Genomic DNA, 121,944 nt, shown 5'->3' with positions numbered 1-121,944 from the left:
ATGGTTTCATGTAGGTGAACAGCAAGGTTGAACCAAGTCAACACCTAAGATGACAAACAAAGAAGACCAGTTTATTAAAAAACAAAATCGAATGAGGTAAATGTGTCACCTCCTTGGCATGTACAGTATAATGCATGGGGTCGTTTCTTATACTTGTATTATCTGAAAATTGATTTTCTTTAATGATACTGGACTGTACAGTTCAACCTTGATAAGAGCTACAGTGTTTTGGATTTAAAGAACATAAAATCCAAACCTTGTGCCCCAGCAAGACAGAAGGATTCTTGCACTCTATAAAGCAGCTACAACAAACTTTTATAATGTGGCTCATGGCAAACTTGTGTACCAGTAAACAATGAATCAGTAGAAGAAGAATCAAATGTGTGAACATGTGCTATTTGCAAACAGAGAACACAAGCAGAGCATATGTTCATTCTCATTCTAATTTTATTTCTAAATAAAAAGACTTTTAAAGCATTTGGATTTAATCATGATATAAACATCAGACTTAGGTAAAATACTTCAAAGTATAAACAGTAAAACATAGATTAGTTATTCCGTACGTTTCTTTTTCCCATCAGAAAACAGGAGTCTGTCAATGTATAATGAACGTTTGTATTTCTTTATTGGGGTTAAACATTGAGCAGGGACTGTTCTGCCCAAAATACAACAGAAACAGAAAACATTACAGATACAGGTAAAGACTAGAAACACAGATATGATATAATATTTGTTATACAACTGAATTATATAGCACAGTTTTCAAACCATCTCCGAAAATAAATGTTATTAGAACTAGTGCAAAAAAGTTCTAAACATTAAAGCACAGTGTATAAAATGGCATAAGAAGTATTCCCCTTAAAGAATACAGGCTTAGCAGAGATATCCAGATTTGTATCTTTTTACCCCTAAAAGTCGATTTGCCCCTTGGGTTTTCTTATAAAGATGGCTCCATCACACCAAACGACGGGAAGCACCCGCTCATGATGAATGAGAAGGATGTGAATACAAGCAGCCTTTGTAAGATATATAAAATACCTCTGACCTTTATGCACTTGTGTAGTTACGTACTGTACAGTATATGCCAGTGTGCATGTGCATGAGTTTTGTTTTAAAAATTCTCTCATCTTAAAAAATATCCCTTATCTTCCTATTCTTAAAATCATTGTTCTTTTAAAATATAAAGGATGGGAATTCTTTTCATATTTCATTTTTATATCATCATGATGATTACACATCACAAAACAAGTGTTTCCTATAGTCGTATTTGTAATGTGGACTTTAATGACCTTCTTTAAGTCAGAACAGGTTGGTACCAACATCAATCTGTAGTTTGTTGCTGAAAAATAAAACCACTTTTACTGTTTACTAGTATGAGTGCATTTCCTTGTGTTGCCAGATGCAGGCTAACAGTTATTGCAATACAATTCATGATGAGCTCACATTCTATTATTATGAGCAAATACAAACTTTTTTGAACATGTAGAATTTGAATTCTAACCTGCAAATGTTAATTATACTTTAGTGACAGAAAAGCTCATGGAAAAGTTAAAAAAATACCCCAAAAATCTTTCATAGTGTAATACTTTCTATCATTAAAAGTTCTTTAAATTAAAAGACTTCTGAGGAAAGTAATGATAGTTATGTATGGCTCCATATGTTTACCATATATGGAATACATTTTATTTCTTTACAATACTCAAAAGTAAGATTAAACCAGAGAATTATTCAAATAAGGTAGAATAATGGTAATCTAGTTTTGTAGCCAGTCAGAAATGATAGTAATTTAGAATAACATTTCGATATAGGAATTTTCCTTAAGTGTGCTGCATTCATAAAAGCAATAATCAATTCTTGCAATTTATCAGTTCACAAAACAATAAAAGATGCCTGTTTCAAAATGGTTTTCAAACATACCACAGAATTTGTAAGTGTTCAAGGTGATTGAAATTATAAATGATATTATGTTCTAATACAGAACTACAGAATACAACTACATACAGAAACTAACACATAATTAAATCAATTTTGCTTCAACTGTTGCGGTTTAGATGCTTTGATGCATATGGTATCTGGGCGTAAACTTCAAAATGCTCAAAACAATTTATGATTCTCACGAAGACATTTTGATCCATTCTCTCTGTAATGGTTACTGAATTTAAATAATTTAACATTAAAGTATAACTTTTATATTTTTTTGTAATGGAGATTATTCATACCATAACACTAGTTATTTCATGTTTTTAATCTTTGTCATAAATAATAAAATATAAGCATTTAAGCTGAAAAATAAGAAGTAATGTAACACATACTGTGTTATGTAAAACATCACAGTAGCTTAGCTATGGACACAAACATAACTGTTTTTATCTTTAACGTTTATATAGACAGTTCTTCTTTGATACCCTTTGCATCCAATTGGTTCACTGTGTATTAATTGGTACTTTTGGAAGACATAATGTTTTGGGTTTATGTTTTACTATCAATCAATGCATATGTCTGTCTTTTGAATCCAAGGGAACATTATTTCTTATGGTTTTTAACTGAACTAAACCAAGAAGAAAGATGTTTTTAAAAAAGAAAATTCATCAATCACACCAAGGACAGAAAAACAGTAAAGAAAAATTTAATCCTGAACAAGCTTAAACATGTGCAAATGATTTATTTTAACATATTTTAGCTTGCAAAGTCTTCAACAATAGCAGTACCACACCTTAAAAACAGATGGCCTTGATATAGAAAAGAGAAATCAAGATTAATCTTTTTTGTCCATATTTTAACCTTTTCAAGGGTATCCAAACTGTGAAATGATCTCTGCCAGCTGGATACCAAGGCACCAGTCCAATTCAGTTTCTCAAGGTAAATTCAGCATATAGACTTACAGTAAGACTCTGGGGGTAATTTATTACTTGACAAAAAAAAAACTGCACATACTCTCATGTAAGAAGAAACTTGGAACTTGTATACTACAGGTCTATTCAAACTTTCTTTTGCAATGTGGATTATTTTACATGAATATCACAGATAATTTCTTGCCATGTTGAAAGATGTTCTAAAGAAATGTAAATCAGGTCCCTTTGCTTAAACGTAGCTGCTGGTTTGAGTCAATAATTATCTGTTAAACACCTTCAGCTTGCACTGGTTATACTGTATGTTTTTATAAAGCATACCATACCATAGCTACCACCTACAGTACCTGTATTTTCAATTTAAATGATTAAATTAAGTCCCTGTTATTAAAGGTGTGTATAAACCATTTAGTACTTGCAAAAGTTGGGCAAACACACATTTGACTGGGGATTTTCCTTAAAAGAAGTGCAGAACACATTAAATAAGATGAAAACAACACCATGGCCTCTATAACTAATTTAAAAACTGAAAGTAAAAATCATATTCTGTATAACAACGCATTACTAAAGGTGTTCTATTCCCAGCTGTTAGGTTAAATTCATTATCTTGTGCTACTGAACCACATTTGCCATGATACACACATATAATGGTCTACTTAGTGTCTAACTACAAAACGTGTCTGGTTTGATACAGCAAATTGTGTTCTTTAACATTTTGTTTCCTTATTTTTTTGCATTTTGGTATTTTGATACCAAAGACAATATGCTCAAGCACCTGTTTCCCAGATTCAGTCTTTCAATAATTCCTAAAGTTTTGGTTAACAAACACCCACTATTAATCACTCTTTGTTCACGCTAAATGAGCATTTTGCTGGCCTTTTTATCAGGTATGTGGCAGATTAGGTGAAGTACTTTATGAATGTTCTACTCAAAATAATTCAGTAGCAACAAGTGGCCACTGAAAAACATCAGCACGTTTGGGCTTCATCTCTGAATTTTTTATTTTATTTTTTTTATTAAAAAGGGCTCTCTCTACTTCTGCTCTGGTATGTAACCACTGTACAGAGTGGAGTGATGAAAAAGGCTACTTGTATCAAACCCTTCCCAGGGATCTGTTTCCCCATTTACCTTTTTTCAAGAAGAAAAATGGTCAGGGTGCACACCAGAAACTGCGCCTTTCTGACCCTGTTATCTGAACTCCTTTTCTGTATAGGACCACTGTGTACCTCATTTTCAAAAGAACATTTCCTCATTTTTACAGCAATTCCTATTTTGCTGGCGTTGGGGGTCGGGGGTGGGGGGACCTCACTCTTCTCTTGTCGAGCTGTCCTCCATGGCCGTTAGGGCCTCCAGGCTGAGTCCGCCATTGTTCTGTATAGTAGAAAAAGTGACGACGGTGTGCAGCAGGATGAGGACCAGCACACACAGTTTGAGTCTGCTGTTGCACAACCGAGAGGCTGCCGACACAGGTAGAGAAGACCGATGGTGAGATGTGGTGGAGTCCATGAATTTGGTAGACGCATTGCAGACACCATCCACCGATGGATCACAGGAGCTCCATCTGACATCACAACATTCTGGTTCTGCATTGGTTAAATGGTTTTCTAGTAGCCCTATCGTACAGACAAGAGAAATTAGTTAAAATGTACCATGCAGAAAGTGCGCTTGTGAAGGCAAGCTTTTGTAATGCGCAGTTGTCTTACCTGAACAAGTATGGATTACAAGGGGGGAAGGGGTTCTAAAGAAATGCTTGTTAAAAACATTAGCAATTGTCTCTCAGTAAACAAAAAAAGTGAAAAAAAAAACATGATTACAGAAAAATAATTTAGCATACAGATAAAAAAATAATGTTGTCTAAAAGTTAAACATGAATTAGATTTTACATTTAGTATTTATTTGTGTGAAATGAAAGTGATTCAAATCTCCTACATCTCAACCCCACCAGATACTTTCCCTATACTAGTGCATAACATGAAAGGAGCCCTCTGACTTCTCATGACTTGGGGATTTTGAGCTTCATATTTAATATTACACTGATTTTTAGGTTCACTGTGTGAATACTGATATATTTTGAAACTCTGGACTCTAGAAACACTTAGAACAGGTGTAAAGGATACACAGTTTATTTTTATTTCTTTAGTGCACACCACAAAGGGAATGTTTCATATAAATTGATGTATTTTTTTAGTTTGTTAAAAAACATAAAGTAGCAAAGATCACAATCTATTACTGTTTCTAGAAAATAAAAAATAACACCTTCTAAATGCTGGTTAATTATCTGTTTAATAAGTAATTCGTGCCTACAAAAAGGAAGAGTTATATTATTTCTGTTGTACTATAAGAAGTGCTTTTTTCTACACAGAATCAAATATTACATGCATTCACTCAAAACATATGGAAACAGTAAAAGAAAAAAATGTTGTGATTAAGGTTAGGTTGGACATACTGAAGCAATGAAAAAATACAAGATGTTTTATGAGTGAGGTTAAATGTTTGGACTTCTTCTATAAACACATTTTAAAGACATTTTACATTTTAAAAGACACAATTCATAACCCGCTTCACCTTTAACACTATCGGCAATAGTAATAATAAATATATTGTAATATAATTAAATTATGTAGCTGGAAGTAGTTCTCCAAAAAAATCAAATTGCGCACATACAAACTGCTTTAACACTTTTCCAATATAAAAAATAAAGGCTGGTTGCTAGGAATCCATTGTGGAGGTCCCAAAAAATACAGCCAAGATGCCTTTTTTTCATAATGCTCCTGGAGTAATAAAAAATGTTTTTGTCTGTGCTTTTCAGTGAGTGCTTAGCCTTGTACTGTAAATAGATAACAGTGAGGAAGGAAGATATAAGAAATGAAAAGATTAACTTGAATTAGTCTCCCTCCCCTCTTTCAAGAAAGGTAAAACTTGCTGTTGGACACATTATTCCAGTAACTTGACCCCATATCTATTGTTTTAATGAAAAAGGTAAGAAGAAATTGTACAAATCATCCTATATGTAGTGCAGCTTAATACTCATCTCAAAAGCAGAAAAGAAAAACTTGAATGTAACAGTTTATAATGATTGAATTAAACTAAACCTGAAGCCAATAATAATAATAATAATAATAATAATAATAATAATAATAATAACAACTCAATTAACCATTAAAAGCTTTAGTTAAAAGATGTAAATGGACAGTGGGTCAGAACTGTACTGTAATTTTACTTTAGAATGAAGAAATATTGTTTTTGTGATCACAGCCAATTTCTGTGTTAGAATTCTAAACTGTTTTATTTTCTGCTTCAAATTAGCCAGCTTTTCTTTACTGTAAAGTTCTTCGGTTTACATTTTGAATTTTGACCACAGACTCCAAACACTGAAATTTAACCAAGAGAGGCTGATTATATGTTCAGGGTTTTAGTATGAATATCTAATTACATATTACATTATAGTTTTTAAACATACACCTAACTAACAAGAGAAACAAGTCAACCGGCATCAGTCAATTGTCCAAGTACTTGTGATCCTTCAAAATAATGAGGTTCAGAAGTATTAATTTTTTAATTTATCGAAAAAAAAATCCTTTGAAGTTTTACTCATGAGTCATGTTTTTTCACACAGAATGACTGCTACAGTTGAAAGTGAAAATCCCAATTTAAACTTGTCTTGGTTCTTTTGGAGGGCACTGTAAGAGCTGTAGTGTGCTTTAAAATGTAGAGAGTTACACAGTCTCTGATTGATTTCAATGATGAGTTCCACAGACATAGTGCTGCAAAAGAGAAAGTTCTGTTGGGGCCTGGTCAAAATAGACCTGAATCAGAATATTTCACACTTTATGCTTATTTTACAGCTTTATACACTGTAAGAATCCTTAAATCTTCTAAGTTTCAAAGGAGCTAATGCAATAAACAGAGGACAAGGGCTATGTGTTGATTACTTGTAGTTACCACACAAACTGCAGAATTCTGGAAATACCTTAAATTAAAACCTAGGAAGTAAGGTTTAAAAGTGGTGTAATCATAAGGCATGTATCAATATTTCAGTATCTGTCAGGAAGAGCAAGACTCTTAAGTGAGCAATTTACACAGGTAAAGGAAGTATACCCATGTTACATTACTACAATAATACACTTTGACACTGTAGAATTGTTTAGTACTCTATACTTTTTTATAGAACTAGTCCCTTAACCAGAATTGGTTATAGCGAAGAGATGCACCAAAGCAAGGCTACCTTGCTCAAAGGACAATAATGAATTGCTGAGCCCAGTCCAAAAACCTTCCAAACTAGGTGGAGAGGCACAATTTGGAATTTGGCTGATCAAACCCAAACTACATGCTTTTGGGATATGGCCAGGAACCAGAGCACCTGGTAAAAGCACAGGCGAACACAGGGAGAAAATGCCAACTCCACACAGACAGGTGCCAAAGGCCAGAGTCAAACCCAGGACCCTGGAGCTGTGAGGCAACAGTGCTAACCACCATGCCACTTCTCTGCTGACAGAATAGTGTATTCTGTAAGTTCTGCAAAATAAAAGCAGCGCTGAAGGTGAGATCATTATGTTAAACAGTAAGGGTTGTACAGGAACAGCATGGGAAAGGGAGGCTGAACAAAGAGTATTACATTTTATTCTTCTACCAGATATTCCTTCGTACAAAGTAGAAAGGTTTGTGTTTTGGTTTTATAGAATGCCAAACAAATGTGAGAATGGTGAATATGTTCCCGTTGTGTAACTAATGCAACTTTCTACCCCCATTTTCTAAATATTCATTGCTCTGAAAAGTAGTATGTTTGCCTTTTAAAGTCTCATCAGTCAGCTCCTTCTTTTGCTTTGAAGTATATTTTAGGTCAACAGATTTCAAATGAATCCTTTCGCAAAACTCTCTGACACAATAATTGAAGGCAGAAACATTATTGATACAGCATAATCCTGGAGTCAAATGAAGTAACTAGCCAAAAGGTTTGTGAAATGATAATAAGCTACTGTTATAATATAGGTGCCTGCAGTGGGGAATTAAATCTTCCTTGCTATAAAGGAGCTTTTGAATCTTGACAGTAAACTGAAAATGTTGAGGAAATTGAAAGAGGCACACAATGGAGCTTTCTCAAGGTTATATAGTTTACAGACAATTACACCGTAGGACTCTTCTCCTTAAACCATTGTGCTTTTTTCTTCTGGACTCTGAATAATGCTGAATGCTAATTCTGTATAACAGTGTCATTCGTATTTAATCTCTTTTTATTTCAAAGTTGTGATCACTTAGAGAACAAATACAGCTTTTAGGAACATAATTTCTCAAGTATTTACAGTAGAATAGGATTTTTTTCTATAATTTATTCACTGCTTATGCTATCATGTACTGTGAATGATTAATATTTTTGACATTTACTTACAGCTTTTCATCTCAAAGGATCCTAAAACATTTTATATATAAGGAGAGTACCCTCTTCATCAACCACTTAAGTGCAGCACCCACCCAAGTGACACAAAGCAGTAATTATCTGCTAGCGGCCCCCACTACAACCCGAATAGGTGAAGTAACTAATTGCTTCAACACATTAATCAAGGGTGAACTTAAGGAATACATAATTTGATTATCAGAGTGGAAATTAGCCTGGACACTGGCGTTAGCAATCCTACTCTTTTCAAAAGTGTTACAGAAAGACCAAGTAGTAAGGACTTAATCTCATCTGAAGGATGAGCCTCCTACCACACATCATCCCTGGTTACCACATTGGGGCATTGGTTTGGTCGGTTTGAAAATTCTGGTCTGAAGGCATAGGTTACCTAGTTTTCCTTGGAGATCTCCCATCCTAGTATTGATTAGGCTTGCGTAGCATCTTAGATCTGACGAGTTCAAATTACAGGAAGATAATGTGTATGTTATGGGGCCAAGTTTATCACTGCTGCTTCACCATCCAAATATCCTAATGATATAAAGAAGCAAGCAACATCTACTTACACAGATCACTTACCTGTACAGATGAAACTTGATAATCCACCATAGACTAGGTCATCATTGTCTGGTAACACAAATGGGCACCTGGTCTGGACTTCCAGACAGTATTGCTTGCAGGGAATTCTGTGGTGGCACTGACTATGGGTGGCGTTAAAATATTCCGAGCATAACCAGGCTTTGTAGACTGACTGTAAGAAAAAGAAAAAAAACTGTAAGACTTCAACACATACATAAATAAAAACCTTGTTTTTTTGTGAATTTAAATAAAAATTCAAATGTACGTCTCTCAAGTGAAAGTTTCCGTTTAAAACATGAGTATGTATTTTCCTCATAACAGCACATAAAGCTGTTTCTTATAATATATAAAATATATATGGTTATTTTGTTTACCTTTAATGGACATACACGTTTTTGTAATGCAAGTTTAAGGTTTGTGTTTTGTAATGCAAGGTTAAGGATGTGTTTAGTTTATGGTTACAATACCATAAGTGAATAGAACAAAAATCTGAACTGTACTGTGTAAGCTAAACACATCCTGTTCCTACATGCATTTCCTACAAGATACTGTATTTATAAATCATCTTATCAGTCCTCTGTCTCTCTAAAAATAGAACTTAGTAAACTTCATTGGCAGTGCTTTTTTTAAGTGTCTCTTTGCACTGCTAAAATACATGTTTATTAGCAAATAATGGATTTACTCACTGTACGTCAGCAAATGCTAAAGTATTTTCACCACCATTTTTATGATCTTTAAATTATGGTGTTTCCTTTGAAGCTTAAAAATGCTGATTTCTTTTTGGCAACTACTGTAGCTGTTACAGTCTTTTCTTAAGGTGCGTAACATGTTATGGTTTTGATAACACCTACTGTAGCATTTGTTTGTTTTGTTTCAATAATAGAAAAACACACTGTATTGCCAAATTAATCCCTTGTTCACAAATAACAAGATCAAAAGAACAAAAGAGTTTCACAACCTCCAAAGGTAACTGTCCATGCTATTCTTTTATAGAAAATGTAATATTGCTACGAGCATTCAATTTTGAAAGTCCATGTAACAACAAAATCTGAAATACAAAATACAAATGTATTTCTGTACATTATTGGTAATATTATTGGAACTATTGTGGTATGTTTTCCATTACAAATTTGACATTTGTGGCTTCATTCAAATTGTTGGAAAACTGGATATCTGATTAATTTTCAGTGGATTGTCAGTTTCAGTTTCAGTCAGTTTGACACAGGTGGAGAAACACACCATTTGATCACTGAACATAAATAATATTTCATCTTTCAGACTTTCAATTATTGAAAATACAGATACACCACTAAGGACATTTTGAATTATAATAGGACTTAACCAGAGTTACAGAGAGGCCCACAGTACAATAACCATTAGACTACAATAACAGGGTCTGAAAAATTAAAATACAAGCTAGTTTTGTTTGACTTTAAAAGTTTGACAATAAAGTTGACTTTAGACAGCTGCAGCCATGGTAACAGTGAGCTATATTGCCCAGTATACCTTTATCCACTGAATTCATGACTGCTCCCTTGTAGTATGTGGTAAACTTCCTTATACAGTAGCTGCTAACAACTTAATCCCTAAAAAAGACTAAATTTCCACTTCAAACTGTAAAACAGGAATAAAATGTCAAGTGCTGAACTTCAAATGTATCAACCTCCAATTAAAACCAAAACTACTTCAGAATATAAATATTCCTTGATAAAATAGCTGAATAGCAGTAAAATCAATAAACATTACAATAATGCAGTGTGTGATGTTTTTTTTTTTCACATACCCTGTAGCCAGATTAAAAAGTACTAATTATTTCCTTATGATTAATATCAATCTAAATAGCAAAGATGGGGTTCTGACCTTGGACAAACTAAAAGACAGTGTTATTTTCAAATTATGTTATTCAGATGTAGAAAGGACTTTTCAATTTATGTAACCTTCATATTGATTTTATTATGAAATCACAGATGTTTATTTAGATTCATAAAAACAAAATCTTTACATATTTATTTTGCAAGTATTTCATTTGACTTCTCTCTGTGAGCTAAAATAAAAGACATTACATGTGAAACTGAGTATATCTCTTTGTGTGACAGTTTTCTTTCAAGAGGTGATATTTTGATCAAGAGGGTGCCTGAGGTGTCAGCTGTTCATAAAGAGATTGTTTTTCTTTCAAACCGACAACGACAGAGACAAACAAGAGCATCTCCATCAATAAGGACTATCATCACGTGCTCTCTGCTTTGCTGGATGTCTTTCCTGATATTTCAAGACTCAGATCCATCTTTCTAGTGTCTGGGTATGTCATCAGCTGACACTGGATGTAGTTAGCCAGATAATGCTAATTTGTTCTTTAAGTCAGAGATCATTTTGTAGAGAATCAATGGGAAGACAGAAACATATACCTGAAGGGATGCACCCATTTCAAATGAAGATGACACTTGATTAAAAATAGGCATCTTTGGTGATGCACCTTCATGTTAACAGACACAGTGTGATTTTAATAATAGTTCTCTAGAACTCAAGAAGTATGTTTTCTATTATCATTTTATTACCATAATCTATTTTTGGTTACTGTTGGGGAATTATAAAAAAAAATTTTAAAACCATGATAAAACTAAACATATTTTATCACGTTTCTGAACAATATTTTTACTTTAAATGTAAATAAAGCATACAAAGAGTTACCTAAATTTCAACATTTTTTGGAAAGGTATTGTATAGTATCAAAGTCAGTTATAAACAGTATTGTTAGAGTTTTTTTTATAATTCAAACAAAAATTAAACTTTAGTTATAACGGATTTTCTTAAAGCTTTAAATTGCAAAAATGAGAGCTTTGTGTCTTAAAGTTAAAAGGTTGAAAAAACCTCAAGAGAAACAAAATTTCTCCAGCCTTTGTTCTCTGCATTAATCATACAGGATGTTGCAGGTTTCTCATGGAATTTTGTCACTTCTTATTTGACTACTTCTCAGTATTGAGAAAGTTCATTTATAAGATCCCATCACATTTGGTAAATGCAGTGGTCTGTGCAGAAGCTTTTCTTTAAATCATCATTATATTGAGCTGAGACAAGTATTTGGATTGTCTTCATTTTATCAGAAGTTTTGTGTATGTTGTAATGTAAAACCAAATCACAACAATGGTAATACAATATATTTTTTACTGTATAAACTTTTTCCTTTTTATAAATAAAAAGGCAGAAAAAAAGCTCCCTCTTAATGATTTCTGCCTCGATGGACACAGACTTCTTTAAAAATGCAATATTAATATTTTTATGAAGCTTTTAAGAAATATGTTCTTGTTTGTTTCATTATTTAACAGTGTTTTGGCAGGCGTCCTGTCATCGTGTTTCAGAGCTCGAATTGCCGCTTCATGATGTGTCACAAACATTTTCAAAATTATTTTCAAAAAAAACTTTTTAGGCGATTTAAAATTACTGCTGTGATAAAAGTCTAATACTGATATATTAACTGATACATGGGGTTCTGTATCATAGAAATAACAAGTTAGCACATATTTTGTGTACACAGAAATCAATTAATGGCACAGCCCTTTGTGTATATATTTACAGGTTAGAAGTAATGGCTATACAATGAAAAGGTCATTATAACCTTAATCTGCAAGAAATGAGATTTTAAACTGATTTTTAGATTTTACTGTAGTTAAGTGAAAGTAAAGTGTCTGAAAGAGGCTTTTATATTTGCTTTCTTATAAGGGGCATAGCACTCTGAAAGAGCTGTAACCAAGGAAATTCCCAAGAAGTACTCATTTGTGACAAGAGGAGACTAAAAGTTTGGTACTGTAACTTTTAATAAGACAGCCATAAAGTCACTGCAGTGTTATGGAAATTAAGATATAGTTTTCAAAAGGGAGAACTTTGTAGCTGGCAGGTTACAAGGAACAAAAAAAAACATCACTGACATAATCCAGACCAGTCAAGGTCATAGAAAACATTTTACTGGAGAAAAAAGCAAATTGATTGTACTTACTGTAATCTGTAAAATGTGCGGCACTGAATACATTTAGATTTTTAAATCTCTCTTGACATAATTTAACAAAAGGTACTCACAATTAGATGAACACCACTTGTATCTTCATTACCTTTCTTTGATAAAAAATTTTACCAGTGCAAAGGACTTTTTTTTTTCCAGTGGATTGAAATACAGAGAAAACCCCTCTCAGCTGGCAAGACAGGATACCCCTTTCAACTTTCAGAAATATATTTCCAACATGTGCCACTCTTTTGAAGTTAAAAATGACAGTGCATATTACACGATTTTACATCAATCAGAACAAGACTATCATGGGTCCACTGGAGACCCCTGTACCATTTTTACTATTTTAAAATGCTGCAGTGACTTTGATCTGGATTAGTGCTGCAGAATAGTATTCTCCTTTGAAGAACTAATGGGGGGGACACAAGTCTCAAAGCTCTTCAGATATTATTATGTGGCTTTTAGAGAGATAATCAATGTGGAGCTGTATTAAGACATATTCATTGTGCAGTTTTATTCACAACGAAATTCAGACCACAGATCTTGTCTTTTTTCTGTCTTCCTCTATCAGAAATCAGTGCCATTTCACCTGTCAAGTCTAAATGATTATGAAATCACTCTTTGTCAGCATAGCTCAAGACTACCTTCTTTTGAATTTAATTTTAAACTGCATTACTTAGGCAGTGCTTATTCTCATCAATGTCAAAGGTACAGTTCCTTTTTTGTAGAAGACGATCTTGCATTAATTCTCAGCTTCGAAGGGGATCTTTTATGCTTTGACAAGGGAAGAGCAGGACTATCATCTGTGTTCATAATCTTTTAGCATTACACTTTGAAAAATTGATTTATCTTTGATGATTGTTTTTCGTGGACACACTCCAGGTTTTTTTTGAAGAAGATGCTCAGGGGCAGATGTTGCTGGGGTCTTTTTATCTGCTTGGCAAAAACATTATGGAAACCTAAGCCAGAGATGTATGCTAAATTGGGGGCAATTTCAATTTGAAAAACTGATGTAAATATATAACACCTTGGCTTTATTTTGGAACTGCTAAAGCAAGGCAAGCAGCAAATTCTAATTAATACAGGATGGAATTTAATAGGTTTCCCTGGAAGCTGTTTTTTCCATGAATGTATCCAAACAATACAATTCAACATTACGTGTGGTTCCTATTTATGCAAAAAAGCTGAGTCTGAATAGTCAGCCATATTATTAACCTCAGAATAAGACAATTTTGGAAGATATGTGTAAGACTATAACATTAGAAGCTGAACCCTGTGCTTTCTTCAGCCAGCTTGGCCTTAGATATACAGTATGAGCCTTGCCATAATTCTCTGGGAATCTCGCTGGGACTGTACATTATTTCAAACTCTGCAGGACAACTTCTAAAGAAAAGATAAAGGGAATGCATCTCTGATTCAGCAATTGTAGGAAAGTAAGTGTTGGACACCAGAGATGTTAAGTTAATAAATCTGAATAGAATTTCAGCTGTAATACAATGTGATTTTTGAAAAGATCTCAAAGTGAAAAAAAAAAACCTTAGGTCACAACCAGGGCTTCAAACACATCTGATAATTTATTTGGTTATGTACTCTATCAATGACATAACTGCTAAAGTACTTGAAACAATCTCTTGCCATTGTGATTAAGATACAAGGTCATAAATATGTCATTTCTCCATTAATAAAATGTGTTACACATGTATTTTAGCACACTGTCCACACTTCTTCAAGTCCTTAAGATAATATACTGTATTTAAGAGTGTTTTATCACATAGTGATGTTACTTATGGACATGTGTTTTTGATTTTTTTTTATGTTATGCAATAGTCAAAGTTTCCTTTTTACTCAAATTAAAGAGGACAGAAGGAGGTTGTAATTTTTACTTTTTTCACAATGCTGTTTTTGGTCATATTGTCATTATCTCAAGATTAGAAATGCAATCCAGAAAATGGAATAAGAAGAAAACTGGGAGCATATACACTATTTTTTTCAAAAAATATATTCAAAACATTAAACAATATGTTGTATCTTAGCTTGATAATAAAATAAAAGGTTTGATTAGAACTGATGATTGGATTTCAACTTGCTATTTTATTCTTTGTACAACGTTTTCATGATAAAAAAATCACTTAAGACTGGAAACATTTAATCTAAATAGAAATATTTTGAAGGTAATGTAAAGACTCCAATCTAATCACCAATTCCAAAAATGCCTCTTTAATCTGTGTTTTTTTAGAAAACAGCCTGCTAAAATCACAGCCCAATATTTTAATATGCTACATTTCTATCTAAAATATGTAATTCTGCAATTTCATCATTTTTTTTCTGGAATTTCATATCTCTCTAGATCTTTGGTATCAAATATTTGCATACATATTCATTTTTTTTTGTCAGTTCTCATTTCAGAAACCACAAAAAGCACCTCTCCAAAAAGGCCTAAATCACTATTCTGCGACTGTAACTGTACTAAACAATTATATCTTCTACTTGGCATAATAAATATCTATCCATCCTATCCATTTCTTCATTATTATTCCTGGTAAAAGCAGAGACAGACTGGATCCCATCCTGGAATCATAGAATTCAATGCAGAAAAACACATTGAATGGGACACCAGTCTGTTGTAGGGGTATAATGGATACAAAAAGAAAAAATAGTGAGAAGGAGCCTTTGGTGATTTTCTGGCAGCATTTACACTTTAACAGGGAGCTTAACAACACAAGTGCTGCTAGTGCAACTAATTTGTTGTACCAAGGAGTATGACTTGTTTGAAAAGAAATCAGCTAGTTCACCAAGCCAGTCAGCAATCGTCCATGTCTAAGGGCTTGCAATGGTTTGTACTAGTCGATAATCTTTAATTGGTAAAGGGATTGCCTGGAGCATTTGAAAAAACTTAAGCTAGAAATCTGGTAGGCACGGACAAGCTTCCCTGACCCTGCATAGAAATATCATACGTGATTAAAATAATGGCAACATCAATACAGTTCACTTTGGCTCTGCGGTAGTGAGAGTTTAGCTACTGTGAAAGCAGAATAAAAAAAGAGGATTTGATTTTGTGCTACAGAGCAATTCCACAGATTACCACAATGGAGGCCTATGTTTGTCAATGGCTGATTTTCTAAAGATGTCTTCATGATATCACACCTCTAGGTGCATCTTACCATTGAAATAAAAATCTCACATAGCTAATTCACATTTACTAATAACTCCATAAATAGCTGCATAATTGTCCCCAGCTGTAAATCAACACTCCACAATGCTATGTCACCTGGTCTAGTCCAGAATGAACTGTGACTAATGTGAAATCATTACATGTTGGTATTTAGCTGTTGACAAATACAGTCATGCATAGCAGTGTAATTGCTCGAGCAGCAGAGCATTTGGCCTTCATGGGTTTACTGATAACTCTATCATTGGAGAATAAACATTTGCACTCTTTAAATCAACCATCAGTCTGATTCAAGTCCCATCTGGATGAGAATTTTTATGTGCAGATTTGTTTTGGAGGACATGGCTCTGTAACAGGGTCTATTGGTGTAACAGAATTCTCTCCTTTCTGGGGACAGGCCATGTGGGGCTATGGAGCAAGAGGAGGCAATGTTCAAATCCCAGAGGATATAAGCTGCACTTGTCACATTGGTGTCAAGACTTGGATCATCGCAGCTGATGCCTGTCAGTCTGTGAGATTGTTGCAGCGGAGATGGAAGAGGTACAGTACAAGAGCTGTAATGCCTACTCCAGGAGTCAGTCTGTTTTCAGCCTCCATGTAGCAGTGACACATGCAGTGGCTACTCTTACTGTCTACATAGTGCAGCAACAATACTGCAATCTCACACTTTTTGTACATTTTAGAAATGAAATATAATTCCTGGATGTCAACTCTCAACATATGTCATTCCTTCAAACACAATTTTAATTTCAGATTTGAGGTATTTTTCTTGTTGCCTATTTCTCTGGGAATATTTTAAGCTTTACACTTTACATTTTAAGTAGCAAAGTTTTTCCATTTATTCCTTGACAACCAGATAGACAAGCTCTAAAAAGTCCTTTGAAATAAATGTTACTTTTTTGGAAGTATACTTTGACTCTAGGAAAATGTTAGTGGGTTTAATCCTGTGTGTTGCTTTTCTTTACCACATATAAGGCAATAAAGTAATTAAACAAACATGTATACTGTTTGGCAATAGCAAACAACATTTTAAAGGATTAATTAATATAGCAAACTAACGAAATGATTGTGGTTGTTTTACACGTTTCTCGATTTTGATAGAACGGTGTGGGATGAACTGAACTATTATGTCTAACGTAACATACTGTATGAATTTTACTGAAGTCCAATTAGCGATAAATGGTTTACAAAATATGCCTATTATATTTTTAGCACTCATCAAATTACTTTGTTGTTAAGACTGTGAGAATTGGTATGGCTTTCTTTTTCATTATTTTTTTTTACTGTGATACCATTACAATCCAGCAGAGGTCATGATTCTAAAACTTTAAAACAGGACTTCTCCCTGTCTGGAATATGAAGTATTGCAACTCAGACTTGAGTTATTTATAAGAGTACTGGCTGCACAGATACCATTCTTGATTTTCTGGTTAACACACAGCTTTGTATTTATTGGGGTACCTGATTTCAAGGCACTGTTTTACAGTCTTCTAATATGTCAATCAAGGTCCACTACTGAACGAGGGACATGAACTTTAACACAGCTGGAAATGATTTGCTTTACAGAAAAGTCATAATATATATGTCAATACATAATATACCATGGTACACCAGTCTCAATTCAATACTACTGTTTGCTCTGAGAAACAAAAAGTAAAATGTTATTCTGGAAGTATGGAAAATGTGAATTCTTGAAAGATTAATTGCATTTGGATTTTTAAATTAATGGCACCATATAAAATAAAATGTATGCAATACATTTGTCATATTATTGTGTTCATAAAAATATAAAAATGACACAATTTTCTGTGGCCTATTGTACCAGGATAACTGCAATAAATTCTTCTAACGGTTTCAGACATTTTTTCTACAATAATAATGCTCACTATAGAACACAACCTTAGCGTGTTCGTGCCTAATTTTTAAACCGCAATATGGCTTTGACCACATGAGACGAGACACCGGCTGCCGTCACTAATGGAATGCTCTGACCTTATTGACTGTCCTTCCACAGACCACAGCGTTGGCAAGCCCTTTCCATAAAGATGTCTGCTGTCAGGCTTGCAGGGGTTTTTAATAGATTGGCAGAGGATATGAACCTCCATAGCGGGTGTTGTTTCAGGCTGGGCTGAGCTGCCATCCAACAATAACACAGGGAAGGCTTGAAAGCAGCTTTTAATACAGTAGCTCATTTTCCAAATAATACAGATTAAGCTCAGTAACAAAATCAATGTGTGTGTTTTGTAGTTGTCGCCCATTAATATATTCAATTGTTAAATATTGTATAAAGTAGACATTGAAGAAAAGAGATGTCTTGATGTTTATCAGGTATTTATGAAATATTTCTACAATATTATAAATACGTAATATATTTAAGTATATTTATATGCAGTAATGTTTACATTAACATTTATTCAATATGTTGGATTAAATCATGTCTTGCTTGTTTCTTTAAATTATGGTTGCCAGTCTCAGACTGAATTCCTCATGTACATAGTACAAACTTTAAAAATGACCAGTATGAACAGTAATATAAAAAACACATCAACATATGCTATAAGGTTAATAATTGTTAAATATATGCTATATGCTTCATAATGTTGATATTTAAGGTGGAAGGTTATTTTCCACCTAACATATCAAAATAATTTCAATTTATTGAACTAAGTTTAAGTTCAATAAGTTCAATTTTCCACTTCTTAGAAGTTGTTAGTTTTATATCAAAACCTCAAAGCTGAAAATGAAAGGAAGAAACTATTCCATAAACAGGCACATTGACAACAGCAGCCTCTCTGAACCATTTTGGGCAGAGTTGTGATAAAAAACACAAAAGGAATATATTGCAAATGACACAACACAATCCTACCATTAATACCAGCACTTACAGATACATGTACTGTATATGTACACATACAGTATAAGTGCAGTACTCCAGAGCATAATCTGCAACTGACATTGGTATATAAACTCATTACTGGTCACACAGAAATGATGCCACCCAGACTGTAAAGGGTTACCTCACCTTTAACAGGGGTGCATAACCTGTGAAACACACCAGTTTGTTGGTGAAAAACAACCAGATGCTTCTTTCCCTGTCAGAATACCTGGTGTATGAGTTTAATAAAAGAAAAGGGATGGATGCTGAGGTTACCATCTGCCTGGTATTAGAAAACACAAATCTTGGACCTACCGACAAAAATATACACAGGTGCTGAGTAATGAAAAGTGAAGCTTGCATTATTTTACATTCACTTGTGATGACACATTTTTCCAAAAGCTACAAAATTGATTTTTTTTACCTTTGCATAACTGCAGCATTACCGATTTAGAGATTTTTTTAAGCTGGAGAAAAAGTTCATGACTTTCCACTGAAAAGCTTTGGTTCGCCTCAAACCAGTATTCTGACATTACTTTAAGCCGTAGTCATGATTAACTTGAAAAATGCATTCTCACCACAGTTCATAAGTTCATTTGAGCTTTACTTTCATTTTAGCAGTTTTCGTGAGCCTTAGCACGGCCTGCCCTCTTCCTGCCATCACCTCCAAAAACAAAAGGAAATGAGCCATCAGTTCTATCATTCATTCCATTCCCCATTTGTGTCCATTCCAATTACAATCTTTCTCCTCCACTAGTGAAAATTGGTGTTCTGATTTGCTCAACAGGCAAACTCAGGTCGATAGTTCAGTCTTGACATTCTTCTGATTTCTGAGTCAACAGGGATCTGGATTGATGGCCTGTGACAGGAGTAATGAAGACTGGTAATGCATGGGTCACATACTGCTTTGTGCCACTTTCCTCTCATTCTAAATGGAATCGGTGCTAGAGCTGCTGTGTAAATGTTCACTCATGCCTTGGAGGACTTCTGCTAAGTGGTACCCCCAAGCACTTTCACGATAGGGAATTCACACCACTTGTAGTCTGAAAGTACAATGTGCCAAGACTCAAGCACTACTGTAGGTTTTGTTGTTTCACAAAGAAAAAAAAGGAAGAACAAACACCAATAGTCATTGAGATGCTGTCCAGTAAAATCCATCCAGTAGAAAGCTGGACAATCATTTGCTGTACTGTACAAACATTTCCAAAAACAATGTTTTGGCATATACAAGTCTTCTTCAGGCTTTATCTTTTACAATCTTCCATCTTCCGCCCATCTACATTCTTTCTAGAATGTTCCAGAAACTTTCCTCTCAGTTTTTATTATGTATAGTGAAACATGGATGCAAAATTGATTTCTAACAGGTTGAAATGGGCTAAGGTTTAAATTTTTGTAAGACCCGGCTTACTTTAGGCTTTAACATAAACAGTATAAACAGTATACAGTATAAAAAAAATATTACAGTATAAACAATGTTTTATAATTTTTTTATTTTTTGTGAAACATCTCTTCGACGACAATTTATTATTTCCAAAAGTGCAGATTTGTCACTGTCTGCTCAGTCTGTGTCATCTCTATGATAAAACTCTTAAGCATAAAAGCAAATTATACTTTTTATTTGAATAGCCAGATGCCATCCTTATTCTTCTGAGTATGTGTGTTGGTACTTTGGTGCCTAGAGCAAAGCAGGTGCAAAACTGGGCCACTTAAGCATGCACTGGTAATATAGGTCAGAATAGGCTGTAAAGAGTGAATCTAAAATAATCAACTTGTCACCAGCCTTCAGTGCTTTTATATGCTCAGATGAATTTAGTCTTTTGCTACCACAGAGAATATTTAGTTGTGGGACAGTAACAAATTTAAACAATAAATACGAGAAACATAACTAACTTTGCAACAAAGAAGGGAGCTTAGTTTTATTTAACACAACTTTTTTTTTTCTCATGTGGATAGTTATATCTGGGGACAGTGCAAAACATTGTTTTATCTGTACTTAGATCAACTGCCAGATAACTTACCCTGTCCTACTTTCTGTTTTATTCCGAGGGTCATTATATTATAAGAACTAAGAGACAACCTGGATTGTTTATGAGACCGGATATATCTCAGGCTTCAGCAGGGAGCAATTTTTTCATCCCGCTGGGTTTAAAACATCACAAGAGTGATGGCTTGTGGGAGAGCTTGTTACACAGAGTGGTGAGCGTTGAGTAATGTGTTTAAAAGGAAAAGGGCAGAACAGAAGCTCTGAAGCCTTCCAAATTCTTAAAACCTATCAACTTGGAGCAGCTTTCTTGGAATAATGTGCAAAGCTGCTTGAACTTTTCTATGTGACTCAATGGTGTCGAGTTTATAATCTCAATACATGATTCATACTCTGTTGATATGGCATGAAATGGAAATATAAGCAGAGAGTACTTCTTCAATCCCAAGTACTGTCAAACAACTTGTCTACTACTGTAATTTATTATTTAAAGAATAAGAAAGAAGGAGCTATTAGGCCCAGGAATTTCAGGTCTATAATTTGAGGTACTTAATAAGGTAAAATGCTAGCCACCTGCCAAGTTATAATGTCAACCTTTTCTCTAATGGTTAAATATTTGTCAGAAAAAAAAAGATTTCTATAAACATTGTATATCTCCTTTCATGTGTCATTTACAGAGCTGCAGTGAAGTAATTGTCTTCATTAATGGGGTAAATGAAACACTTGAGAAGAGTAATACCTGGTTATTTTTGGAAAGTGATTCATTTTTTTAGTCCACAGCAGCAGGAAATACTTAAAATGCTAACAGGATTATGGGACATTACGCAAGGTAGAAAAGGTTAAAACAAGGGTAAAGCAAGGTAAATACTGCATTGGGGTATGTTTATGACAGAAATATAAAAAAAACACTATGTTTGGGGTAGCCAACCCTGGGCTTTGATATCCACAATCCATAGGATTTATGGGTCAGCTTTAGATCAACAATTTGTAAACACTGAATGACATAGTTTAAAACCATATAAATTGAAAATACGATCAATCCATAGCTTTTTGGATTACATCTGGACATCTGACCAAACTGAAAATATTAATTTACTAAATTTATCGAGACTTGCATGTGTTAAACATTGTTACAAATGAATGATTTATGACGTGCAAAACTTGGTCTTTCCAGGACTAGGAATGGCTAACCCTGTAAAGGGCCTATGTACAGGCATAGTTGTGTTGCAAATTGAAAATAAATAAAAACCTGCAGGGTCAATGAAGCAAGAAATGTAAATTTTGTCCAACCCATAGCCATTTCTGGAGGCATTAGACAAATGCTTTGCTCAAAGTGTAATTATCTAGTTTCACAAATGATAAAAATATAACTGAATAGAATAAAGCCTCTCCATTGTTTTCCAGGGTCACTATAATATCCTACAATGCAGCATTTGAGATGTTAGCTCCAGCTGAATACAGTTAATGTGACCGAACATTGAGTGACCAACCACATAGCACACATACTGTATGTCTGATAGATGATAGGAACTGCTGTTGTTGTGAAATATTTTTCAGGACTCCCTTTTTCAGGCACTTTTTACTACTATGATTACTATTGGTAACTGCATGACAGTTGTACACAGAAAGTGTAATATTTTTATTTATTTTTTCATTTATAATAATAATAATAATAATAATAATAATAATAATAATAATAATAATGTGGTGGAAATAGAGCAGCACATATCATACTTCAGAAAAAAACACCTTTCACAAATCTGAAAAGAAAACACAAGATCTTATTAATAGTTAAAATAAATATGAGTTAAAATATACAAAATATTTTTATATCAATATATTTCTATATATTTATATTATATAAAATATTAGTTGTTTAAGTATTTCATAATAAATTCTCGTAATGTAATATTTTTCTATTCTGGAAGAAATGATCTTAGAAGTCTCATTCACATAGCAGTTACAAAATAATTCTGAAAAATGATGTCTCTGTGAACATAAGGACCTCTTGAGAGCCTAATGCATTAATCGTGGTTAGTTACGCAAGATGCTGCAAAAGTATGACAATGTTAATTTGAAGAAATTGGACATAAACACAACATCTTGTGTTAAGCCACCTTTTAGCATTGCAGAAACAAGGGATTTTGTCTATTTATTTGACATAGAGAACAAATGACATAATGGAGGCAAGCCATTCTCATCTGTTGTAGCAGCCATATCACCCTGCAACTCACAACTGGCAACCCACTGAAGCTAAGCAGGTGTGAGCCTGGTCAGTACCTGGATGGGAGACCTCCTGGGAAAGACTAAGGTTGCTGCTGGAAGAGGTGTTAGTGGGGCCAGCAGGGGGCGCTCACCCTGTGGTCCATGTGGGTCCTAATGCCCCAGTATAGTGATGGGGACACTATACTGTAAACAGGCTCTCTGTGGTCATTAAAAATCCCAGGGCGCTTCTCGAAAAGAGTAGGGGTGCACCCCGGTGTCCTGGCCAAATTTCCAATTGGCCCTTACTAATCATGGCCTCCTAATAATCCCCCTCTATGAATTGGCTACATTACTCTGCTCTCCTCCCCACTGATAGCTGATGTGTGGTGAGCGTTCTGGCGCACTATGGCTGCCGTCGCATCATCCAGGTGGATGGTGGAGGGGAGTCCCCATTACCTGTAAAGCGCTTTGAGTGGAGTGTCCAGAAAAGCGCTATATAAGTGTAAGCAATTATTATTATTATTATTGTTGCACAATTACTTGGTTCCATTGGAAATGCTCCAACAACTTGGAGAGATTGAAGATGTTTGTAGATATCAAAAAGGATGGACTGTAGCTCCTGGTCTGGTTTCCCACAACAGAATATCACCATTTGACCTGGAGTCCTTAAACCTGCTAAAGGCGATGTTTACAGTCCCTTTTTTAGAACAGAGAACAAAAGGAACTGTCACGAGTGGTGTGATAAAAATTCAGTGTGGACAATAGAGCAGTGAAACTCTGTGGGTTTTCTCTGGGTGATACAGGTATTTCTACAGTAAATATATGAAAAGCAGTTTGCCACCTTCAAGTTTTGAAAGATTTCCAGGCTTAATGATTTAGGTAGAAAACATCATGAATGATTGAATTGATATCTTTGATTGGAGTGGAGAACTTTGACTTATATGGATGATTATACATGTATGCCCAGTATTCAGGCATTTTTCGAACAATGTTAGCACATTTTTAAATGAACAGTAATACTCCGCAGGTTACTTGCAGGCTTAATTGAACACAGGAAATCATCATGCCCTATAGGCCTACATAGGTCACCTGATCCAAATACCAACAAATGTGTTTGGCATCTCAGAGCATAAACGTCATGTCTCACCATCACCTTCATGGACCCATTACTCAGACATTGGAAGTCCTAAGAAAGAGACACTCATGAAAATTGATCAGCTTCTGGTTTTGGGGAAAATTACTCCTTGTCAGGCATGTGACAAGCTCAGAGAGACTTATATTGTGTGGATAATGTTCTCATAACTTGGATGGGCCAGAATGTGATATTTCAAATATTAGGTAATGACAGTAGGTGTCTTAAACTTTGTATGTTTGATTGTATAATACAGCTGACCATTTTAACTGTAAAAATGTAGAAACGTAAACAACAATTCAATGTGAATATGCCTATACACTTTAAGCCTCTTAATTTCTAAAATGCTCATATGTAACTGAAAATGTAACGAAAAATATGCATGGTATTCTTGTTAAATATCACAAACATAAAGGTTTCTGGGGTTTATGCAGTATGCTTGAACTGTATAGAAAAGTGCTTTAGTATGAGAATATTCAACAATTCTTTAAAGCAATGTATCACTGTACACCACAGATATGATAATCAAATTGTTTTACCTCAATAAACAGTACGTGAAACAAGCATCCACTAGATGTACTGTATATGTATATTTTTGTTGTCAAACGCCACTCACGACGGGTTTTGTAATCCTGTGCCTGCTGTTCTTATATACCACTGTAAATGCTTTCATAGCTAATGTACCTTGATTGTTTGTTCAAGTTGCAATGTCTTGCTCCTAAATCAATAGGCAGCTTGTTGCTAAGGGGAGATTAGTTATCTGAACTGTGCTCCAAATCAATTGCTCCACCTTGGAGATGAAACTTTGGAGTCAGCTACAACCAATGTACTCACTTCTGTGAGGCTTTACCATCAAACAGCCTTAAAAAGAGTGCAGGATGAGCCTGCAAGCATGATAAAACTAAAACACTTTATAGTACTGCATTCATATTCTGCTTAGTAATACATGGTACTTTGTACGACGTGACATGAAATGTTATCATTGCAGTCTATAATCCACAGTGAACCAACACTTGCCACAAAGGAATTCCACAGTCACTACAACTGCACCAGACCTGACTGAACCTCAGAATACACAGTCTTTGCCTAATACACTAACTTATAAAGATGAAACATACTTTGATCTTTAGTGGCTTGCTCTCAAAATAAAATCTTCTCATGTAACACATCCAACAGGGAGGATTAACCATCAACAAGAATATTTGCTAATATAACATTTCAAAAGAAAGATTCAATTCTCAAGATAATTTACTGCCTTCGAAATGGAAGCTACAAAAATAAACAGGAAAAAGTTTACAGGTCCATTCAAAGCAACGGTCCCAGCGTATTATGGAATGGATTTTTAAAAGGACCATTAACAGACCACTAAACCCAGTTTATAGATTCTGGTGTTGCTAATTGCTTTCCAGTAAATGCCACACACATAATGAATTATTTCACAGGCACTAGAGCCGTGTTACTGTGTTAGATAATGGATAAGTTGAAGAAGTAGAAATCAAGATACATCTGTATATTTTTAGTTTATAAAAATATAAAATAAACAAGACAGTATTAATGTACAGTATGAACAATAAATTAGTGCTTTTCAAAATATATTTAACATGCTTGAGCTCAATACTATTAATTTAGGTCACTTCTGAGCTGCCACCCTGTTTCCATCTAAAATATAAGCAACCAACATCTCCAGTACTTTCATAATCAGTGAAGAAAGCAAAAGATCTGCAGGCCTGTTTTATTAATCCAGTCTGTTAAAGATCAAGTTTTCAGAACAAAAAATAACTGGGATCATTGGCAAATTAAGTTATTCTGCTGACATTTGCCAAAGGAAAAAATAGGAAAATATGCATAACATTACTAAGAGCACATTATTTAAAATGTAAAGCCCTTTAAGCATCCTTTCATATTTCAGAAAATACTTTTTTTTTTACTTGAATCAACCGAGGCCTTTAAAATAAAAAGAACTGCATATGTTTTTTTAGCTAAAACTGTTTAGCTACAAATAAATTTGCCTCCTTCTCTGGCTAGCAAAAGAATCACAATTTAATGCATTTATTTACCGGTGGGAAACTATTTTCTTTAGGCACTAAGCTTTAGCAGAATGTTAAAGAGATTTTATATAAAAAGAAATAGCAGAGATACCTCTACTGAAAATAAATAGAGAAACTACACTGTGCTCTGAACATTTTTCTAAAGGCAAAAAAAAACTAAAAAAAGTATTATTGTTCTATAACTATAGACAGAAAAATATACTATGTTAAAGTTTATCTGTTCGAGTTAGGCATGAGACTGGAATAATTTATGCACGCAGCCCTTATTGTTTGCCACTATACAGTACTATGTTAAAAATGCACATCAAAAACATGACAATTTTTAAGCCTCCTCAAATATATGTTTACATGCAGTCACATATAATGCATATCCCTTTCTCTTAATTAAAATATTCCTCTTAGGTTTTTATAGGCTGCAAAACAATTAAACTTTAGCTTAGCTTTATGAACATACCTTTAACCACGTTATATAATCACATTACTTCATAGGTCTATTTTGTATTTTTACGCCGTTCTGCAAATTCTTTGTACTTTGTAATTTTAGCAACATTGTTTTATAAATACTTGCACATTGTCAATTACTGCTATAATACATACAGTAAGCACAGAGAAAAGTAACTTTTATAATTGCTTTGTGCATTATGGTTCATGTTATGTGATAAGATCAAAGTTAATTTAGAGTGAACAAGGAAGAGCACTTCAGTAAGGTACAGCAGAGTGTACAACATGAAACCTTGTGTCATGTATTGCATTGGGAATTCTATCATGATCAGAGCAATGGTAATGAAGTTTGTTTTCTGCGCATGAAACAGGTTAGGTATAAATTCTTTAAAAAGTGTAAAGAAACAACAAGAAAAATAGTCAATCTTCCCATAATCTCCAAGAAACCAAGTTGTCCTCTTAGCTTTTATGAAGCAGTCTTCCTGAAACACTCTATTAGAAACCCACCTCCTTTACAGTCTGTTTCTGTGCCTCCTTCTTCTCATGCTTCAGTGATAGGGCTGTGATTGGCTTATTTTGTTCTTCATCAAAAATAAAGTATACATTTTAAGGGGAAAAATTAAATAATGTATCAGTAACACTATCAGCCTTACTACAATTGTAGAGATTCTCTCCAAAATCTCTTGCCATCCATATTTTCTGTGACTTGCAGAAGTATTCACCTCGTTCCAAAGATTTCACATTTTGTTAAATTACAAATAATGAATACACATTTTACAAGTGAATGTTTTTTATCCTTACTTGAATGTTCACATTTATGAGTGCAAGAAATGTATTTGACAAAACAAAATATTAATTCTGTAATGTGATTAGTTTCTTTTTGTATGATGCGAATGAAGCAAGACTGCAACATTTGTATTCATACAGACTTTGTCTACAAATGTTTTACCAAACCAAAAAGCAACTCTTTTCCTTAGAGGCACGTAAAAATTTGCTCAGAAGAAAGAAGATGAGAAATAAAATAAATGATGAATATATTCCCGCTGCTGAGAACATAATGATTTCTTGTTTTTCAGCACTGGGCATGTTTGACCCTGCTTTGTTGCCTATATGCCTATGACAATTTTTTGTGCCTAATCATTGCATTACAGGAACTGAAGGTTCCATTGCATTATAAGAACTGATGCCTCCACTGCGTTAACAGAACCTATGGCTTCATTGCTTTAAAGGAACTGAAGGTTCCATTCCATTATAGGAACTGATGCCTCCATTGCAATAAGTTTAGGCAATTGATGGCACTATAGCATTTTAGAATCTCTTGCTGCCATTGCCGATCTTCTTTTTATTTAGAAGGGTGCTACAGTATGCTTCAATTATTTCAGTCATAGAAATTAAAATATATGATAACTGATGAACTGAATATGATATGTGATAACTGATAAAGCTACACACCCTAGATGACTACTTACAGTATTTCTTAATTATTAATAATACAAAATCATTTGTGATCTGAATGAGCCTAGGGCTTAAAATTAATCCCAAACTTTGCATCAAAATCTCTGGATTTCTGTATATCTATCTTTTTACGTTACAAGCTTGCTAGTCCTCCCTTAGTCCCCAAAAGACACACAGATTGGTAGATAAGAAATAATAATATGGAATATACTACGCTATAAACAGATACAGTATATATCTTAAATAAGCTAATATGTTGTGTACATGTGATAACTACTACAACCTGAGTATCAGAAAGGAGTGATATACTACAGTATGTACTGTAAAAGTCACAGAGCAAGGAAGACTTACATACTGTATGTAATTAACATCTGGCATCTGCCAGTAGTCAAATCCATAATGTGTCAGTTTGAGCAGATCAAACCGTGCAGCAAAATGGATAGGTAGCTGAAGCAGATTAAAGCAAATTAATTTCACTAAAAGGCATTCAGTGATAGACATTGTGATTTTTGTCTAAAAACTGAAACCTTCACAATAGCTTTGCCAGCTGTTTCTTGTCATATGATAAAATATAATCAAGGTTCAGCTCACATTGTTTGCTGCAGAAAAGCTCTTTGTTAATTATCAAGCAGATTTATTTTAAATTTGTTAAACCAGAATAGGTAGACAGAGTACTGCACTGATTAAAATTCTGCCAAAGTGAATGGATCAGATGGTCTTGATATCGCTCATCTCAAGTATGCAGCTGTTTCAAAAGCCCTTCACCAGAGAATTGTTTATTTTTTCCTTGATTACAGGGCATCACGCAAGACTATTCAAGAATTGCATAGCGCAAACCACTTGTATGTTTTAAAACAACAACTAGAAATTTGTAAGTAAAATATTAATTTTGTCACGGCAAGCAATGCAAAGCTGGCAGATGGTTCATAATCCATTGACTTGGTGCAAACAGTTGCAACGTGATGTACAGGTTTTCTTTGTCAGTGACAGTTTCGCCTTTTGGGGTTGAGAATTTTGGGAAAGCTGTCTTACCAGGTTTTTCAGGTTTTTGATCTTTCCCATCATTTCTTTCGTTGCAAGGAAATACAGTATGACATTTGTAAATTAGTAATAAAACTCCTTAACTGCTTAATTTGAATTTAAATGATTTCAGGTTATAAGCTTCAGAAATATTAAGTGTGACTCTTCGACATTAAAATCTGGATCTCTTAAATGTTCAGTCCAAACTTTCTTTATTTGATAATACTTTGGGAGTGATCCTGTTTTCCTGATTTCATACAATCATGCTAAGTAAATATATGCTTAATAAGGCAAAGGTTACGCAGCTGACTTAGTACATTTATATTATGAAAATTCAAAACAAAATGTAAACAAAATAACGTTATAATAATTTATTGCATTTATACTGTGCTTTCATTCCAAATGGTGCCAAAGCTCTTTACATACAAGAGGGGGCAATTACTCAAAAACAGGACCACATCATTTCCATTCTTGTGTTGCTGCAGTTGATCCCGGAGTGATATAGGATAGACTAAAGTTTAAAGAAGCTTGCTCTTTTATAAATAAATTAAAGTCTTACAATCTACACACCAGTTCAAGAACATCAGCCACCGTATGCTCATTATGTCATAGTTCAAAAAAATTCTACATCATCTGCAGTATACAGTAGGTGGCATACTGTTCAGCTGCCTGTTCCTAAATTATGGAAATCTTTATTGCAAATATATAAGAATTGTCCCTGTGCTCTCAGAATTTAAATAAAGGATTAATTTTAGTTTGGAATTTATTGGTGTGGACTAAGTTCAGAACATGATATGCAATATTGTTGTTTTTAACCCTAGCTTTTTTCCAATCTACTAACTCTAGCATGAACCTGAGCCTCTGATCTGTAGTACCCCAGATGAATTATTTGCAACCCTCCTGTGATCATCCTGTCACCTGAGTACTGAAAAATTTCATAACAGCCCTTTGTCTGCCTGGTTGCCTCTGAAAGTCCTGTCAGTGAGATAATTCTGGTTAAAAAATAAAATACTGGGAGCAGGTTTTCAGTTTAGAAACTTTACCTGTTATAAAATACATTTTTGAACCAAACCTTTAATTATGCCCTGGATTTTGTGCATTTCTCACTGTATCTCTTCAAATTACTCACAAAAAAAGAAACATTTTGGAAGAGTCCAAATGTGACTCAGATATCTGGTTTCTTTCTTGATAGCTTTATCATACAAAAGCCCTTTCCTGCCTCTGAGACATACAGTACTACATATCATATCTATATTAAATGTGAACTTTCAGTCAGGGAAGTAGGCATCACACCTAGAGGAATGACAACGTATTTGGAGTCTGACAGGGATCCAATAAATCCATACATCTATACAGCACATTCCACTGAACAAGAACATGAGATAAAGAAATGGTAAACATCCATTTTTATCAAATATAGATTTTGTTTTCTGTTATTAGAGAGCGACATTAAAAAATTACCTACGGACTGTTAACAGCTCTCTGGGCAGTCGTTTAGATTACATAATATTAATTTCTGAAACTGGGCTCTACTTGAATTTTTCGACATATAGTTTTGAGTGCTAAAGTTCACTGAAAAACATCAGCCTTGTTAGATAGACAGTAAAAAGAGGCAGACATAACCACTTGGGAATCACAGTCTGAAGGGAACTGCCTCCTATCTTCATAGCCCAGTATATTTCCCTGTTGTTTTGCTAATACAAACAGCTGAAGTGATGTGCTCTGGACACGGCCTGAATGAAAGGCATGATGCATACATATTAATATATACTGTGTGTTGAGTAGGGAGCTGCATCAGCACACGTGGCTACAAAGGAACAAGTAAAGAAAACAAATAGTATGTTTCGGCTATGGAGCCTTCTTCAGAGGTTCCAATTTTCATAAACTGTTCCTTTCATTACATCATGTGAATAATTAGAAAACTTAAAATAATGAAAAATATTACAGATGTTTAACAATTGGTTTTATGTAGAACACAGAAAAAAGAGGTCTGGAATTATAACAAATAGTATTCTGTATCTGAGTTGCACAGATTAGGATAACAGAAGGCTATCATAAAAAGACATCCTTTTTTCATTTCAGCAAACTGATTTACCAAATCACAAATTTCAAAATACCGTGACATTTTTCTTCAGGCCTTGAATATTTACTGAACCAATTTATACTGCTTCTGTTTTATTTACAGGCAAAAAATGGCACATGCCTTAAGATACAATTTTAGAGTTGTAAAACTGCTTTCGCACAGTATTGAACAAATCGTTGTTGATTTTTTTTTATTTAATAGGTTTCACAGCTTGAAATCAATATGCTTCCTATGTTTCACTTCAAATTCAGAAAATAATCCACATGTATTCTGGATGCAGGTAAATTCCTTTGTTCTAAATAGTTATCTTTTTTAGGTTTAAATCAACTAGGGACTCATGAATAAAACTTCATAAGTATTCTCAAACTGCCCTTAATAAAACTAACAAAATGCAGGGCTACAAAGCCCTCAATGTCAAAAAGAAGAACAATATTATGCAGATTTTCCTGTAAAGCTTAAATAACTCTTGACCTAAGAATACATTTATTGGGGATTTTGTTATGAAATACTACATCTTATTTTGACTTCCCATTCCCTGAACATTTCCCTACTGTTCACATATTTAATGAGAGATTTAAATTCGAGTGGACCACTGACAAATTAGATATGAATTCCTGAGTTGCCCTGGATTGAGGGAGACAATGAGAGAACCTTCAGAAAGTAGGGCAACAGCTTTCCTTGAACACGTCTGGATAGAAGAAAGGGTGTTAAAACAGACAAATAGTTTGTTACCTGGTAACACTGTCTCCAGGATTTCATGCACATCTGTCAGACGCGAGATAAATTTTACATGATTTCAGAGGGGTGGGTGTACATGGATCGGAAGCAGCTTTTTATAGAAGATACTGCTTTTGGGAGTCAAGAGTGTGTACTTCATCACTATATCACTATGGTTCAGGATAACAGGCACATGGAAAATGTGACTTGTTTTGAACACTGAATGACTAGCTAGAAGTAAATGATTCAAATGCTCTTATCCATCAGGAAACAAAAGCACACCTAAACTAGAGGTGACCAAAAAACGATCCCTAAGGGCCAAAATGTGTCTGTTTTCTTCCAACATGTGTTTTTAGAAATTAACCAGTTATTTACTTATATATTACTTAGCACTTATCCCTATTTTTAGCTGATAATGGTAAAAAGAAACCTCCAGGGGCATCTAATCACTGCCATGTGATATTATATTGTGTAGATTACCTAACGTTATTAAATCATTTACTGTACTAGCCTGGAAGTGCAGTACTGCTTTAGAGTAAAGCTTCAAGGAGACTTAAATGTACTGTACATGATGATAAAAAACTGTCTTGCAATTTTGACACAACAACAAGGAATGAAAAATATCCATGAGAAAATTAATCAAGGGTTGATCTAATAGGAGAACACTGATGAAAAATTGAGATACAAAGGTGTTAATTTGTTGAATCATCCTGAAGGCTTAGCAAAGCCCCCAACATTCAGTTTCTGGGTGTGAACAATGCCTTCACTGCATCATGGTGATTTTTACTTTAAGCTTTATCCTTTTTTGTTTCAGTTTTAAGCAACATTTCTAGTGTAAGTTTTTTTTTGTCTCTTTTAATGTTGAGCCCTTGGGTCAATTTGAAGTTTTTTGCAATGCAGTGTGTCTCTCCCAGGATCTAATTAGGACTTCACTATCACATTAGGTTAGACACTGTACCATCTACCTTATGGAAGCTTTCAGTTTTTATTCACAGGTGATCTTATTTTTAAATTCTTAACCCCTTTCTCCTTAGCTAGAGGTGACCACAAAATCTCTTTATAAAAACACACTAAACAGGATTCAGCACCAGTATTGCACAGGCCATACAGCTACTGTAGGTAGCAAAGATGCTCTGGTTTGTAAAACAACTACAAAAATTAAGCTTTGTCCAAACAAATATGCTATTTTCTTAAAACACATCTTTAAACCTTGCGAGCGCACAATGACCAATAAAATAGAATTGTGAAATCAGAGAATGTATGAATACCAGACTATAAAATCTGGTATTCAGCAACATCAATGTCTTTAAAAAACACCCAAACCAGAGACAATACTATAGTGCATGCCTGGCTCACATGCTACACAATAATTCTATCTGTCATCAGATATTTACAGTTTGCATTCAGAAGAAAAGGAATCATTTAAATTTAAAGTATTTTAAATTCCTACTGCTGTGTAAATACTGATACTTGTTGTTGGAGATTAATAACAATTTAATAATAGTTTCCTGCTTAAATTTTTAACTTTTTAAGTATGTAGTATTGAACAAATAATTAAACAGAGAGGTACAGTAACTCCAACCACTGCTGTTGTTGGGTCATGTCATAATCCAATTGACTAACCAGCAAGTTCTGAATGCGAAACACCTTGTGAGAGAATTATTCACAGATTTCATAATGTACAGCCATGCATCTATCAATGTACAATCAGTACAACTGTCTGTGCTTAAGGGATGCACACTACACAAAGCACTATAATCTGTTCTCTGCAATCCTTTTATATTTCTCCTATCCTAATAATAAACCACTTAAAGAAAAACAAGAGCAAATCTCAGATTTTTACAAGATGAGATAAATATCTCAAAATGATTGCTCAGTTTGAGTCATAGGAAGAAAGCGTAAGAGCACGTGGGAAAGAATAACAAATCAAAGTGCATTTTCTGTCAGAAGAGAAATTTGGCCTTCAGTGTTTTTATTTAAAGCTTGTTTATAGAGGAAAACTGGCAGACTACACTGTCCACAAATAACCTCTTAAAGGCCTCAGACATGAGGGAATAGGAATGGCCATAATCAGAACTAGAGCAACTGGAGATTTTACCCACCTGTTACCTGGAGACAGTTTTAACATGCATTAAAACGAATTTAGAATGTTATTTTCATGATTCACTTTAAAGTAACCTTACATTACCCTTTTTCCATATGTGAATTTATTGCCGAGGCTATGCAGATTTTGTTTCAAATGGTTTTAGTATTCCAACTAATCCAGATGGCAATAGCAGCATCTGTCTTATTTTTCTCATTAAGCAGTTATGTGAGTTGCAGTCTATCATCTTTTTTGAAAGACACTGCATTTGTGGTATGTAAGATGTAAGCTGTAAGGAAGCAAGTCAAAAATAACAAAAATACTTCCCATGGAACACTGTGTTTAACCATCTATTCTTACATTTAAATAATGGATTATGCAATTAAGAAACTCTGGATTATTAAAAAGACTGCTTTTTAAGGACATTATAAACTTTAAAAATACTTTAAAATTATGTGTTTTTTTTGTTTCTAGAAACTAAAGGAACATCAAAATTCCATTTCTTTCCTTTGAAAAAAAGATGGTGAAACACAAATAAAAAACGGTGGCGTTTTATTCTATAGGAAAAGAAAAAAATAAGGTCAGATCATTTGATTTGCGGGATATACAGGAGTGCACCACATTAGTTCCAACAAGTTAAATAAACCATATTAAAAACATTATACAAATACACTGACCGCCATTTGAAGAGCATTCGTTCATTCATTAATGTGTTAAGTGATGGAAGAATTTGTTAATGAGGACATGGCCAAAACAACTGGAGAAATGAAGATGCAGAAAAAATCCCAGTATAGAACCCATTTCATTGTAATTAAATTCAACAGCCCTGACTGCTTAGACTAATCATCTGATAGGAGAGGTTGGCCCACATGTAATGAAACACTTCTTTCTAATTAAAAGCTGGATTCTGGTAATTATTGCCATAGAAACTAGGCCTAGGTCTAGTTATTGAGGAAATGGTATCAACAGAAGAAAAGTGGCCATGAAGGGAAACAGGAAATATAATTCTCATGTGAAAGACAGGGGAAGTAGTGATAGGGTTTGGCGAATATGTCTTTTTTCTTATGAAATGTAGGCCTACGAAAAATATATAATAACAATAAAATGTAATATCACTTTGTATTTTGGTTATTTTTTGCATCACAAAAAGTGCTTTGCAGGAAGATGGTGACTCATTTCATCCTTTACTGAAGTTTCAGTGTTGTCTCATGGCAGCCATTTTGTACCAACAACTTACTACAGAGCAGTCGGAAGGTACAGTAAGAAATTCAGAATTGCTAAGTTAATTAATCTACCAAATGAAATTTAGGCCAGCGTATGTTACATTGAAGGTGTCTCCCCAACTCTTTCATTCAAGACCTTGGTTTGGACAAGGATGGCCATGATCTCTCTGATATCTACATCAGCATCCTCACACAGTCTCAGAATTCCAATTGCAGAAAGACACCCGAACCCAAAATTACTGTTAAGCTTGGATCAGTCCTTCCTCCTTCTCTCAACGACAGACTAATCTCCTTCTAATTCATCTCAATTCATTTGCAGATTTCGGTTCTCTTAGTTTGAAAACTCATTCTCATCTGCTTTATGCCCCTTTCCTCCCTGCTCCCAGCCCCTTCTTACCTACTCTTTTATTCTCCTATGCCTTACTCTTTGCAAATTTACCTCTCTCCCTCACATCTGAAGAAGGCTCTACAGTTGAAACATAGTGTTTCCTTTCTTTACCTTTCAGCGTGAGATAGACCTCTACCTGTTCTACGTAGTTGGCGATGTTATTATACAGAGTTTTGGTTTTGAATTTTGTATTCCAGAGATAGGTGGGGTTGACACTGTACTTGACCAGAATTGTCAGCTCCTCCAGATAATTATAATAATTGCTTACACTTATATAGCGCTTTTCTGGACACTCCACTCAAAGCACTTTACAGGTAATGGGGACTCCTCTCCACCACCACCAATGAGCAGCCCCACCTGGATGATGTGACGGCAGCCATAGTGCGCCAGAACACTCATCACACATCAGCTATCAGTGGGGAGGAGAGCAGAGTAATGAAGCCATTGGTAAGGGCCAATGGGAAATTTGACCAGGATGCCGGGGTTACACCAGTACTCTTTTCGAAAAACACCCTGGGATTTTTAATGATCACAGAGAGTCAGGACCTTGGTTTTATGTCTCATCCGAAGGACGGTGCCTGTTCACAGTATAGTGTCCCCATCACTATACTGGGGCATTAGGACCCAAATGGCCCAACTTACACCTCTTCCAGCAGCAACCTTAGTTTTTCCCAGGAGGTCTCCTATCCAGGTACTGACCAGGCTCACACCTGCTTTGCTTCAGTGGGTTGCCAGTTGTGAGTTGCAGAGTGATAAGGCTACTTATCAGATACTGTAGCTGATTTTTTTTTACTGTCCTTCATCCAGCCATAATTATGGGAATAGACCACTGTTCCTTCTTTTGCTCATATTAATTGTTCATTTCTATATTGTGGTATTTATTAATTTACTATGTATATGACATTTATATTGTTAATATCGATAATAAGAGCTAAATCAATATTGATATTAACATTATCAATATTTACAATTATTAATATTACCATGTTTAAAGTGATTAAAATAGTAGACATAATCATAGATGTTAAAACACTGACAAATGCTGTTCCTTTTGCTAAATGTATGACAGTTGTTTAGCTTGATAAATGAGAAAGTTTTTTTTTATTTTCTGCTGATAGCACTATTTTTTCTTTTGCACAGGGCAAAATACAATACAAACAAACAACATCATCTGCACATACAGTCCTAAGCATATTCTAAGTGACCTTACTTTTCCTGAAATTATTACATACAGTATAGCCAATATGTTTCCAACACAAAACAAGATCAGATCCAGGATCAGATTCTGATACTACAATTGGCGTCTGGTACATTGTTAAAGGAAACAGCAGATCTGATACAGCCTCAATGGTTTACAGGCAGTGATTGGTGATAAAAATACACCAACTCTGTGGTCCCATATCTGTACATCTTTAAACATCTTGAGGAAGAGATGCTATAAAGTGTTGGCATTTTAACCAGTTCTGGAAGAGTACTAGTTCACTGCTGGTGTTCTTTAATTGAAGTGAAGGGAAACTTTTAAAATCAAAGCAATGTAAGGAGTATGGCTTCATTCGTCATTGTGAGCAAATTAAAATCACCAAGGTGAAGATATTTAATTGAACAATATTTTGATGATAAACACTGCCAGATCCTTCAGAGAAAATGTCACTGTCACTTTCCACATTTTTCTCTTTTAATTATGCACCATACAAGGTGAATAAATGTCTGTAACAAAATACCCTAGAAATATTAGATTCCATAATCCCTTCTAACCACTGCTGCAAATCCCATCCATAGAGGTTATTTGATGAAAAAGAGTTTCTGAGATGTACATTATAGTAATGAATATCTTGATCATAGAATTTTTTTCTCAGAAGGGCACCAAACCTCATTTTACAAAACCTCATAGCACAAAACCTGGTTAGGATTTCTTGAAATCTTAGTGCCTGCTACGAACATGTGTCAATAAATACTGATTTATAATATATTTCGACATTTTTGCTTCCACAACCTGGATCATAAACTAGATGTATGCTGTTATTGTAGTTTTACAATAACTATACATATCTGAAAACTACTGCAAATACCAACCTTTTATTTTTACAAGTAAAACAGGAACAAAGTAAAATAACAGTTTTTACTTGAGACACAATACAAAAATGCAATCAATGAATGCAATGCAAGCTCTGTTGTCTCCGGCTAGACGTGGAAATTCATAATCTATTTACAGACGTGGAAAAAGTGGTGCCAGGTTTCCTCTAGTGCCCGCAGGCTATGAAGCATCTCCACTTGAAACTCCAGTGTAAATAAAGGCTTTTCCAGAGTTTTATGGAAAATCTAAAATGGCGCATTGTAGTTCAAGAAACCATGGTTGATCTACAGTAAATGCTTTTAATGATGGATTTCCTGAAAATCAACACAGGGCAACAAAAAACAGAAACATAAAGAAACAAAGAAACTAATCTCAAACCACAGATAACCTCTAAGTGATAAACCACCAGCCAATACCTCCGTAAGAAAGCTCCTAACACCTCAGTATCTGATAGAATCTTGAATTCAGGGCAGACCTACCGTACATCTGGAAGAAGCTCAAGATCATATCTTTACCACAATCTTGTTGTCCTGCCAGTGTCAGTGCTATTGCTACTACATACCTACTTTAGTATAAGTGAATAAACTTTTTAGCTGATTTAATATGGACAGCATGCTGTAATTGAATGAGTACAGTTTTGTATTGAACTGTTACAATTCTTATTATTATATAAGTACATGTAATATTTATTTACTAATTCACACTGTTAAAAGACATTATCAGTAGTTACATTCACTCTGTCGTAATTTACAGTGATATGCCTTATTTTTTAAACCAATACAAAATATTGAAATGAAATAATAGCACTGACCATAATTTTATCCTGAAGTGTCCTTTAGTCCATTCATTTTGAACATGATTTTCATAAAAATAGTGCTTTTGGGCTATGCTATAAAAGTGACAATTTCCTCTTTAACCACTGATCTTAGCTACAGTCTCAGTGAAAGGGCCACATCCATTTTATTTATAGAGCTATTCACAAGACCACCCACCCCAGATGCCTACTGTGTCCCAAATTCAAACCCATTGATGAAATTATCTTGAATTCCCTATGCAATCACCTCACAATTAAGAGTAATTAGAGAGCTTTTCAATATGCATACATGCTCTGCAAGAAATGAAGAAATATTCTGAAATACTGTGTGGCACTTTAATATGCCTATACTCTTTGTAGCATGAGTTTGTTAATAGATGAGTGCATTTTTTACTATAGATAATAAATTCATCATTCATAATTATTGTACATGATAAAATAATTAATAGCACAAAAACTCTTACCTAGATTAGATTTAACAGCTAATATTTAATAAAAGAGACAGCATCAAATACCGAAGAGAAGAGATCAAAACTAAAACAACCAAAAAAGTGTTTTTTTGTGATTACAAATCCTCACCGATGTCACTTAGTTTAGTGCATACCACTGCATATCACCCCATATTACTCCACAAAGCACATTTTATTATTTAATCCACAAAATAAAAGGTCTTAACAAAAGCAAAAAAGCTCATTAACACTATTTTTCTTTGTAGTCATACATGCCTCAAAGTCATAATTTATCTTCTGGTACTTAATAAAAACTCACTAATTTGCAATTTGTCTTCCTATCACATCAGAAACAGTGATCAGCTATTCATTCTGTCTGATCGGTCGCAGAAAAACTAAAACAACTAATTGGAGTACCTCGTTTGTCATACACTACAATTAGACATCAGTGTTCATCTTGGCAAGTGTATAATATCTTGCATGTTAATTTCTTTCTTTTCAAGGGAAAACTTAAAACCCCATTCTGTCTTAAAGTGACCTGGGGATTGTGGCAACAAAATGAAGCAAAAAGATTAAATCTCATAAATTACTTAATGCTAGAAGATCATACAGATCTAAATGGTGTTAGAATCAACATATTATATTTGCAATGCAGCAGTACCTGGTGACAGATACATTTACACAAAGCAATAAACTAAATGTTATCAGGCAATAAACTATTTTCATAACAGTCATTATAAACATTCCAGTTTGATTCAGAAGAACAAGAGAGGCCATATCCAGCCATGTTGTTGAAGCTGAAACCCTGGCTTCTTTCAAGAAACAGATGGATGAGATCCTGGAATCAATGAACTACTAACTACCAAACAGACAAGATGGGCCAAATGGCTTCCTTTCATTTGTAAACCATCTTATTTTCCCATATACTTTAGTCCTTCACATTATTTGCATGAAGGCTGGACCTCAGCGTCGACTGGAGTTGCTGTAAAAGTAATGATCAGGGTAATATGAGAACCAGGATGGTAACTTTGTAAAAATTAAAAATGAATGACTTTCAGAAATGTTATTGAAGGCCATGTGGAAAAATATTTCTGAAAGAGACTGTTTTTTTAAGCAGGAAGGATTTGTTTTTTTAATTAAAACTTCTGTTCAGTAAACTATTGAAAAAACAATAAAATACATAGATAGAAAAGGACCAAATTTTAGACTTAACACTATGAAACAGCATTAGGGGGTAGTTTTAATTATCTGACCTTAAGACTAAGGAGCCCACAACACAAATTTCTGAAATCAAACAGCATGCTAGCAACATCAGTTTTGCTAGATTCTGATACTCTTTCTAACTCTTTGCTTGCAAGTTTCAAGTAAGGCTGTAACTCATGTGGCTTAAAAGAATAATCAGTACTGACAGAAAAAAATAAAACAAAATTCAACACCATGTTTCTCTTTAGGACATCATTTTTAGGTGGTATTGAGAAACTTCATATTTAGTACTGTCATAAAGGAGTGCATATGGTAAAAAATAGCCCAATGGAGTCCAAGTCCAAATGGAACATCCCATTTCTAGTCACATCATCACAAATTTATCTTAGGTTAGTAATGAAATAGTTTACTAAAAATAAAGGTACAGTATTGTGAGAAATCCCATCATGTTGTGACTGAGCAAGAGTGGGTTATATTGTACTGGCATGTGCTGAAAGCTTCCAATGCACTTTAAAGATGAAAAATACTATTTTTTTTCATTAACCTTTCTATAACCTACGGTCTGTTTCAGATGACAGTTAAAGACTGAAGCTTTTTGCTACCTGTGTGGTACAATCATACTGAGGGCTGGTGTGAGACTACAAATCCCAACGGTACAACAAAGCCATTCATCAAACACAGCCAAGCACACCTCACAAGAAAAGTGCCCTGTGTTTGTCATGCAGGGATCGTTTGCATGCCTTCCTCAGAGATAACTAATAAAGACTCACAGACACATCACAAATTCCTAACAAAGTCTTAACTTCCCACCTATGTCACTGTATATTCAGTTTGACCTAACTACACAATATGTTTAAATACCATATTTGATGGCTTTGAGGCTCTTAAATGAGAAAATGCTAGCTGAACTGATAAGGCAAGAGGGCTTGCAGTTTGATTTCCCTTTTGTGCAGCTGTGTCTGATGAAAGGTTTACAAGTATAGCAGATCACTGTAAATACATTCATTATTAGAAAGCTGCTTATTCATTTGAAGGATTGCAATTAACCCCTGGGCTATCCCACAAATGCAGGTCACACAGCAGGATTCCACCTTGGACAAGAAATCGGTGCATCTCAGAGCACACAAACCTCCCTTTAGAACTACGCAAAACAGCAATTTGGAAACACTAATGAATCTAGACAGAATGGCTTTGTAAGTAGGAAGGCAACTAGAGCACCTAGAGAAAGCCTATGCAAACGCCATACAGCAGGCATCCCAGGATGCCAGGATCAAACCCACGACCAACGGGAATGAGGCAGAAGCATTAACTGCCTCTGGGAAGACTTGCACTATGATAAATAGATAACAACTTGTGCAGCATGGTGGCAGTACAGTAAAAACTAATCCTTGTCCACATGGCTTCCATGCCAAGGCCCACTTTCGTAAAATAATTCTTCAAATGAGGCCAAGGCAGAAGGGATTTTATAAGTAGGGTAGACAAGATTCAGTGCATTTTGCAGATCCTTAGTCATGCCTTACATGCTCATTTATTTCCTCAGTCTTTTTGCTGTGTGTCATAAAAAATAAAGTGCAGTGCCACAAGAGCGATGAAGAAATGTACTTTAATGTTCGATAATTTATAAGAGGTTGTCGCAAACTTCAGTATTACAAATACCCTGTAAGTAGATAGCTTATTCAACTCCCAGTTGATTGTTGGCTGTATGGAGAGGGAGCAGGTGGTTTCTGCAATATTAATTTTAGGTATTTATGAAGCTTAATTTCTACACTTCAGTGAAAATGCTTCTAGCAGAACATCTCCACTGAACACCTGTTTAAACATATCCAAGCCCTTTTATGATTTCAGAAGGCCTTTCCTGTGTTTCATATATGTATTCAGGAACTATTTATGTAAATATTCGACATAATCTGGCAGTACCAGATTTCTAAATTCACCAGCTACTTTTAGATAGTCTCAGACGAAAACAAAACTGCAATAAAAATCTCTATGCATGTAAACTGCACCTGATAAGTTTGGCTAGTCTCCCAGACTGCTTCTTCTCTCCCATTGGATTTGTAGCACAAATTACAAGTTACAACGATGCAAAGGGCCACCATCATTAATTTCAGATTAATTTGGTTATTGTATATAGCCTTAAAATTAGAATGGTGGTGTGTTCGGTCAGGACTGCCAAAAAAAACAATCAAGAATGAAATCGAGTTAAGATCATCGGACTGCTTCTGCCAAGTCTTCGACGCTACCCAGGATGAAGGAAAAAAGGAGATAATGTGTTATTAACAGGGACAGAGGCACAGTAGGGCATGGTGAAAATGCCTCTTTTCTCTTTAACGACACAAGAGGATGTCCTGGCAGATCCTGCAATGCTATTAAGCTCCTGGCAATGGTCAAGATCTTGGGCCAAACAAGCAACCAGCAGCAGTACTTTGTTGTGAAGGTACTCTAGTACTGCAATTCACAAAAGCATTATAAGTTTAAATAGTACTTTGCAGTATTAAGCATGCTGTGCCTCTTACTATTTACAAATTTCACGTTGAGCGTCTAAAAAACACCAGTTGAATAATCACTGCCTATTTATTTACAGATACTAAGGTAAAGGAAAGAGACATGCAATGTTATATAGCTTGCAACTCTGCATACAGAAATGGAGAAAAATTAAAATGAAAGTACGAGATTCCTCTTCACATTTTCTAGTTTTTCCGAAGTAAAATCTTTTCAAATAAATTTTTACACATGCTTGTTCTAAATATGTTTTTGTGTTTTTCATATTCCTTGTTTTACTGTATATTAATCAACAATAGAATACACAGTTAAATTGGTCCAGATCTTGATGTAAAAAATGAAATACAGAACTGTAACTTTGTAAAATAATAAACATAATTTAAAATTCATAAGGCACAATAGATATTTATAAGAAGTTAAAGCATTTGCTCCATGTAATCTAGGGTATATTTCACGGTAAAACCTGTGTACTGTAATTGCAGTATCTCCTTAGCTAACCCTCAGTGTATGCACCTTTCTATGCTTGCTTTAAATATGACAGTACAATGGGGTCAAGACATCAAGAAAGAGGTTTTCTCTATTCCAGCTCCAATGGGTTGTACCTGAAGAGTAAATACTCCACTGTTTTTTTTAACTCAGCTGTGCTGTATTTAATTTCAAGGTTTGAGGCTCTGAAAACTAAATTTCAATATGCTTCATGTCTATGAGATTTACACAGTACTGCATATGACTGCAAGTCCTTGGCCTTTATATAGTACTACGCAATCAAGTTATACCAGCCTTAGTGGGGAAGGTTCTGAGGAAATTGCTTTACAGTTGATATCAAGCCTCATTTTAAGCACTGAATGCAAAACTGATTTTAAATAAATGAAATGTTTGCATTTCACCTTTATGACCTAAAGAAAAAAAATGTTATAGTCAAACACCGCATGAACACATCTTTTTGAAACGTCGTTTCAGGAAATAAAGTTTTTTTTTTTATTAAGAAAACGATTCCATTTGAATGACAGATGACATAAAGAAAAAAATGTAAAATGTGATTATAGTGTGAAATATGACAGCAAGGTTACCACCTTATAACCTTGTCAGTTCTCAGATCTCAGTGCAGGGTTAGCACTGACAGAGCATTTAGGAAAACCTGTTGTAAGTGGTTTCAGTGTTCCAGTAGATGGCACTCTTTTCTGTAGACCAGAATTTCCAGACCAATGCACAGGTATGGTGATGGGGGACAGAGCGCAGTAGGAGGTGCCATCCTTCAGATGAGATAAACAGAGGTCCTGACTACTTGATCCTATGGCAATTCTCTCTGCAGTGCCATATGCTGTGGCTTGCCAATCTGCTGTGGAACCACATGCTGAAGCAGGTGGCACTGCACTGCAATAGAAGATGAAGTCAGTCCCTGTTTGTACATGAAGCACTTTGGAATGAAAAGAGCAAGTGTTAGCATCTACCTTTATTTATGATTATGGATCTGCATTAATAATGTTAAAGTTATATTGCATGTGTTATCTCTTAAAACTTCATCACCCTAGACCTCCAAATAGGAAGAGTACATAGGAGTGCAGAGACATTTAACAGCAGTATAAAGTTTGCTTTTTACTTTTCAGGGAATAAAGTGTAAATATAACTGGATAAATGCCTTTGACATTTACAGGTTTTCCAAATCGCTGATCAACGCATTAAGATGGCTCGAAAGAGAAATAGCCCAAACTCCCAACAGGCTACACACAGCAAAATCTACTGTAAGATTATTTGACAAGTAAAAGGCTTTACTGTACATTTCCGCACTCTCATGTTTAATTATTGATCCCCGGATCTCAGGGAAAAAAATGGTTCATCCTGTTTGCATGTTCGAAGAGATAAAAGGGAAACCAAATTTGATCAAATTTACAATTCAAATGTGCTTTGATATGGAAATGAAACGTGTTTCATGCTACCGAATACTAAACAAATTTTCTGAATGCAGTATTTCTCTTTCACTTCTAATTACGCAACATGCATGCCTGCAAACAATCACTTAGGGCAGTAAGTCCTGAGTATATGTGCAGCCAAGGATGAAGGCAGACAGATTTTGAGATGGAATACGAACAACAAATAACAACAACAATTTATGAGAGGTGGTCTGAGGTGGCAATGCAGGAAACAGCTTGTATTACCAACTGGTGGTGTTTCACATGGTGCACATGCTTGTAAGGTTGTTTTGATTGACACCAACAATGGAAGGAAAGTACTCACTGCATTGGAAGAAAGTACTATTAGCATTATGAGTTTTTACTGTACAGTATATGTCTTAAGAACAATGGTCTTTGGCCAGAAACACAAAATGTCTATAAAATAAACTGATTTTAAAATGTAAAAGTAAAGTGTGTTGTCTTAGTAGGGCAAATGAAAAAGCAATTGAAAAAGATCCATCCCAATTTTAAAAAAAAAACTACGATAGAAAATCAAAACCTTAAACATAAAAATAAGTTGAATATGTTAATATTTTAACAATAGAGGGTACTTTTGTGCTGTAAAGGCTATGTATTTATTAATTCTTAACAGTTACAACAGCTACAAAATAAATAAAAATAGATTTAATAAAAACAGTCAAATGGCAGAATTGAACAATTTGTACCAGGCTAAAAAAAGAAATATTAAATTTATATGTAACTCATGTAATTAAAATCCCAGTGTCACCTTGTGTTAACCCTCCTCCTACTAGTTTTTAAAGGACAAACAATTTTATTGTGCTTTACAACTTACAGTTATAAATATTAAACTTTTGGTAATTTACCTTAGAAGTACAGAAATTTTAATTCAGTTTAACCCCATTTTTATGCTTTAGAAACTATAAATATAAAATATTTATAACTTTACCATATATTTTATATAATAATATAAAACATCTGAAATATAAAACTAAGTAAACTTTATTTAAAATGTATGCCATATTGTAAAGCACACATGTAACATATATTTATAAAATTTCTTCTGACAGTTTATGTTAAAAAAATCACTGCATTCTTAGTGCATTTTTCAGGAATGGGAAACATATTATACATTCAAATGTGACATACTGTATAAGTGACGTACTGTAATGTAGAGTATATACTACTGTATTCAAATGTGACATACTGTACAGTAAAGGTATTTGTCACGATTGTAAGCTCCTCGTCTTAAGGACACTCTAGTTCTTTCTTGTCTCGATTTTTTGCACCTGCCTCCTGTTCCAGACCCTACCTACAAAAGCCAGACGCTCCCACCATTCCAGGCTCAACTTTGGAAGATGGACGCCTGGAAGCCCGCCTACCAGCGGGTCCAGGAGAGGCTCGACGGCATAGGCTGACCATCTGGGTCTGGAGCTTGGAGCGCCTGGCCCCATTACCCCTTTTTATTCCCCTGACCCTTCGCCGGATCCCGCTCCGGCTTTTAACTCCTGTCTTGTCTGTCATGGATATATTACCCAGCTCTGGACTTTTGATCACCTATGGAATTTCTTACGGACTCCCTTTGGACTTGTTTGCCTTGGCCACGTCCCCCCGAGCACCAGCACACCGCTGACACACCCACCCTGTTCTTCTTCCAGTCCCGATCCTAGTCTTATTTCCCCGTGTTAGTTTCACTCTCTTCCAGATTATGCCGTCTGCATAGGGTCCTGAAAAACGCTCCATGACAGTATTAGCATGAACATAAGAAAAATATTTTAATTATATTCCACATTTAAAAATTAATGCAAACAATTTACAATAAATTAGATGTGGATAGTACAGCTGGCTGTATGACATGCATCTGCAACATATATGGACACAGTATAAGTATTTATGTATGCCTCAAAATATAAACTATATTCAAGAATTACAATATTCACGTACTGTAAATAAGTATACTGTATGTACATATATGTACTGTATATTTACATATATACAATAACTATATATGTAATCATACAGTCTGTCTGATTTTGTGTAAGGTTGAAAATTATTGGAACTCAAAGATGATCCAAAGAAATAGGAGATCAATTTGGAGTATCATAACCAAGGGTCTGAATACTTTTGGAAATGGGAGATTTCATTTATTTTTTTCAAAAATTCCTAAAAACATGTTTTCATATTGTCATTATTGGGTATTGTGTGTTGATTGATGGTAAAAAAGAATCAATTCAATCCATTTTGAAATACAGTAAATCTACAACACAACAAAGTTTGGAAATAGTGGAGGGGTCTGAATACTTTCTGAAGGTACTGTAGTAACTAGAATGATCAAGTTTGCAAATGACACTGAATTTGGAGGATTAGTAAACACTTTAAAAAGCTTTAAAAGCTACTTTTGAAAAGGATTTACAGTGTGGAAAATATTTGCAGAATAGTACGTTGATGCATTATTTGCATCGTCTAGATTATGTGGGGAAACATTGAAAAAGACAAGCAAAATATTAGGGTATTGAGTTAAAGGTGTATCATTTTAATCAAGGGGTGTTAGGTTAAGATTGTACAATGCACAAATAAGACCTCATTTAGAATACTGTTCACAATGTTGTCAATTATCTTACATAAAGTTTTTGCTGCTCTAGAACTGCTGTCCAGAGAACAGCAATCTGATACATAACTGGGATTAAGAGAATCTCTTATTCTGACAGGCATAAAAGTACAGAACATTTTACATCTTGAGAAGACTAAGAGGAGACCTGATTCAAATATTCAAAATCCTTAAAGGCACTGATAATATTTACCCAACAGGCTTTTTAAGATTAAGTGAAATGAAAATGAGGGAACTTAGTGAAATGACAAGATAATTTAGTGAAATGAAAACTGGGAAAGAGAATTGAAATTTGAGAACAGGAGGCACTTCTATGTTTCATATTCCAAAGGGATGTGGGAATATGCAACAGATTAGCATTTGTAACTTTACTTATATATTTTCATTTATTATTTTTCCAGCATGTTTTATATTTGACCACCATTGCTTTGTAGATACTGTATCTTTTATGTTATTGTACAGTGCAGTTGCGTCTCCTACTTCAGCAAATGAGAGTAAGCTTCATAGTCAGCAATGACTAAGCTACTGTACTGTATGTGCCAGTATTTTCCAGTATCTATTCATTAAATGTAGAAAACACAGAGTTTATCTTAGAATCTACCATTTATACTGTCCTTCATTTCAATGAGCGCATCTTCTGGAATTTTGCTATACTTATTAATGAATACAATTCTGGTGTCTTAGAATTTTTCATAGGTAGGTATTGCACTGTCGGTGCACTATATTTGTGATTAATCGATTATTGGCTTTCAGTTAGCTTGGTTTTCATATCGATGTTAAAATAGAAATTGATCATTGAGAAATACAATTCAATCTAGTAACCTCTCATCAGATTAAATAAAGAATATCAGGTATAAATATCACCTCCTATGCTATTGTGTTTCATATCTCAGACCTAAACATATAAGAGTTTCAAATTTTATTTACAGTTTTTCAAGGTAAAGAGCTGTGAAAGAAGACAGGTGTAACTTGAGCCAAATCCTTTCTAATTATGATTGTGGTCTATGTTATCTTAGGCAGGTTGCTAGGCACAGAATCTGGTATCTATGGCAACATCAAACTTACCCTGAACAGAGGTCCCGTGTGGATCTGGGTGCGTATACACAACCCACACCACTCCTGGACTTGATTAGTCAGTTACATTACAGTTTAATTAAAGCAAACGGAAACTGACACTAATGCCTAGGGATTCACTTACAAAACATGGTAAATAAACATTGCTTCTAACTCAGCAACACCAGCTGGACATCTACTGTACATTAGGGGCGGTGTGGTGGATCTGTGACTAAGGATCTACGCCTGTGGCTGGAAGGCTGCCGGTTTGTATTCCACTGCCGGCAAAGGAATCCTACTCCGTTGGGCCCCTGAGCAAGGCCCTTAACCCCAACTGCTCCAGGGGTGCCGTATAAATGGCTGACCCTGCGCTCTGACCCCATGCTTCTCTCCCTGTCTGTGTGTCTTATGGAGAGCAAGTTGGGACATGTGAAGAGAAAAATTCCTAATACAAGAAATTGTATATGGCCAATAAAATGACCTAATGTACATTGTTTTGAAACTGTCAGTGAAATAGTTATTGCAGAGTGATGTGGGTGTTGTCACAGTCTGAGAAGTATATACTTATATATATATATTGTATACTTCTAAACAGTTAATGAAGGATTGTCAATGGATACAAATATCAGCCTGGGATGCTTGTATCAGTCATGAGCTTTAATTTAATAAACATTCATAATGAATGTTGAAGAATTACTGAAGTAAATTCAGGACTAAACAAGTCTGAATTTCATTAATCCTTTCAGCTGAATTATGATTAGCCTATTAACAAAGTCAAGGATATTTACACAACTTAAAACAAAGTTATTTATTCTATTTTCAGGTATAAAGTGTATAAAAGTATGGAAATCTGTGCTGGTAATATGAATTGTTTATATTTGTTTATAATTGTTTATAAATAATGCAGGGAAAATATACCCCTAAATTTCTGCACAGAACAATTATGACTTTTTTGCTTTAATTGTAAGAAATAGAATTAGTTAATATAATATTAGTTAATAATAATAATAATAATAATATTAGTTAATAATAATAATAATAATAATTATTATTATTATTAGAAAAATATAATTAGTTAATATAAGGTTAGTTAATAAACTTATATATGTATTGTTGTGGTTAATAATAATAATTATTGTTTGAATTATTAACAATTTGATTTATACAAAATGGAGGGAAAATGAACATTAGCACTTGTTTTAATCTATAATATCATTATGATTACCAGTATTAATCATAATGAAAAAGTGATGGGATTTCAATACAAATGTTAAATTAACAAAAATAAATAGAAATAATGTTTAAAATAATTATTTTACAGTTTAATTAAAATGTATATTTTAAGACAAATAACAAAGCATCATAAATATACACTGTATATTTTGCAGTGATTCATAAATCTATACTTTCCAAAAATCGATTTATTTCCATGCTGAAAGAAAATGACTATGTGTATTTGACAGTGTTATAAATTACATACACTTGTGAATGTAAGGTTCTTGTATATCTAAATATATATATCTTTGTTTTAAGCATAACATTTTGATGAGTAAGACAAAGTTACCTTGAGTATAGAACAAAGGACAGAAATGTTTCTTTCTTTGAATTTCAGGCTAATAAAATATGCTCTATGTTCTATACTTGTTTTAGATTTAACAAACCTGTACTTCATTACAACTCTTTAACTACACAATTCAACAGTAAACACAATAAAGTCAGAGGTTCTGTTCTCAACCAGCAACCACATGAGAAGCAATCATAAATCTATGTCTGATTTCCACCATTAATTCAATGTTTAACATTGACATTTACAATGAAAAAAACATTTTGGCATAGTTCTCTGTAGGATTGGTAATACAGTATCATCACACATTACCATATGACTATTTTGAATCAGAAAGCTGAAAAACGTCATCAGCATACCACCTTTCACATATACAGGTAGTTTAACAAGCCACAGTATGCAATAACACAACCTGATACCATCCTCATTTAATAAATAGAACAGATTAATTTAATAAGGACGGCATTAACTTTTATCATCTGCTAGGTACTTAATTTCCTATCAGTTTGGTGTAAGGAGAAGTCTCTATGAACAATGGAGGTGAACTTCTCTATGCAAACGGTGCCCTGATTTCTGTCAGCTCAAATATGCAGCTGCTTTGTCTGTTGAAGTGCTCTCCTGTTCAGCACTGAGCTGTAATCCGGGTGCTTGCTGATTGGGACATGATTACATTGCCTGGAGTATCCATTATTGCTATCACCTCTGTGCATGATATGCTGTGTTACCACTTTGCTTGGAAAGCATGGAAGAAAAAAAGAATGGGAAAGATCACAAGGGTTCTGATTACCCATGGTTTCTGCAAAAAATATATATATATACCCATGGGTGAATATCATCAGGCAAGTTCAACCAATATGCCCTAAACTGATTTAATAGCCACCAACACTAAATCAATGGTATCCTTAACTGTAACATTCAGCTTAAAAGTAAATATTTCATTAGCATCTTCACTTTTTAATCATGAGATTGTAAGTTGATTCATGAATAACAAACATATGTCTGCATCATAAGCTATTATTTCAAAACCAAAGAACAATATGGTTTAGTCACCATGACTGTTCATCCATTATAAAGCTTATAACCCTTCAGTCTGAAAGTAATTTACTTGCTGAAACCTTACACTGTCCTTTGAAATTGTAACCCAGGCTGACTGAAAATAAAATGTCTTTTAAAATGTTTTCATTTCTATGGTTTTGTGTGTTTGCTTCAACAGCAGAACTAGATAATAAAAAATAATTTCAGGCAGAAACCAGCAAAGTTCCAAACTTTACTACCTATAATACATTTTCTCAAAATAGTTCAATCTAATTTCTCCTATAAATGGTCTCTCTTTATCAAAACGTATAAACTGATACATTAGATTTTTTATCACAAAATTCTTATGATTTGATATTTCACTTTCTCCTTGTCCTCTATTCATCTGAGAATGCATGCGATCTAACTTGGCTTCTAGCAATGTAAGGTTCCAAAAACACAAACAAGTTATTTTAAGGGATCCCACGGTTATAAATACATTGCTAAGGAACCAGTACCAGGCTTCCACAGTCCTACGTGAAAGATGTTCTCTGTCCTAAATACTCCTAAACTTAATTCCTGCCTGTGTGTCCCTAGATCCTTGTTACTGATCTGGAAGAAATCCCCTGAGCTGACATGACCAGTACCTATCAGGAGTTAGAATACCTAAATTAAGTCTACATGTAATCTTCTCTAAACTTTGGGTAAATCCTAAGCCTTCCAATAACATATTAGGAATCCTGTAAGCTAACATTGTACCTACTGTATAACTCAGCACTTCAAAAACATTCATGAATTCAGCTGTGCAAGACCAAGGTTGATTCTATAGGAAACAGAGATAACTATTTATTTTATGTTTTATGTTTTTCCTAACATACTGTACTTAAATGAAAGATGTACATGCATTACACAACCTGATTTTTGTAGTTGATTTCACCCAGGCCCAAGTGAAGTCTGAGAATACACAGTTTATATGCAATACTATACTATACTATATCTTCAGCTATCAAAATGAGCAAATGTTTTGTTGGTTATAGCCTGCTTAAAATAGCTAAACTGTACATTAAAGACCTATGATGAGTTTAACACAGTGTAAAAACAGGGATAACGTCATTAATTCAATTAAGACAAAATACACAATATAAAAATAAAAATATAAAAATATGCAACTTATTCAAAACACTTGATATAAGCTGTTTTGAATGTTTTTTAAACTGAAAATGTAAAGATTCCTGCAGCATTTGAAAGCCCATGGTATTGCCCCCTGTCCTATACTGTATGCTGGTCCAATGTTTCAAACGTATGAAATGCTTAATTAACAAATAAAAAATATAACAAGTACTTTCCGTGTATGCTTTAAATTGTTTTATTATAAATAGAAAAAAGCCAAACTTACATATCTAAAAAACATGGTTTAAAACATAATATTTTGTAAACCTCACTCTTAAAAAGAAAAGACAACAGATGTAATCTTTTCTTGGTAGTTAACAACAAATAATTAAAACTGAACTAAATCTTGCATCCGACTCAAAGCTCTGGGAATAAATGGTGTTTTAGCACAGATAGACACGAATGGGTCCTCTACTTGAACATACACTGGTTGTTCATGTCATCATATAATAGCTTGGAGGTGTTGGTGATCTGTTAAGATGGAAAATAAATTGATCTTCAGGAACTCACAATGTTTTGAAAAGATGCAGTCAAAACCATTGTATATGACAGGGCACTGCTGCAGGAATAAAGACAATAATGTGATGAAATCTCACACCCTTTATGAAAAAAGGGACTGTGCACTAAGAAAAGAGAAAGTTAAAGGCTTCTTAAAAGCTGCGAGGATACAAGAAAAAGCGAAGAAGAGGAATACCAGGGTGTAAAACACCTGAGGAAGAAGCAGTATTTAGAGGTCTCTATAGGCTTTGGTGAGCTACATGTAGAAAATGTCACCAGCACACTAATGAGCTTTTCCTTGTGGAAACACTGGTACAAATAATGAGAAATCAATAGATTTTGTTAACACCTCATCTGAAGAACAATCAAAGCTCTATACCTCAGAATTTTATAAGCTCTCAAAATGATATTGTTTATCTGCGACTGCTACATCAGTCTCCTATTCATAAATTAGGCAGTCAGTGCTTACCCAACTGCTTCATTCCAGCATTTTTCTTGAACCTGCTTGACAACTCTACTTTATTTTTGCAGCTTTATTGCAAAATGGCTGCTGCTCGTTTCTCATAGTTACCATCTACTACTTGAGTTCCTACATATATTACATTGTATATATAAACAGCTTCCATCTGTAGGTGTATTTTTGGTGTTAAGTTTTCCATTTGGTGTGCATGAAAGAAAACAAAATCAATTTCCTGGGTAGGATTTGTATTCTGAAAGCATATAATGTATACAGCCAGTGGGTCACTCCCAAGTTAAGAAACCCTTTTTTTTACAAAGCAATTCACGTCCAGGAGCCAGAAGAGTCACAGCCTTTACTTAAGGAACAGAGAAATGCCCTAGGGGATAAAAACTAGAAAAAATCAGAATCAACAGGGTTACTTTTTTGTTGAATGTGGTCTTCAAATTTCTCAAGCTAGCCTTGAACACAACTTCCTTTAAAACCTCAACAGGGATAAGCCATTATGTTTTTGCTATTACAACAATTAGCACTTGCATAGTTCATTCAAAGGCAAATTATGTAGTTGTGCTCATCCAAAGCGGACTAGTTGTGCTACAGTACATTTTCCACTTGTCACTTATTTTCAGCAAAATTATAAAGTGAAAAGCAATCATCCCTCCTCGCTTCCAGTATAACCTTGACATAAGTGCCTTCATAATTGGTTGAGAATGCATGTCACTTTTGTCATCACCTAGATGTGTAGAAAGCACAAAAGGGTTTGGGGTTTTGCAAAAAAAATTCAACCAACAGTGCTCAAAAACTAGTGATACTTTTCACTCTATAGCATTTTCAATGAAAAACATTAAAATAAAGACTGTAGCCTTCTTATAACTTCAGAACCTCAAGGACATACTGCAAATATTTCTCTTCTTTTGGTCATCATTTTCTGCTTGTGAGCAAACAACAGATTTTTGAAAAGTCAAAAAATACAGTTTTAAAACTAAACCCTGTGATTACCACCCTGGTACAGCTGTTTGTGATTGATTATATGATGTACTGTAAGTGATATTTTTCACCTCCAGAAGGACAGTTTATTAAGACAGTCAGACTTATGTTTGTTCTGGCTCTCGAGTCTGATTTGCCCAAGGTTTTATTAGCAGGAAATAAAAATGTATTCAGCAGCCCTGGGTCTTTTCTGATTTTACTATGAAGTCATTTTTTAAAAAAAGATTTCAAATATTAACAATTCAGCGATTCAATTTTCCTTTTTACAAAACAGTTTTTTTAGCGTGGGCGTAAAGACCTTGATAAATCCTCCGCTTGGATTCTTTGATTATGACAGAACAATGATTTTCAACCACTGTTCTGCTGCTGAAGTTATTATTTTCTAGCATTTTGTTTGTACCAACAATACACAGCATGGAGCTATCCACACAGAGGTAGTCTCAAAGAGTCAGTGTCTCCTATTTTCACAAGAACTCCCATTTTAAGTCAGTCTTTTTACAGTGAAGTAGCACCCTTCCTAGTGCTTGTTATAAAGAAACATCATTAGGAGATCATACAAAGTTGAATGAACTAAAATTGTAAATTCCAGGAAAATCAAGTTACACACATACAGTACATTGCTTTACAATTTCCATGTTATAAATTTGTTTCCTTTGCTACGATCTCTCAAAATACAAGTGATTTTACTAAATTGACATTTTCAGTCATGCAGCCAGGATGACATTTCAAGCCATATGACATCAAATCTGAATCTCAAATATGGTCTCATATTCTATTTCATTTAATCTATTATTTGAACTATGCCAGTGAGGTCGTGGTTTATTTGTCTGGTGTCACATACTGATCTTTTTTAAATGTAGTGTAAGTAGCATATACTGTTTCTTTTTATCTTTACAATCCTCACAAAAGGCTCTTCGTATTCAGTGTTATCTGAGACATCATCATTTAAACTTCATTTCAATCAAAGCTCAGTTCTTTAAGAACGATAATAGTACGCCTTCATATAGCTTTATGAAGGAATAAAGCTAACAGAAATCATGTAAATATACCTATTGCAATAAAAAACAAATAAGGGAAAATGATCTGGGGGAAATAGTAAAACACATAGTGTTAAAATCCTATTTATATCTTAAAAAGGAACATTTTAAGAATTCACTTATTTTATGAGTAGAATAATCCTTCTTGGAAGGCAGTACTGTTTCTGTAAAAGTTGCTATTCAGTCATCAGTGTTATCCCTGTGAACCACCATGTTGTGGGAATCTGGTTGTTTCCTTCCCCATCTTCCTTGACACTACAATCCAATTATTTTCAAAGTGACAAATGTAAGGGGATAGCATAATTCATATTTTAATGTTTGACACTTATTCTCCGGGTTCAGGAAATTACACCCCTGGGCATAAGGTCTCAAAACCTCCCTCATGTGTGAGGAATGAAACAGGGAGGCTGCTTCAAGGGTTGAAATAGAGTGGAGGCAGGGATTCTAGTAAAGATGTTTCAAAGGGGGTTCAAAAGGTTCAATATTTATACACAAGAGAGTGGAAGTGTGAAATTATAATTTGACCTCCTCCCATACTTCTGTTTAACAACTCCAGCAGCAAACTTTTATCAGGAAAGAGAAAACACCTACACAGAGCAAAAGCTTAAAAGGAAGGTCATTCCTTCCCACAGTCAACAGTTTTCCTTGTTTTATACCACTGAAGAGGTACTCTCATTACTTGCCTCTGAGTGCTGCACAGAAGAGCTCCTATTAATGATCTGTACTTGGTTTTTCAGAAGCTCTCTTTAATGTTTGCATGTTCTCACTGAGAAAATCAATCTGAGAAAAGTGTGTTATCCCCACTAAACTATTTATTTTCCACATTTCTGCAACAAGTTCAGCTGGTTTACTTTACTTGTACATACATGCTATTGGAAAAATAAAAAAAACACAAATTAAACTGGAACCACCCCAAAACTCAGAGGTTTACAGACATCATAATTTCATCGTAATAGTTAAGCCTCTCACTGGACTCAAGTTTGGTAGGCTGGATGACTCCTGTTTACATACTGTATAAAGTAAAACCAATTGCATAGATAAAACACTAAAAGCTTGGTAGGAAAACAAAATATATCATGAAATACCTAATATATACCTGAACTGTAATCCCAATCTTTATATTGTTCTTAAAAATACAACATTTATATAGCTCTGGAAAGAAAACAACATAAATAAATTGACACTTTCTCTATTTCTGAAGAATAGGTAGTACATTTTTAGAAACGTCAAGAAAAATATGGTCATCAGAACAGCAAAGAATTGTTAAATTAAAATCCACACATCTTCCTTATTTCCCACTCACATAACATGATCAGTTTACCCAAGAAGAATGAAGACCCTGGATACAACCTTGAACTTACTGCATGGAAAACCTCTGCAAAACCACCATTAGAATTTGATTAATTGATATCAAGTACTTCACAGAATACATTACATGAGAAAAATTCTATTCACAATGAACTCAGAAATCTGCCAACATTGCACAAATAAATTATCAGACAGCTATAATCATGGATTTGTCATTGTCTTCCACTTATTCTCAATTCTGAAAAGGTAATAAATCAATTACCATTTATCTTGGACTGTGCCATCACATTATCTATTAATTTGAGAGCTTTCAACTATGGACTCCACTTCCTTTATCTTGTACTTGTATTTCTTGTAGTATATTTATACCGGACAAATAATAAGACATTTATGAAAAATGCATTCATGTTTAACATATTAGTTGAATTCACTATAGATCGTGCTTCCTTTAAAAAGCTATTAGCAACACAACAGGATAAAGAATATGAATCTGTTTACAGCCCTGTTCTATTTTTTTAAAACTCCCAGAAAATAAATTACTGAAAACAATGACAATGTATGATATCAATGCCAAGGCTCATAACACCACTCAAATAATACCAACTTCACTTACTGTATGCATTCATACAATATTAATGATTCTTGCCCAAATCAACAATTAATTCACTTATCTATCTCTTTTTCTTTTATTGTTTCTCCTGATTTGTCCTTATTTCCACGGTTTCTCTTTTTTTCACTATTGTATTTCTATTACTGTCGTAATTGTCACGACTGTAGTCCCTCTCCCTTAAGGGCGCTCCGGCCCTTTCACTTCGGACTTGATTTTATGCACCTGTCTCCTGTTCCCAGTCCACCTTAAAAGCCAGGCGCTGACGTTAAACCTGGGCTCTGCATCTGATCTCCATATTGTGCGTGTCCAGGACCTGGAAGCGCCTGGTCCCGTTAAGGTTTTATTCTCTGTTCCCATTCCCGTTCCCCTTCCGCCGGTTCCCCTTTGGATTTCTACTGGATTGTTTGCCCCAGACTCACCCCCCTGGACACCTGCGCACTTTGGACACACCCCCCTGTTTTTATTCCTGTATTCCTGCATGACTTTTTCCTAGTGTTTCCTCACTCCATCCCGGATTGTGTTGTTCGCATAGGGTCTGGAAAGAATGCTTTCGTTACAGTAATCACATATTTCTTAACATTTAAAAAATAAGCCTGTTTAGGGTCGTGGAGGAGTCTGAGCCTATCCCAGCAAGCAACGGGTGCAAAGCACGATACACCCCAGAAGGGATGCCAGCCTATCTCACTGCATACAGTATATACACACAAAACAAGCCCTTGATCCACTTCCTCAGATGAAAAACAGCCAATCTGGAATCTAGGATTTGAGTACATAAGGTTTATTGACAAACATTTATTTCTTAATGCTGGTTTCTAATTCTCTATAGTGGGATTTTATGTTTTGAAATGCAGGAATAAAACAGTGTCTCTGTATCAGCAGGAGAAATGCTTTCTGTATAATTCAGACTGTGAAATTGTAAGTAAATGTAAATCTCTCCATTTAAAATCCCAGAAAGAAAGGTTCAGCAGTAACGACAAAGGGGGATTGCTGATGAAAACAAAAGCCTAAGATTACATCTCAGCACTGCCTGTGTATCAGCACTAAGGTAAAGAGAAAAACAATCATCATGAAACACCATTATGCCTGTCAACAGAAACAACTGAAAGGGGTGCCCTGATTTATTTATTTTCCGCTCTGTCATTTTAGTGTTCTCCAATTAGCACACTCTATACAAACTAAAAAAGCAGATGTCATTGCGATGCTTCCCTCTTTCTTCTTTAAGTCACTTGAGGGTTTCTGAATACACATTACAAAGCAATTAAATGGAAGGAACTGGGATCTCAGAATATAGAAAAACCCACACCATGAAAGCAAATGAAGCATGAAAGCTAGATTTTAACCCATTCCTTAACATCAAAGCTGTAATTAGGACATTTGTGATTTGTTAAAATACCATATAATATGGATTTTTTATTCTGAAACTGAAACCAGGAATAGCTAAGTGGCATAGCAATATCTAGATATACACATGCAACCCTAGATTGAAGTACACAGTTTTAAATGTGACACTAGAGTATGAACTGTTGAACCTGTGTACCCTAGCCCTGGAACAAGTTAAGAAGCAAGGATATTTTATTTTATTTCACCTGCTGGTGGAATCCTTTATACATAACCTTAGAACACGTCGTGTTTTTTTAATTAAACTCTTACACACTCCATCTACCCTTTAAACACAACAATTACAGCTCATCTAAGAGCTATTCTCATTAATTTTGACAGTATGATTGAAGCCAAACTGTTGACCTCCTGCCTGAAAACCAAAAGCATAATACATAGGAGAAACGTCCTTGTGTAACAAGTGCATTACTCCCTGCTGCTGACAGTATTTGATCCTGGTCACTCGCAGTCTCCAAATGCGCACTGTGCCATTCCCTAGACAGAGGACAACTCCACCACACCAAAAGATCAGACAGTTCAGCTCTGTCTAGATTTCAGAGAGGGGTAAAGGTGACACCACTTCTCTAACTGGCTCAGTGCATGAGCTCTGTTAGACATGCATGGGCAGTCTGCTGGCTCTCATTAACCTTCTTTACCTTACAGGGTGAAGCTATTCTACCATCCAGTCACAAAACACTTTGCAGCTCAATTGTGTTAGCACAAAAGAGTGTGCTTATAATAAGCATGGTGTGGACCAGCTCATGAATTTCTGGAGAAAGACATACAGTATCATCACATTTGTTACATTGCGATGAATGTATTTATTTTTATCAGCTTACAGTTCAATTGTACTTTCAAGTATCTGCAGTGTGCTGGCAGACAGTAAATTCACAGCACCTTTTAATTAATTATGTTAAGGTTACTGCTATAGTTAAATATTGGCTACAGTGTAATGCATTATAGTGGTATAAAATCAATAGGTTCCACATGTGCTAATACAACCTTTTACTCATTGAAGAAACCATTTCACAAGACTCTCCAGTACTCCCTTTTGAGTAATTTGGAATAGTGACTCCACAGAAGCTGATGGATATTCACACAACATATGGTCTGAAAATAAACAGAATAGCAGATATAATGCCCAAAAGAATGAAAGACTAGTTGTGCCAGCTTATGTAGTTATCATGGTGTGGGCAAATGTCAGTTGAAATTTGTAACCTGTGGGCCTAAGCCAGGTTTGAAACAGATCTCCTGATGTGAAATAAGTATTTAAATCACCGCAACACACAGGGAACCCTTTTCACTTCATTTAATTTTAATATATTTAATCTACGAACCAGAGTTTCTTATGGCCAGTAAAATATGTTTCACCTTATTTATTATACCTTAGAACCATTGACATTAATCTACTGAACTTGGCATCCAACTTTAGCTTAACATATGTTGAATTCAAGTTCACTTGCCATTAATAACATTGCATCCAACAGCAATTTTTTCACAACTACAAAAAAACGTGAAGCAAAATTGATCTACGAGATAATTTTCTAGTGTTACACATGGGAAAAACAAGTGTAACATGACCAGATCATGAACTCAACTTTCATAATAAAGAATGCTTTAAAGTTCAATTTAACCTTTAAAGCTTATTGAATAAATCTTGGAAAATGTATAAAGCATTCATTCAAAACACAAAATTTACACAACTAAAAAAACTCAGTATAAAAGCCCCATAGTACTAGGACAAATACTATTTTTTAGCCATTTCAATAGTTCTCTTACTCAATTTAAAACCATGAATTCACAAATGAAATTATATTGAGAATTTAACATATATAAAAATGTATTCTTACTTAGCATATCAGTCACCTACGTTTTTCCCAATCACTCAAGAAAGCTATGTATGTGATTTTATTAAATGTTCTTCATTTTATTTGCAGTTCTCAAGAAAACAAACAAGGTGTCTGAGGTATTTCTACAATAATTTCAAACAGATACTGTACGTCAAATGCATTCATTTGGAAAAAAAGGAAAAATCTAAAGAATATGAACTCTACGTGTGACTGTTGAAGAACACTGTGTGGGACTGTGGAAGAACTGTGTGTGGGACTGAGGCAGAACCCTGTATGAAACCCTACTGTATGTCGGACTGAAGGAAACTCTCTGTGAGAGTGTGAAAAAACTCTGTGTAGTACTGTGTTGTGACCCAGAGTGGGAAGTTGGAGGATCCTGGGTGGATTCATAAAGACTGTGTGACTTGAGTTTAAGAGTTTACCTTTTGACAATATATTTTGAAGCCAGTAGGTAGCTTATCTACTCAGAATGGGACCTAAAGTCAGTTAGCCAGAAGTTCAAAGAGGAGCTACGCAGGTTTTGATTTTGGTTTTGTTTTTCACACTGCACTTTGAATAAGGAGCTCTTTTTGTACCTTACGACTGCATTCATATCTGTTTTCATGGGCACCTTATAGACACAGATCAATCATCATGATTCTCGACCCCCAGGTATGTCATAATCATTAAAAGAAAAGATTGCAAAAGAACGTCACATTTATCAAACAGATCGATCATATTTATCAAAATCGACTCACTGTCTTGTGTTGCTCATCATCAAATATATCTCTACATATCAACAAAGCTAAAATTATATTTGTTTAGCAAACAATGGCTAACAGTTCAGTAGAAGATCACCACAGAATTGTATTTCTGAATAAAGTGGGGAAAGCAGTGACTGAAAAGAGTAGAATAATGCAAAATGGCTAAGACTTTAGCACAGCAATGTATCTGAGAGCTAACGTTGCATATCTATTTTAACAATTCTTTCATTTTTATTTATTTAAATCACATCTCCTCAGGGGAGGAAACACAGAAGCAATTACAGAACAAAACAGACTATGAACACATCTTCCAGAAATACACAAAGTACGTTACAGTGTTTCAGTCAAAAAAAAAATAAAGGAGAAAGAAAAAAAAAAGGGGGAAAAACATGCTTAGACAAGAAACACGAAACAACATAATCTGAGAAATTTTATCAATAGCAGTCTTTCAAGCTGTGAAAGTACTGATAGAGGCTTAGGCTGAACTTTCTAAAAGCAAAATATCATGTAACAAACAAACATATTCTAAACAAACACAAGAAAATGAAATGGAGGGCTCTATCAAGCTAATCAGAATTTGCTTGTTGAGCATTGGTAGTGTTAACTAACATACATCAGAGGGTAAAACTGCATTTCTTAGCTTCAGTCAATAACTCTTTGTGTGCATTATGCTTTCATACCTTATGTTCTTGATAATGCTAATTGCTTGACCTTATGCTCATTAAAGCAATAAGTTTTTGTTTGACAAAAAAACCCTTCAATTTTATATTGAGTGTTCTATTTTTGAAAAATAATCGATGAACAGTGGTCGAGTGTTTCTAAAACTAATCAGGAAAATTTACGGGCATTTTCATTTTTATGTTCATGCTCCTTTCATGATTTATTCATGAATGGTATTACTAAATTGCTCCTCACAGTTCATGAGATTAAATAAATATTTTTTCATAGGTATAATGCCCTATATTGCATATGGAAAAAAGCTGATTAAAAATAAGGGGTTTAGGTATTTTCCTGAACATTTAAAAATGAATTAGTTTGACTTTACTGCCCTGTACTGCAGCTTTAAGAGAATACACCACTGTTTTGATATTTATATTTCTGCATTTAATTTTAATCAACCAAATACCCAATGAACTGGAAAAAAAGACAACTACCATATTTCCAAGGCAATGACCTCATGAGCATTTAAAACAGCTTATGAATCAACTGTGCTCTAATTTAATTTCTTAACTGTTATGTTTCCGACAATGTGTTCTGTTTCATTCTATTACGTGTATTCTACGTTGTGTAGTTAAACCTGTAATGTGGTGTTCTTACTCAATGTCCTGGCAAAAGCATTTTCTGAAAATTCTTCAAAAGGTCAAGGAGAAGAAATAAGAACAGGAAATAATGTACTGTATTCTAGTGTTGCACTGCCATTAATATATAAGACACTTATTTAATAGGAAAGTACCAATTCATAAATAACCACATACAGAAGATACAGTATAACTTAGGCATAAAATTTGTAAAATCATATGAACGCATACAGTATAACATGAAATGTGTTTACTATTGATTAACTCAGCTTATCTGATTAAATTTTAGGGAACTAAACAAGAAAACTAACAAACCTCTTTTTTTAAAAAGAAAGGCCTTTGTAAGCACTCTCTTAAAACTGTAGTATGTTCTCGATAAACCTGACCCTCAGGGTTACCCCTTCAATGACCGTAAGTTATATCACTTGGTGACAAATTATTTGGTAGATTTGTTGATTTGGCTCAAAACAGAAAACTCAATCTGGATATAGACCCAGACCTCCAGAGGTGAAAGAAGAGCATGTGAATTCATTTTGTGAAGGTATGACTTGGACAGGATGTCAGACTAAAGAGGGACTACCTTAGTTACAATTTCATTTACTCTGGTGAAATCTGGTAAAAAAAAAGTCAGGTCATTTTTTTGTCTCTGCCATGTCTACTTTACAGTTTCATTAATAAAGTCTTCTGTGTAGGAGAGGTATTAGACATTTTTCAACTAGCTTGTGAGACATCCCATCAATTACATTTTCACTACTTTTGCTTCACAAACTTGATTCCGTTAATAATATAAGTTGTTATATTAAATTATCTACAAATCAGGTAGAAGGAAAAAAAACGTGAACATGCTATTGTAAAATTAGGTTTTTGGAAATTCTCAATCATGATTTTTTTATTTTCTGCTAAAAATATACATGCAAATAAATAAATAATAATGTAACGCAATGGGGGCTCAGGCGGGCGCCCTTGCCGCATTAGGTCGGCCCCATCCCGACTGAGGCTCGAACCCGGGACTCCCGCGTCTCTCTGCAGTGACCTAGCCCCGTGAACTAAAGAGAGATCTCTCTTTAGCTCACGGGGCTAGGTCACTGCAGAGAGACGCGGGAGTCCCGGGTTCGAGCCTCAGTTGGGATGGGGCCAACCAGATGCGGCGAGGGCGCCCGCCAGAACCCCCGTTGCGTTACATTGGTGTCAGAGCGGGGTGGGATAGCCCTTCGCCGGGGACAGTGATTTAAGCGGGGGAGAGTGTAACGCTTACGGCCAACAGGCACTGTGTAAGAGCCGGCGTACCAGAGCAGGTGATGTCACCGCCCTTCCCTGTGATAGCAGGACTACAGCTACCGGGCTGTAGAGAGATCTCTCTTTAGCTCACGGGGCTAGGTCACTGCAGAGAGACGCGGGAGTCCCGGGTTCGAGGCCCCAGTCGGGATGGGGCCGACCAGATGCGGCAAGGGCGCCCGCCTGAGCCCCCGTTGCGTTACAATAATAATAAAATAGATAATTTTATTTTCTGTTACTTTGCTTTTTTCCACATTGTTGATAAGAATAAGATCATAAGAATGGTTACAAATAAGAGGAGACCTTTCAGTCCATCTAGAAAATCTGGTCTTTCCTGTAGTTTCCATTTGTGTTCTCTGCTTCATATTTCTCTAAATTTTAAGAAGTCAATTGATTTGATTCTCTGTGTCTTTTTGCTTTTTAAGAATTTTGAATATTTGAGTCATGTCTCATCATAGCCTTCTCCATCTCTGTTCTAAAAGAAAAAGATTAAGTTTCTTTAGCCTGTCGTTGTAGCCTTTGAGTCTGGATTTGTATCTGGTTGATCTTCTCTGGAGTCTAGAAATATAAGTTAGGTTAAGAAACCCGTGCATAATATTCTAAAGGAGATCTTAGTAGTGCGTTCTATGATTTCGGCATATCTTCCCTTGAGATGCTAAATTTTGTGTTATTAACTCAATATCTTAAGTGTTGTGTCAAACGTTCAAGCTCTGTATTTTCTATTTAATATTTATAGTTCATGTTTGTTCATGCAGTGTTCTGCACTTGTCTATAGTGAAACTGATCAGCAACGTATTTGTAGTCTTTTTGAATTCCTTTTCCAGTTTCTACTGTACATTGTTTCATAACTCTCTTATTTTGGTATCATCTGCAAATATAACTAGTTTAGTAACTATATTAGAATCCATGTAATTTGGGAATAACAGTGGTCCTGATCCTGCAAATTTGAGTATCCATAGAAAGACTGTATACCTGTTATGCTTTGTCCATTAACCAATTATGAATCCAAGAACTTTGTCAACTGACTGCAACTGACAATCTTTTCTGTGGATCTTTACCAAAAACGTTCTAAAAATTAAATATACTATATTCATATGTTGCTGCTTGTTAAAAGAACTTTTACCAACTTAGATGACCTAAGACCTGTCTTTACTTTTCTAAATCTATGTTGTATATTGTTACATAGAATTTTATTTCTATACAGGTGATCATCTAGTTTAGCTCAAATTATTGTTTCAATAAACATTGTCATTATGTGAAACATGTTGAAAGTAACAGATAAGGCCTCTAAACCACTGAGTGTGGGCTCTCCCTGCATTGTAACACAAAATAAACCAAATAATAAAATATGGTCAAACAAAAAATGAACCTCCAGAAAGGAAAACCAGTATGGATTTGTCTCTAGGCAGGTGTAAGAAAACCTTATTATGTTTCAAAACATTAAGCATTGCACGTTCTCTTCCTGGCTTTAAAATAAACTGTCTTATAAATTAAAATATGAAAACAGCAGATGATAGAATTTAGAGGAAATTAAATTAAGAATATTGTGTTCCACTGGATAATTACATATATCTTAAGAGCAAGCAGAAAAAAAAAAATAATAATATATATATATATTTTAGTACTGGTACAGTAGTATGTGAAATGTACATATGGAAGATCAAACATTTTTTTTAGGAAAAAGGCAATAACTTCTACATTTGCTTGCTTTAATGCATACATAAAAATGTAATTATTGAGTGGTGTTTGAAGGTTTTTCTTTTGCTAATTAACTTCAAAGTATTTTTTAATATTAGATAATATAGTTAATCTGAGACAGTCATAGCTCTTCAAAGGTCACTAGCTTTCATAAATTGATTTAAACTTACTGGAATACCATCAATGCAGATCTATGATTTTTTTGTGTGTGAAAAATACACAGGCACTCAACATAATTTAAATACTGTCTTTCTTTCTAAGAGACATCTGGGCTGCACTTAAGTCTGTCTTGTGTTTTTTTCCAAAAATTATTTATTACTCATATTAAAGAATAATGTTTGGGTATACAATAAATTATTGAGCTCACTCAGTTAACCAAAATTATATCTGTGCATTGTTTTATTGTAATATCAAAATGGCATTATTATTTTCCAAAAAAGCCTTTTCCTATCATCTTGATGCTTAATACTGATACTGTTATTCAAGATTTTAAAAGATAATTCTGCTACCTACGTTCTGGCATTGTTCATCTTAAAAAAAGGACACTGCATCATTTTAAAAAGACACTTCAGAACCCCACAGAGAACCGATGAACTGGTTACTATTATAAATTACTTGTTTGCAGATAGGACAATTATGTGGTGAAGTCTGTGCCTCGCTCTTTATTTTTAAGAAGGGCTTTCCTCCCATGTTCTGACTAAACTGTGAGATGGAAATGGAAATGACACTTGAGTGGGGAGCCGGGGAAACACAGCGTGGCAGCCTGCCAATCTTTGCTCTCTCAAACTGCCTCCAATCAGTCTAAGCACAAAGCTACCCTGTGGAGAGGTGGAGGATGAACAACTCTGGATTCCTAAATTTCCTAAGCTGCTACAATGAGACCTCTGTCAATATCTCGCAGCTATGCCATGCTTTTCTTGTTATCTCCCATACATTATGGTAATATAGATTTGATGAAAAATGCAGCAGAAAAAAAAACCTGTTATTAGCAGAAGCAATGGCAGCTTTGTCAGCTGCAGCCCTTGCAGCTAGTGTGGAAATGTCTGCAATCCCATGTGGCGCAGTGCATCACATGAACATTTAACACCATTCAGTGCTAGAGTTCTGATCCTTCCCCAGTATTTTAATGATACTGTATATGCAGATATTCTCACAATGATACACCAGTAGAAATTTTGATAGAATTTCATGAGAAAGGGCGTCCTTATTTCCCTGGAGGGTTTGATTTGAAGTATTTGTGTATATTTTGTTGTTCTGAAATCAGCTGGCTGCAATGGGAAAAAAGCACATCATTCAACAATATAACACACAGCATTTAAATCAATGTTATTTTATTTAAGTACAGTATGTAAGGTGTATATACTGTATGGGTTGACCTGTTAGAGTTAACTCCATGTTGTTTAATAAAACACGTTCAAATAATATGTTTGGGTGTCCATATATGGATTAATTTCTTCATTTTGGAGCCAGCAGAAAAAGACTGGAGATATGGCTAGATTTCTATGAAAATGTACAGTGCAGTACAAGCTTCATTAGGCTCTGCAGATCTTATAGAGATATGACAGTTTGTCATTCAAAACTCCAGTGAGGCAATTGAGAGAAGAACTCAATATAATTCTACATGCTTGTTATCTTATTTAAAAGGACATGTTTAACTGGGGAGCACAGAACAGCAAAAAACAAATACTTTAATAATTAAATTTTCTTAAATTTTGTTAAAATACTGTATCTGTGCTTTCAAGAGGTATTAGGGTTCAATTCTTAAAAGGACATTAATGATGTATTCAGAATTTTTCTAGGGTTACCAAGCTGCAGAGAAGTGTTATACATTTCTTGAATTGCTTGGAATTAATGGTTTTGAAAGCTTGCAGTGACTTGTCTGTACTATGGATAATTACTGGCTTGTTTTCAGATATCTGTGTGTGATATCTCTTAGAGGCAGATGAGTCTCCAATCAGTTTTCAAACTTTTGAAAGTTCTTGTGTGTTCACCTGCTCAAAGACCTGCAGAATCTGATCTGATTTCTCCAAAATGAATTTGGATTGAATTTGTTGACAAGGGCATTAAGTTGATAACTTTCAGTTGATCCAGTCCCATTCTCTCTGGTGTTAATCTTAGCATACTGTCAGCACAATTCAGGTCAAAAAGTTAAAATTACTCCTAATTCTGAAAACATATTTCTTACTCTCAGAGACATGCAAAATAAAAAAACAAACAAGAATTTCTGTTCTTGTACAGAATACATTAGCATATGTAAACTAGATGCTTGGAAATCACAATCATCTCAATCTCTACCCAATGGCTGAGAACACCACTGCAACAGCAACAGTTTCATATTTACCAAAACAAAATACCAAGAAAAGATCTTTTAGTGCTGAGTACTCCAATTATATCAAACACTGACTTTTTCCTGCTTCTGAGCCACAAACTAATTCTTCTGGAATGGTTTTCTGCTATTTAATAATCTGATTATTCTTGACGACAGAAACCTGTGATCTCTCTGAAAAGGGAATATTTGGCTTTCACCATTTCAGTTCCTAAGAAAGTGGGTTGAACAACTCAACCTCTGTATAATTGTGGTGATGAAACACTCAGTCTATAAATGGAGAATTAAATGCTCTGTTTTGTCTCTGTTGCTGTGAGTTTTCCCCCACCCTGTCTCCCTCCTCTCTGCCATACCAGCCATGGAACCTCACTGCTGGAAAGGAAACTCCCTGCTGGGTCCCCTGGGCAAAAACCCTCAACACAGACTCTCAAGAATTCACACACAGCTATTGCTCCTACGTAGGGAATTAATGACCTGAGGAAGTGTTAGATGAGAGAAGTCTGTTGTTTGCTTTTTACTGCAGAAAGGAAACTGAGTTGCATGCTTATCACTCAGACTATCTAAAGAACAAGCAAACCTACAGGTAGAGTACAGTACTTTAACATCCACTTTAAAATGAAGTTTAACAATTTGCAAATATAAGAGGATTTAAAAGTTTGTATATCTATTTGTATATTATGACATAAGTACTTGTCTTTAAAGAACCAATTACCTACTAAAATTGTTGTAAACTGGAAACAGACACAGCTTTATATTCATTGCATGGTCAATTAAAGAAACAGGAAAGCTCTGAGGGCTGGCAATGAGATAAACCATTAAATCTTTGCCTGCATGTAATCCAACTCTAACAGTATTAAGATCTGGTAACAAGTGTGTGGTATACCTAATATGTTGCCTGTAGAAGAAAAAAAAGGCAGAAATAACATAATGACAGATCATCCTTCTCAATTATTTAACATTGGAAGATGTCTTCCAAGAAAAGGTTTGTACTAGCCTTGGTATCTACAGTGCTGCATTAAAAATAATTTAAACAGGGATTCTACTGTGTAACTATTGGTCATTTAAGATCACATTATTAGCCATATACAATTTCTTGCATTAGGAATTTCTTTTCACACACGCCAGCTCCATGAGAGGCATAGGCACACGATGGGGAGTAGCTTGGGGTCACAGCACAGGGTCAGCCATTTATACAGCACCCCTGGAGCAGATGGAGTTAAGGGCCTTGTTCAGGTGCACAACAGAGTAGGATTTCTCTGCCAGCTGCAGTATTTGAACCAGCAATCTTCCAGCCATAGGCACAGATCCCTAGCCACAGTGCCATCATCAGTTTCACCCTAATTAAGACAATAGTCCTGGTTCTCCACTTGCCACTTTGCACTTCATCTCTTTGAAATGCTGTTGTCCAGGTTCCATGAAACACTACTTCTGGCACACCAATTGCAACATATATCTCTTAGTGGAAACTGTAACAAATACTTAGTTGATGGCATTATGCTCTAAGTTAAAATATTTCAGTCCAAACTTGATTTAATTTAGTAATCTCTTCCACTCAGCTTTAAGTGTTACCACAAGTTTCATTTGGAATATCTTTCTGCATTTTATACACATCGTCAAATACACTGTACGGTATATTAATTTCAATTGAGAATATTTATTGAAAAAGGAATAATTTCTAAACCAGGGTGATTTCTATCAATTTCTATTGAAAAGGGTTAACTGTTAGCATGAAAAAAGCCATAGCATACAGGTATGTGACTTACATAATGCTCTTGTTCATCTCATTTTAGTGTCAGTTAACCTGTTGGACTATTATTCTGTTTTAAGTACATCTGTTGTCTTCTTTGTGTTGTGAAAATGTCTGCCACACTTTTTTATTCCATACAGTTCTCTTTGTGTAGTCCTGATTGTTGTTGTAATGTGTTATTGACACAAAACTGGTAGGAACACATTGTTCCAATTAATTTATTTAATTAATGTTAAATAAAATGGCCAGAGCCTTCAATCTAAAGAATCAAAAATAAAAAGAAACAATTGTGCAAAAAATGCTACTGGAGAAGGGTCATTAAGGGAAAATATTATTGCAAGGCTCACAAAAAATCATGATTAAGAAAGAAGATGTTTAAATACAGCAGGTAGCTGTGTCAGCATGCACAGGCTGCAAAAGAACAAGTAAAGGTTTATTCCATGCTGAAAAGAAACACAACATTCTGGCTGTGGATCCTTCATACCTGAAGAAGGGTCCACAGCCGAAAAGTTGGGTTTCTTTACTTCTCTTTTCAGCATGGAATAAAACTTTACTTGTTCCTAAGAAAGAAGATGCTGCTTTTCCTTTAAAGTCCCACACAGTATTAAACACTGAAGACTGTGATTAGTAAAAAGATTATATAAGCATGTGACAAGATTTATTTGTTAAGGCTTAAGATTATGTTCTGTGGAAAGTTTCATGAGGATGTACCAGGAGTTAGGTAATCAGACACTCTTCTTTGAAAAATAAAGCTATGTTATGTAAAAATAAATAAAAAAACAATCTGTCCTTGAAATATAAATACACTTGGCAAGACAAAGAAATATACCACAGAACAGCAAGCTATTGTGAACAATATTTTGTTATTGCGTACGGTTTAGACAGGTACTATAACCCTGTGATTTTACAGTGCAAATAAGGTGTACTTATTAACAATGAGGTGGTTCCCAGGATCTGGGATTGTGGCTGGAAGGTTGCCGGTCATATCCTGTGGCCGGCAGAGGAATCCTACTCCTCTGGGCCCCTGAGCAAGGCCCTTAACCCCAACTTCTCCAGGGACGCCATTTAAATGGCTGACCCTGCACTCTGACCCCAAGCTTCTCTCCCCGTCTGTGTGTCTTATAGAGAGCAAATTGGGGTATGCAAAAAGACAAATTCCTAATACAAGAAATTGTATATGTCCAATAAATTCATCTTGATCTTATTCTCATAAATGCAAAGATAAAATGAGTTTACTGAGTATTTTATGTCAAACACTAAGACAAAAAATTCCTAAATTAATGTATGAGTCTCCTTTACTTTCTACTATTAAAAAGCACAGGTGAATTCTACTCTGAAAAGTAGAAAGAAGAAAAAATACAGTTTGTCAGCTGTGGAGCTTTCTTCAGGTGTGATGGAGAAAGAGAAGCAAGGCAGGTATATGATGCAAAGTAGTGAATGTTGAAAACAACGAAAGAACAAGTGTGAATGGGCACAGCAGCTGAGAGTGTCCACAACTACTGTACATCCTAATCTACATACTGTACATGCAGGTATGCACTTATTCTGTATAAGCTACATTTTATAACTTATTGTAGTAAACTATTTTAAACTATTTACTGTAGAAGAAAAATTATCTGTAGGAGTTATATAACAAATAAACTCTTTATAAACCTTATAGCTGAGTCGTTGAAAACACAAGTATAGGTTTTGATTTTTATAATATCAATCAGTAATTTGTGTTTCCTTTGGAAATGTGAATAGACTCATGTCAGATATGGCTAACCTTTCACCAGATTTTATGGGTCACCCTTAAATCACCAATTTATACTTTTTCCTGTGAAATGAAATACACTCTGACATAACTGAACTAATTTTCTTACTAAATTGGACAGAATTCACATGCATTTCAAGTCTTAACAAACTGATGATTTGATAGTGGCATATTAGAGCTCCCACTAATCTATAGTAAATTGATACATGTAAACTTTTCATAACTCTTTTAACATTTGAGACCTGTTTACAATTAATGTTTTCACAAACAGGCCAACAACAATATCAAACTACTTTATGTCCTGCATTGCAAAACTATTTACTCCCTTCTAATGATGCCCCTTTTGTGTGAATTACACATGAAGTGTACACTTTTTTAATTGAACATTTTTAATCAAAACACAGGCTGTATATCTTAATGGTTGAATGGCATTAAATGTCAGCAAATACTAAAAAAGAAGACACAAGACACTGAATATCGAACTGATCAAGGAAAACGTCTTCCTTCCAAGGTGTCCAAGATTTAAATAGGAGGCAAGTGTCCATTTCAATCCATCAATTTAAGAACTGGTATCACGTAATCTCCTGGTGTACTGTACATAATTGACAGTTACAAGTAAAGCTACGTGTAGGATCTCAGAAACATCACTCATATAAAGTGTCTTTGTCAATTTAATATAAATCTAATGTGTCAGAAAGAAATATACTTAGTATGATGCTTATTTTTTAATTGGCGTTTGACTTGAATGGAATACATTTTGAATAGGTAGAAATGATAAAAGGACAAAAAATGAAATGACTGAGCAGTTATCAATTTAATTTCATGTTTCCACATAAATGTATATTATTTGTACATCAGCATGATTAGCATAACTAATGAATACTATGTGTACTTCACTTTTGTAGGTGTATATCAAAACCTTCAGTATAAATAAGAATCACACAAAATGTTATATAGCTGATATTTTTTTTAGATAGACAAATTTGAACAAGACTCCTTTCTTTTACCTAATAAGATTTTAGGATAGGAAAAGACAGATCATTTAAGTGATAGAGTGGAAATTCTACACCTTTTGCTCTGTTCTAAACACTTGACAACACTCAAAACAAATGGCAGCATATGTTAACTGTGCATTGTATAATGGTCTGCAATGCTGCCATATTGTTGTTTTAAACCACATTTCCTTATATTATAAGGCACACAAGTAGTTCGTTCATGTTTCAGTTTGTTATTAATAACAAATGTTTAAATTATAGCACTTTTACTGGACAACAGAAACTTTTTTTAAAGGTATTTTAGAACTCTTTTGGATTGAAAGATTCATTGTGAAGTTGAATGTGGCTTTCTTAAAAACATCTTAAATGAATCTAGTACAAAGAAATGATAGAGTATCATCCTTGAAAAGCTGCAGGTAGAAGTAACGTTCTTGCTAATGTAGTCATAATCCGCTTGCCAGGTTTTAAGCCCTCTGATTCTAATTTACCACTCTTTTTATGTCTATCTCTTATTACAGAATTACCATAGATCCACTTTCTTCCAGATGGAGAAAAGAACCAGGTGCCATGTTAAATCAGAACATTTTTGTATGGGGTGGATGTCTTCACTTAATCAAGGTCAAATTAGCAGGTTCATGGTTGCGGACTTTGCTAAATGAGGGGATGGAATTACCTTTATTCCTCACTGTAATATGGCCATTTCTATTTCCGACACATGTCTGATTACAAGTGAAATGTGGAACTTGAATCTTTCTGAGAAAAGCAGCACAATTTCCTGCAAAGAGGAATCATTGATTGAACAGCCTAATAGTATCAGGATGGGTTTTAAGATAAAAACGCTGCAATCAATCCACCCATCTGCACAAATCCGTATTTGAGTGTCAATCTTTTTGTGCTGCTTCTCTACTTCCTGCCTTGTTTTCAATATGCACTTTTATTCCGAGACAGGTTTTGTTCAATTATTTTGTCCATGAATAAAGTATATGGTTGGTGAGTTGCTTGGGAAGAAAAATCTGAAGATGTGAAAGCATTCAGCACTGATGTTTCTCCACTTTGTTGATACAGGATAAAGAATCTGGGAATAACAGATGTCATATGTCTATGCTGGCACTTTATACTATACAATGCGAACAAGAGTATTTTCATGACCTAGACACAATACCTCAAAAAGGTGTTGACAACTAGATCTCCAAACCAGCATTTTGATTTTTTTAAACTGTTCAAAATTGCAACACATAACAGTATTTTTCAAAGGCATTTCAAAGGCAGTCTTTATAGTCCATTGGTTGAAAAAGTACACTGTAAAGCACAAGTGAACAGCTAGATCAAAATACAAACATTTTTAATATTTGCACATCTAAAACTTTACTTTGTTAAAGTGAACACAGATCTTGTTTCCTTATGAAATTAATGTAAAAATTAATTTTCCGGTTGTGAAGATTTCAAAAAATGAAACCTACCCAAGAGCAATCTCAGCTATTGTTTTCAGGGAGATAAACAATTGGATAACAATACTGGAAAACAAGTGCTGAGCTCAAGACTGAGGAGTCAGGGAGTCCCCCTTAATTGAGCATGTGAAGCCTGATGGCCTGATATCAGACAAACTTTGCCAGAAAGGAATAATCGAATCATATGTCAAAAGAAAATGTTCCTTCAAACTTCAAAAACTGATATATACCAAAAATGATATACTTCTAATCTCTTTTTTTAATTTACATTATATTCTTTTTAAGAATTTGGAACCTCATTGTTTTATCTGTGAGCTAAAGAATGACAACATTTATTCTTGATGCATAAGAAAGAGAGAGTGTAACCCGGAGGTTATCACTTTGGCCTTGTCTGCTGTTATCAAGTCCAGCAGCATCATGTGCTCTTGATAGGATTTTAAACAGATAATCAACCTGCAGCTCTGCAACTCCTCTCCCATTGTATTACCACAAGGCTGGCAGCAATCAGAAGCCTGACACAGTTTCCAAGGCAACACACAGGAAGTGAGAGGCCTGGGCCTATCTCCTCGTAACTTTAGCTTCAAATGAGTAAGCTTTAAAGGGGCTACTGTTTTGTACATTATACACAGTAATAAAAATAAAAATCTGATTTTTTAAATTATGCTGTTTACTTTAAACAATGCCTGAACATGCCATATTTAATGGTTAATGAGCTGTATGTACATATCTGACATGTTGACTGCTGCCATCATCAAGAGTTAAAACAGCTGTAAAAGCTGGGACACCCTTTAATGTTTTTTTTTGTTGGATGTTGATTCCATAAAATTACACTTCTTCAAGTCTTTCTTTTATAGTATTATACCATGGAATTCATATCTACCTATAGAATTAATGTTATGCTAACAGTGACAGATCAATGTCAAACATGTCTAACAGTACACCAAACATGTCTGTATGGCCATCATTTCATTTGCTAAACTGGTGAATGTCTTTTGAGAAGTGGCATCAACTGTTTCACTACAATCAAAGAACCTGTACATCCTTTTATCAATGTCCCTCCTCAAAGAAATAGAAACAATGAGCAATTAGTTCATCAAAGACAGACTTCCATCCCAGGTGTGTATAAATTGATTTTGCTTCTAGCAGAAATCACCACTTCAGTGGCAGGCAGGTCAAGACAGATCAGCCCCTGCAGCTGTGCATAAAGCATAGTGACATGCTACAGTACAGTGGACCACAACACTGAAACACTCACTGCTTGCTGGGTCACCCCTGTCCCCTTGCTGCAACATGCCAGTAGCTGTGAATAATAACAGCTTCACTAAAGGGTGGTCTCCAGTTTTTACAAGTCACAGATTCATAATTTTATCTGCAGAGATCTTATTACACTCATCATCCATTATTTAAAATACTGGACATAAAATAACTAAAAATATATAAGTAAACTTTCTAGAAAGATAACTGCAGTAATTCCTCTGAGGTTAAAGGTACAACTAAATGTCTCTGGTTGCAACAGTGTCCATGTTTATCTCACTAGATGCAATCATGAATGAAATATTAATAGTGATTGAGTAGGTATTACCTTAACCTCAGTCTAAATATAGAAATAGTCCATTGACTAGCCAGCACTCAAACAAAGAGAAGTTTGGAGGATGCTGACTGTGATTGTTTATAATTACAGGTTATTACCATGAGCTTTGGAATCTAAATGCTTGTATTTCAGGTTCATGAATCATTAAATCCCTAAAGAATCTGCTGTGCAGAAGATCCTTAACAACTATTGTTTATAAACTAAATTCAAGCATATACCTGGTGAAGGCCGACATTTATTTTGTAGTTTTAATGTTCATTCGTGAATTATTTGTCAACACATTAAAGAATTAAAAATGAATTGCAGGGTGAAGTGAACATCTATAAACGACTGAAACAGTTTAAAAGAAACAGCTGAACTTTCTGAGGTAAAAAACTAATACTCTTTAATATTCCTTATAGAATTTCCCTTGTTCGTGAATACAGGTACAGTATAAACAATGTTGCATGGCCATGAAATGTAACGGACTATATTGTCACGCCCGACATCCCTCCCTAGAGGGCGCTCGACTGCTCCAATTATTGTTCGTGTGATTTAGCTCTCCAGGTGTACCCTTTTAGTGTTATTATTTAAAGACCAGCTCCTCCAGTCTTCGGGGCTCATCATTAGGGTTAGATGTCGCGAGGCCTGCCTAGCACCAGGAAACCCTACGTCCGTCTCCTGAGGGCATAGGCCTCATCCCCGACACCTCCCGTTTCCTGAGCCCGGGGTCTGGAGGATCTCGCCCCGTCACCCTTGGACCTCCATGTTTCGTTTGTCCGTGTGCTCCCCCCTCCCGGGGATTTTAACTTTGTCGCGTCCCAGGATGGATTTCTAGTTGATGGACTCTCGGACTGTGCTTTGACCTGCCCTTGGAGCCGTTTGGATTTGGATGCCGTTTTGTCTTCCCCGTACACTGTCTCATGGACTGTCACTATTATTTTGTGCACTATTAAACCCCTGTGTGTTCCTTTTTACCACGCCTCCTGTTTTCTCCAGCTCCTACCGCATCGCATAGGGTCTTCTACAAGATCTGACACGGAATTCAGTCCGTGTTCGTGACATATATAAAATAAATATTTCACTTCAAACTATCATAATCACACTTCAGCAATTACCCTTTTAAGACTTGTGGGACTGTGTCAGATCATTCTCTGAGATCAATGCTCTTAATGAATTTGGAAGCTCCAATACCAGCTTAGAGAAAATGGCAAAGCAACTGTAGGTTGCATTCACCTAGACTCTGAACCTAAAGCTTCTGCTGTGACAGGGCAATTAAAAGTAACACACACAGTCTCTAGTGTTGTATGTTAATGCATATGATTGCAATCATACATGTTGCATTACCAAGCTTCAATTTGTGATGTGACTATATTCTCCTATGTTTCCCACATGCTTTCTTTTTTCAACACACATCAACATTTTAGCAGCTTATCTACCTTGTACAGTATATTATATAAAGGAATTTGTTTCCCCACATTACAATTAAATGAATGGATTCAAATATCCTGCAGGATAATGACTATGAAACATTTGGCAAAATATCAGCCTTTATCCCTCAGCCCATGTATGGCTCCGGTTCAAACAGGAAAGGTTTGAAATTAATAACATTTCTAGTTCTAATACTGTACCTCCTACAATGTATGTGAGAAGTTGACCTACATAGCATTTGGTCCATCTCTACCACCTTGTTCTTAAGAAGATATGGGGAACTACAGTGCTTTTACCTTGGAATCCACTGCCCACAACATTATGACATCACAGATACACAGATGTTTTGAATAGTATATTCAATAAAGACAACACATTCAATATTAATGCTTTTCAATATGAAATTCTTACTTTTTTACTTGGTCAAAAATGTTTACAGATTACAGCTATGGTTTTTATATCAGTTGTTATTATTTTAGTAGTTCTCCAGCATATTAAACACAACTGTATTAGGATCAGCAGAATACATTAAGATCACTTTATTAGCCATATACAATTTCTTGCATTAGGAATTTGTCTTTTCACATACCCCAGCTTGCTCTCCATGTGACACACAGGCAGGGAGAGAGAAGCTCAGGGTCCAAGGACAAGGTCAGCCATTTATATGGCACCCCTGGAGCAGTTTGGGTTAGTGGGCCTTGATCAGGAGGCTGATGGAGTAGGATTCCTCTGCCAGCCACGGGATAAGAACCAACAACCTTCTAATCACAGGCACAGATCCTTAGCCACAGCGCCACCACTCCGCCCTAATATAGCCTGGTACACTATTTACAGTCCATTACCTGTATCCAAAACCTCAAAGGCAATCAGATAATTGAGTGTGAAAGCTTTTTATCACAAAATTGTGGAACCACTCAAAAAATATTTCATTTTGTTTTTCTTTAATTACTGCCTGCCATTTGTGTATTTTATTTAACACCATATTCTAATTGTTCATTCTTATCAGAACAAGTTCATTTTCAGTCAGGAAATAACTCATTTGAGTATTGCTGGTTTAAGCCTAACCCCAAGTGTATATTGATCTACAAATTACAAATTATCAATGTGGTAATGATAGTATCTCAAATGCAACCCCAATAGTCTTAAAACAACAGTCACATTTGTTTACACTCTAAGTCCAGGAAAAAGATAGTTACTATGCATTAAGCATATAATAGAACAAATGACTGTATGTACAATCAGCACATTCCAATTAAAAACACTCAATTTATTTTTTTACAATTTATAAAACTACATGCTTTGTAGCTGTAAACTTTTTATATACAGTAATTTGTATATGCATACACCATATGGAACTGTACACATGCCTAAATGTTTTTAGATTTTTAGCCCTTAGTACAAATCCATGAGAGTCTTCAGATTAGGGTTTTGGAGGGTTGTATTTGCAATAACTGTTTACATGTTAAATGAATTCCACTCTAATTGCACGTTGGTGGTGAGTTAATCATAGCTGAAATGAGTCCAAAGCTAGAATCTTATGAAAATAAGAGGGCATCTCTGAGTAAGGAAAACCCCAGAACTAAAATGATACACAATAGAAATGGAGGTTCCTGTTTAATCTCCATCAGTGAGAAAATGAAGCATCGTTTCATAAAGCCATTTATAAATCTGTTTGTCCTTAGGATGCATTAGCTGTTTAAAGGACATTTATGTAATTAACAAATCACTCAGTGATTAATGGAATGCCTTTTCAACTAAGAAGATGGTAATTTCCGATAAGCAGAGCCCTTTTTCTGTAATGGCCATTCTGCTTCATGGGATAAAAAAAGTGTTCATAATTTCATTTTCTTGAGAAATGATATCAGTGCATACAGCCTGAATGTTTACCAAAAATAGTTTAAAGGCATATGCACAGATTCACAGCAGTGAAAAGAGACTTGTTCAATTTTTATAACTTTGTCTTAGTATTGCATCATTTCTACTTTATTACTGGAGGAATGGTACAGGAACTAGTGGAAGTACTGTAACTGCATGGTTTCTGTTAGAAAAAAAGTCCTATTAAACCATAAAAATGGTTCTCAAGCCTGTGATTTGCAGCCAGTGAAACATGTGCAACTCCTTGGAAGACATCCAGATTATATCTGTGAAAAACGCCACAAAAACCTTACTCAAAATATATGCACAGGAGAAGACATTGCAGTATCTGAAAAAATCATAAAATTGTGAAAATGAAAAACCCATTTTGTGAGGCATGTTCCCCCAATCGTCACTGCGCCAACAGAGATGAGCACAAATTGTAAAAAAGGGTGCCAGCAAACAGGTTTGCCGTACTCAAAAACCTTAAAGCGTAAGACAGAAGCTCCTTAGAGAGCACTATGATAAATACTGTACTTACACCACTTCAAGTATCACTGCTACTAAAAACTAGAAAAGGAGAAGTGGTGGATGTTGGAGATTGTGCTTAGAAACACACTGCAGGTGCATCAATGAATTTGACAGCACATGCCAATGACAGTCTTGTGGTGCCTGTCACCAAGGACTACTTATTATTAATAATAAGTCATCAGCAACTGTACAGTATATTGTCTCCCTGTAGCCAAGTAGGTGAACACTGCACAAAACGTAGATACAGTTGTCCCCTAGAAAAGACAGGTGAAGACCTAATTATGGCAGTTCATTTTGGAAGAAATGGCATAAACAGCAAACGTTCAATGAACATGAATACTTTAAAAAATCCTTGGAAACAATCTGAGGAGCAAGACCAAATTGATGGTCCTCTCAAGAAACCTGTGTGCACAATGCAAAGATTAATAAGTATATTTTTAAATTGTATAAGTAGAGTCAAAAACAAAGGTTTATAATTGCAGAAAGGCAGATTTTCAAAGGAGACAAAATTTAAAAGAAGTAAAATGGCATTAGAGAGATAAATGGATCATTAGATCAATGGATGGCAAAATTGAAAAACTATCCAGCTTTAAGCAAAGAACCAAAGAACAGATTCATTACCAGACTAAGTAAATCAAAGGTTAAATGGCAGAGGCTTGTTTTTCAATGAGACAAGATCAATATAAGGGGGAAGCACATTATAACGTGTTAGTAAAGGATCAGCATTTGTGCATAGAAATGGAGTACAATAAAAGTGAATGCACTTGACAAGTAAAGAGGACATAAGAAAAGGCAAAAGAAAGAAAAGAATATTGCAATGAAGGTTATAATGACTGATAAAAGATTTGTCGGCATTAAAAAAACAGTACGTTGCAGTGAAAGATTGTCTCATTGATAAAAATTAGAAACGTCCAAGCGATGAAAGGAAAACAATGCCTAATATATTAATTCATTATAATGCTTTGGTGTTTACTAAAGAAGAAACTGACAACATGTCCTCGGCGAAGCAAAAACCAAGTTCCATATTAAACAATAGCACCAAAGAAGAAGTAGAAGTGTTATTGATATTAAAATAACATAAGATTAACAGAGCTCCATGGCCTAATGGTATTCTACAAAATGTACTGTGTGTATGGAAACAAGATATGTTAATTGGCCATTAACAAAACTCTTCCAACAATAATTCACGACTAACATCTATTAACTGCACAATTGCACCTATCCATTAAAAGTACAAAAAACTGAACCAAGGAAACAAAAAGGTCAGGGGATAAGGTCTGTGCAACTCTGTCTGCAACTGGCTGCTGGACTTTCTTATCGAGAGACCACAGGTGGTGCGGATAGGCAATAAAACATCAACACCACTCACCCTGAGCACTGGAACCCCACATGGCTGCTGTCTGAGTCCAAGGTTGTACTCCCTATTTACTCACGACTGCACAGCAAAACACAGTAACAACCGCATCATTAAGTTTGCCGATGACAGCACTATAATAGGACTGATCAGTGATGATGACGAGTCCACTTACATGGATTAAGTTGTACAGCTGCTTAGGTGGTGTCATAGCAATAACCTGGACTTGAACATAAAGAAAATGAAAGAGCTAATAGTGGACTTTAGGAGACACAGGCCATACACTCACAGCCCACTCAGTATTGATGGAACGGAAGTGGAAACAGTCACCAGCTTTAGGTTTTTGGGAATTCACATCTCTAAAGATCTAACCTGGACTGTGCACACTGACTCTATCGTGAAGAAGGTTCAGCAGCGCCTTTATTTCTTGAGGTGCCTCAAGCGATGGGGGATGCCAATACATGTGTTGGTGAACCTCTACCGCTGCACCATCGAGAGCGTCCTCACCATCGGGATCACCGTGTGGTATGGCAACACCTCCTCGCGAGAAAGAAAGGCACTGCAGAGAATGGTCAATATGGCCCAGAAGATCATCGGCTGCGGTCTCACCGAGATTAAACAGCTCTATGAGGACCGCTGCCGTGGTAGAATTCTGGCCATCACAGAGGACAGTCACCACCCCGGGCATGAGCTCTTCACCCCACTGCCCTCAGGCAAGAGATATAAGAGCATACGGACACTTACCACTAGATTCTTCAACAGCTTCTATCCACAAGCAGTGAGACTGGCGAACACTTTTAGCCATCCCCCTCGGACCACACCTACACCATCACCATCTACCTCTTTATGATTTCTTATCTATTGCACATCTCCAGTCATTGTTTACATGTCTGTATTGTTTACATTCAAACTGTCTACATGTTTACTTGCACATTGTCTATTGTTTGTTTGTACATTGTCTTGATGCACTGTTTGCAGTTTGTCTTGTTTTTTACACTTGTTTTACAATCGAGAGACTTTCTGTGAGTAAGAATTCCATTGTACCAGTACCGGTTACATATGGCAATAAAGTTCAAGTTCAAATACTAATAAACCGGACTTGTATTACATATCAGCAATAGATTTTTGGTGGATACACGGATTTAAAAAGGCAGGTCTGAATTAACTATAATTATTTGAACAGGCAACCAAGGAGCAATGGATACAGATGTAGCATATGATATAACAATATTGATTTTAAGAAGGTATTTGCTTACTTTCCTCTTTAAGATGAATTCTTGAAATCACACACTAGTCATTCAAAGCAATGTGTGTCTTTATTAATATCATTAATAACTGGTTAATGGATGGGTAACAGAGCAAATGTTTAAAATGGAATGATGTCATGACTGTATCACCACAGAGATCTGTATCAGGATGACAGATTGTGGTGAATATGATTATTCACTATCAGGTAACAAAAACAAAAACTGAAAATGTAAGATAAGAAACAATGAGATTATAGAATTATTTTGCAAAAACATATTGATGTTCTGGATGATACATTCCTGGGTTTACAGAGCCAAAAGGGGCTGAATGTTTTTAGTCTGAAATCCTCACATTTATGTAACTACTTTTCTTCTCACAGAATCCCAAAGTGTTTTACACAGATAAGGGGAACCACTTCTTTTACCACTGAAGTGCAGCATCCATTTGGGTGAGTCTCAAATGGGAAGACTACAGTGAGATATGTTCAAAATCCTCAAGGGGCACTGACAAAGTCAACCCTCTGAACATCTTCGGAAACAAAATGGAAACATAAACCATAGGACGCAAGTTGAAACTATGAGGAAGTGAATTTAAAACAAGACCAGGATACAGTCGTGCACAGAAAGGGTTTTAGGAATCTGGAACAACTTATCCATCCATTTTGTTTCTGACGCTGACTTCTTACCAGAAGTGGCTAGAAGAGAGATTACTTAACCTCCTCTTATATGCTTTCTAATGTTCTTATTTGTGCTCATAAGAAATTCTGCAAGGGTGGAGAATGTTCGTCATTTCATCTATCCTGGAAGGACAGGAAGCAATACTTTTTTATTAAGACTACATTACAGACGACTTCCGAATACTGTCCACAAGAAAGCTGATACATACTGTTCTCAAGTTTAAAGATTTCCCCGTGTTACATAAGGATGAACTTGGTTGTATCTCCATTGACTGCTCTGCAACACCCATTAGACAAATTTAATTCTCTCAATATCTGGATCACTCTAGTAACCAACAGTCTAGCACAGAAGGAGAAATAAGGAAAAACAAATAACTTTTGCAGATCACATTTGCTACTGCTATTTTTCTGACTTGGAGCCTCTAGGTTAAACATCCTGATGTGGAAACTATTACAGTACATACTAAGGCCATATGTAAGCACTCAAAAACACTTTAAATTTCATACTGTGTAAATGCCCACACTGTTTGCACTTTGCAGAAGAGATAACAAAGATACTCATGCATCTACTGTTTCCCAGTGTGAAACCCCTCCTCTGAATGCCCCCCTGCTTAGACCCTTCTGACAGGAGAGCTGTTATTAAATGCTGTTAGTCTGATCAATCCAAGGTGCGAGTATCTGGCTTAATGTCAGATGTCAGCTATCTCTCCAGCAGTGTAATCAAATCCCACATCAAAACCTGGGATCTTGGTTTGACCGCTTTGCAGTCAAGGAAACTACTATATCTGCAGGGAAAGAAAAAGTGAGAGAAAGTGAGTAAGAAAGGGTGTCATTATGACCTAGCACTTTTTAAAAACAAACTGAACATGAGGAGGTGACAGAACCTTTTTAAAGTTTTTGGCAGTTATTGGTATTCTTTGTTTTGGTTTCATAGGATTCAAAAAGAAACCCCAACTGATATACAATTATTTTTATATTTTGTTGTATATATTGATAACACTCTATTTAAATGTATGCAAAACAGTATTTTTTAAATAATCTTTTCTGTTAAATGGATGATTCTTAGAGTACTATCACCTGATGATCTTTTGAAGCTCTGAAGAGAATCATATTACTTGATGCAAATGCTATAAAATTAACCTTGGTGTCACATACTGTTGTTAGACACATTTGTGCAAATATCTTCAATCTGAATCAGAGCTAACTGTGTATGAAATTATAGATACATGTATATGTATTAAACATTTTCTGCTAAGTACATCACCTGGCTCAATTAACAGCAGTGTTTTCAAAATGAGCAGAAACATTCTTTCTGTGATTATGATGTTAAACGTTATCCTTGGCTTAGCCAGTTTTACTAAGACATGAACATGGCAGGAGAAACAACAATTATTAAATTTTCATTTCACTATCAGCAAGCCCGTCATGATGAGATACAGTATTGTATTCTGATGTAATTCATTTTAGTCATTTTACTATATTCCCAAAGTTCTCACATAATACATTTAGAAAATTGGCTGAAAATTGAGGCATGAACTCTCAACTTTTTAATGCAATGGATTCACCCCTCTACAAAAGCCACTGTGAAAAAAATGGGAGTGAAACTTTGTGCACATTGTTATGATGGGCATCTCTTAGTACAGTATATGAAAACTTTTGCAGTCATGTATTCTACTTGAAAAAGATATATTTATCCAAACAAAGAAGACCAACATCTACAAAGTGAAACAGAAATTAGCATTTAAAAATAATACGGTAAACTAAGTCAAACCAATTTCCACAAAGTTGCACTACCAGAAATAAGCTTGAAATTAAACTGCAGTGAGAGGGATTCTTAACTTTTTAATCTCATGTACAACAAACTGTAAAGAAAAGGAAGAGAAAATACAGGGAACAGCTCAATATGAAGCAATGGTTAGAAAGTTTACATCAATTATAACCTCCTCCAAATAAAATACCCCATTCAATCAAACTATGGTGAAATATGATTTGTGCAAAGTGATGTTTACCTGTAGATAGAATTCATGGGCTGTAAACAGAAATGAAGTTTAGTGATGAGATACTGTCTAGTGATTCAGCATGCATCTCCAAACCAGATAGCTAATGTGACGCCTACAACATTGACTTTGATCGATAGTGCCTTTTAGGTAATTGTGTTACACTTACAGTAAAAGAGTTTTACACTCAAAATCCATTTCTGCCTAATTTTAGAAATTGGATTGAGGAAGGAAGGTTCAGTGTGTCTAAGAATCCCACTTATCCAATTGTATCTTCTGCTCTTAACTCAATTAATGTATTTGTTTGGTTACCCTTCATTACCCAATAGCTGTCAAAACTGCCAAGCAAATTCCAAAAATATTCAAAGCAGATGTAGGATGATTATTTTTAAAAAAAGGCGCTGCCATAAATCAAGTAAATGATATATATTTGCTGAAAAATACTAAGCAGCCCAGGTGTGCTGAAGGGTTTCAGAAATGATTAATGTGCCAGGTATACCGTATGGGTTTAGGCTCAAAGGGAATGGAAGCATAAATTAAAATCGAACATGTCCTGAAAAAGATATCAAAGTGTCAGAACTGCTTTGTACCTTTCCTTTCATTGACCACAGACAGTGGTTTAGGACCTTAAAAGCAAAATCCACACAGGGAAGAAAGATTTCATTAAACCCATGAAAACAGCAGTAGATATAGTATTCTATATACATTATGAAAAATGGTTAACTGTTTTTAATTAAATTAGTCAAAGTATATACATATAGATAGATGGGATGGACAATTACAGTCATCTACAGAATCTCCATTTATCTACTGTATGGGTCCTAAAGTCTGAGGCTACATTTTAAAGGAAAACTCAGAAAATGTCCTTTATCAATAAAGCAGGTCGACAATGATGATATCTGATATTTAATCAGTCTTAATTATTGACTATAGAAAGCGACCACCCATTGCAAAACTAACTGTCATTGAGGAACAAGAAATTGAATGTTACAAATATCTTTGGTACCATTCTTGTTTTTCAAGCGAACCTTTGAGAAAATAAAGATACCACACTGTAGACAACAGCAGAAGAGACAACAGCAATTGTTCTTCCTGAGAAAATTCTGCTCTTTTAGTGTATGTAGTAAAATGATGACTTTTTTCTTTAGAACTTTTATTGAATCTCTTCTAATGTTCACTGTGATATCCTGGTTTGGTGACCTAAATACATGCAATAAAAACAGACTGAGCAGGAAAGTGAAGGTAGCGTGTAAAGGTGCACAACAGCTGGCAGACATCTATACATGTAAAGGAACAAGTAATAGGTTTATTCCATGCTGAAAAAAAGAAGAAAGAAAACACAATGTTTCGGCCGTGGAGCCTTCTTCAGGTGAAGAAGCCTTCTTCACACCTGAAGAAGGCTCCATGGCCGAAACGTTGTGTTTTCTTTCTTTTTTTCAGCATGGAATAAACCTATTACTTGTTCCTTTGCAGCCTACACATGCTGACGCAGCTACCTACCAAATCTACACATGTAGAGCAGAAGGCCAAAACAGGGCTGGCACTAGCTTTTTGGAAAAATCTAAAAAATGGGACCCTCCGGATCATATAGTAATTTGCAAGCACACAGCTCTCACCCAACATTTTACAAAGATGTATTTTTAACATCGAAATAATAAATAGGAATTCAAATTACTGCACTGAAACCTTTATAAAAAGGAAATGTAGAAATTAATATGGAATTGAGTAAGAAACTGAAAAAGTGCACTCAATAACCGGGGAGGTGAGATCAGTAAGGGCTGAGCAGAAATTTTATAAAAAATGTTCTTTATATCTATTCGCCTAGATTTTCGGGAAGCAAAATCATCAATTACATTTTCTCACGACAGTAGTCAATTCACTGCATGACTGTTGCTCATGATGGCCAGTCCACTGAGACAGTCTTGTGCCATGGTTGACCTCAAATATGTTTTAATCAATTTGAGCTTTGAAAAGCTCATCTCTGCTCCTGCCACTGTTGCTGGGAGAGTGCAATCCAAACTACAGTTTGGGTTCACAATACACCCATTTAAAGAAATACGGGAGAAATCACACGGAAAACAATGCATTTCAAATCGATTCCGTATAGTACAATCGCTGAGCGGCCTTTTATGATGTTTAGCCAAGCTACCCATATGGCATACAGTAGATACAATTGCAGGAAATGTGAATCTTTTAACCTCAAGTAGTCTACACATCCAGCTTGAAAATGTGTTTTGTCTACAGTTTGCTAGTTACAGACTTAAACCAAATTAAATACATATTTATTATATTTTATGTATATTGACTTCATTTGACGTGCCTGTGTTTTGAGATCACTAATCCAGGTCTTCTTTTCTGCCTAGTTTGCTTATGCCTAGTGCCGGCCCTGGGCCAATGTAATAATACACTGTAGTTCAAGTAGGTGGCTGCGTCACCATGTATAGGTTGCAAAGGAACAAGTAAAGCTTTATACCATGCTGAAAAGAGACAAAAAGAAACACAACGTTTTGGCTGCAGAGCCTTCTTCGATGTCAATCTACTGTCATGACCACCCCTTGGCCTTGTGAATTTGAGCTTGTATATTTTAATTATTTTTTATTTTTTCATCATGCATGTATCCATCTCAGACACCGATGACCCAATTTTTTTTTTCTAAATTGTGAAGACTTAAGCTGCTTACTTGTTTTTTTTCTTATCTTAAGCATTCATGTTTCTTTTTTAACTGGTTTGCGTTGTGCTAAACATATTACGTATTTTAAATTCTTTATGTATTGTGTTATGTCTTTTACAGTACCTGTCTGCAAACCAAATTTCTTATCTGGGACAATAAAGGAAGTGAGTTAATGAAGACCTTTATAAATGTAAAAAAATAAAACAAGATCATGATGACATGCATTAAGAGATAGACTAGGTTTAAAAACAAAAGCAGCTACCTCTACCAACATTTATTGTATTTAGTGATGCTACAGACCACCTAGCATGGCAATATTATATTTCTTATCGTTTCTTGGCTCTGTGGCTAAGGATCTGCACCTGTGGCTGGAAGGTTGCCGGTTCGTATTCTGTGGCTGGCAGAGGAATCGTATTCTGTTGGGCCCCTGAACAAGGCCCTTAACCCCAACTGCTCCAGGGAAGCCGTATAAATGGCTGACTCTGCGCTCTGACCCCAAGCTTCTCTCCCTGTCTGTGTGTCTCATGGAGAGCAAGTTGGGGTATGCGAAAAGACAAATTCCTAATACAAGAAATTATATATGGCCAGTAAAGTGATCTGACATAAAGTGATCTGATCTTATCTTATATTTACCCATTATCCCTCGTCTGCCATACACTGGGGCACTTAGAAAAATAATAGAATACAACAACCCCCAAAATAATTTTATAGTACTAGTCATAAGAAGCTTTGCCTTGGTTTAGTCGGTTAAAGTGCCCATTTTGCAAACAGGAGAACGTGGTTTTGAATTCCAGCTGTGCATCTCTACTTTCTTGGGTTCGTACGAGTATGGAACAAGCTACCCAGCTGTGTTGTTGAAACTGATACCCAGACGTCTTTCTAGAAACTACTGGATGAAATCCTTGAATCAATTAACTACTAACTGCTAGGGCTAGATGGGCCTAATGGCCTCCTTTAATTTGTAACTATTCTTATGCTATTTATTTTGTATATTCAGTTGTAGGCTATTGTAAAGGCATTAGTGGAGGGATGTTCCAAGCAATAGTACAATAAGAAATGAGGTTTTGAGTTAGATGGTAAAAATATTCATATTAATATAGAAAGGTTCTGAAAGGTATAATACATACTTTGCAACAAAATAAATCAACTTGATATTTGTGGTTACTTTACAAGCTGTCTTTCAGACCAGGGGCTGTTGCTCTCTGAACACTTGAGGAACTAAAATTGCTCCCCACATGGGAGTTCTCTTTCTGGCAGCCCTTGGAAACAAATTGTCAGCAGGGAGTTTAATGGAAAATGCAGATTCCCTGTTACTGCCGCCATCCTGGCTGTGCTGTTAGAGGTTTTTCCCACAGCTCTCAAGCAGTGTTCCTTCTGTTGTTGTTGAACACAGAGTGACATTTTTACAGCAAGTCATTATGCACTCCCGAGAAATCAAAGTAACAGGCAGCTTTCACAGCTTCGGTGAAAGACTCAAGCATTTCACCCTTTCAGCACCCCTCTTGAGAGACTTACTGTGTGTTAAAAATAATGGGAAAATGAAAACAAAAATTAAAAAAGGAGTGCATCACTGGTTATTCATAATGGAAAATGTTTTTTGATGTTTGTCTAAATCCTTTTTTTAATTTAGATATCATGTGTTCTCTGTAGAAACACTATTAAAAATGGGATTGTAAAAGCTGAAAGCAACATACATTGTTCAAGGCACTAGTTGTTTCATATTTCAACCTGTTTTGAGAGATAGTCAGTACTTCTCAATTCTCCTTATTGTACTGTCATCTTGAAATAAATCATAAGCGCAGAGGGGATCCACTGCAGTATAAAGGAACATGTTGCACACAACATGTTCATGACTCAGCAGTTCCAGCAATACTGATTAATTCCTTTTGATCAGTGAGTTTAAATATGCAGTGTTGTTTCATCAAACTGATGTAGGTTGTGATGTACGGTAAGTATTCTATGTGCTCTAGGATGATAAAAGTAGAAGTTAATTAGGCCCTAAGAATGAATGGAAGAAAAAATATTTCAGTAAATGTATAGTTTAAGTAATGTACAATATTAGGATTTATATCTCTTATGTCCTTGCAAGTGAGCTAACAGCCACAAAAGTGTGATCTGGCTGAATGTTAACCTGACTGAGTCACTGATCCCTTTTCTGTACAATCACTAGAAACTGTTGTGACGTGGTACAGGGGAGGAATGGAGAATGATGTGAAGAGGTAGGTGGGAGTTGGGGGAGGTGTGCTGCAGTCCAGTACTGTCATACTGCAAGCTATGAATAAATTTCTGTTGCCTCTAACTTTTATTGAAAGGTGAACACACCCACACTGCTGCCTTTCCTGTGTGCAAAGCCAAATGGACAATAAACTGTTATTCTTAGTCTTTCCTTTGATCTTTATCAGACAGCCAATACTGTACTACAGTGTTATCTAAACCTTTGTTTTTATACAATTTTACAATAGCATATACTGCCAAAACCTGGGGCCAAAATGTCTTTTCTGATAAAATGGCATTCCAACACTCAATGTAGATGTGACAAAAGCACCAATACAAACTTTGATTCGGATCTTTTATCTGATACACACATGTAAAACATGTCCATAGGCACTTTTCTCCACCTGGAAGTTTGGAAAATATTTCCAAACTAAGATGATTCCATTCTTAAAGGGATACTGGAAAAGTCACGGCTTGATCTCAACTAGTCTTGACAATGCTGTACTGTTGGGTAGCCTAAATTGTTCGCTGTTCACACTTCACCCAACCTAAATTGCAGCTGCTATAATCTAAACTAAAACCAAAAATAAGATCACATATTGGCAGCTCTTCACTGGCTTCCAGTGTATAATGGGATAGATTTCAGAGGTCTTCTAAACAATGACAAATCTCCAATCTAAACTGGTTTAATTTCACAGGCACTAGGACAATCTCTGTGGTGCCAGGACACATGTTATCTTAAAATCTCCAAAATTCTTCAAATGAACAGAGCACAGCATTTAGAGATAGGACCTCCCCACAGTGGTATGGTTAAACTACGAATGTAAAGACCAGTTTCTCTCAGTCTTTAAATGAAGGATAACAACTTACTTATTTGATCTTCTTGAGGAACCACATCCATAATGCTGTCAATAACAAGTTCTTATGTGAGGATCTAAGCACACTGCCTTCTGTTTAATATTCACAACATATCTTTGGCTACCTGTATTGCACTCCTCTGCTTTATCTCTTCTATAACTCAATACACACATCAGTGCCTTTGGTTGGTACCAAGCAACTCTCTCCCATTTATACAAGATACTTGACCCACGATGCATCAAAACCCTTGAGATCAGTCTGCTAAATATAGCTGTCATTCTAAATGAACTTTATCCTATCCAGTTATTGCTGTCACGATCGCTACTCTCCCTCTTAAGGGCGCTCCAGCACTTCCTCGTTTTCCCCCATTGCTTACACCTGTTCTTTTGCCCAGTCCCTCTTTAGTTCCACCTTTAAAACCAGACGCAGGCGTTTGCCCGGGGCTTCTCATTGAATCCCGTTTCGTGAGAGCCCGGGATCCTGCCGCGTCTGGCTCCGTCATGGTTTTAACTTCCTGTTCCTGATTCCCTGTCCCGCCGGTTCCGACCCGGTTTGTGTTTTTAGTTACTTTGGATGGATTCCGTGAACTTGGACTCTACATCCCGTATTGGATCCCCCATTTGGATATACTCTTGGATTGTTCGCCTTGGATTCACTCCCCCTGGACACCTGCACTTCTTGGACACGCCCCCCGTCTCCAGACCCTTCTCCTGCATGACTATTTTCCCTATTGTATCCTCACAATTCCGGATCGTGTCATCCGCATAGGGCCTGGAAAGAACTGATCGTTACAGTTGCTGTTTTTCTTTACTTGTTGCATCGTGGGGAAGCAAATTATAAGGTCTTTGATCCCCAGAGATTTTTCTTCTCTCCTTCTTGCCTGAAAACTGAATTGAATATACTATAGGAACAGTTTTTAGAGTTACTAATAGAAAAGCACCTGAATCTGATCTGATTGTCCTCCTATACAAAATATTTTATTATTTAAGAAAAATATATTCTCAGAAGGTAAAAATGTGATGACACACAAAGCCATTTAAAAATGTTTATATCAACAAATTGCTCCAGAGCTCTAAATATAGCAAAGCTTGGCAAATGAAGTCAAGATTTGATGTTAAGACCAAAGGCACAGCATTCTAATAGTGTGTAGAAAATAGGTAATATGAAGCATGAAATGCCATTTTATAGAATATTTATGCCGTGAAAAGACTTGCCAATCATGGTACCAGTAAGCTTATTTCTAATTAGAAATATTTGTGCCAGAATTTTTTCATTGGTTGAGAGAGCTGTGATACAGTATGTCTGAAACCTTTGGTTCTCAAGTGAAAATCAGCTCCTAGACTTCTCTGATCATTAGCAGCTGGAAAGGGCTATAGGCCATGCGAAAGGCTAATTTGAACAGTTTAAATATTGTGAAAGACTATGCTAAGTGAAGCTTTCTGAAGAGTGGAATTGTGGTGACATATATGTGCCAAAATATGGAAATATAGCGCATTTAAAATTACCACAGAAACAGCCAAGTAGTAGAAAGTTTCATTATGCTTTAAGATCCTGAGACAACAATGGAATGGAATTTCAATTTATTTGTTTAAAGATTCAAGAAGAGCAAACACAACAGAACAGATTCTAAAAGCTGATCTGCTACCTTCATTTGACGCCTTAGTAGCTTTTGAATAAGAAACGGAAAAACAGTACAGTGTGATAATGTTATAGAAGGTATACAAAAAAAGTTTTTGTTTAGTCAGATCTTGACCTTATACAATACATCAACTATTACACAACAACACTCCTTTTAAATAATGACATTGCTTAACCCTCAAAAATGTAGGACTAAATACAGACACAGTAGGAGGGAACACTGTGTCTTGTGGAAATGCCAACCTGACAAAAATAGTACATCAAAATACTAATTGAATACTATTTTTTTATCAGATCACTATGCACAGCACTTTCATAGAAGTTATACTGCATGGTATGTTAATAGCAGATTGAGTTTTTTGAATAAATGGATTGGAAATATTAAAGTATCAACACTCATATACAGTATATGCAGAGTATAGACAATATATACTAACACGGCAATTAATTATGACTGTTAAATTACAGAAAATATATGCAGATAGTCAGGCTTGCTCATTTATGGCTGCAGGGTCATTGTGTAATGGGGCTGTTGTTAACATATGATTTCCCTGGGTTTTCAAGAGCATACGATTCCCTTGTATCTGGGGACTAGGTTTTTTAACTATGCAGCTTGGGTATTCAAATGTTTTTTCTGAAATGACAGTTTATATCTGGAATCTGCCTGAGAAAACTAAGCTGGCAATGGCTGATCAAATCAAAAGCAGACTACAGTAAAATAAGACACATTCCATCCATTCTAAAAATGTATCTGCATTTAGACTGCCCTATTTTTGTGTCTAAAAACTGAATGTGTGATGTTTATCACTTTGAAACTTAATTTTACTTATTTTTTAAACCTTTACATTTATTTTATAATCATACAATTAAATTATGCGATAAAAGTCTTTCAGGTTTACTTTTAAATATTTATTTTAAGTACTCTTAAAATTCTGATGTTATCTACTGAGCAAAAATAATATGCATAATACTCCACAGTAGTCTGATTGATTACAAATTTTGTATGCTACAGAATCGTGAGTAAACATGAGCGTCTGTACTTTACAGATGTTGAATTTTTGTAATGTGTGGCGCAATGCAGAAGGTGTTATTCATTATGTACTGTAGCTGTTTGCTTTTTAAAACAAAAAAAGATTGCAATGCCAATTGCAGAAAAAAAAGCTATTACATAAAACACGAAGGTTTCTTAAGCTTTAAAAGAGGCCACAACCATTTTAAATTGTATCCACACTAATTATGATACTGAAACTAGTTCACACAGGATTTTGCTTCCGGAAATAAAACAGACTGTCCTATTTTTTTTCTAGTTAAAAAAACATGTTTCCTAGGAACTGATTTTAAGTCTAGACAAAGTACACAGCATTTGGAATACTAGATGTGGAATGCATGGACATCAAATATTATTTACAAATACAGCAAAGTTATTTTTACCCGTTATACTATTTTATTTGACACATAAATAGTCTCTACAAAGTCAAGCTTGCATATTTTTTTCTTTAGGGGTACTATTCTGCTTTAATTGTTTTTAATTTACTCTCTATTGTTGATGGAAAAGAAGGAGTGCAGCCCACCCTGCAAAAGAAACATCAAAAATAAAACCTAGGAACTTCTCAAAAGGTGACAAATATGATAACAATAATTCATGCTTTTAATTAAATAGCAGTCTGCTGTGAAATAATGGCATGAAATAAAGTTGTGATCCACTCTCTAAACATGTTTGCTGGATGTGCAGTGTCTTATATATATTGTATTTATTGAAAACTATACTGAATTTGATTGCAATGTACAGTATACCATAGAACTCAATTGTGCTGTTACCCCAAGAAGGGACAATATCATTACTTCTTTCTAATTCTATATGAAACTAATGTTATCTTTCAGAATCACATTTTTTTGTAATTGTGAAAGTGATATACTGTAAAAATGGAAAACGTTCTAAAAGTCCTTTATCATCCTCATTGCTTATTTTAGTTATCCTACTTTTAACAAAAAAAGCACACAAATGTAAAACAAATTAGAAGTAACAGAAACCAAAACAAGTTACAAGCCCATGCGTGTTTCATTTTCTGCTTCCTTCATCTATAAACATATTTGATTAAACTGATATCTTACTGAATAGAGCACAAATTATACAGTTGATAGAGCACTTTCTCCATTTGATAAGCAGGCTTTTCAGCTAACAGTCATGGCAACATAATAATCACTCGTCAGTTTTATCAGGTTCCCTAGAGGATGGGTCTATTGCAAGAGCATGGTACACACAAAAATATAACAGCTACTATGGCTCATGAATAAACAGCTCACAGGGAAGAGGACCAAAGTTCATATAGCTATTTATTTCCCTTAGCATCACAAAAAAGCAACAAAAAGGGCACTAAAGTGTTACTTGGGGTGAAAAAACACATAGAATAAATTTAAATAAGCAACATGATGATTCAGACACAAAACATTTTTTGGGGTATTGGTTGGTATGGGAAATCAAATATTAACTGACTCAGCATAGCCAGGTTCTAGGCTGGTAAATTTTATGAGTTTTGATATCTTGTATATAAAAAACAAAAGAAATGCTTAGTTATTATCATAATCTTGGTCCCCTGAAAGGAAATGTAGGCATTACTTCTTGGGGAAGTGCTTTCCTAGCTGCTTCTCCATTGAACATGCAGAAAGCAGGAACATTGGAACTTGCTACCATGGGCAGTGAGCGCAAAACTTTCAAGTTGTGCATTTTTTTCCCCCAGTGACAAATACTTCTGCGCACTAAATTAAGAGTATGTAAAATTGTAATCCTGAAATAATTTTTTGTTAATATATTCATTCTCATACAGTAAAAGCAGTAAGGTCCAAAAGAATGATACAGCGATTCAACGAGTCCGGTCATAGAGACTGAGTGTCGAGCGAACATGAGCAGGTAGGTACGAGACTACGAGACCATAGATATCAATTATCTACTAGCAATAACAATGCACACAGCCAATTTGGGCCTCTCGCAGCCAGCCTCATGTGGTCAATGTAGCATTTCTCAATTGACAATCATGTTTGTTTTATTATTATTTTTTGGAATGTAATTTTTTGTGCACAGTTCAATTTCCTATGTGCACTGATTTCATAACTTGTGTGCACAAGCACACACGCACAGCTTAGAGGGAACATTGCCTACTTCTGTATCTCAGCCTGCCCTGATCATCTTTTTTTACATTGCCAGGTTGTTCTTAACAACAGAGAAGGATAAAGGTTGCATGTCTTTTCAACAAATCAGGGCTAATATAATAACCTACTGCAGCATCCCCTTTCAATAGGAGGAGGCAAGCCACCACAAAATGGAGGATGAGCATCCATTCAAATTTCAAGGTGATGAAAAAGTAGATTACATAATCCAGAGAGGGTCATGCAGCTTCTATAACATCCATCCTTAGAAGTATATTAGCATGTTCAATAATGCCCAGGCTGCTGAAAGGGAGAGTTCCTGTACTGCTGCCCCATCGTAAAGGGCCAGCAAATAGACAGTGTGTCTAAACAATATGGATGGTGTGTAAAATCCATCCAGCCAGTTGTCACTCAGAGAACACTGCACATGGGTCCATCAAAGGACACAAAGAGCTAGTTAGATGTCCTGTAGGGCATTGCCTAGAGCACATATGTTAAATGCAAGTGGTGAAGCTTCTGACATCCAAAGTTCAGTAGATGCGTATGAGGTGTAATAACACCAGCAATTCTAGGTGACTTATGTGGAAGGCTGTCATGTTCTTAGCCTCAAAAGTTGGGTTAGCCCAGAGGGTGGGTGAAGATCAGATGGGAATAAGAAAAACTGAAGTCCTAACTGTGAGTGCTTAGGGAGCTCTCCAAGGTAAGAAAGGATAAAACCAGGCAGCAATCTGTTATATCGCCATTAGGACACACACAGAATGCCATAGGAAGTGCAGATCAACTCCATGACTTTGGTTCCTTCTGGCACACCCCTGGATAAGAAATCTATTAATATAAATGTAAAGTTTGAGCTCTTTACAGCCCAGGTGTTATAGATTTAAATCATTGTAGTACCCAACTATGACTGGGATTCTTACGTTTTGGTGTACAATTAACTGAGCGCTGCCAACATAGGAATAATCAGTCAAGGCTCTACTGTGATGTTGCTTTAATGCAAAGCATCAGACCAGTGCTAACTGACATGATTGGGACACCCAAAGTCTGTATGCCCTGTCCCCGACAGAGTTTGTGGCCTGTCAAAGTACCAAGGCTGGATCAGACATACCATGAGACCAAGCAATATTTTGAATTCAAACATCACCACAGACATGCTGGGATTGAAGCAGTCTAGCACAGCCAGAAAAGTATAGCACCTGTCATTTGACAGGTTGGAGAGCAAGAACACATTGTTGGCTTTTCCTGAGGGATTCAGACCTGAATCTAAAACAGAGCTCATTCATGGAGCAATCAAAGATCAGACAGTTATCCAGATAATTCAGAATCCATAAGCCACATAAGCAACACATGAAAAACGTCCGGGACAGAAGGAAATCCCACATAGCAAAGTACAAACCTGAGACGCATTACTCTCAACTATAAAACAAACATAGCTCCTTTGGCTCTCATCAAAGAGAAGAGGGAGCTTGCATCTTTTACATTTATTGATCTATTGATCATCACTATGACAAGCCCCAAGGGAACAGATGTCCATTCAAGGCTAAAAACTAGGAAATCCTAGTTCTGCTGTGATACCTACTGAAGGAAAATTTGGAAATGAGTAGAGGGAAAAGGGAAGAGAGAAAGAGAAGTGGAATGTAGCAACATTCTCTAAAGGAGAGGTGAAGCTGCCTTTTGCATCAGAAACATTGTGGTAGATCTAGGGATGTACCACGTGTCTAAAACAAATTAGCAGAGCAAAAAGAATCGACAACAGTGAGGTAAACAATAGTGATAAACTGCTGTCAGCCCAGCAGTTTATCCTTATAAGAGAAGAAAGGTGTGGGCTGTATGACATGGCTGGGTCTGATCAGACGACTATGATACACATACTCCAAATAAAGACCATGATGAGAACAGCTTCCCCAGAGACAATGTACAGTACTGTATATAATTCGCAAGAAAAGTACATGTTGTTAAAATAAAGTCATACAGGAACAACACCACAGAATTATCAGCTGAGAACTGTTACTGATCATTTTAATGGGGATTATTTCTATCTCATTCCTAGGTCTATATATTGCAATTAAGGAAAATTACAATTTTGTAGTTAAATTAAAATGTGCTCTTGTATGACTAAAATATATACTTTTTCCTCAAAGAACACCCAGAATATAAATGTTTATAGTATAAATGTAATGCTGTGCAGAAATATGCATGTATACTGTAAGTGTATAAACATAGATATTTTAACATTAAAAAAGACACTGAATTAAGTTGTATCCGCCTAATGGTGCAAATGTAGGGGAAACCATTAGAACTCACTCTGCATTTTAGCCAGAAATTAACCAGAAGAAAGCTGAGACTAAATAATCTTTCTAGGCTGTCCATTATAGATTTTCATTCACGATCTGGACCAAAGAACATGAAAAATTAACATCAATAAAACAGGCACTTACTTTGGGAAACAGGACTCAGAGCAACATTATTAAGATTGAAGCAAGAAACACTTTAAGCCACTCTGATTGGACCTATCTGAAATCACACAAAAACACCCTGTACAAACCGCATACAGTAGGGCATGCTTTTCAGATAAACATTAACAACACGCAGGACACCACAAGCCCTCCAGGGCTTTACAGGCACTTTTCAAAAACTAATGGTGTAAAGTGAAAGACCATGTGGTCTTTAAGAATTGAATTTCTCACTTCTGATTTATAATACCTGTATGAAGGGTACAAATTAGGGCTGTAAAAACAATTGTAATGAACTATAGGTATTTAGGTCTCCTGAGTTTGTATAATACTGCTTCTTGTGCGTTAAAGAAAAAATTATTTCCAAGTTTGACTTTGCATCTTGGTGTGGTTTCACCTAACATTAACACTTTCATGGCAGCATACAGAACCTCTCAAGCAAAGGTAGGAGAACAGCCCAGAAGTCTGATGACAACTCATATGCTGTTAAAGTTAATGTCCTAGGCAGACAAGACTTTTCATTGTCTTTTGCATTAATTGAACAGAGTTTTAGTTCTTTATGTACAAGCCAAAGGGTGATCAAAGTAAAGTCTCTGTTCAGCTCCTCAAAGATTAGAGTAGTAATTTGATCACATGTTTCTGTCAGTATGTCACTCTTCTTTACTGCCCTAACTGCCTTTTTTAATATACCTGAACGTGTCTCACACACATCAGCAAAGCACGGCATTCAACCGACTTCATACCGTACTCTTCCCCACATGCCAAATCCTAGAAATTGTGATATCTCAACAGGAAACAGTATACAAACAGTGTAAAAGACCAGTTTCCACATCCACGGTTAATTGTAAAACTGCGTTTTGCCAACGGGACATTGCTGGATAACAGAATAATTCCTAGTCTGAAATAAGCAATTGTACGAGATTACAGCAGTGGCTTTTTGCTTTCCATGGTCTCAACAGAAAACAATTCAGATTTGAATTTCATTGAATGTTGCATGTTTTTTGCAGGGCGTGGGCTTTTCTTTTCCAAAGCAAGACACAGGGGCTTGCTAAATAATTCAGGTTTTCATAGTTGATTTCTTTGAAGCTAGACATTTGTAAGTAGAAATTGCTTTTTTGTTATATGTACAGCCTACTCCACGCTGTACATATAAAAAAAATCAAGAGGCAAACAGATCATTAATATTAAAGAAAAGTGGAAAAGACACAATTACATAAGTATTTAAGCCTTTTTCTGTGCAAACCTTAATTAATTTCGGTGTACAGAATTCTGCATGCAATAACAGTGGTTCTCATGATTTCACGGTAAAAAGACCTGTCCTGTGAGCTTCCTTGGAAAGGTGATGAATTTATAGCAAGGATTCCATCATTAATTCTAAGAAGCTTTAAAAGAAAATCAGGGAAAAAGTCACTAAAAGTCACAAATCAGGAAAAAGGTACCAAAAATTGCAGTCTCTGAATCTCCCTATGAGTATCTTTACGCAATCTGCTCAATCATCACACAAATGAAAGGTACACTGCATCACCCAGATACTGCTTAGATCAGATTGCTTCAAAATGAGCAGATGGCAAGAAGGAAAAGAATGAGGGATGCCACTCAACTGTGAGCCCAACAACACCTTTGAAACAGCTAGAGTTCAGTGGCTGAGATGGGAGAAAATGTCCAAGAGCTAACAATATCCTGTTTACTCCACAAAGCTTGCCTGTATGGCACAGTGGTGAAACCATCTTAAATCCCACATGTAGTCTGTAACAAAGCATTTAAGTGCTATGGCAAATATGTAACAACACAGGTTTTATGGTCAAACAAGACAACAGTGTAACATTTTAGTGTAAATCCAAAGCAGTATAAATCTGTGCATCATCCTGTCAACACCATCCCTACAGTGAGGCACGATGGTAGCGGAATCATGCTATGGGGATGCTTCTAATCAGCAGAGACCGGAAAGCTTGTTAGAAAGGAGGACAAAATGGAACAAAACACTGGCAAATACTAGAGAAAAACCTTTCTCAGCCTGATAAAAACTTAAGACGAGGTGAAAATTCACCTTTCAGAGCGACAATGATCCAAAACACAAAGGCAGAGGTACACTGCAGTGACTTAAGTATAAAAAAATGAATGTTCTTGAGTGGTGCAGTCACAATCCTGAATCAATTCAATAGAGATCCTGTGGGCTTGAAAACCGCTGTCCTTGAAAGATCCACAAAAGTGAGAAAACCTGCCTCCTGGCAGGGGAGGAGTGTTCCACTGGCAGTCCTGGAAGGAATTGTGGCCGAGCGTAAGGCTGTCGTTTTTCCTTCTTTTCTTTTTGCATGTCCCGCTGGGCATCTCCACTGGAGCAGGCTGACCATATTTGCACAGGTTGAGTTTTTTTTTGTTTTGGCCTTGCGTTCCCTGCTCTCCAAGATTGGACCCTGTTAAACAGGGAAAGTCCACTCTGGTTACCACAGTGCTAAGCAGGTTCCTCCCAGGCAGGATCCCGTTATATACAGTAGAATACGTCCAGGCTGGATATCACGGTACACAGTGGCACTTTTTTCTTTTTGCCTTATGTTTTTATGACAGAATTAAAAGTGATTCATATACAGATTAACTCTAAGAAATCTTTTTGCCCATATAACTCTGTTGACTGTATTTTGATATTGTTGTTCATTCACATACTTTTAAACTGAGCAATTCTGTAATCTGTCTCTGGGAGCCCCCCGTTTACAGTATCTGAGTTGAAAATATCCCTCAAATCATAAAATATGGGCCTTAAAACATTTAAATCCATGCACAAACCATTTTAAAAATGTATCCTTTTCAATTTTGTGCCTTCTGTAGGCTATTTTTCATATAGTTGAAAAATGCTCTTAAAATGGTATTTATTTGAGCATGCTTTTCAGGCCAGGCTAGGGTTAGGGTTACAAGAATCATCAAGTTGTGACTCTGTTTATAATTCTGGTTCCATTAAAAAATGACAAAATTGAAAGAGTTTACACAATGGAATGGGTTTTCTTGATATTTTCAGTTTCACTCAGTTTTGGAATACCATTTTTGAAATGTGGAGTGTAATACAAGAAGCCAAACATCAGAAAAATAAAAGTTGAAGAGAAGGGAAATGTATGACTGTTCCTAGCATTCACTTGGGACCCAAAATAAAGCAACAAAATTAAAAAGTGTCTAAGTACTTTGGAAATCCTTACCTTAACCCTAATGGGAGTTTAAAATCAAAATCCCCAAGAAGCACCATGGTAACTAAAAGACAGAAGTCATTACTTACTTTTTGAAAAGGCTCTGTATTTTTTCAGTGTAAATAAGGTTCTGCATATATTGGGGATGTCTAAAATCATAATCTGCTGTCTTTAAAAGCTCAATACAGTGCTTTAGAATGAGTAATGTGTGTCATGATTATCAATTAACAATCAGTGCAGTCCTGAAAAAAAGGATGTCATAATCTTCAGTGTAGAACATCCTTAACATCACTAAAATTTAAATATGAAATAATCACAAAACATACTGCGAAATTGGATTTGTTGCAGTTGAAGGACAAATATATCCATCACACAATAACTGGTATACATAATCAATTACTCACCTCCATTATAAAATGTAAAGGTTTGATTGATCAATTAGAGTCTCAGTGGACCTGATAACAGGTATATTTTCATCAGTCTACTGTGGCTGTCAAATGCACAGGGGTCTTTAGAGCTATATCATTGTTCTTCATGCATCAAAGCCATTGTGAAAAACAATGCAATATTTTCATCCCTGGGATCATACAGTACATCAAAGCCTCTTGTTTTTGTTAAGATTTTCATTTAAATAGTACCTTATATTAGCAGATTTATCATGTGTATCACTTTTAGAATACATTTTCAAGGTATGATGTTCTTCAAGTAGTTACAGTATATATGAACATGTACACATCCCAACTAAGCCCAACTGTAACATGTACAATGCAGATAGCTGTAGATAATGAAAATGGTTGCAAGAAAAGGCCAAGTATGATAGAAATACCATAAACAGCTAAACAGATAAACAGCACAAAGGGCACCAAATGCAAGTTACGTATACTGTTTAAATGTGCTATAATTTTTACTCAAACAATAAAAGGCAAATTATATGGAGACAGTACTATTTTTTAACGCCGGAGGTGTAAATACAAACACAAGCAATTGTCTGCAAAACATTATCTTCTGACCAGTACAGTCACTCTTACTTAAGGCTTCCACAGTCAGAATATAAGCACAGAATATTTTCTTGAGCTGCATCAACACTAAATGATCCCTAAGAATACTCGTATTACTCACTCTTTCAGGTAAAGTTTTTTTTTTTTATACCAGATAGCAAATAAACAGAGATTTTACCCATTTAAATCATTACTATTAACAGGAAAAGGAAAACTCCACGTTAGCCTTAAAGTTTGTAGAATGAGAAAAAAATGATATTATATTCTCTTTGCACACACACACATATATATATAACAGGGAAAATAATATTATATATATTCTTTTCCCTGAGTCACTGTCCTTCAAATGACAGCTAAGCTATGCTCACTCTACCTAGTGCCAGACTTGAACAGCATTCTAATGCCTTCTAGATGACAGCACAGCCAGAAAATAGGGGCTGGGCCAAGCTTGGCTCTCTCTGATTGGGCGGGTGACGCAAGCTCCAAGCCAATGGGCTACGCCTGGAGGTAAGGCAATGTGACAGGGTTATTGAGCAGCTCCTGTAGTGGATGTTGCAGGAATATCAATCAGACCTCATTGATATTCTAGCACAGGGGTAGCCAGCTGCGGAATGCTTTGATTGACACTTTGTGCTGGTATCCTCACCTCTCGCCTAGTTCCTCAAAGGCACAATCCCTCCATCAAAAACCCACATGTCATTTCCACTTGCCTGTTATTTTCATTGTTGTTTTCACTTCCTATTTATCTTGTGCTATTACCCCATGACTTGTCCTCCAAATGACATTAATGTGCCCTCGCCTTTAAACTTTCATGATTCCCTCTCTGCTTTAACGCTTAAGCGATTTTTAAGATGTGCAACCCTACAGTTGTATTACATCATGTACAGTATGTTATCTGGTACTTGTTCAAAGATAAATATAACCCATAAAAATTAAAGTTATATCTCTGAGATTCAAACTCATAAAATAATCTAATTTATCTACAAAACATGTCTTTATGAGAAAGTTTTAAGGGGGTCTGGTATGTTATGGACTCCCTTTATTACTCTTTTTTGTTTATAAAAAATAAGTGAAGATAGAATAATTACCTCACAATTTAGGGATCTTGCATCAGCATTATTTTTGATGTTGCTTCAAAATTCTTTGTAATGAGCAATGTAAGTGAGACTTGTCTACCATTAAGTCTGTGATCAATTCTATCCACAAGATTCTTGGTTGTTTATGACAAACTTGAGACCTCTATTTAAAAGGATATTTCAAAGATGCTATTAACTAATATTTTAAAAACATTATTGCTTTGCATACCATTGCCTTTTATATAATAGAGTCTGCTTCCTATTTTTAAGAACTTGATCATGTTGTCACTCTCAATATTTTTAAACTGATGCAAAATTAATTAAAGGTATACAGGTACATGATCACTAATTAAAACTACTTTCCTATTCTCAGATTTAGCACTGATAGTAAAATATATAATCATTTAACACCTCTTAATCATGGCAAAACTCTTGTGCTGTTTCACTCTCATTAATTGACTAGACCCAAAACATGTATTTCTCTTAATTCAATCTAAATGTGCACAGTCTCACAAGAAAAGGTGAAATTTTCAATAATTTATTCAAAATGTAAATCTGAAGATTTCTGAAGATAAGTTACAGTAAATGTCAGCAAAATCTAAATGAAAATAACATAATATGTTGATTGAAGTATTCAGACCCATGAACTCAATATATGATGGAAGCAACTTCGGCAGCAATAACAGACAGATCTTTTTGGTTCTCTGCCGCACTGGCTTGGTGTAATTTTCACCCATTTTCCTTGGCATATTTTCTCAGGTTCTCAGGTTGATTTTGATTTATGGACAGCAGTTTTCAAGCCATTCCATAGATTCTCAATGGGATTCAAGTTAGAACTTTGACTGGTCCACTTAAAAACATTCACTTTGTTATTCTTAAGCCACTCCAGTGCATCTTTGGCCTTGTATGTGGGATCATTGATTGGCAAAAAAGTTTGCCTGAAGAAGATTTTCTTTTAAGATTTGCCAGTGCCTAGATCTATCTATGATACCATCGTCTTGGCAAACTTCTCCATCCCTGCTGATGAGAAGCAGGACTCTGATAAAATGCTGCCACTGCCATATTTGAGAACAAGGTGGATTTTAGAGAGTCCTACCTGTATGTTGAATGATTTTGAGTTTGTGTCAGATAAAACGCTTTACATTTAATAATAATAATAATTGTTTACACTTATATAGTGCTTTTCTGGACACTCCACTCAAAGCGCTTTACAGGTAATGGGGACTCCCCTTCCACCACCACCAATGTGCAGCATCCACCTGGATGATGCGACGGCAGCCATAGTGCGCCAGAACGCTTACCACACATCAGCTATCAGTGGGGAGGAGAGCAGAGTGATGAAGCCAATTCATAGAGGGGGATAATTAGGAGGCCATGATTGGTAAGGGCCAATGGGAAATTTGGCCAGGACACCGGGGTTACACCCCTACTCTTTTCGAGAAACGCCCTGGGATTTTTAATGACCACAGAGAGTCAGGACCTCGGTTTTATGTCTCATCCAAAGGACGGCGCCTGTTTTTTTTAGACCAAAACATTCCAGGTACCAGTTTCCTGAATGACCAAGAAACCTGTGCAAAACTTCCATACACTGTACACTGTTTGTGGACAGACCAGGAAATTGTTAACCCATTGAAATTTTCTCACATCGCAGCCACTGAATGTCCTATTAATGTCATTTTGTGCACCTAAATTACTTTAGGTTTTTCAAAGCAAAAGATTTGAATATTTATGCAATTATAACTTTTTTGGTTTTCTTACATATAAATTATCTATTTACTTGTTACTTGTAACAAATGTTAATTGCTACTTCTAAGTATGATGAAATTGTATCATGTAATACAACAAAATATGACAACTGTGCAAGGGGCTGAATACTGTACATTTACAAGGCACTGCATCATCATCTTAATAGGGTTCCATTTTCCATAGGGACAGAGGGTAATTCATAAATCATAAAGCATCATTGGAGCAACGTAAAAAATGGAGGACATTTCAGGATGATTTGTAAAAGTAAAAAGCTATGACAGTGATGCTTTGTGAATCACTGTCAGCCACTAGAGATTTGTTTCTGTTTAAAAATATTGAAGGCCTACATTTGTTCGGTCCTCATAGTAGAAAGATATGCTTTTTAAGAATGTCAAAGCTCACACACAAAGAATATACGGATTTGATTTTTTAAGGAAAAAACACTTATTGCTGCCCCAACTGCTTTAGACCCAAGATGGTAAAAGACTTTTTAAATGTTATGTCCCACATTTTCCACCACTCATGGGATCGCAACTACAATTTTGTTGAGGGTTCACTTCTAGACACTTCTAGAGTGGAAAGAACAAAGCAAAAAACAACTGCGTACTGTAGATGTCCGTAACAGTCAAATGCATAGAAAATTCTGGAATATAATAAAACATAATCCATTCAAGTTGTCTTAAGTTAAATTTAGCAATAGCAGATATTGGTGGATGAAAATGTGGCTTTAGTGGCTGCAAGAAAAATCACCTAATCAGTTGAGGCCATTTTTCACCCATATGGGTCCATAAACTGCCAGAGAGTCCTAATCTCCCACACATGTTGTTCCAGCCTCATGAAACTGCAGTGTATCCACAAATGATTTATTTTAGGAATAAAACAAATTCTGAAGCCAAAGGGTGGCCACAGTTGCATATTGTGGTGTCTCAAACCTTGCATAGTTCATGTGGGTAGCTGTGCCAGCATGCGTAGGCTGCAAAGGAACAAGTAATAGGTTTATTCCATGCTGAAAAAAAAGAAGAAAGAAAACACAAGGTTTTGGCCGTGGAGCCTTCTCACCTGAATCCGTGGAGCCCACACCTGAAGAAGGCTCCACGGCCGAAACGTTGCGTTTTCTTTCTTCTTTTTTTCAGCATGGAATAAACCTATTCCTTGTTCCTTTGCAGCCTACGAATGCTGATGCAGCTACCCACCTAGCTCACACCTGAAGAAGGCTCCATGGCCGAAACGTTGTGTTTTCTTTCTTCTTTTTTTTCAGCATGAAATAAACCTATTACTTGTTCCTTCAAAACTAGCATGTTTATACTTGTGTCTGTGTGTGTGCCCTGTGATGGGCTGGCATCTCATCTAGTGTGTACCCTGCCTTGCACCCACTGCTTGCCAAAACAGGCTCCAGCTCACCTGCAACCCTGAATTGGAAGAAGCGGTTAGAAAATGGATAGATGACAATATGGTCTCTCTATACTGTATGTCAGGTATGGACAGTGTTCCACTCAATACCATCCACAGAGAAAGTTTTTAATATTATTTTGCCTCTTGGGAAGCTATTAATAAGCACTGGTATTAATAGCTCCTACAAAAAGAAGCTGCTGATAAGAATATAATCCTGCAAATATCAAACTGTTTCATGATGCTACAATAATGAGTCTTTCATCAAAACTCACTGTGTAATAAACATGCTGGCTTAACACAAGACACTTAACCAAACATCATCTCAAACCTTTAATTTAAGTGTAGCTGTGAGTTTCTCTGGCTTGCTGTGAGAGTGTAAAATGCTGACCAGCCATATATTGCCAACCAGATTGTATCACTGACACCTCCACTTATTTCAATCAGAAAGGTTCAGTCTCTTAAGATTAATAATGATTAAGTGCCCTTTCACCAAAAAAGTGCCCTATCCCTGGCTCCTGTGATTCTCTGTGTGCCCTGCCAAGCAAGATCTAATAAATTATCGACCACGGGTCAATGAAATGGTTTAAATCACAGGAGTACGCCAGAGCACTGCTTAGGACACAAACTATATTCTGCCCTATAAATTTTCATCCATTGGCCTCAAATGCATTTTTCAAAGGTCAACTGAACCTACTGCAATTCTTTAACTACTCTTCCAGAAAAGTGTCCCTTTCTAAATTGAGTACTACATGCTACACATTGCTATATAAATGCACCACATCTGCTTTTCAAAATGTCAAAGCTTATAATGAGCTTTTGTCACTTCATTCTGAAATCTGCAAATTAAACTGACATTTACGTAAGTGAAAATGCTTCACAGTTCACACTGATTTGGATATATACAAATGTATTGCTAAATTATATAATGTTGAATAATTTCTCAGTGAAAATACAGTTGAAAAATATGTTTACATTATTTTGAATGTGTTCATGTGGTTAAGGTCTTTTTAAAGATATGACTTCTTTACTGTTAAATCAAGGATTATGCATAGTCATTTTTGACATGTAGTCTTTAAAAATAAAACAAAACATATGCAAAAGTAAAGTAAATCTGGAAATGTATTTCATAAGGATCACAGGGTCAAACCTGCATGACAGGATTCTTAGAAAATGTACCCTATCATTAAATATCTTCACCTCCTTATGTAAAACCATTATTAGGTTTCTGTACACAAGGCATTCAGTTGTTTCTTTGTTTGACAGGTCACAGCCTTGAAATAAACTTAACAAAAGGGTAATTAACTGAACATTAAAAGCAAAAGACAGTCACAGTACATCATTTTTACTTTTTTTGCAGTTAACAGTACATCATCTTGATACTTATTCAGAAATATTAATTATATAGGAGAAACTGTATGTTCTAAAGCATGTGTTTTAAGGTAGGTCAAGAATAAGCAGTGAGATTTTGGAATGCTCTTGAAAGAGAAAAGGTTCTTCAGAAGAATTCTGATTTAGTAATATAAAAAAATACATACTGTATGTACTTAAGAACATAAATGTTGATTAATTATTACTATTAATTTCTGCTGTGGGTCACAGGTGACTATGGAACATTGTAGAACACTGTAAAAAACATTGCAAAAAATCTGATGACTCTCATCTTTCCTAAGAAAGAGCAATAATTCTTTGCCACTTTAGAAACATGCCTTAAGAATTTAATTTGACATCATCGAGCTCTGTCCAGCCTTACTAAAAATGTCTGTTTTAAAGTTCCTGCCTACATGGATTGTCATTTCAAATCTGTCTCTTTCTTTTAACACCTACAAGTAAGACAACCCATCATTTGTCCATAAATAGTGTACATCCAAAGTACATAAGAAAAAAAAAGTGTTGATATAATTGTAACTGACAGCAGTATTTTCTGAAATTTTGCAGCTGTGCTGTATGAAGTGTTTCAGTTATCACATGTACAAATATTCCTGTCTCTCTCACCTAGTAGCGTGTTTAGAATGATTGAAAATGCCACCCTAGTACCTACTTAAAGACTAGTTATAATAACCCAAGCCATACTCATACTATAATTTTCATACCATTTGTGAAAATGGTAAATTTGTGTATTTGTTGTATCTTCTGGAAAAATATAATAAAGGATTATACATAATTATAAACAATTTTAATAGCCTAATTTAAACTTACATTTATTAATAGAGAGAATTACATAAATTAAGGTGAGACAGACACATTCTTCTACTGAATTTTAAAGAAAAAATTAAAGTCTGAAACATCCATACAAGCCCATGTTCTACGGGTAATTAGAATTTTGATATGCTCAGGTAAAATGCCAAAGGTCATGTTTAGTTGATATGAAAGATAAATTATTATTATTAATTTGTATTTTGCATGCAGAGTGAATTGGATAAGAATATCAGGGAGATCAGTCATTAAAGCCATTAACAAGAAGGAATGTAATTTAATTTTTTTGTAGCAAAGAGATAGGCTGTAATATCCACACATACCCAGCACTGTTAATGAGTTTCATGAAGTCTTTTGTAAGGGGTCATGAAAATGCAACCCATGATGGCCTGGAAGTTGCTTCATATTGCCGAGTGGTATGTGTGATCTGGAGATAAACAACTCATGGAGTTTCTGTAATGCATTCCTATATTTTCAGATCTTTAATTTGCGTGTATTGATGCTGACTGCGACTACTTTTAATTAAATGCTCTCTAGCGTAAAAAACTTTCCTAATGTGTCTGAGTTAACTTGCTTATTGATTGCAGGTACCAATCTATACTGTATTTGACTTTTGTTTAATTTAGGAAGCATTATTTTTTATCAGTTAGAGAGCAGGGAATACAGGTGACAGGAAGTATTTCATGATCTGCTATAATCCATTTTTGTGCTAGTACATCAGTAAAAATATTACAGTTAGATTGTTTTTTAATTTAGCATGCAATAAAACCTGAATCATGTATGTTGATTTATTTGCTGAACGAGCAACTTGGAATATGCTGTAGGAATATTCTTAGTATTCTCTAAACTCTGACCTCTGGAAATGTTTTGAGTCTTATTTTAAACAAACTTTTTATTTGGGTATATATTCTGTAGCTGATGTAAAATCAAAGTATTCTCTGAATATTGTAATGCTAAAAATGTGAGTGCATCTTAAATTGTGCATTGTATTAATACACCATGTCCATAGTTATCAGCAGTCTAAATATGAAACAGTAGATATTATTTTTAAAATAAATATATTTCAAAATATTCTTCATAAAATAACAGCAATCCACACATTTAATGGAGTTTGTTTATTTTCTGTGATCACATTTACATACTGTACATCAGTCTGAGACTAAGAGATGTGGGAGTTAAATGATTCGCTCAAAGTCACAGAGCAGGTCTCAATCTGGGACTGAAGCCCAGCATCTCCTGGCTCCCAAAAAGCTTCCACTCATCATACTTCTGAATCTCATTTGTGAAATACAATTTGCTGTATGTAGAAGCCTTGAGGAAGTTTGGAAACTACAATATGACCAGTTTGGAGAAGAGTGGCTTTTGCTTTTCTGCATTGAGAAGCCCATGGATAATAGGCAGCATCACAGCACTGTAACACAAGTAACACAAGTTGAATGGAGTTCCTCACAAATTTTACTGATTTCACCGATGACCACCCCTGACCCATCCTCTTCCAGGCTAGTCTGCTGTTGTCCTTATGCAATTTGGTTGTATACAGTACAGTACTCTATGTCTTAAAACATGATGATTAGAAGAAAGCACTTAAAAGAGCAAGGTAGTAGAAGAGAACAACATTCTGTTCAAGTAATTTTGTTTTTAGTAAATAACTAGTAGCTAGGATTTTCTTTTATCAAAACCTAGCATAGTTGATCAGTTCTGGATTTCATGTCATTGTGCTGTAATCTACAACAGGAGCTGGCATGTTCTCCTTCCTGCAAAGTGCAATGCCATTCTGTGTTCAGTCATATTTTTTACACTAGACATAAGTGAGTGTGTCTGAAATACAGAGCTTATGATTTCTGACAAGACCACAGATTATTCTGGGGTTTGTTGTAAGAAAATGGCCCGCAGCATTTAAAGACATATTGTATGAAGCCGTTCGGCACTGACAAGGGCCATTACAGGCTGAACTGTGGGAAGAAGCCACACCCTGATGCTTGCATTTTTTTGTTCTTTTTTTCTCCCTGTAAAAACATAACAAGCTTTTATAATGCAGTGTTTTATTGAGCTCCTTGCCTTTCATATGAGTGTATGCATACTCATATGAGTATGCAAGAAGATCTACATAACTGCATAAAATTGCAGATAGCTACAGAGTTAAATTGATTAAAAAGTTAATACAATTGAATAATCATTGTAATTTGTTTGTATACTCATGTCGTGTAGCGTACAATATATAAAAGGTTAATGTGCACAATATAAATACATCTGAGAATGTAAAAAGGAGTCTTCTTTTAAAGTCTTTCTAAAACTTTAGGCTGTGTATCTACTGTAAAACTAGCTCCTGTATGATTACACTAATCAATTTATCATGTCTAATGACACTCTGCATATCACAAATAATTGCTTGTACACAGGCTAAGTCCATATCGCATGTAAGCTCATCTTTTTTCAGACAGTGTAACTATAGGTACTCCATGTATTAACATATTACAGAAACATCTGGGTTGAAAATCACACTTTTTCAAACACAAAAGCGAAAAAGAAAGGTAGAGTCTGCATTTCTGGGTTTCTCTTGTACTTCCTGATTTATCAGCAACATTGGATCTCATTATTAATAGAATCATTTCCAGTAGCTTAAAAGCATTTCATTTAACAACGTTATTTTATTCAATTACATTGTATTGTTTCTATATCTTATCTTGCTCATAGAAGTCTAGGGACATTATTTCAGATGCGTTCCCTGTTGTTGATTATTGTTAGTGTTCTCTCTCTAGGGGACGTTATCCATAGAAACTAGAATATTCATTGTGATATATGTTTGGTTATTTATTGCATATTTCATGCTCCCAAAGTTGTTTAGATACATTGACAACCTGCATTTACAAATGTAACCATGGTTTTTCAAAAGTACCTGATAGACTTCATATATTGGCACAAAATGTACACAAACCAACATAAACCAAGCTGGTCTTTAATTTGGTGTTCCTGAAATACTCTAATTAACAATCCTCATTTGATTTAAAAACAACAACAATTCTGGGCTTAACTTGATTAAAAATTTAATATACACACTTAGGCTTTATGTATTCTCCAAGATCTTCTTTTCAAGATTATTCTGAAACCTAAAGCAACAGTCAGGTACCCAAAAAAAATAGAATCCAAAACGTTTAGATAGAATCCCTCACAGTAAAACAACAATAATCGGGTATTCTTACATTAAGCAGGAAACCACTTCATAATAATTTCATAATAGCTGTATTTCATAATATTGCATTAGAGAATCAATTGTTCTGAATGTTGACCATAGAGGATCCCTCTTTATAATGTATTTGCATGTACAGTAGCACGAGAACATATACATTAGTAACTGTTTGTGTATTTATGTATGGATTGTATATAAATTTGTAATTAATGTCTTAAAATGATTGAAATAATTGCTGTACTTTTGTGGTTGCATTCAGCAAAATATTTCCTCATTAATTATTCATTACTTAAATTAATTACTTATTAAAAATGCAGCCCTTTTAGTAATAATGTATTTGTATTTCTCCATTGCTAATTAAGTCTGTTAATCATAAATGTTGGAAAGTGACATGGTACCAGCCTGTACATCTAGCATTAAAAAATTCCATAAAAATGCTTGTCAATTTTTAATATCTTGCAAGTGGAAATTGTGCTCTCTAATGAATTTTATTGACTACCTCTATTTTTTGTCTAAAGTTATACCAACTCTTCACAACTGTGCAATGAGCATTTTACCTTGTTCAGAGTCACCTTTAACTCTTTTAAACAACTTTAAATGCAGTATACAAAGAAGGAAGAATAGTCAGATAAGACTTGTAAGGTTGAGTCTTGCTTTTATTATACTGTATAGCATTGTCTTTGTCAAGGAAAGTGTAAGCTTGTTATGTGTAGCAATTATGTATAATTATATCTTAAATTGTGTAACAACAATAGCTGTATCAAAGGATAGCTTTGTAGAGAGTTTAAAGGCTGTTAAATGGAATGTATTATAATATTTGCTAAACATTGGGAAATTACTGTTAAAATCTTATTTTGGAAATTGTTATTTTCATAAAGGGCACAACATTCAGAAATTATCATATATCTGCTTAAATTATATGGAGACAATGAGTGTACAAAACAAAAGTTCTAAATACTTTTGTAAAATCAATATGCATTATTTCTTTTGTAGTCTCTTTCAGACTGACCAATTATCTAATTTCACAAGGGACAACAGGATCCAAGAATTGAATGCCTTGTAAGTGCTTGGAATACTTGATGAGAAACGTTTGCTTAATGTGCTGGTTAATGGGTGGCCTCCTGGCCCTAGGCTTGAACCCTATTCAGACTGGGTGGACTAAAGGGAAGCTGCAAGATTAAGGTGGGTGGGATGCTGATAAGGGACAGATTGCAAAGGGAGGCATTTAAGTTCAGTATATTGTATACTGTATAGCTACTGTAGTATCATAATGATGGTGACCAGGTACAGCTGTGTGAGATTCACCTGATATGCCTCATGAACTTCGGTTAATAACTTCCATTTATTACTTAATTGTGTGCTCTTTTGTAGCATTAGCAAAGCTTTGTTGTGGAGTTGTCACGCTAATAAACCCCTCCTCTTAAGGAAGCTCCAGCCCTTCCTTGTTTTATAATCATCTCCCGCACCTGCCTCCGGTTCCAGCCCCCCGTGCTATAAAAGCCAGACGTTCCTGCCAATCTGGGCTCAGCTTTGGAAGATGGACGCCCGGAAGCCTGCCTATCCGAGAGTCCAGGAGCAACTTGACGGCACAGGCTTCATCACGGCGTCCTGACCTTCTGAGTCTGGGATTAGGGACCGTCTGGTCCCGTGACCCCCCTTTTATTCCCCCGTCCCTCCCCCGGAATCCTGCTCCGGCTTTTAACTCTGTCTGTCAGGATGGATTACCCAGTCTTGGACTTTTGCTACACCCATGGATTTGCCCCGAACTCCCTTGGACTGTTTGCCTTGGCCACACCTCCCCCGAATACCAGCGCACCATGAACACGCCTCCTGTTTTCCCTTCAGCCCTTTTGCATGCCTTTTCCCCCGTGTTTTCCTCATTCCTCTCCAGATTGTGTTGTCTGCATAGGGTCCTGAAAGAACGCTTCGTGACAGGAGTATACTGCATGTTTTAGTCTAAAAAAAAATACTGTAATGGAAGAAAATTATGAAAACTGAGTCATACTTAGACAAAGCAAGTTTCTGGTTCTTTGGAAGGTGCATGGGTCTAAGATGCAAACTGCAATTTGACAGCAGAGAATTATTTTGATGTTAGTTTTGTAAAGTATTTACATTTAATTCTATGTGGTATTCCTCTTTATTTTATGTTGGGAAGACTCAGAGTTTCAAATGTCATTGAACTGGTGAACCTACTTCATTATGAAAAGGAACCTTGTAGAGATTTAATCCTTCAAGTGTGTTGCTGAAGGAATTTCTCTCATTATTTAGTTGGTACCACTGAATTATAAAGCTCTGTCTGGATGAAATCAAACTTACATTTTAACACACAATTAAAACATTGAGAATTTACTTAAATTTTATACTAAAGACCACACATAAAATCTCCTCAAAGAATATTTTCTGAAGGATGGCCTTATCTTTATCCGTTTTTCCCATTTCACGTTAGCAAAAGAAAGTAGGGACATGACTTAATAATAATTCTTGTTAAAAAATAATTCCAGTGTGAATGCACATCAGATTGTCAATTTTCACGCTATGTGAGGGTTTCAGAATTAAGATAATGACTGAGTTACACATTCATTTTTTAGAAAAAGGTTAAATTAATTGGAAATGCAATGCCTCTAAAAATTGCGTTGCAAAAATATGGCTCTTGTGGAAGAATATAACCTTTCCATTTTTGAATGCACCAATAACACAGCATAAACTTTATGAGTATTCAGTTTAAAAATGCTGTACTTATTTCTCTGTTCTTTACGTTTCACTGAGATACATTTCAAATATGGCTGTCTTCAGGCAAAAAGCAAAGTCTTTCTGAGAATCAGCTCACAACTGAATGAATGACGCATAAAATATGTGCTGCCTAATGAAATACTGCTTTCTCACAGCATGCAGAGCCTTCATGAAGAAACAAAAGCAAAACCAAAAAAGAGTATCTTTATAAAGCTATACTGTACACGTAAACCAGACAGCAAGATTTGAATCCATTTTCAGAGAGAAAGCTTCCTGGTAAGGCCTTCCAGAATCATGAGACTATAAAGTGTAAGAGGACATCAGTTCATTGCAAGGCATACACATAAGCAAAAGTAAGAGTCTGTGTCTCTTGTTGCATAAATCCGATAAAAATAAATCACCTTTTGCTCTCCAATCCCCAAATACAATTTCTGATATAGTAACATAAATTTCAGTATGAACTAATTTTCATGCTGGTAGACTAATGAAGGCTTTTCAGAAGAAGTTCATTCCTTTTTCAATTGTCTTGTAAGGAGAGATTCTGATTGCATATACAGTAACAAGGTAACAAGGCACAAATATAACATTTGATACGTATTCTTGACATTCTCTTTCACCTTATACTAGCAATAGTCTTGTTTAAATAATGAGCATGTGATGCTTTTGACAGCACTAACTTTTTCTAAATTAAAAGAAACACATGGAAGACATTAATCTCACGGTCAGAATGTACTTACATTGACAACCTGACTGCAGCTGTCTCAGTTTAAAAACAAGGAACTCAGAAATCATACTGTCGATTAGTGTTTTTACGTGGTAAGAGGTTTGATAATCTAGTATACAAACAGAAAAAGTATTCAGGCTACAGTTTCATGTTTAACTTAATTTTTTTTACCACATTCACATTTCGAAAATGTTTACATTAAAAATGTTTTACCTTCTCTCCTCCTGTACTCCTATGAACTGAAACTCTGTAAAGATTCCCTTGAGGTGAAGTGATCTAGGAAGACAGAATACCCTGAATACCCTCAAACCTTTCACTAAAATGCATTGTGGCTGAATAAAAGCTGAATTTCTCTCAGTAAATAGTGCAATCAATTCATCCTTTACCAGACTCAGAAAAAGTAGACATGTAACTACTATTGTTATACATAGTTTAATTTCAAGACATATATTATATCTTCCTTTGTACCTGTTAAACTGTTGTACATATTTTTACTGAGAACTCTAACTCAGCACCTCTAAGGGGATCTTCATTTAATGTCCTCCACAAAGCCTTCTGTGTTATATACTGTTCCAGCCTCTGCACAGAAACAAGACCAGAAATGATCACATTAACAAAACGTTCTCTAAAACATACCACACTTTAAGGAGATTTTTATTTTTATTGCCTCCTTTAGTCCAGTGAACTGATAATTAAATGCATTCTAAGACCCAGACATAAAATACTACCTTTTCAGAGTATTTGTACTGCTTTTATCCCTGACATTGGAAATCTATGCAGTCTATGCAGTCATGTCGAAATCAATATGAAGAAGCAAAGACTAATCACTGCACTGTTCGCTTGCTAGCCGTTTTATATTTTCTATGTATTTCAAATAAACTGAGTGACCTATTGCCCTTTTATCATCTGACTGAACCAGCAAAGCTCTAAACCCCAGCCATGTAATGAAAATCACTTGGCTTTTTTAAACTTAGATTTTTTTGGTTTAAAAGTTCATGAATACCCTCTAAGTACTGACATTGCAAATACGTGGATCTGTTTTATGTTTCAATATTTATGACTTGTTTTCTTATATTCTTCTTACATTAAAAAATAAAAACAACTTTTCAGAGTGAAAACTTGAATGTTAGCAAGGTAAAAAATAATTAAGAGAATATTATTTTAAACATTTTTGTAGTTTTATGTCACATTGTATTCATGAAATCTTCAAAGGTTATACATTCAGTAATTTATTTTCTATTTTTCTAATGACAACTGAATTAGACAGCTTAATACTCCTCCTTTCTCCCATAGAGATCATATGGGATGAACCACAATGTCAGTAATCTTTTTGTCATACCATGTCTTCCTCTGTTTTACAGACTGTTCTAAACATTATTGAAATCAATGAATAATCAACAAACTCTGAAATATATAGCACACCATAGTAAGAAATGTATAATAATAGTTAAATGTCAGCATTATTAATATATTACTATTAATAATTACTATTATTAATAATATTTTCATATTACATTCTAGCGCTGGTTTGCTATCCTTATTTACACTCTGAACGGTACAGATAAGACATTTTGGATAATTAATTCATGGCCAGTGATGAACAGTCACTGCAGTGCATTTCACTGAGGTTAGGGCATCAAAATGATTTGTTAGCATTGTGTTTGATCTCCTGGGTATCTGGAGATGACCTAGTTCTCTCATCAGTGTTAAAAAACATTTACTTTTTTAATGGAAATATTTTACCACTGGGTATCTGCCTGATTCTTTAGACTTTTTGATGACAAAACTGAAAGCAGATGACTTTGAAACATGTAGACATGTGCTGTTTGTATCAGTGTGTGTGCTATGCTCCCACATTTTGAGCCTTACTCACAAAACTATTATAGAGCATAGGGGGTTCTGGAGGAAATAGAAATACTGTGGGTGTTTGTTATTCACAAGCACATAAAGCTGTAATTTGTGTGATGCAACAACAGTCAATTATGTGGTCTTTGCATCCTAAGATTAGAGGGGGAAAGATATTTAGCTATGCTATTCTTTTAGTAGTTTTTAAATGTGGCTGGTTCACTGCAGCTCACATCTTTTCTCTTGTTTTATGTAGTGCTGTGGGATTTTAATGCTCACAGGAAAGACAGAATCTTGGTTGCTTAAGTTCTCATTAAAAATAGATAATAGAACCTACAGCATGATAGCGCTATTAACACCAAATTAGGGCAAGGGTTCAGTACAGGCCTAGAGGAGAGAGTTCCTTTAATGAGACACGAACACCCAACTGCCTGAACCAGTATTTCTTATAAGCCTCACATCAAAGAATATGCCAAGCATAACCATGCTTAGCTTCTGAACCAAGAAACAAGATTGTATGGTTACAGCCTAGAAACAAAAGTAGGAATGAAAGAAAAGTACAACAAAAACCCCACTCCAGTCAAAACCAAACAACAGACCTATAGTATTTTACATACCAACATAAAAGAACATTTTCCATTTTTTTAAAGTCCACCTTTTACACAGAGAAAGAGAGGTCAGAAACTCTGAATCGTGACTGAAACCACATAAAAAAACAGAAGTCAAAATTTCAATTAAAAAATTGCCTAGTTGTTGTTGTTGTTGTTGTTGTTGTTGTTGTTGTTGTTGTTTTGCACACTGCCTGTAACCGTAGGAAAATTGGGATAATTCGATTTTTTTAAATGTCTATTAATACTTATCAGCGTTATTAAATAAAGGAACTCACAGCTTAATTTTTTGTATCTAATATTAAATAATATTTACATACTTCAATATTTCCTTTTTGTGGGTTTTGGGGGTAAGACAAAGCTGTACTGCAGTGGTTTATTCCATTTACACTCACATATGCCTGGAGCTAAAGACAGCACCCACGAAGGCCATGAAAAGACATCAGTTATCCTGGGAACTTGAACGTATTAACACAGAGATATACTGTAAGTAATACTATTAGGCCGCAGCAAAGCCCATGTAAAATATTTGATCTCTTCTGTTTTTACTATATAACATACGTGGAAAAGAAAACACAGGAGATTAAACACTCACATTTAAAGGTAGCATGAAATACTACTCGTTAATTATTGATTTATTTTATGACCATGTTTATTTTTAATTAAACTGCAGTGTATTTTGTATTTGTGGATCTTTTGCTGAATGTTTTCCAAACATAAACAGACTTGAGTTCGACTGTTGTTCAGGCCGTGTGATCTTCACACACGAACTTGGTCAAAACAGAGAAATATGGATACTTTCAGAGCTTTGCAGTTTAGTTTATAACCTGTTTTCACTCATAGGGGTACTTATGAGTGCCTACACTTCCTAGTTTTCATGCAATTAGATGATTTTACTCAGGTGTGGTGCTAGAAAGATACTACCTGATTCGTAAAAGCTTAGCAGACCCATAAATAAAAAATGGATACATTTTACGCGTTAAAGTTGAATCATGTTTGCTGTGTTTACCGCGTGCGAAGTTGCAAAGTTTACAACAGGCTGTTTAAAAAATATGTTTAACTATTTTCATTGTATTATGTTTGCAAAAGTACATCACGTTTTGTATGTGAATAACATAAAATCTTCTGGCATGCGTTTTCTTTCAAGACAGAGACCCGTGTAAGTGCATAGAATGACGTGCAGGAGAGATCCGATTTGCGTATCCAACAAGTAGTGACTCCTTACCTTACAGTCGCCTATACATGATCTGACTGAATATTCCTCTGATAAGTACTTGAGAAAGAGGAAGTCAAACTCCTCATATTTTTCCTGAGCGTGTTGGTCCAGCCTCATGTATGCCTGGATGCAGTTGCTGCAGACATCCCAATCGTCCCCACCGCCTCTACCCAAATCCCAAATCAGGTTCTGAAGACTGCAATTCAAACTGTCTGGGTTAGCCATCCCCAACAGCAGGTCAGAGATTGTATAAGAATCACAAAAGGAAAGGCTAAAATTCCTAAAATAAGCCAGTAATAACCGTGAAGATAACGATGAAGGTGATGTAAATGAAGATCCAAAGCCTGGTTTTTGCAAACGCAATTTGGTGCAGGCTGACTCCAGATCTTGGTGGTTTTGAGCATCAGTGCAATGAGGACTTGGAGCAGCAGATTTGGTCGAATTGCTTAGAAAAATATCACACTTCCCCTCATTTAGTACTAGATGATCCCCATCAGTTGCTTTGCTCCATGCTTTACGAAAGCCCCTATCCTTGCACCTCAGTTTTACTCCAGCACACAACCACAGGTGATCAGAAAGAAGGACAGTGAAAAATAAGAGGGATGCCAAAGACATTCGCCATTTCTGTGCCCTCTCGGAATCGGCGCAGGGTTTGTCGTTTTGTTTGGGTGCACAACAGATTTTTAACACGGCATCATCTTCCCTTCGATACATCCAAGCACCCCTGATCATATTTTAGGGGGAGACAAAAGCGATCTCCAGTTGGTTTTTCTCCTCTCCAATTTTTCCCCCAAAACAATGTCACCTACCTCCTTTGCAACATGGTGATGGGCAGCATTTTTTCTTGTGATGAAATAAGAAATCAATCCACTTTGCCCTCCTCTGCGTTTAAATTTCAGGACGATCCATTGCAAAGGAAATAAAAGCCCGTCAGAATCTTCCCTATACACCCATAATTTCAGAATGTTGCAAAATCCTGTTCAGCATCCTCAACATCCCCCTTAGCAGCTTTCGGGAAACGCATAGCACTTATAACGAATAAATCTCACAACTGTCATCCTTAACCAAGAGGATAGGTCTTATTTTTTCTTCCGTTTCTGATGCAAAAGGCTGTATTTGCTTCTCGTCATCCTGATTTTCCCCCCTTCTGCTCCCCTTTTCAGTCTGTCGCCATCTTCAGCTTTGCAGAGAACACCTTGAGAAATTGATTAAATTGAGGGGGGTGGGGAGTGGTGGGGGGGGGCGCCTGCGCGCTCGCTCAATTCTGTAGCTCCAGTCTCCACTTTCACTTCCCCATTCACACCATCTTCATTCATTCACCACCTCTCGCTTTCATTCATTCACCGATTACCTCTAGGTTTAATGTGAGGCGTCTTTAAAAAAACCGGACACCGTTTTACACGACCCGATAAAGGACCATCACATCAGCAACTTGTGCTTTTTGCAACATTTGCAACCACTGTATCGTATATTCCTACCCAGCAAAACGCTAGAAAGTGTCAGCGTGTCTAACTGTATGCCACCGGATTTTAACCGTGATTTATCCCGCCGCTTCTGCCCATATGCTATCTGATTTAATTAACTTTATGGTACCCAGCTTGTAAAACAATTCCATGCTTATTTTATGTTGTGGTGATCAAACAATTCAACACGACTTCGATCTGGGTGTGTAATGCTAGCTCGTTTTTATGACTTAAAATACATGGTAACACTGCCAACGCTTAATGGTGATATCTCGAAAACAAACACACTTCAGCACAAGGTTAATTTCGTCGTGGCATATTTAGAAGAGCAATGCGTTGTTTCATTTAACGACTGGCCTTGCATTAAAACGCGAAATAATCTCTGTTGAAAAGTACTTTATCGATGATTCATTTCAAAATGAGAAGTGTTGCTCCCATCAATCGCATTTGTGGGAATTAAAATGCTCTTGTAAGCAAATTGACTGTTTTTCCGTTAGTGTGAGTAGGTCACTCAAATGTCACATAAATATCATATTCCGTTAAAAGTAACTCAAAACTAAAATAAACCGAGCAGTGATTTGATGTTTTTTCTCGCTGATATTTGTTTACTCGCAGTACAAAGACGTTTGTTCAAAATGTTGATTTAAGCCTGTTATTGAAGGTAGTGGGAGTAGCACATTTCCTTCGGTTACTTCATTTTTCGATACCGTCTCTTATAGGGCTTTCCTTAAGAACGTTACTGATGAAAATTGAGTTTCTGTTGGAAATGGCCATTCCTGTCTCATATTCTCACATGTTCATAGATTTTAGTTGATAAAATGTATCCGGTCGATTGAATTATTTTTAACTACGACAGGGCAAATGTAACTCAAGTGCGTCCCAAACAACTGGTGCTGAAGGACAGCTCCCACATTTAACCTCTAGAGAGACATTTTCGCCACAGATTCTACCACCCATTACACTTATTGGGTCCTGAAGGATATTTACTGGGACAAAGCTTGCTAATACCGATAAATGTGAATTCTGTGAATTCTGTGGAGATCTAAGCATCAGATACACAAATGCCCAGGAAAACGATGGTATTTTAGCTTGTATGTAAATAATTTCATCTCAAAATGTAATACTTTAAGTGCAACGATTACATTAAAAAAATGTGGGTTCTTTTTTCCCCCAGAAGCTGTTTATTTGCAGGCGAGTTTAACAAATGGTCGTTGGAATTAAGGTAACGTCAGATCACTCATTTTTTAGTTCAAATGAAATATGTGCCAGGATAAAGATTATACCCTTGTCCTAAAATGCATTTACTGAAAATTAAATAAATTGAAAGCTGTTATTAACAACGTTGAAGCACTGATGTATGATAGAGAAAATCGTTAAAAGGGAGAGATCTGTGAGAGGAGTTTTTTTTGCTTGGCTAATACTGCGTGAACATGCATAAAGCTGTTGAATTGTGTTGCATTTGACTTTGTTATGGATCAGTCTATGCAAAGAATTGTTTTAGTTCAGGTGGGTAGCTGCGCTAGCATGCGTAGGTTGCAAAGGAACAAGTAATAGGTTTATTCCATGCTGAAAAAAAGAAGAGAGAAAACACAACGTTTCGGCTGTGGAGCCTTCTTCAGGTGTGAGAATTGTTTTGCTCGTGTCAGTAAGGAGCAGGTTCACTTCTTAAATAGGAAGGAACTGTCTCATGTATAAGTGCTGTTGTCGGAAGTGTACTCTCCATTCTTTGTTTCAACTTATATATATGCAAGGCGGACTCTGTATACTTTATACTGATGACAATATTCACATATTTTGTATCATTTTTCATGCACCAATATGTTTCATACAAATATATGGGGGTTGGGCACAGTAGTCCAGTGGTTAGCATTGCTGCCGCACAGTGCTGAAGCCCTGAGATTCTATTCAGGACTTGCGTACTATCTTTATAGAGTTTCTATGTTCTCCCTGTTTTCACTTGGGTTTCTTCCAGGTTCTCCAGTTTCCTCCCACAGTCTAAAGACATACTGTACTGGTAGGTTAAGTGGCTTCTTGGAGTATTGCCCCTGGTGTGAGTGTGTGCATATCTGTGTCTGTGTGTGCCCTATAATAGACTGGCATTCAATCCAGGGAGTACCCCATCTTGTGTCCATTGCTTGCCGGGATAGGCTCTAGTTCTCCTGCAACCCTGAATTGGATGAAGCAGTTAGACCATGGATGGATGGATACATACTTATGCTAGAAGATTGAGATATATTATTCTCCTTAGTTTAAGAGTGGAAGCCAAGCAACATGTAATATTGTGAGAATTGGGTCATTAGTTGTACATTTTGCTTTATGTTTCACATGCTGAGTATACTTATGCAAAGACATACTGATAGGTTAATTGGCTTTTAAACAAAAGTGGCCCTAGGTGTGTGTGTCTGTCTGCCCTGCGATGCACTATCGTCCCATCCAGGGTATGTCCTGCCTTGCATCCCCTGTGACCTGAATTGGATGAAGTGGTTAGATAAATGGATGGATGTAGTGTATATAACAAAAGCATAGCACAGAAAATTGTTTTCTGTATAAAATATTTA

The 121,944-nt window shown here is 35.5% G+C and overlaps 1 protein-coding gene across 1 annotated transcript; it reads right to left on the bottom strand.

Moving 5' to 3' along the window:
• Nucleotides 1-2,322: 2,322 nt before the first annotated feature.
• On the bottom strand, nt 2,323-119,147 carry nalf2 (NALCN channel auxiliary factor 2). Its single transcript, XM_006632826.3, has 3 exons — nt 117,933-119,147; nt 8,818-8,989; nt 2,323-4,462 (listed from the first exon to the last, which is right to left on the bottom strand). The coding sequence occupies exons 1-3, from the start codon at nt 118,653-118,655 to the stop codon at nt 4,155-4,157; spliced, it is 1,203 nt and encodes a 400-aa protein (XP_006632889.1). The 5' UTR covers nt 118,656-119,147; the 3' UTR covers nt 2,323-4,154.
• Nucleotides 119,148-121,944: the final 2,797 nt, after the last annotated feature.

The sequence above is a fragment of the Lepisosteus oculatus genome, chromosome 8, assembly GCF_040954835.1.
Source record: "Lepisosteus oculatus isolate fLepOcu1 chromosome 8, fLepOcu1.hap2, whole genome shotgun sequence".
Taxonomy (NCBI): domain Eukaryota; kingdom Metazoa; phylum Chordata; class Actinopteri; order Semionotiformes; family Lepisosteidae; genus Lepisosteus; species Lepisosteus oculatus.
Note: the sequence above shows the minus strand (reverse complement) of the source record. Positions and strands in the feature narration are given on the sequence as shown.

Excerpts from the sequence above, each read along its gene's own strand:
- nalf2 (XM_006632826.3), bottom strand. The coding sequence starts at position 118,655 with ATGATCAGGGGTGCTTGGATGTATCGAAGGGAAGATGATGCCGTGTTA. Across the intron at positions 8,990-117,932 it reads CATGTATAGGCGACTGTAAG|TCAGTCTACAAAGCCTGGTT; the intron begins GTAAGGAGTCAC and ends TTTTTCTTACAG. Across the intron at positions 4,463-8,817 it reads ATCAAGTTTCATCTGTACAG|GGCTACTAGAAAACCATTTA; the intron begins GTAAGTGATCTG and ends TCTGTACGATAG.